This window comes from Tetrao urogallus, assembly GCF_951394365.1.
Source record: "Tetrao urogallus genome assembly, chromosome: 6".
Classification (NCBI taxonomy): domain Eukaryota; kingdom Metazoa; phylum Chordata; class Aves; order Galliformes; family Phasianidae; genus Tetrao; species Tetrao urogallus.
In genome coordinates this window covers 6,514,683-6,655,560 of record NC_136819.1, presented here as the reverse complement: position 1 = coordinate 6,655,560, position 140,878 = coordinate 6,514,683, and the positions used below count along the sequence as shown (strand labels likewise).

The 140,878-nt window shown below is 47.5% G+C and overlaps 9 protein-coding genes and 1 pseudogene across 10 annotated transcripts in view; 5 read left to right on the top strand and 5 right to left on the bottom strand.

Annotated features, from left to right (window-relative positions):
• The window catches only part of LOC306947660 (scavenger receptor cysteine-rich type 1 protein M130-like), a 3,324-nt pseudogene extending 1,917 nt beyond the window's left edge, over nucleotides 1-1,407 (top strand). Inside the window, exons 5-8 of the transcript in view lie at nucleotides 39-341; nucleotides 416-796; nucleotides 873-992; nucleotides 1,064-1,407. The product of the transcript in view is annotated as a scavenger receptor cysteine-rich type 1 protein M130-like (transcript). The remainder of the gene's footprint in view (nucleotides 1-38; nucleotides 342-415; nucleotides 797-872; nucleotides 993-1,063) is intronic.
• A 252-nt stretch (nucleotides 1,408-1,659) lies between these two features.
• NLRP3 (NLR family pyrin domain containing 3) lies at nucleotides 1,660-5,541 on the bottom strand (the record flags this gene model as incomplete). Its single annotated transcript, XM_079536998.1, has 7 exons — nucleotides 1,660-1,894; nucleotides 1,971-2,138; nucleotides 2,225-2,398; nucleotides 2,542-2,712; nucleotides 2,822-2,911; nucleotides 3,124-4,786; nucleotides 5,265-5,541. 7 exons carry the CDS (start codon nucleotides 5,539-5,541, stop codon nucleotides 1,660-1,662), a joined length of 2,778 nt encoding a protein of 925 aa, XP_079393124.1.
• Nucleotides 5,542-17,117: 11,576 nt separating this feature from the next.
• Nucleotides 17,118-17,510, top strand: CEND1 (cell cycle exit and neuronal differentiation 1; the record flags this gene model as incomplete). The annotated part of the gene is made up of 1 exon (XM_079537645.1): nucleotides 17,118-17,510. The coding sequence occupies one exon, from the start codon at nucleotides 17,118-17,120 to the stop codon at nucleotides 17,508-17,510; it is 393 nt and encodes a 130-aa protein (XP_079393771.1).
• Nucleotides 17,511-27,642: 10,132 nt separating this feature from the next.
• Nucleotides 27,643-35,639, top strand: GATD1 (glutamine amidotransferase class 1 domain containing 1; the record flags this gene model as incomplete). The annotated part of the gene is made up of 7 exons (XM_079537303.1): nucleotides 27,643-27,700; nucleotides 27,965-28,041; nucleotides 30,718-30,823; nucleotides 31,279-31,386; nucleotides 34,099-34,193; nucleotides 34,813-34,906; nucleotides 35,524-35,639. 7 exons carry the CDS (start codon nucleotides 27,643-27,645, stop codon nucleotides 35,637-35,639), a joined length of 654 nt encoding a protein of 217 aa, XP_079393429.1.
• An 11,831-nt stretch (nucleotides 35,640-47,470) lies between these two features.
• TALDO1 (transaldolase 1) lies at nucleotides 47,471-53,147 on the bottom strand (the record flags this gene model as incomplete). The annotated part of the gene is made up of 8 exons (XM_079537924.1): nucleotides 47,471-47,545; nucleotides 48,209-48,354; nucleotides 49,306-49,503; nucleotides 50,109-50,284; nucleotides 50,736-50,867; nucleotides 51,694-51,801; nucleotides 52,100-52,223; nucleotides 53,051-53,147. 8 exons carry the CDS (start codon nucleotides 53,145-53,147, stop codon nucleotides 47,513-47,515), a joined length of 1,014 nt encoding a protein of 337 aa, XP_079394050.1. The 3' UTR covers nucleotides 47,471-47,512.
• A 2,632-nt stretch (nucleotides 53,148-55,779) lies between these two features.
• Nucleotides 55,780-81,289, bottom strand: EPS8L2 (EPS8 signaling adaptor L2; the record flags this gene model as incomplete). The annotated part of the gene is made up of 20 exons (XM_079537173.1): nucleotides 55,780-55,851; nucleotides 56,166-56,298; nucleotides 56,568-56,751; nucleotides 58,566-58,707; nucleotides 59,739-59,846; nucleotides 60,135-60,246; nucleotides 62,927-63,042; nucleotides 63,255-63,381; nucleotides 63,544-63,692; nucleotides 64,459-64,533; nucleotides 65,100-65,188; nucleotides 65,431-65,557; nucleotides 66,007-66,086; nucleotides 67,427-67,566; nucleotides 67,717-67,796; nucleotides 68,287-68,436; nucleotides 69,161-69,322; nucleotides 71,763-71,827; nucleotides 80,472-80,527; nucleotides 81,246-81,289. 20 exons carry the CDS (start codon nucleotides 81,287-81,289, stop codon nucleotides 55,780-55,782), a joined length of 2,211 nt encoding a protein of 736 aa, XP_079393299.1.
• A 17,337-nt stretch (nucleotides 81,290-98,626) lies between these two features.
• TMEM80 (transmembrane protein 80) lies at nucleotides 98,627-101,138 on the bottom strand (the record flags this gene model as incomplete). The annotated part of the gene is given in 5 exon segments (XM_079537037.1): nucleotides 98,627-98,832; nucleotides 100,137-100,229; nucleotides 100,333-100,447; nucleotides 100,451-100,541; nucleotides 101,110-101,138. Coding segments are annotated over 5 exon segments (534 nt in total).
• Nucleotides 101,139-103,269: 2,131 nt separating this feature from the next.
• DEAF1 (DEAF1 transcription factor) lies at nucleotides 103,270-120,083 on the top strand (the record flags this gene model as incomplete). Its single annotated transcript, XM_079536874.1, has 12 exons — nucleotides 103,270-103,498; nucleotides 103,980-104,077; nucleotides 104,403-104,532; nucleotides 105,268-105,414; nucleotides 106,452-106,591; nucleotides 106,865-106,930; nucleotides 107,484-107,610; nucleotides 108,809-108,937; nucleotides 109,652-109,780; nucleotides 111,701-111,951; nucleotides 118,774-118,863; nucleotides 119,979-120,083. 12 exons carry the CDS (start codon nucleotides 103,270-103,272, stop codon nucleotides 120,081-120,083), a joined length of 1,641 nt encoding a protein of 546 aa, XP_079393000.1.
• A 2,292-nt stretch (nucleotides 120,084-122,375) lies between these two features.
• DRD4 (dopamine receptor D4) lies at nucleotides 122,376-128,113 on the bottom strand (the record flags this gene model as incomplete). Its single annotated transcript, XM_079537332.1, has 4 exons — nucleotides 122,376-122,578; nucleotides 122,933-123,486; nucleotides 123,617-123,729; nucleotides 127,847-128,113. The coding sequence occupies 4 exons, from the start codon at nucleotides 128,111-128,113 to the stop codon at nucleotides 122,376-122,378; spliced, it is 1,137 nt and encodes a 378-aa protein (XP_079393458.1).
• Nucleotides 128,114-137,595: 9,482 nt separating this feature from the next.
• On the top strand, nucleotides 137,596-140,521 carry SCT (secretin; the record flags this gene model as incomplete). The annotated part of the gene is made up of 5 exons (XM_079537749.1): nucleotides 137,596-137,684; nucleotides 138,703-138,807; nucleotides 139,069-139,173; nucleotides 139,301-139,402; nucleotides 140,449-140,521. 5 exons carry the CDS (start codon nucleotides 137,596-137,598, stop codon nucleotides 140,519-140,521), a joined length of 474 nt encoding a protein of 157 aa, XP_079393875.1.
• Between the last annotated feature and the right edge of the window lie 357 nt (nucleotides 140,522-140,878).

Sequence of the window (140,878 nt, the reverse complement as noted above, 5' to 3'; positions counted from 1 at the left end):
GCATCCGCGCCCGGCCCCAGCCCGGCCCTCCCGTGCAGGCAGCCGGCGGCTGAGGCTGGCGGGCGGCCCCGGGCGCTGCGCCGGCAGGGTGGAGGCGTACATCGACGGCGCCTGGAGCTCCGTGTGCCGAGACGCCTGGAGCCTGCGGGACGCTGCCGTCGCCTGCCGCCAGCTGCGCTGCGGGACGGCTCTGGAGGCACCCGGCCCCGAGCGCTTCGGCTCCGGTACCAGGATGCCGTGAGCGGGCGCCGGGGGCTGCGCGGGGACGGAGGCGGCGCCCTGGGACTGCCCGGCGAGGGGCGGCGGCGGCGGCGGCGGCGGAGCCGGGGCGGTGCGCTCAGGTGAGCGCGGGGCGGGCGCTGCCGTCGCGGTGCCGCCATCGATGCGGAGCCGTGAGCGCCCCGTCCCGTGGCAGCGCTGCGGGCCCTGCGGTTGGAGGGCGGCGGCTGCGGCGGGATCCTGGAGCTGCTGCACGACGGCGCGTGAGGCCGCGTCTGCGCCAACGGCACCGTAGAAGACGGCGCCGCCGCGGCCGCCGCCGTGTGCCGAGAGCTGGGCTGCGGAGCCGCGGGGAGGCTGCACGCCGTCCCCGATCGGGGCTCCGGCCCCGCCTGGCTGGGACGAGTACGCTGCGAGGAAGGGAGCCGCTCGCTCTGGCGCTGCTCCTCGACGCCCTGGCGCCTGCGGTCCGGCGGCCCAGCCGGGGTCACGCACATGGCCTGCGATGAGGATGGAAGCGACGTGGCCGGCAGCCCGGCCCCGGGGAGCGGCTGTCGGGACGGGGACGTGTGCGCAGGTGGCTCTGTCGAGCCCTCCGCCCCCGCTGCTGGGCGGTCCCCGAGGGGCCTCACGCTGCCCGCTCTGTCCCTCAGCTGTCCCGCTGGGAGACGTGCCGCTGCCCACGGTGCTGTGCGTGCTGCTGGGCACATTGCTGTGCCTGGCCCTGGCTGCCCTGGCCCTGCAGGTGTACCGCACTCGGGCTCAGCGTGAAGGTGGGTGTCACTTTGCGGTCTCTCCCCATTGGGGACGCTTGGGGACCCGGTGACAGGTGTACTGTTTGCAGGCCCCAGCCAGGATGCCGGCTCCGGGGCCGTGTACGAGGAGCTGGACTACAGCCGAGTGCCGGGAGGGGCCCGGCCGAGCAGGTGGGAGCGGGTTCAGCCCCTGAGCCAGGACTGTTGCATCCCCACTGTGCCCGCAGCCACCATCCTCCCCCCAGGCTCTCTGCTGCAGGGCTCAGGGATGCAGTCGTCACATCTCATCGGGGTCGAGGAGGAGGGGAGTGGCACCACAGGGATGCTGTGTGCAGACTCTGATGATGCCACAGCCGTGCCCGAGGAGACCCTCAGGGAGATGGGGTATGATGACGTTGACATCAGCGCCCCAGGGAGGGGCGTCCTGCTGTGAGGGGGCACAACTCTGCCCCCTCGGAGGGGTGGCCCTGGTGTGGGGGTGTCACCCAGCCTTGCAGAACGGCTCCGTGGCTCCTCCTGCTGCTGCCCCCACACATCTTGTTAAGGTGTGTTTATTAAGCAGTAAAATACTTTCAGTGTGAACGTCCCTTTTTTATTCAAGCCCTCAAACTGCTTGGAAACTTGCTGGCCTTCCTTTGGCACCAGGGGGGAATGTTACCAGCAGGAAGAGCAGGGCACAGCCCCGCTAGCAGAGGCTCCTACTGTGGGGAGGGTCTGCCCGACAGTAGGGGAGCCCCTTTCGCCCCTGAACAGCTGCCCCCCTGCCTGCCCAGACGCTGCGCTGGAAGGTCAGTCGTGCCATGGCTCCCGTCTCTGGGGCCTCGTGTTCCAGTAGATCTGTGACCTTCAAGTTGGGCTTTAGTGCCTGCAGGGCAACCAGCTCCTGCAGCGCATCCTTGCTCAGCGTGGATGTGCTCAGCCTTCAGGGAATACAGAGAAACAGCCTCAGCACCAGCAGGACCCGCCTGCTCCCTGGGTCCACATGGCCACACTCACCCCAGCGTCTGCAGCGTGCAGTTGTGATGGCGGAGCTGCCGCAGCAGCAGCGTGGCCCCAGCTCCCAGCTCAGTGTCAGTCAGGTCCAGGCACTTCAGGCTGTGGCTGCGCCCAAGCCATGCCACCAGGGCCTGGCAGCAGGCGCCGGTCAGGCTACAGCTCCCCAGCCTGCAGAGCAAAGGGGAGATCGCAGCGCTGAGGGCACGGTGGTGGCACTGCAGCTGCTTGGTGTGCGGAGTGCCGTGTGCCCTTACCGCAGCACCTGCAGTTGGCAGCTGCTGTGCTGGAGCCCCTCACACAGCAGCGTCACGCCGTCGTCCCGCAGCCCGGCGCTGAAGGACAGATCCAGCTCCTCCAGGCACGTGCTGGTGCCCAGTGCTACGGTGAGGTCCTGGCAGCAGGCACTGGTGAGGTGGGTGTACCGCAGCCTGCAGGAGAGAGCCTCAGCAGTGCCAGTCCCCCCGTGCCTCCCAGCCACGGTGGGACAGAGGGACACGGCCTCCCTGGAGGATGCTTGGGGACACGCTCCCATGGGGACGCGCAGGGAAGGCGGCATCCTGGCACTGCTCACCGCAGGACACGCAGGCGGCAGTCAGGTTGGCGCAGCCCGGCGCAGAGCATCCTCACACCATCATCACCCAGCGCTCCGTCGCCCAGCTCGAAGTGGACCAGGCTGGGGAGTGTGGCCAGCAGTGTCCCCAGTGCCTTACTGTCACCCTCTGTCAGCCCGCACCACTGCAGCCTGCAAGAGGGAGGCACACCTTGCCCCACTGCCCTGCAGCACGCAGGGAGTGCAGCCCCTCACCCTGTGGAGGTGCCCACCCAGTGCCTCAGGGCAGGGCCATCCATACCTAAGGCTCTGGAGTAAGCTGCCTGGGTGCCCCAGTGCCTGGCACAGTGGGTACAGAGGTGAGTGCAGCTCCTCCTGCCGCCAGCTCTGCCTAGGAAGAAGGGGATGAGTATGGCCACGTTGTCCCACAGTTCTCACCAAGTAGAGGTAAAATCCTCCACTAAGGGACTAAACCATCAGTGAGGACAGGAGGTGGTGTTTGGATGGAAAGAGGCATTCACAATTTCAGAATGTTCCAGAACTTTGCTTTGCAAGGGAAAAGGGGAAACCTCTGTGGATACAGAGCACAGAGTCAGTACTCACCAGGGAAAACCCTTGGCTGGCTCCTGCCTGCGATGCTGCTGGTGCAAGGAGCAGCTCCGGAGGGTGACACTGAGCAGCCCAGCCCACTGCTTGATGCAGAAGCAAAGAGCCACCTGGTCATACAGCGTCAGCTTGGCGCCCTGCAAGGCTATTCCTGTGAATCTGCCCAACACGCTCTGCACAAAGCTTTCTTCGTTTGTCTCGAATAAAAAGTGGAAAGTGTCCAATTCCTCAACTGTCATCCCTGTACGGGGATGGCAAAGGTCTCTGTGTCTTGTCTGAAGCCACCTCAGCAGATCTTCCCGAGGTCGCATTGAAATTCTGCACCCAATTCCTTCATCTGCATACTCTACTGACTGGGGGTTCACCAGACCAAACAGGAGCCGCACCGTCACGTTTAAATCCTTCCTAAATGTGTGGTAACTTTCTAACAACATATTCACATCCTTCGCAAGGATCCGTGAGTCACTGAGCATTTCCTCCTGGTCCTCCAGGACGTAAAACATTGCTGCAAAGAACTCCTGGAGGTGCAGGTGGCTGAAGCTGTAGACGTTCCCGTGGTCTGTACCTTTCTCCAAACCTTTCTCATTGAGGAAGAGGGAAAGAAGCTCTGGCTGATTCAAGCCTTGGTCCTCAATTTCCTTCTCCTCAAAGAGGACCTTGTGTTTCCAGATGCCGTCAGCAGCCAAGGAGCAAAGCTTGTGCAGGAACTGCTGCAGGTTCCACCAGGCATTACTGACTCTGTGCTTTGTTAACCAGGAGAGGTAGAACAAGATCATCTGTGTGGTGGTCTTTGAGCATTCAAGAAGATGATTCCTCTTGAACAGCTCTTGCTCAAGGATGGTGCAGACAGTCCAGCTCATGATGGGGATGACACACAAGCTGTAGAGGACCTCATTTCCTCTGGTAAACCTGAAGGCCACATCTGCTTTATTGTCGTTCCCAAAATACCTGTGGAAATACTCCTCCCTTGCAGCTGGTGCAAACCCCAGAATTTCCACATAATGTTCACCCTCCAGGCACTGCCCCAGGCTCTGGAGAGCTGTTGGTCTCATGGCAATGAGCACAGAGGACTCAGGGAGGACTTTTCTCTTGAGCAAGCTCAGCAGGGTGGTTTCCAGTGGTTTGGCTTCTGTGGGGTCAGTGCTCAGCTCGTCCTTGGGCTGAGACAAGGGCAATCCCAGGACCTCAAAGCTATCAAAGATGAACAGGATCTTCTCCGGGTTACCCAAAATCCTTCCAGCTGGTGTTCGCTGTTGAGGGCAGCATTTTGAAATCAGGTCCACCATGCTCACTTCTTTGGAAAAGGAAAGCTCCTTGCAGTCTATGCAGAAGACATAGTCAAACTGTGTGCAGAGGGTCCCTTCCACCCAATCCATCATCACCTTCCTGATTGTCATCGTCTTCCCCATGCCAGTGGCACCCACCAGCACTGTGATCCGCTGCAGTTGGCTGTCTTTGCTGGGTTCAAAGAGCATTTGTGTGGTGACAGTGTCAGAGCTGACATCTCCAGGCTCATCTCCATGCTGATTCCAAGACCTCCTGGCTATGGTCAGGTTGGTGTAGCGGTCGCTCACAGACAGGTTCTCCCCTAGCCAGGAATTCACCTCTCTGTACTGCAGGAACTCTCTGGCCACGTGCTCTCTGTATTTCTGCTTGTACTCTGCACCAGACAGAAGTGGAGTCAGTTCCAAGGCACAGCCATGCTCCTGACACAGCAACGGCACAGGACATTTATTTCAGTGCTCTGCCTCGATATAAAATTCAGTTATGCACTTCCTATGTGCCATCCATTGAGCCCTCTTTCTTCTTCTGGGCCCTACCAGGAATGTCCCCAAGGTGTCCCTTGTGTCTTCCAGCTTAGCAAACATCTGCCAGCTTGGACCTTGTGGTTGCAGTGACTGCTTGTACAGGAACACTGTTGCTCCTTCCAGGCACCCTGGCCTTGTCCCCACAGGCCTTACTCTGCTTGTGGCCTCAGTGCGTTATGGGGCAAGGAAGAAGAGGAACGCTGATAGGATGAGTGGGACACCCTCGCTTTCCAGACTCACCACAAAGCTGAAACCTGCTCTTTTACTGACTTCCCCCTGTCCCCAGCACTCAAAAGCCAAAGGAGATAAAAATTTACCCTGGCTGCTTACCTTTCACCTTCTCATCAAGGATTTTTTCAGCAAGGTGCCTCTGGTTCATCTCCTCAAACAATCCGATGGCAATGTCCATAGCAGCAGCTTCCCCATAGCTGCTGCGCATAAATCTGATGAGTGTGGAAGGATGGGTGAACTTCTCCAGCTCATCCCTGTGAATGTTCCAGCCTTCTTTGCTATCAACGTGTGGCAGCTTCTTCTGGAAGTCTTGGAAGTCTTCCAGTGTGAGACCTTCCAGTGCTTCCAAAAGGACGGTGCTTTCTTCTCCTGCCATTGTGGAATATGGAAAATCACCTGAAAGAAACAAGGGTTAGGAATCAGTGCTCTTTCAACGTTGTTATGAGACATCCCTGAGAATACATAAGAACATAAGAACCAAGAGCAGCTAGAGTGGTGCTTGAGGCTCAGTCTCACACCCATTCAGAAAGGGCAGTGAGGGGTATTGGTGTGAACTTCACAGGGACAGAGCTGCTCACAAGGGGGTTGCTGCTGGCTCAGAGATTGAGGAGGAAAAACACTGACACAGAAGGGCAGAAAATCATCGAGGGAAGAAAAACAGGGTGTCACTCAAAGCTAGAAACTGGGAGAAGACTTTACAAGCCAAGGCATAATTACAAAGGTGCTGGTGGGATATGATGTCAGGTCCCACCAACCTGTTGCTGGTGAGGCACAGGTGGCTCTGGCAATGAAGCACAAGAGCGTTCTGCCCAAAAACATAACATGGGGAAATTCCCTGGCAGAGATCACACAGGGTTACTAGCAGTTATGAGCTAGGTTCAGGAGAAAAGGGTAAAATTTAACATGGGATAAGTGGCTTTCAGCAAGGAGGGAGGTGGATAACAGAGGAGAGGGGATGGATGGGAATGGTGATGGTAGGAGTAGAACACCTGAAGAGATGTATTTCTGTACAAGTAATACAAGAAACATTAAAAAGCCATTCTAAAGGGCCAGAGGACAGAGATAAGCAGTAAGAGACAGATTCACAGTACTCTAACAGCCACTCTGCAGGCATGGCAGAAAGATCGGCCCTGGGGAAAATGCAGTGCCCAAGCTGAAGTCAGGCATCTTCTGGTCACGCCTTGAAGAAGCCAAAGCCAAATCTTTGAGGACTGTTTTAAACAACATTTCTTGACAAATTATAAACCTGTATAAATTTTTCACTGTGTCCCATTAGCGAGGCTGATGAGAAATCCTGACAAATGACAATGGAGTGCTGCCAAATAAACGTGTTCACCATGAGAACTGCTCCTATTTTAGCAAGGCAGTGATTATTGCTAAGCTACCAGCAGACAACAAGTGGTTTTCAATTATAGCTCCAACCGTTTCTTTGCCACCCTGCTTGCTGAAGAATCATTTTTCAGGGTTGTTTTTTTGAAGAGATAAAACCCTTCACTGGCAATACTAGAGCTTCCTAATGCACCTGTAGGACACAGGCTCACTTCAGCAACTTGTTCAAATTATTGTCGCCCGAGAATAATGAGAAATAGTCTTAATGGATGCTATGCTAGCTACCAGAGCAGCAGAATCATATCACAGAACCATAGAATGGTTGGGTTGGAAGGGCCCTTAAAGATCACAGAACCACAGAGTGTTTGGTTTGGAAGGGGTCTTAAGGATCATAGAACCATGGAATGGTTGGGTTGGAAGGGACCTTAAAGATCATTCATTTCCAACCCCTGCTGTGGATCAGGCTGCCGAGCGGAGTGCCGTCTATGTGCGTAGCAGTGGGCGTTAATACTAATGGACAGGAGAATTACCATACAGACCTTACAACAATCAGATCTTCTCAGTCCTGCTCTGGCTGACCGAGGTGCATATCACACTGTTGAGAAAGAAACCAGTTGTAATGATCAGGTATGGACGCAGCATACTAATAATAAACCAAAGGCAAGCTTCATCGATGAGAGCTAGACATGACCAAGGACAAATAGTCCTATTATAGAACAGAATAAATAATGTGGAAACTACTGTAATAAAAAAACCTCCCACTAGGAGTATAGGGTACTATAAACGTTATTAGGAGAAGAAATATGTAAGCAGAATCCTTTGCATCACCCTGTGGACAGTGATTTTTCTGATAATGGAATAAAATAGGGGAGGTGTGGTTGGAGAAAGGAGGATAGAAAGCACGTAACAGGAGATGAAAATGAGAATTCTTATTAGCTGCGACAGCCCTTGAGGGAGCCCACAGAATCCTGGCATTCAAAAGCTGCATCTACCTGGGCTCCGGACTCAGCACTGGAAAAGCATGCTAAAATTATGACAACTTGGTGATGCTGGCAGGTCTGTTCGTGTACAGGATCAGTCTCTGCAGACAACAAGTTGCAGGCGGACCAGCTGAATTATGATAACCATAATATACTGAAGGGGAAAAATGCTTATAAGTAAATATGACGACTGCAGATTTCACCTGCTAAGACATTATTTATTGTAGTTATTGCGTGAAGCCTATGGCAAATGTCCAAGGCCCATACAACAGACAAGGACTCCCTCTGACCTTGAAGGAGCTGCTTTCACCTTGCTGCATCTTGAGCTGAAGCACTGCGTGCTGTGCTGGCACTTGGTTTCCTCCTGCGCTCTCCTGCAATGGATTTTCTGTAGTTTGCTTCAAACATGGACAAGCATCATAGCCCTTACTTCCTGATCAAATCCAGCTAAAAGTCCCACAAGAAGTCCCAGGACCTGGCCATGGGGAAATGCAAGGTTTGGCCCCAGTAATGTCCTGTGAGGTGGTTTCAACCTGGGAGGATTCAGGGAGAAGAGAACAGAGATGCCACAGCCCCCCCCCCGCCTCCCCCCCTCTCCCCCTCCACCCAATGCAACATTTTAGCTTCCTTCCCTGCACTATGCAAAGCATTTCTTGTATGAGAGCATTTCTAACAACATCCTCAGAAATCCTGAGTGCCATGAGCCCCAAAATCCCTTTATTTTTTATTTTTTTACCCCTTTTCTCTACACTCAGAAGCATCTCAGATTGCCGGGCTGCCCCCCTCCCGTTCTCTCCCCCCTGCTGCAAGTTGGTGGCTGCAATTGCTGCATGCTCAGTGCTGTGGGGACAGCCCTGAGACATGGAGGTGTCAGACATGCCCCCCCATCCCCCCCCTCCCCCCCATCCCTTCCCCTTGGCATCCTGACCCAGCCCTCCCCTCCGGATTGGAGCACTCTCTGCCCTCCTCCCCTGCTCTCCATCTTCCTGCGGTCTGCAGAGGTGCATTGTGGGAAACTCCCAAGTTTTTTCCACTCCCCCACCCTCCCTTCTTCCTCTGCCACCATCCCTCCTCTCTGCGCAAGAGCCAGCACTGGAGGACAGAGGTAAGGCTGCTGCTTTTCCCCATGCATACCACTAACCGGGGGGGAGTTTGGAGAGAGGGGAGGGAGATTTTAATACCTGTTAATAAGTAACAACATGTCTTAACCCAAAATAGCAAGGATCTTGGCACATGTCCTTCAAGGTCAGGCAGCCCTGGAATAGAGCTGGGAGCTGGGGTGGAGGCTGGGAGAGGGGATGAAGGCAGAAAGCTGGGATGGAGGCTGCAGATCTGGAATGGAGGCAGGGAGCTGGGATGGAGCTGGGAAATGGGATGGAAGCTGAAGCCCTGTGATGGAGGCATGGAGCTGAGATGGAGGGAGGACCAGGGATAGAGGCAGGGAGCTGGGACGGAGGCTGCAGCGCTGGAAGGCTGTTGCCAGGTTCCCAGCTGTGTTCCTGCTCCTTTCTGCCTGCATCGTGCTATGTTAAATGTCTAATTGCTAGCAGTTCACAGGCAGGAGGCTATGCAGAGCAAGCAGTGCTGGTAATTAATAGCCCTGGCTGATAAATGTTTCCTTTTTCCAGGTTAGGAGCTGGGGGTTGTTCTGCTGGGGTGAGGCTACATCTCTGATACTAAATGGATAGCATTTGATATTGTCCCCTGCTTTGTGCTGAAAAGTTGCTTACAAAGAGAAACAGACCAAAACCAAAATCAAGCTCCTCATGGAGAGCTGAGAGGTTTTTCAGCTAGTGTGCCAAATGGGAGGGGGACATCAGATGGGAATGAAATGCATGAGGGGTGTCTGGAGCACTTTGTGTACCTCTTTGTGTAGCTCTTTTTGCATCCATGTGTGCAGAGATGTGTTAGCTTGGTCCCTGCCTGAGGTCTTGGTCCCCACTGAGGAGGGGGGAGAGGATTTTTATGCCATATCTGAGGTCAGCCTGGGAGAACTTTGGTGCTGGGGCCATAGGAAGGTGGTGGCAGCCTCTTCTCCTGGATGGGACTTGGGCAGGATGCTGTCAGGAATGGGAGGATGCAGCTGGACAGAGCTCCCTGCTCCAAACGGGGACCAACCTCCACATTCTGACCTTCACAGCCACGACCTTCAGCAGCTCCCATCTTTCCAGCCCCTCACCCATGCAGTTGCAGCAGGAAGAAAAATCTAGAATTTCCCCTAACTGCACATATTCATCCCTTGGCTGGCGGGTGGCCACAATTGTGGTGCAACGGTTCCATCTGTGATGGGATGCGGGGAGGAAGGATGGATATAGGGCAGCCTTCCTGCATTGGAGACTTCCCAGATCCCCAGAAGGTCACTGCTGAATTACTCCCCATCCACCTGCAGGGGCTCCTCACATTTCAGCTGCAAAGCAACAGTTTTCAGATCTTGCAGAATGGAATCTGCAATCTTTTTGGCCACAGCTGAGATGCAGCAGGGTTGATGCCACGAGAGGCTTCCATCTGAAGGGTCTATCAGGATGCCTGTAAGATGAAGAGAGCTGCCAAATCCGCTGCTGCTTACTGCAGTCCCTGGGGCTATTGTGCAGTGTCAGAGATGACCCTTTTTTTTGTTGTTGTTCTTTTTTTCTTTTCTCATCCTATTATTTTTCCTCTATTTTTTTTTTTTTTTGCTTTCTTTTTTGCTCGTGTCTGTTGCACTTCAGAGAGAAGTGGGATCAATGACTGTCAAGATGGGGCTTTAAAAGCAGCATTAGGAGTGTGAATCCTCTCCCCATCTCCTCTCTTGGCACACCATAAAGGAAATAGAACTGCAAAGCTTGGAGGTACCAAAAGCACTTCTGCATTTGGGGTATTGCTGAGGTTCCTGCTAGGTGTTTGGATGGACACAGCAGGGAATTGCTCTTCTGTTCTCTGGGCAGACCCTGAGGGTTTTGGGGGAGGTGGTGGCCTTCATCCTGGAGCAGGCAGCGCTCTGGGAGGATGGCTGAGCAAAGCTGTCCCAGAGAAAGGCTTGGGATCTAATGCCCTACAGTTTTGAAAGGTAACCCTTACAGCCTTGTTCCAGTAACGGAGATCTGGAGTGACTTCTCATGCAGTCTCATGGCCTCATGGAGTCTCATGGCACCATGGAGGCAAAATTCTGTGTCCTGGGTTGTTTCAATGCTGCTTTCCCTTTTCTTGCCATGTTCCAGGGCAGCTGCAAGGCACATGAAGAAGGGTTTGTCTGCACAAGACAGCGAGCAGGTTTATAGCTCTTATTAGGGCTCTTGGAGTTATTTTCACATAGGGTAAGAGTAGGTAACAAAGCAGAACTGTGGCATTAATTTACACAGATCCTGTGAGGCTCAAGGACCGCGAATGTGATAGCTGAGATTCCAGGTCTTGATGCAGCCACAGGCATGACACAGACACTGCCAGCAGTGATTTGAGGCTGCTGCCTGCTGAAAGCTTCTCAGCTTCTTGATGCTCAAAATTCAAAGGGCTCATTGGGTGGGAAGCATTTAATCTGGGATGCAAGAAGCAGCGAACAGCACGTTGGGAGAAGGATCCATCAATATTTCATCCCAGGGAAGTGGGTCAGCAGCAGTGAGTGGTGCAGCTCAGTGCTGCTGCTTCCAGGCTGTGCTTTGGGAGGGCTGCACAGCCCAGCCCTGGTGCACTGAGCCTGCTAAAGAGCTTCTACAGAAAGCGATTCCCACTCTGAATGCATTCACGCTGTTTTATTGCATTTGCCGGGCGCTGCAGTCCAAAGTAGAGTGGAGGTGGCTGAAAAGCTCCCAGCTACATGACACAAACTCTTTACGTAAAGCTGTTCTGAGATTTATGGCAACACTGAGATGTACTGCATTACCTCATCCGCCACCACAGCACCTCTTGGAGATGGGAAATGGCTTAGTCACCGTACGCTGCCGTCACACTGCCTGGCTGGAGGCATGGCATCTTGCTGCTTTTGATGTGCCTGTTGCCTCAGCAGCACAGACAGGGGCAGAAGGGCTGTCTGCCCTACCAGGACTGGGGAGTTGGAGCACTGGGAAACAAAATGAGCTCTCTGCTTTTTCTTAACATTTCCAAGCCACCTTGGTGCATTGGGGGCATTTGCCTATGGGCTATTTCTGGGAGAAGAAACAGCTGTAAGAATGGTCTTGGGCTTCACAACCTTAGAATCATCACAGTTGGAAAAAACCTCTAATATCAAGTCCAACAACCGACCCATCTCCACCGTGCCCTCTGACCATGTCCCTCAGTGCCACATCTCCATGGTTCTTGAATGCCTCCAGGGATACTGACTCCACCACCACCCTGGGCAGCCTGTGCCAATGCAGCACCACTCTTTGAGAGGATTTTTTTTTCCTACTATTCAACTTGACCCTCCCCTGGCATAACTTGAGGCCATCACCTCTTGTTCTTGTGGTTCCAGCTGTTTTCCCCCTGGCCACCTCAGCCAAGACCTCTTGGTAATGGCAATTACTCAACATAACCTTGCTTTCTTCCATTTGAAGATCTAGCATCAGTCAGCTCAGCCTCCAGTACGACAAATCCCATTTCCACATGTTTTTGACATTCAGAGGTCATGTTGGAAGCCAGCAACAGCACTGATCCTCCAGTAGCACCCTGTTTCTAACAGCCTGGTCCCTCAGCTGCCCTATATTTGGTACTAAGAACTATGCTGTTTTTGATGTTATTTCCTCCCTTTGGGGAAGTCATATAGTTGTAAGTTTTCAGGTGCCTCTCTGAAGTGGCTAAATTCTCATTTCCTTGTTTATGTGCAGTCTGCAATAATGGAACAAAATCTGCAGACTTCAGGCTAAAATTACCTGCTCATAATCTACCAGCTGGTGCAAACAGATGAATCTGTGATGGTAACTAAGTCCTGTGAGCTGGTCTCAGCAGGTGCAAATTGCACCCAGTAAAGGGAAGCTTCCTTGGAGAAGAGAGCCACTTTCTGTTCCTTAGAAAGTTGGTTTGGTCTTAAATGATCAAATACAGGTATGGCAGCTGAGACCTACCGAACCTGGCAAATGGATCTGGGAAGCTCTTGAAACCAACTGGTATTCTGCATCTGTCTTGCACAGTGAAAATTCTTCTCTGTGCTGTTGGACAGTGGGGATGGGCAGGGAGAAGTATTAATGCTTGCCTAGTCCAAGAGACCCATTTAATTCCTTGCCCAAAAGCCAAGACAGCTAACTCACAGTCAGGAGAATGGAGCTTTGGAACTTTGGTATTTATCACACTCTTATTTATTCTGAAAAAGTGAACTTTTAGGTGATTGCTTTTCCAGACAGGTGAGAAAGACAAAGATCTGAAAGGGAGGTAAAGGAAGGAGAACTGAAGATTTTTAAGGTATTTTCCGCCAACTCAGGTTCTTTTGGCATGGCCCTGATAGAAGTCAGTAGGAATTCCTGAGGCTGGACTCAACAATCCTTATGGGTCCTTTCCAACTTGGGATATTTTATGATTCCATGTTTTCAGCTGGAGGACACCTGGAGGTTGTGGATGGTCCTTTTTGGCTGCAAGCATGAATTCAGAGGCATAGCCCCATTGTGTAAGCTGAATTGTTTTTTGCTGATACGGTACAAGTATCAGCAAAAGTGTGAGAGTGATGTTTGAAGACCCCGTACAGCTGCGGGGTGCAGCTTCACACTGCATCCTGCACTCAGCTCCTCCTTGCAGATTTTCTCAGCTTTCTTTCTAACTCAAAAGTGTGAGGAGAAGATTATGGGGCACGGGAATGAGGCAGGGAACAGGACCTTCTAAGAGGGATACCTTACAGCAAAGCCAGCAATGACTCATCTGCTCCAATTGGTGCAGAACTGATGCAGCTTTCATCTGCACACACAGAAGACAGATGAATAGATGCACTTGCTAATGTGGTGGGCAGGGAGGGGGGCTGAAGCAGAAAAGGTGCCCTTCAAGGAGCCAGGGAAACCTGCTCCTTCCCTGTTGGTTTGTCTGGGGCTTGTTGTAATGGGTCTGACTGCACTGACCTTGAGCTGCAGCAAGCAGAACTAGCCAAGGACTTCGATGGGCAGGAATTCAGAGCGCTTTTCTTTTCCTTTTTTTCCTTAATTGCTGGTGTCAAGTTCTCTGCTTCCCCTTCCCAGCCTGGGGGGGAGCTGGTGGCAAGTGGGAAACTCTCTGCAAGGGGCAAAGACTGTTAAACAAAGACATAGAATCAGGGAGACAGAGGGAATGAAGTCTGTTTCTCAGAAAACCTCATTCTACAGTGCTACCATCTGTGTGGGAGGCAGAAGGGAACTGGAAGGGGGAGGAATGGGTAGAAGTGGAGAGAACAGCTGAGGAGGAATAAATAGATGTGATGAGCTATGGAGAAGAAAGTAAAGGTGGATAGATGGGCCATGAGAGGGAAAACTTTATGTGATGAAATGAATGAGGGAAAGGAAGGAGAAAAAAGGCCCTTCTAAAATGAGGAAATTGCTGTTCCTCTGAGCCTGATGAGGGCTACAGAGTTGCTTGGAAATGAGTGGTGCTGGTGCCCTTGAAAGCATAGGGCTAGAAAGAGGAGAGAAAAAATTAGGAAGTCTGGTGGATATTGCCAGCTTTGGGATCAGTTCTGCAGAATGCATTGTACTGCTTTTAGAGCCTGGGTTGGCAGGAAGAAATAAATGCAAAACCTGTGTTCTGCACGTTCACATAGTCCAGCAAGGAGTGCAGGGCAAAGCTTCCTAGCAGAGGGAAACCGCTGGCAGAAAGCCTTTCACATGCACACTTAAGAACAGCTGATAGTGAATTTCAATTTAGTTTGGTTTCCAAATATTCTTAAATCTCTGGGATCTGCATAAGGGGAAAACAGCAAATGTTTAGCAAAGCAGAATAGCTGCACAATGCTAGGGAGTGTGAGCAGCCCAGCTAATTGCCACTGAAGTCACCGTGTAGGTAATTGAATATTTATGATATGATGAATCTGGCTCTCCCTGTCTGAACCTCAAAGTCTGCTCCTATTGTGAGCCTCACTTTCTCTTCCTGGCCTGTGTCATCACTGCACCAGATGTAAAATGAGAATTACTTCTTCCTCAAACCAGAAGAATATAGCCTTGCAAATGACCAGAGCTGTAGTACATAGGAATATGCCTCTGGATGCACTTAGCATTTCTACTAAGAACATTATGGAATCATAGAATCATTCAGATTGGAGAAGACCTCCAACGTTATGAAGTCCAACCATTAACCCAGCAGTGCTGAGCCTAACATGAAACCACAGCCTTAAACATCGCATCTACACATCTTTAACATATTTAAATGCCTCCAGACTTAGTTATCAGTGTCCTTTGGAGGCAACAGGAAGGAAAAGACAAGGCAGATGTCATTTAGAGAGATATTGCAAAATGAGCAAGGAAAACAACACTCCTGGTCAAGTGCATGTGCTTATCTACAAACACCCAGGCCACGGGGAAGGTCTTAATCTCAGTGAGCATCTGCAATTAGGTTTGTGTGGTACAAGATGCCCAAGTGCATGATAATCTTCAGTGAAGCACGAGGGGTGGTAGTTCGGGTTCCCAAAATGATTTAATATCAAATTCAGTGATGTCAGTAAGTGTTGCTCAGCTGCAGACAAAGTAGACCCGGCCTATGCAGAGCAGCTAAGTGGGCATTTGATTGCTGCGTTTTAATTGAGTGAAGAGGTGGTTTGATTCTATTCCCTGGGAAAAGCTTGAGTGAGACTGAATTAAAAATCCAAGGAGAAGGCTAGCAAATATCCTGCTCAGTGCTGGTTATAAAACCATTTGTACAGACTATTTGCCTCTTTTCAATTATTTATTTCAAAACTGGTCAGCTTGGATCACCTGAAGTCACTTGGAGCTTTCAGGCTCCACCTCACTGAATCCTGTTCAGCCACAACCCATCCGCCCTAAAAGAGAAATATGAGGTAGATGAGAAGCCTTCTGGAAGTCTCCACGCCACAAAGCCATCACCCAAATGGGAAATATGTTCTCTGTTCAGGGAAGTATACAGCATACCAGTATCATGGCCAGAAGCACGGTGTACCATGGGAGATACTGATTCCAGTGATTTTGGTGTTGCAGTTCCCCAGGTTAACTCCAGTTCACTGATGCTGGAGGAAATGCTGGCCACAGAACAAGAAATGGTTCCATGGAGAGGAGGAGACATGGCAGTTTCTCACACCAAGCAGGAAACTATTGCCTGGTTTTGCTCTGAACCCAAATATAGCATTTCTGAGTAGGTCTCCTCCAGACCATCATTTCTGCCTAGGCAGAAATTTAAAACCCATCATCTGTTAGCCTGGTTCCCAGAAGAGGCAACAGTGTGAAGCAGTGATGCAACCCTGGCACCCTCTCCTTGTCCACCATTAAAGGAGAGATCTGTCCTTTGAGCTATTATGGAAGCATTGTCTATCTGGAGAGGTTTTTGATGAGGTTCTCTACTTCTAAACCCAGACAGTTACTGAGCTCATATTTCACTTAGCAGGCATAGAGCCCTTGGCAGCACCAAAGGTCAGCTGGGAGACAGTGAAGCAGGTGACTCAGATCTGATGGCTTCCTCTTGTTTATTCATCATTTCCCAACTCAAACCTGATGTAGCAAGCCTCTCCTTGTCCCCTGTGCTCAGGGAGGTAGCTGGGGAGCTCCATCTCCCATCTCACCCTGCCCAGATGGCTGCCTTAGGTGAACTTGCTGAATTATCTTTAGGCTGCTTTCATCAGTTCCTTGGAAAAAAATGATTCCAGCTCATCTCTGTCAGCAGTATGGGTGATGTTTTGTAGGCAAACCTAGATAACCACTGCAAGGAGACAGGAGCCTGCCACTGAGACGTGGTGGATAGCCTGTCCCTGGAAACATTCAGGGTTGGGCTGGATGGGGCTCTGAGCATCCTGACTGAGCTGTAGATGTCCCCGTTCATTGCAAGGGAGTTGGACTAAATGACCTTTAAAGGTCCCTTCCAACACAAATGATTCACTGGAGTCCATACACCACGCTGCAGCAGCTGAGGTTCTGTCCCTTACCTTACCTTACAGTAGCTTTGATAATTGAGAAACCTAATCCATTTATTAGTCTCTATGTGGACGGAGATATCACACATTAACCACTTCCTAAACTTCAGCTGGGATAGTTCTACAAAACAAAAAGGGCAAGGGTGAGTTATGGTCAGGGACGAGCTGTTGATCTTCTTTCCCACGGAACAACTTGTTCTCCTTTACCCAGGAGGAAGGCATCAAGGAATTAAAATTTGGTTGGACATGAGTACATCTTGCCACAGATAAAGGACACTGCATACAGCTAGGGATTTATCCTGTAAATGGAGTGTAGCTGCAGCAGACTTCAGTGAAGGTTGGTGTGATGTATTTGGTGTTCTCTCAAGTGCAGGCACTACAGTAGATATTTTGACTACAGCTCACAGCTCTCACAGTTTAGTTCTCCTCTTCAGGCGGGATGCCAGTAGCTCGTTCTGTCTTCTTCACCCAGCTCTCATCGCTTTCCTTTCTCTTCCAGGTGCTGTATCATGTCCAGGTAGGACACCACCAGCGTGAACATCATCCCAAGGCACTGAGCTGTCCCGCTCTTGTGGCTCCTATTTCACTCAGGAGCAAGGAAAAGGCAAAGAAGACCTAGGACTGCCTCCCTTGTGCTTGGCGTCCAGACCACCTGCAGCACTCACAGGGATGGATTCCAAGGGTAACATCCGAAGTGGAAACAAACCCGATGCCAAGGCCCCCAGCTCTGGAAAGCCAGAAAAGCCCAGCCCTGGGCCTGCTACGAACGCAGACAAGAAGGATACCCCCAAAGAACAGCCTAATCCTGCCACTGCTCCCAAGAAGGCAGGCAGCGATGCTGCTGTTGTGAACAACCACAGCAACCTGAAACCCAGTGCAGCCGCCACGGAGACACAAGAGGCCACTGGCCAGTCCCCTGACTCTGACCACAAGGGAAATGGCTCCGAGGAGTCACCGGGCAGCATCTTCGACAACATGAAGCCCTTGATCATCGTTGGAGGAGTGGCGGTGGCGGCGCTGGCGGTGATTGTGGGAGTGGCGTTCCTCGCCCGGAAAAAATGAAGACCGAGACAGGGTGGGCTGAGAAACCCAGCCTGGCTGTACAGCTCCTTTTGAGACAAATGCATGCACACAAATTCTATACATATCTATATAGAGAGAGCGAGCTAGATAGGTCAATGTCAAACACCAACTGCAACTCCAAGGGTCTTGTTCAAGACCACTGTGCCAGTTTGACCCGATGTGGGTAACTCCATGCACTCAGTGTGTTCTTTTCATGTAATATACCTTGGCTTATACCACTGTGTATAGATTACAGCTTCTCCTGATTGGTGTAAATGACGGTGTCCCCTCCCCTCCCCTGCTGTCCTCCCTGGGAGCCACCCCCACTTCTCCTGCAGTCCCCTGTTTTCAAGTCCAAAGTGTTCTTTGTCCCATCCAGAGTCCCTGCTTTGTGTTTTGGTTTTTTTGTTCAGTTTGTTTTGAGGGAAGAGATGGAGCCTAGTGAGAAGACCCAGTTCACTTGTCCCTGTGTGTGGGGCAAAGTGTGGTTTCTTTGTGTTAATTTCTTGGGGCTTTGGATAAGTCTGTTCAGCTGGTATTTTTCCACTGAAGCTATGGCCTTTCTGTACATGAGAAGGTAGGGAAAAAGGGAAACACAGGCTGGTTTCAGGGGTGGACAGGAGCTGGGACCCCATGAAAAATAACACTGACCTGCATCATGCCAGGCAAACCCTGATCAAGGTCACTGGAAAGATCCATCTGTCCTTGAGTGATTCCTCGCCTGTGACAGTAGCAGGGATTTGTGACTCCTCCACATCTTGGAAATGGAAACAAATTCCCAGCACTGGGGAGCAGCCTGGTTTTACTGGTGAGTACCTCAGGTCTAAAGCCAGACCTTCTAAGAAGGAAAAGGAAGGCAGGCAATGAGAGGATTCAGGGCCGTGGCAGATGCCCTTCCCCTGAAACCAAGAAGTGGGTCACTTTATCTTGCACTGTCTTTTTCACTTGGGTCAGAGCTCAGATGATGTCAGAGATTAGATGAGGTCAGAATCACAGACTCCCTGGAGCTCAACAGAAGTTGCAGCCAATGGGGTTTTCGAGTAATACTTAGAAAGACCATGAGATGGTGGGGTGAGTTCAGTAGAAATCAGTTGAAGAGCCATTGTGATGTGTCTTTGAGCCTAGATGTGCACATTCAGTGTGTACTAGGCCAGAGAAAGGCATGTGTTCCCTGGGTGCTGTCTTTGCAGTACCAGCTTCCGGCAAAATTCCTAGATAGGATGGCAGATGTGTATGACCCTGGTAATTCTCTTGGCTCATGTCTCCTTAATTTACCTCCAAATTTGTTTGGCTGAACGCATACAGCTTCTTCAGACAAAAAGCCTTTTCAATATAGCATGGCCACTCCTATGGTCACCCTCTTTTCCCCAAGGCTCATGAAATATTCCCAAGGCACAGAACCTCTGGGAGTATCAGATGCTGTCTTCTGATGAACGACAGGCTGCTTTCAGCATGAGTTTAATATCTACCTCTACCTTCACCAGGACAGAGAGGAGATGTATATGTTGAGTTCACAGTGGTTTTGGAAAGAGTGCTAACAGCCCAGGAGAAATCCTGGTGGTTCAAAGCACTCCTTCCTTGTATTGTGGATATGTCTTCAAGCAGCAGTGTGTCACAGCCTGCAGAATTTTGGGGGATTGAACAGAAGGGTCTATGGCTGGGTGCCTCGTCACTTCTGTCTAAAGAATGGATTTCCCCTCATCCTGCTTTGCAGTTCAGTCATTCACTTTTGGAGGGGGGCGGGAAAGGGTGAAGTAAGGGTAAAAACAGCAGAGGAGTATGAATTGGGAAAGTAGAGATGTGAGGCACAAAGTAACTCAGAAGCAGTCCTAGCACAGAACCTTTGCAGAAACTGTAGCAGGGCTTTGCAAGAGGATGCAATGGGGCTGTTGCATCTCCCTGCCTGCATCTCATCCAAAAGCTTGGGGGTGATGCAGAGCACCCAGACTTTGGCAGTGCCCTTGGCATGTCCTTATGTGCAAGCCAGAAGCAAAAGGCGGCGCAGTCCAGCCAGGAACCTCATCTATGTTACTGCCCACTGGGTACAGAGTAACATATCCAAACCAGTGGTGTTTGGATACAGGGATGGATATTCCTGGGCTCTGCTTCCTTTCAAAAAAAGCTTTTGGCTGTACAGACTCTTCTTGTACCGCTTATGAGGAAGGGAAGTTGGCCACCCCTGTTCTGATTCATGTTTTACCAAAGCAGGGTTGGTGATTTTCAGACCAATGCCTCTATTTTCAACTCCTGCCTTTAAGAGATGTTTCCACCAGTCCTGTCTTCTCCTGACATGGGATATTTTTAGCAGTGTGTGACACTACAGATGCAGCATTTATCTACTCTGCACTGATCAGCATAGATAGATGCGGGGGAGAGGGGGGAAATGCCTGCCTCATTTGAGTATCTTATTATTTTATTTCTGAAGTGTTTTCATTTTCTGTGCTTAAAGTTTGGCAACAGAAAAGGGAAAAACAATTCTCAGCCAATGTGGGCCTTAACCATTCCTGTTTGCATCTCAATCCTCCTTGCTCTTAGGGCATGTGTGTGCAAGGCCAGTAACCCCATCCAGAAACACCCCACAGGGGCGGTGCCGGGACAGCAGCTCATGCTCTGGGTACAAAACCACATGCAGCCCTCCCCAGGCAGGGACTGTAATTGTCCTGTCCATAAGAGATCTTCTGCTTACTGCCATAACTTAACACTGCTGTCCAGACCTATCATCTGGAGCCCCCCTCTTTGGTTCGATTTGAGAAACACCTCTTTATGTGTGCATGTGAGTGTGTCTGTACCACCACCCTGCCTTGAAGAATATTCTGTGTGCGTCTGTATATTTACGTATCTATACAACCGCAGTAAAGTCACATTCCTTGTAGGGAAAACCAAAACAAAATCTGGAGGTGACACTTCATTTGCTCCCCTGCATTCTCACATGGTTCATGGTGTCTTTTTTGTGCCATGCATCACACCACGCAGCACCCACGTTTCTTTGGTCCTGGTTTCTGCTCAGTGCAAAGAATGTATGGCTGGTGAACTGCTGAATGTATCATATGCCCATTTTGCTAAAAGCTCAAAACTACTGTTCCTCTCCCTGGATAGTCGTGTGGGCTACTCGCTTGAAGTTAAGGTACTTTTAGACTATATTGAACTGTATGGACTGTGTAGCACTTGTCAAAGTGTGGGTCTAGCGTTGGCTTGAGTCAGGCAGATGAAGCGTAGATGCCACACGAGCTCCCAGTGCTGGGACCACGCACTTGCAAGTGACCTCCTCTTAGCAAACACCTCCTGTTCTGCCTTAACGTGCCCGGCTGTGTGGTGGTTTCATTCTGAGTGAAAATGTCCAGTGAGAAGTAGGCTGAGGAGAGCAAATTCCTCTCTCTCAGCATCGAAGCGAGATTGAACTCAAAGCTGTCAAGAAGCCGAAGGCTTAAATGACTGAACTCGCTGTGCTAAATAAATAGTTGTCTTTTCTCGTACTGAGCACATGCTGTTATTTGCTTGATGTTATTCTTTGTGTGGCGTTTGTGACATGAAGTCCTTCTAGTGATATCTCCATGGGGAGAATGAACTAATGGTTAAAACTAATAAGGTTCTGCACTTGGGTTTTGAAGAGATCTAGATTGCTAGTTTACTCTTTTGATAAAGTCTAAATTAGAAGTTTGACTTCACAGACTTTGCAGCATATCACTAAAAGTATAGATTCAATTACTGTACCCGATCCATAAGTTTTGGTTGAATTCAAAGAAGTTGTATACTCTCTTGGGCAACTTTTTAGAAGGTTTTTGATGCTTCTAGCTTTCAGAAAGATGGAAGAGATTACAGGTCTGCTTTCACTTTCTGCTGGCTTAATAGGCTGTGGTAAGTCCTGCTACCCCCCAGCAGCTTTGCAGCAGGATGCAAACAAACCTGGGAAGAAAAGGATAACATAGCAGCACTTTCAGGATGACAAGCACTGCACAGATGCTTGCCCTGGGGCACTTCCCAGCCCCACTTGGTTTAGTGACAAATTGAAAATGGATTGGTGTCTTTGTAGGATCAAAGGTTAGCAGCTGAGCCACAGGCTGCTGGAAACAAAGGGGATTTTTCCATCAATTTCACATGCTGTGATCAGGCATTGGGGTCTTACTGGCACCAGGGATATGACAGCGGGTCACTGGAAGATTCAAAGGCATTTCAGTGTCATGTTTGCACAAAATTGGCAAAAAAGCTTCTTATTCCTCTGCTGAATATAAGGGAAGTGTTTATCTGCACAACCATGCCTATATGGACAGTGATATTTGCCAATAGCCATCAGAATAACTTTAAAAACCAACAAACAAAAAACTCACTGGTGAGAGATGATTCCTGCTTAAAATTCCCCTCCTTTCTTGGAAATGCCGTGAGGGTTCAGAAATCTGCCTTGTTCTAACTATTCTTAGAACTGGTTGAAAATAGCAATCCTGAAGATTTGTGAGAAAGAAAATGTTCTTCAAGAAACAAACCAAACAATGGAGGCAATGAAAAGAGTACCTGAAGAGTGAAATTCCAGGAATTTCAATCAGTTCTGCAGAGAGCTTTGGGTCAGTGTTGCTGAGGAGGGGTGAGAACCAGGTCAGAGCAAAAAGCATGACATCGTTATTTCAGCACCTTTGAATTTTTATACCCTATCCACTTCTTTGGGGCCAGGGCACGCTGTACCACCCACATACGTCAGGATGCAAGCTGTGTGCTACAAAGAAATCAGAAGAGGGCAACGTGAGCAGTGTCTGCCTCATATAGTGGATTAAATATTGCTGCTCTCGTTACAGCCCGTAATCTATCCCAAAGTGCTTCATGTACTACAGTAACCATTTTTGGCATTTATTTGTCCATTGTCTCCTGCTTCCATTTCAACTGGAAATGAGTACTATTGCAAAGTTTATCTTTCTGAAGTGTTGATCATTAATGAGAAGCTATTTTTAAGTGCAAGGAACATAGAATAAGGTTAGTAAGGTTAACGCCAGCCTTAGCTGTCAAAAACAAGATAGAGAGTGCTTCATCTAAGTCCATCCTACCAAATGCAGCTGTCCAGAAGATAGCTGCCATTCAGCTAGACTATGATAGCTTGAATTTAGCAGCCCAGATGATGATACAAGGTGCTGCTGAGGGGACAGCAATTTATCTGAGTCACTGGCTTAGGAGCATGCCACACGTGCCATTCAGCTCTGTTCCAACATAATTTTTTAGCCTTTTATTGCTTCTTGCGTTATTTAGCTCAGATCACATTACCTTGATTGGCCCTGAAGAATTAAATCTGTTGAGTAAAGGATTCTTCATGATGAAGACTTTCTTCCTTTTAGTTCATCACTCCAGCCATGTGACCTTCTTTCCTTTTAAAAGCCTGGATTCTTAGGTTGGTCACACCAGGTTTTCATGGCTCCATTGCTTTCTAGAAATTTGGTTCATTGCTTGTTCTTTACTGCTGCTTCACTTACTGAACTATATTCCCAGGCAACTCTGCAGATGTGACCTCTCCACAGAGAGGCAGAAGCCCTGCCCCAGTGCAGAGGCAGATTTTGGACAGCCTCACCTAACAGATACAGCCAAAGTTCAGCCTCTCTGCACCTAGAGGGAATGCAGAGACTGTGTGGTGCAGTGGGAAATACCAAGTATTCATTTATCCCGGTTGCTAAAGCTGTGGGGTTTGAAATGCAAGATGCTTGCCTGCCACAGGAGCTCAGTAGAGAAGAAAACCGTTGCTGGAAGGTCACATTCTTGTCCTTACTCAGAGAAATGCTGTATGGCTACAAGCTCTTCCTGGGACTGGAGACCCAGGAGCTGCATGCCAGTTGGATGTGAGGGTATTCAGGCTATTAGAGAGATGCTAATGCAGCGTATGCAAACACTACACCTGGCTGAAGCTAGGAATGCTCTGGTACTCTACATATTGGAGCACCAGAAATACAGGCAGAGAGCTGGCTCTCAGCTGAAGTCAAGGTTCTGCATTTTTGCTGGCCTTGCAGAGTCAGACCATATGTAGGTAATGCACTGCAGCCCTCATCCTCTACAAGCTGCAGGACTGAGGACACAGAAGACTGCAAGAATGTTTCTGTTTGACTGGGCTGCTCGAGTTTTATGAAGTTACACGAGATGGCGGGACCTGGAAAATTCACATGTCATTCAACAAAACCATACTAAAAAGCTAGCACTCAGTGCATGCAGAAAAGATCACAGTAATTGGTTTCCAAATGCATGAGTTTGGCTCTACCCCGCACTCTCATTCTGCTGGCTGCTTTGTAAAGACTTGATCTCTTCCAACCAAAATGATTCCAAGTGTTTGTTCTGTTTGGACAGTGACAAGCAGTGTGTAGGGAGACACATTCTCTGCTCCTGGAGGCTGTGCTCTTTGGATTAAATAGATCTTTTTTGCTGAAAAATATAATTTGGATTAAATAGGATTTAGACCAGCAGCATTTGGCTATGTTACTCTTGCTCTCATTATTTTTTTCCAGTTGTTATCAGCTTGAAATTCCCAGACTACTCCATTCTAGTTTTTAATTTCTCATAATGCAAATCTGCAGTGCAGGATCCCAAGAATAAAGTTATTGTTTCCTTCTGTCCATGCATGATGATGCTCCAGTACCAAAACTCCCAGCAGGAAGAGAGGACTCTTTAATCAACCCCGCAACAGTAAAGACCTGCATTGTATCCCTGGTTTTGCCTCATCAGCTTCAAGCAGCCAAGTTTCTGGGACAATGTGATAAGAACAAGGTGCCATACAGTTTGTTTCAAAAACAGCAACAACAAATGAATCATTTGGCTTTATCCAGTTTTGAGCAGCCCTTCTTCAGCCTGATGCCTTTTTCTGAGTCACTGGTTATAACCCTTTCAGTCCAAATCTTTAAAAGGTGTAACCTCAATTCTCCAGTACAAACCAGCTTCCTTCTAGTAGTAGGTGCAGGTTGCTTATAAACTTGTAGAGAAACTAAAATTGTAGAAAGGGAACTCGAAGGTCTGATTACAGGGGATTTCTTTTCTTCTTTTCAGTTTGCTTTTATTCTGTTACTTTGCAGGGACTGACTCAAAGCCCCTGGAAGTCAGACGGGAAGCTGAACCACTAGCAGCAGGGAAATGCCTGCTGTGACATCCGTGGGTTTTGCATCAGCCCCTGGATGCGTTTTCCAGTTGATAATAATTTTCAGAGTGACATTGTGTCACTCTGCAGACCTGCTTGTCACTTACACATATTTACTTGTGTTCAACATACAGGTTTGGGTTGGTTTTTATTTTTTTTTTTTTTAATTTCAGAAACAGTATGCTGCTAGATACATTTCCTGGAGGGAAATGGACACCTACCTACACACAAAGCTATAGAGCTAATTTATACCTTGTTGAATTTATAACCTTGTCTATGCTTCTATGGACACTTTGTATGGGCTGCAGCTCAAATCCTAAAATAGTCAAGAATTTTTCCTTTCCCATATAGTATTCTATTTACTTTGACTTAAAAAAAAAAAAAAAAGCGTATAAATGCAATAATGCAGGTAGACTAGAAATACTAGATTGAAAATTAAAGTAGTTTAGCTTGTCCCGTTGTGACTGACAGTGTTGTACGACACCCAACGCTGTATCCTAACATTTACCAGGCTTTCTACATAGCTGAATCTAGTATTAGCTTTGAAAACCCATTGTATGAGTGGTGGGTGGATGGGCTGGAAATGTGTACTCTCTACACACTGTATGTTACTCACATTAGAAGCTGTATGGCCACTCCATATGCTGTGAAACTGTAAATGATTCCCAATACACCTGTAACTCTTACAAGGATTGTGAGAAATAAACTATATATAGAGATATATATACAGATATAGATATATTGTATAATTCCTCCTGTGAGCATCTTTGTGTATGCGGGTACGCGAGTGAAAATACCTCCCTTCCTCTCACTCCTCAGTCACGGTCATGTTTTCTGAAGGCTAGGATCAGAGATCCCAGTAAGAACCATAGCAAAATGAAATCCCTGCCCAGAATAATCTCCAGCCTACCTGAGGAAAACAGGCCAAGGAAGATTATTATTATTATTATTCCCAGATAGGGGATGAAATGTAGAATAGCTGAATGACTTATCCAGAGCCATCCAGGCAACACCTTCTGATCCCGGAGATCCCCGTTCTGCAGGCTGGTTTGTCTGAATCGGAATCCTGTCTCTGAGGAACTGGGGTGGGCAGATGCCTGCTCTTCCAGCTAATGAGTGTGAAGCTTAATGTTCCTTGAGCCAGTGGGGAAGGGGTGAGCATCTGGAAGGGTGGAAACCTCTCCTGCCCTCCCTGGGCTGCTCAAAAGCACTGATGCAGGGGGAAATGCATCTTCCTTCCAGAGAGAGGCCCTTGTAGCAGAAGTGGGTGTGCAGACATGATATCATCCTTCCTGTCTTTCCTTTACCTTTATCCTTCCTTATTAAAAAAAAATTTAAATGCATGTAAAGCAAGGCTATGTTTGCAACTATCCTAAGCTACAAACTGCTCTTCCCCTCTCTTTTCATTTCTAGCCATCATTCAGCCCAAAAGGACATGATACAAAATCACTGCACTCCTGAGAAATGCTGTGGTTATGTTGTACCACACCAGATTCAAAGAGGAAGCACTCAGCCAACTCAACACGACTGCAACATCCAGGCTTTACTAAAGCAATCTGAGAGAAGTAGCAAATATTTTTTATCATCCTTGTGATTCTACAGCAGTGCTAGCTGCTTGCTAACCTCCCACATTCAGCAGAGTGCTCACTGCAAGAGAAATGAACAGAAGAGCTTTTACAAAACCTCTCTGCATGTGGAAAGCAGAGACACTGGCACTGGAAGATCGAGAGTTGAGGTCACCCTATAATTTAATTTCTAAGGAATTGGGGCTCTCATATGCTTCTTTTTTTTTTCTTTCTGTATGTTCTCACCTTAAATCACTGCCAGGTGCACTCATGCTTTATATTTTTGGGCAGTGTAGGGAGGATAAGAAAAGCTGGTGGAGCACAACTTGAGACAATGGTTTGCTTTCTGCTCTTACATTTAGAAAATAAATTAAAATGGATTCACACGTAAGGAAGAAGCACTACAAATCCAAAGCTCAGTACCACAAGGACTGAAGCTGCTGGAGGAGCACCACGTTCCCTGCAAGGTGGATACAGAGAATAAGGCAGTTTGTTTGGGTTTTAATCATTTTCTGGGAGCTCAGATTGAACAGACAGGAGTGTCCAGGCGCCTCCATGTGTAACACGGTTGTGGGTTTGGAACACTTCTTGAGAAAAAACAAGGTTGGCAGACAGACAGCATGAGGTATGAGCTGCCTTTCCTATAGGAAACCAGGCTGGAAATTAGGTCCCTTCCAAAAATCGCACAGAAGTAGAAGCAGAATTCTCTTCTTTTCATTTTATAACCTATCATTTTGTGACAGTTTCTTCGTAACACACTCACAACCATCAAGACGCAGACCAATGAAATTAAGAGATGGAAAACGCAAATCCAGGGTTCACAGAAACCACACCACCATGTAACCAAGAGCAGCAATGCCTGCAATAAATGTTATCCTTGAGGAATGCTACTAAAATCCCAGACTGAACACAGAGAAGACACGTGAAGGACGGGATGGGAAGGTCACTTTCTGGGAGGTTTGGATGAGTTTATTAATCTCACGACATAGGGCTCCACTGAGAGGCTCTGGTTCAGATGAAGTGGGATTTGGGGAGAAAGGTGGAAACCTAACACCTCAGCCACTGGTCTGGGCGCTGAATATTAGGCGATACATTGACATTACACTGTTTTTTCGTTCGCAACATCCTATCGCTGGCATAGGGAGGTCGGTACAAGCACTCAGCGTTTCAGCCCAACAAATTTGAAGAGGGCGGGATATAAAACCGTCATAAAAAGCCAAATATCAACATAAAATCCGATGAGGAAAGACAGAGCCTACGAAAGGGAACCTGAGCACGGCGGCCACTACACATCACGGCGCATGCGGATGGGCTAGCACCGACGGGTTTAAAGGAAGGCAGCGCAGAGCAACCCATCATGGCGGCTGCCCTCAGTTTTCCCGCCCAAGGGTCGCGGCGCGCGGCTCTCCGCCTGCCCCGAGTGCGCATGCGCGGCTGCATGAGGCGCCGGCTCCGCGCACCACCGCCCGTTCCTGCCATGTCGGAGCGGCTCGGCAGACCCACCTGCCTCCTCGTTGCCAGCGCTGCCGCCGCGGGTGAGCCGCTCTGGGGGCAGCCCCGAGTCGCCCAACGCTCTCCTCCCTCCCTCCCGGCCCGGCTGTGCGAGTTGCTCCGGCCCCTTTTCCTGTCAGACCGGCTCCTCCCCTCCGCGGTGCGCGGCCCTATGGTGTTCGTGTGGTCCCGCTTCCCGCGCGGTGCCTTGAATTAACATTCTGACGATCTGCTGAGCTTTTAAATGACCTGAGGTAGGTAAAATCCCGGCTGGCGGTACAATGCAGCTGTTGGGCTCTGTTTTCCAGGGGTGTCAGCCCAGTCCTTCCTGCAGTGTTTCACGCTGAGCAGCTCTGCCTTCAACCTGCAAGTTGCCACTCCCGGGGTGAGTAAGAACTGGAATTGTTGTGATTTCAGGCTAAATCCCTGGTATGTGTGAGCTTACTGTCTGCATGCGCCCTGGGAGAGCTGCGGGTGCAATTTGGGCAGTATGGTGTTGCCCATCAGGTTGTATCAGCATGCATTCTGCCAGTATGGCTTGCAAAGGATGAGGTAAAGAGAGGCAGGACCCAAGGAGCCTGCCACTCTGTTATATGAGCTGTGGGGAAGGTCCTGCTGAGATGGACCAGTTGTAAAACTGGGTACTGTGTAAGGTAGAGGAGCAGGAGAGGCACCTGAAGCCTGTCTGCTGCTTGGTGGCAGCAGGGAGGGGGCCAGAGGCTGGCACTGTTCCCTTTCTGCTGCTGCAGCAGAGTCTGGTAGAGTTGGAGCAGTGGGCAGTGGCTTTCTTAGGATGATTGACTGGTGGGGACCCATGGGTGCCACTGTCTGGACAGGTGCTAGCAAGCTCCTCTCTTCCCCAGAAGCTGTTTCCTGCGTGAGCTGGGTGCTTGCACTGCTCCTCAGGTGGCTCTTGTTCAGATCTCTCCCTGCAGAGCAGGGGCAGCCATAGAATCATAGGATGGCCTGCTATGTGCAGGGTTGCCAACCACCAGACCAGGCTGCACAGAGCCACATCCAGCCTGGCCTTGAATGCTTCCAGGGATCGGGCATGCACAACCTCCTTGGGCAACCTGTTCCAATGTGTAAATGTCTGTGTCTCATTGCTTCAGGCCAGCTCTTCACTTAAAGTGTTCAAGCAGTTGTGGATAATCTCTCTTGAAGCATGGGTGGTAGTAGAAAAGTAACTAAAAAAAATGCAAAGGAGAAGAGTTAGTTGTTCTCGGTTTGAGACTGAGAGACAGCAAGACACAGGAACGAAGATGAACAGACAACCATGTTGCTAGAGACAAACATGGTTATTAAATAAGTCTATCAGTCAGATTAATCCTACAGTTTAGGCTGACTAAAACAAGATGTGTTGGAAATAGTTAAAATAAATAGACTCATCATATCCTGATTTACTTTTCTTTCTATTCCTCGAGTTCAAACTTGGATAGAAGCCAAACTTATTTTATCCATATTTATACTACTCAGCAATGCCACCTCTAAAATACCTTGAAACAGCCAGAGAAAGAAGTGAAGATCAAAACATATGCTGTCATTCTCATCTCCTCTATTACTGCTTATTTTATTGGAACCTTCATCCCTTCTGCCAGAATATGGTGGGAGTTGGTTTGTGAATTGAGCAACTGGTGTACCTTTTTATGAGCTTCTTTCTCTACCAGAAATCAGTTTCCCAAGCAATATTAACAAAAGCAAATAGCAATATTTTCTCAGTTTGTCACCATGTTTTGCAGATGCTCCTTGACTTCAGTAGCACAGTTCTGCAAGGAAATAGCTGTGTATGTGAGTGCTCAGCAGTCTCCCAAAGACTGCTTTGTAGGTCCAACCAGAAAAAGACACTACATCCATTTTGCTGATGGCATAAACAGGAGATGTTTATGATTCCTGTGCTTTTACTTGAAAACATCAGGATGTGAGCTAACAAAATCAGTTACATGCTTTGTGCCTTCTAAATCACACCCTTCTCTATAAGATCATGCGCTTAATCTGTAAAGGCAAAGTTTGATGTAGAGATGTTGTCTAGATGCAAGATTTGAGTGTATCCTAAGTTTGAAGTTATCACTAAATTGGAGGAGCTTTGACTGTCTCAAGGGTAAAAAAGCCTTGCAGAGGGATCTTTGACAAATGTGAGGGCTGGGCAGTAACTGAGCGTGTCAAGTTAAGAGCAGGTGCCAAATTCTGCACCTGAGCTGCAGCAATCCAGGAGATACATAGAGTCCTGGGGACAAGAGGCAGGAGAGCAGCCCCATAGAAAGGGATCTGGAGGTTCTTGCTGATGGCAACCTGAAGCTGAGTCAGCAGTGTTCCCTGGCAGCCCAAGGGGCCAAACCATACCCTGAGGTGATGCATCAGGCCCAGCACTGCCAGCTAGGCAAGGGAAGGGATTATCCTGCTTTTTGTTGGTGTGGTTTCACCTCGAACCCTGTGTGACATAGTGGTATGGAGTGTACTTTCAGCACTTTGCTGATGGCACTGAGCTGTGTGGTGCAACTGATACAATGAAAGGAAGCAGTGCCATCCAGAGGGACAGGTTGTATCCTGGGCTGCATCAACAGAGGGGTGGCCAGCAGGGCAAGAGAGTTAATTGTCCTCCTCTGCTTTGCCCTTGTTAGGCCCCATCTGGATTTCTGTGTGCAGATCTGGGGCCCCCAGCACAAGGGAAATGTGGAGTTGTAGCAGATCCAGAAGAGGCTATGAGCATGCTCAGAGGGCTGGAGCACCTCTCCAATGAGGAAAGTTTGAGGGAGAGCTGAGCTTCTTCAGTCTGGAGAAGGGAAGGCTCTAGGGAGACCTTATTGCAGCACAGGTAGGTAGTGATAGGACAAGGGGGAAGATTTTAAAGTAAAAGGGGAGATTTTGTACGGTAAAAGATGAGATGTGGAGAAGAAATTCTTTGCTCAGAGTATGGTGAGGCACTGGCACAGGCTGCCAGAAGAAGCTGGAGGTGCCTATTCCTGAAGAAGCTCGAAATCTCCCGTGCCTGTCCTTCAGGAAATGTAGTAGAAACCTGTGTGTGCTGATGCTAGCTGTAGCTTGCAAACCTTTTTTCCACTAGGGCAAGTCAATTGATTTTGTGGATGTGAATGAGAGCAACATGCGCTGGATACAGGATTTCCGTATGAAGTCATATGCAAGCCCTGCCAAGCTGGAGTCAATTGATGGTAAGGTCTTTGCTGTTGGCTTTTGTGTCACTTCCATTTATCAGGGAAACAGATTCTTCTTCGTGTTGTGCTTTTAGAGAAGAAGGGTACAGAAAAGGCATGAAAGCTTTTGTTTTAAGAGGAAGCCATAGCAACCACGTTTATCTTCCTTCTTACTACTATGTCATATTTTAGCAAAATGCTTATTAAGAAAATTAATATCTGAAGTAGCAGACAGAGCTTTTAAGCTTTGTCTATGTAAGAAACATCTCATTAAAAATGTGTCCTAGGACAAAGAACTCCTACCTCCTCTTCTATTCTACATAGAATAGAACACATCATTCGGTTTCCTTAGTTCTTTCAGTCTATGAAGCTTTTGAACAACTTATACACTGTTGTCTGAAGTTTATTGAATCTGAAATGAATTTATGGTCAGGTGGTTTTTTAGTTAAGTTACTTTTTTTCCTCTATACTAGGTGCTAGATACCATGCACTGCTGATTCCAAACTGCCCAGGGGCTACGACTGACCTTGCAAACAGTGGGTACCTGGCAAAGATATTGCAGCACTTCTGCACAGAGAACAGTAAGTGAACATCGTCTCATAGGGAAGTCCTAATTCCCTGGAATGTACTGGAAATGTAATACAGCACAGAAGAAGCAGTCTAGGGGTTTCTAGAATGTGTGGAAGATAATTTAATGATGCAGTTGATAAGAGAGCATACCGGGTAGGTGCCTCATAGATGTGATGTTCACAAACAGAGAAGGACTGGTGGGAGATGCAGAGGTTAGGAACTGTCTTGAGCAGTGCAACCATGAGATGTTAGATTTTCTTGGTGAAGTCAGGAGGGAAACTCAGCAAAACTGCTGCCTTGGACTTCTGGAGGGGCAGACTTTGAATTGTTCAGGACACTGGGGGGGCTAGGGGGGAGACTCTTGGGATTCAGTCCTGAAAGTTAAAAGGGGTCCAGGAAGGTTGGTCACTCTTAACAAAGGAAGTGTTAAAGGCACAGGAGCAGGATGTCCCCTGTGCCACAAGATGAGCTGGTGAGGAAGAAGGCTGATGTGGATGAAAAGGGAACTGAAGCTCCAGGAGCAGAAGTCTGACCTCCTGTGGAAGAAGGGATGGGCAACCTGGGGAGAGTACAAAGAAATTGTTAGGATATGCAGGGAGAAAATTAGAAAGGCGGAAGCCCAGCTTGAACTCAACAAGGTCACTGTAATAAAAGGCAACAAAAACTTAAATGAATATATTAACAATAAGAGGAGGGCTAATGAGAATCTCCATCCTTTGGTAGGTGCAGCAGGGAACTGCTGAAGATAAGGAAAATGCTGGGGTTCTCAGTGCTTTCTTTACATCTGTCTTTAAAAGTCAGATCAGTTATTCTCAGGGTACTCTACCCCCTGACCTGGAAGTGTGGGATGGGCAGCAGAATAATTGTTTCCACCTGAATCATGGGGGGGTTTAAAGACCTACTGTCCCACCTGGACTGCTGCAAGTTCATGGATGGAGATAAGATCCACCTGAGGGTGCCGAGGGAGCTGGTGAAGTTGATTGCTAAGCTGCTTTCCACCATCTATCAGCATTCCTGGAGAGGTCTTGGGGGTTTGAATGCTTGCCAACATGACTCCCATCTACAGGAAGGCTTGTATGGAGGATCTAGGAAACTACAGGCCTGTCTGCCTGACCTCAGTGCCAGGAGAGGTTATGGAGCAGATCATCTTGAATGAGATCCCACAGCATGTGTGGGACAGCCAGGAGATCAGGCCCAGTCAGCATGAGTATATGAAAGGCAGGTCCTGCTTGACCAACACGGTCTGCTATGTGTGGGTGACCTGCCTTGTTGATGTGGGCTACCTAGAATTTGGCAAAGCCTTTGACTCTGTCTCCCACAGTGTTCTGGAAAAGCTGGCAGCCCATGGCTTGGACAAGTGCACTCTTTGCTGAGTAAAGAACTGGCTGGATGGCTGGGCCCAGAGGGCAGATGTTATGGAATGAAGTCCTACTGGCAACTGGGCATGAGTGGTGTTCCCCAGGGGTCAGTACAGGGACCCATCCTGTTTAATGTTTATTGATGATCTGGATGAGGGAATTGAGGTGTGCTGTCAGTAAGTTCATAGATGACTTGAAACTGGGAGGAAATATTAATCTTGAGAGGAGGAAGGCCCTTCAGAGGGATCTGGGCAGGCTGGATTGCTGGGCTGAGGATGATGGGATGAAGTTCAACAAGACCAAGTGCCAGGTCCTGCACTTTGGTCACAACAGTTGCAGGCAATGCTATAGGTGTGGGGCAGAGTGGCTGGAAGAAACTGACCAACACCCCAGGTCTGCGTTTGGCTGAACATGAGTCAGCAGTGTGTCCAGGTAGCCAAGAAGACCAGTGACATCCTGGCTTGTGTCAAAAATAGTGCAGCCAGCAGGAGCAGGGGGATGATGGTATTTCCTGTACTCAGCTCTGATAAGGCCACGTCTTCACTACTGTATTCAGTGTTGGGCCCCTCACTACAAGAAAGACATTGAGGTGCTGGAGAGAAGGGCAGCAAGGCTGGTGAGGGGTCTGGAGCACAAGTGTTATGGGGAGTGGCTGAGGGAGCTGGGATTGTTTCTTCTGGAGAAGAAGAGGGTCAGGGAATACCTTACTATCCTCCTGAAAGGAGGCTGTGTGGAAGCTGGGGGTCTGCCTTTTCTCCCTGGTAACCATAAATAGATGAGAGGGGATGACCTCAGGTTTGCACCAGGGAGGTTCAGGTTGGCTGTTTGGAAAAAAATTCTTCTCCAAAAGAGTGGTCAGGAATTGGAATGGGCTGCCCAGGAAGATGGGTTCAAGAAATGTGTAGATGTGGAACTAAAGAACATGATTTAGTGGATGACATTGGGATGGTTGGACTAGATGATCTTGGAGATCTTTTCCAACCTTAATGATTTTATGATAATTAGATACTTTGCTAAACGAGATAGTCTTGCATGAATACTAAGTAGTAGGACTGTTACCTGAAGAATGCTTACATGGTAGTTCTGGAGTGTTGCAGCATTCAGAATTGTAAAGAGGTGGCTTTACCTCTGGGGGGTATCTTCACTTAAATAGTACCTTCTTTGTGCAAATAAATAATTTTGTGCAAATATTTTTTGTGAGGAGGTTCTCAGATACAGAAATGCTTTTCTCCTGGTCGATGGGATTCAAGGTTCAAAGCCAAATATGGGATATACCAGACTAGTCATTAAAGCCCCAGCAGACTGGTATTTTTGGCAGTTTGAAGATGCTTACAATTTTTTAAATGTGCTTTGATCTTTCTCTAGAGCCTATCTGTGCTGTTGGACATGGTGTTGCAGCTTTGTGTTGTGCCACCAATGAGGATAAAACCTGGGTATTTCAGGGATACAGCCTGACAGGGGTAGGTTGAGCTTTCATCTCGCTTCCTGGGATTTTTTTGTTATCCTTTTACAGGGATCTTTTCCTATCTGGGGCCCTGTGGCTTGAGATGGTGATGCCATCTTATGCTAGAACTTATTCTAGAACTTACTTTCTACACACAAATCCATCAGCTTGGTGTGCTTAATTTACATTCAAGGAGCTGTTATTAGAAGGGGGCCCAACACCACTCATGAGGGGATTGTTTCACTTCGCCTCACACACTGGGAGTGCTTTATTTCTCGTATACATTCAGGACATGAATGTATTAGTGTGTTAGTCCTTGGAAAGCTTCAGAACTGAGGGCAGGGAGAACTGTGGGTATGATATCTGTTAAAGATGCTCCTTACCTGTTCTAGTTGAATAAGAAGTGTTTGAATATCGAATGCATGGGGCAGATCTTCCTGTGGTGTCATTCTTTCCTTTGTTGCAGGAGGATTTTCAGTTTGCTACCTGAGGGAAGTCTGTAGAAGCTGTCTGTAGTCACTTAGTTTTCTGCTTTGTTTCACTTTCATGGTAGTGGGAACAGAAAATATATATTACAGAGTTATGCTCACCTTTTATTTCTACAAAAGCAAGACAATTACTTTTTTCTTTTTCAGCCCTCTGTGTATGAACTAATAAGGCAGCCTAATTTTGCCAGTTTGCCCATTATTGTGGAAGACTTTGTGAAAGATTCTGGAGCTACGTTTAGCGGTACGTCACTCTTGACCAGCACTTTGTTTTGTGTCCGTGTTGAAAATAAACATTTGCATGCCCATTTGACGCAGGAGAGTTTCCACTGCTGTGCAGATCTGCAGTCCATGCCTGCAGGGGAATGTCTGTGTGTAGGCAGTGTTCTGTAGCTGTTTCTTTGCTGCGTGGCAGGGAGCGTGTGCTCTGCTGGGAGAGGTTAAGTGCACGAGGACTTGGGGCTTTTTTTCAAGCAGAACGTGTTGCCTTGTTGAGAAATGGAGGCAGTATATTAAATGCTTTTGGTTACTCTTGTCAGTTATCCTCTAGCTCTGAATAAAACATGTGATGATCAATCTCATTTTTTCAGTATTAGTCATTTCATTGTTTATTATTAGCTAAATGTGGAAGCTTACCATTCAAGGGACCAGTCCTTCTGTCCTTTTAGAGAAGGGCTTTCTAGTGAAGCTGTTGCACGATTGGGTGCTCACGATCATCCCTGTCTGTTGGGGCTATAGATTCACTGAGCAAATCTCCCTGGTCTCAGTAGTTACCTTCTGCATTAGTTTTATGAGGTGAAACACTGAAACTGAAGCAGTGTCCACTAACACACCTGTTGTTTTTTTTCCTCCTATATGCAGCCAGCCAACCAGATTCTGTACACGTTGTGCTGGACAGGCACTTGGTGACAGGACAGAATGAAAATTCCACCCTTCCAGCTGTCCAGAATCTTCTTATTCTTTGCAACGTCAGGTGAGGCAATATGGGAGGTGAGGACTAGGAACAGATAATGTCAAAGGATCTTTAGCTCCAGGAGTCTTGCCCCCAGATGTGTTCTTCCTTATTTAGCTGCTGTAGTGCATATTGTCTGTGCTTGGATCTGTCTTTCAGACTGATAAGTCTTTTGTTAAAAAGGCATTTGTGTAAAGTGAGTAGGGAAGTGCAGACTTAGTCAGCAAGACTGGTGGAGTGAAGCAGTAGGCTTTTCTAAATAGTTCTGTTAAGCAAAATTTCTCTTGTATGGTTTTTATTTGTGCTTTCCCAAGTTAGCATTTAGCTATATGTTAGGATTCTGGGAATTAACAGACTTAATTTCTTTGCTAATAGCTTGGCCATTTGACCTGTCTCTTTCATCTTGTCAAATAGAGCATTGCGTTTAAATAACCACAAACGTCTTCTTTTGTTCAGGTGAATGTGTGTTAGAAGTCCTTTCCTGGATGTGGACTAACAGGTGATGTCATGTTTGGATGTGTTTCATTCAGCAGGAAATAAAGGAGAAGGTCTCTTTGCAAATAGGATGGACGAAGAGCCAGCAGGCTAAGGACTCACTTGACTTTTAACTGGATAAAACGTGTTTAAATTTCTATCCTGGACTATGAAGTGACTGTGATGTTGAAGTGGCAGTATTAGGTTCTCTGTATACAGAATGGAGGAATGTTGTGGGTAAGAGAATTTGGAAGTGCATCATGCTTCAAAGCAATTATGAAACCACCTTGTTTGTTACTGCATCTTCACTGCTCTCCAGACCCTTACCTTACAGTGATAACTGGTGGTACCAGCAACTTACCTGTTTAAAACAAAGAACAAAAAAATCAGTGGCTATGAATGTTGTTCATTGTGGATGAAGACAGTGTTCTTGGCTGACATCATACCAATCATCATTTCTAGTTCAAACACAAGAATCTTCACACCGATGTGTCCTTTCAGAGGTGTTCTTAACCTTCCTTCCTTTTTCAGTTACTGTCTGAATTCAGAATGCATCTGTGACACTTCAGTATGCTTGGAACAGGATGGAAAATGCTGAGCTGTGTGCAATAAAGCAGGATCAGTTGTCTGAAGATGTTTCACTGTGGTGCTGCTGCTGGCATGACGTGCCCTTGTTTTCCTCTTGCATGTTCACATGAATGGTCTACAGTTTAAAATTGTCTTTAAATTGCCTTCTGTTTGGTTAGCTGCTGTGCTTTGTGGTGTTTGTGTCACCATTGTTTCTCTCTGGCAAGTATGTTGCAGTTGTGTTGCTGAAATCTTACGGACAAAAGAAAAAACGTAGTGGATAGCATGGATCAGTCTTGTGAAGAACTATAAGATAAAATCTGACTTTCTGTGTATCAGATGGAACTGTACTGTTGTTGTTTGTTTGTTTTTTTAACACTTTCACCTTTGGTTTAAATCCTCATTTCTGACAAGCTTGCGTAGAAATTTGTTAGTTTCTGTCACCATCAGGACATACTTTCCATCTGGATTTCTAGCAGACTGTCTGCTGAAATGACATAGAAGGCTTTTTGTGCTTGTGCTGCAGTAGCATTTGTAGTTAGGGTCATTTTGTTTTGGATGTTGTGTGGCTACAGCAAGGATGCTCTGTCCTTAAAAGCTTTGAATACAAAAGATGAGTCTTCCCACCCCAGGCCCCATTGACTTTCTGAGCTTCTATGTAGGGAATTTGGGCTGTACTTGGGTATTTCACATCCTGGAGGAGATGAGTGGCTCCTGTGATGAAAGAGTTCTGGATCTAACCACTGACTGCAACTGCAAAGCAAAATCTTCTTTCTGAAAGTACCTGAGAGGCTACAAGCCTGTCATTTTTCAAACTTTGCTTCCATGCAACTTTGTCTACATAATTAGACCTTCTGTTTCCTGTCTGTGCATCCACTCACGAGGACCTGGCGTCGGCACCGACCACACACAGCCTCTGGGACACCTGTGGTGCGACACTGTGGTGGTATGGGGATGCACAAGCTCATTTCCTTCAATCTTTCTGCTTAGGAGAGGTGCTCCAGCCCTCTGATCATCTTATCGGCCCTCATCTGCACCCACTCCGAGAAGTTGACTTATTATTAGACAAGACCAATTCATTTTTTATTTCTTTATTTTATTATTTTCCATCCTGGCTGGTGTCACAGCCCCTTCCTGACCCCTGCCTGCCTGCCTTGGCTGGCTGGCTGGAGTTGCGGCCCCTGCCTGCCTGCCTTGGCTGGCTGGCTGGCTGGAGTTGTGGCCCCTGCTTTGGCTGGCTGGCTGGCTGGAGTCGTGGCCCCTGCTTTGGCTGGCTGGCTGGCTGGAGTCGTGGCCCCTGCCTGCTTGCCTTGGCTGGCTGGCTGGAGTCGTGGCCCCTGCCTGCCTGCTTTGGCTGGCTGGCTGGCTGGAGTTGTGGCCCCTGCCTGCCTGCTTTGGCTGGCTGGCTGGCTGGAGTCGTGGCCCCTGCTTTGGCTGGCTGGCTGGAGTCGTGGCCCCTGCTTTGGCTGGCTGGCTGGAGTCGTGGCCCCTGCTTTGGTTGGCTGGCTGGCTGGAGTCGTGGCCCCTGCCTGCCTGCTTTGGCTGTCTGGAGTCGTGGCCCCTGCCTGCCTGCTTTGGCTGGCTGGCTGGCTGGAGTCATGGCCCCTGCTTTGGCTGGCTGGCTGGAGTCGTGGCCCCTGCTTTGGCTGGCTGGCTGGCTGGAGTCGTGGCCCCTGCCTGCCTTTATTGGCTGGCTGCCTTGCATCACAGCTGGTGTTCCGTTGCCAGGTTTCCCATATTTAGAGCTTTTGTCAGGGAGGTGGCTCATGGCATCATAAAGCCTTGGCTGTGCATGCCTTAGAATGTCCCTTGACATCTAAAACATGGCTGCACTGGAGGACTGGGTGACTTTGTCCTGACAGTTGCCCTATGTGTCACCACTGGGATTCTGCAGGGCTCCATTTTAAGGCCATTTCTCTATCTTGTTTTTACTGTTGATTCCAATAAAGATGTGTTAGTTGTATCCATCAATTTGTGGATGATGCTAAGCTGGGAGGAGTTTGGACCTCCTTGAGGATAAAGAGGCCTTGCCTTGAGATCTGGACAAAATGAGGGTGTTCCCATCTGCACGAAGAAGGGCGAGCGCTGGGTTCTGCACCTGGGATGGGGTGCCCTGGCTCTGTGTGCAGACATCAGGGGGGAAGTTCTGGAGCGCAGCCTGGCAAAAAGGGATCTGGTTTGACGGCCAATGCAATCTGAGCCGGCAGTGCGCCTGGCAGTCAGAAGGCTCAACCGTACCCTGGGCTGCGTCAGGCCCAGCACTGCCAGGCGAGGGAAGCGGCTGTCCCGCTCTGCTCTGCGCTGCGCGGCCTCGCCTCCAGCGCTGGGTGCAGCTTGGGCTGCCACTCCATGAGATGCTAGGAGAGAGTGTCCAAAGGAGGGCTCCAGAGCTGGAGAAGTTTGCATCACTGATCCTCTAGATGAACCTTCCCAGGAACACACTCTGTAGATAGGTGTATAGATGTATATTTTGTCAGACGCACCGCAAGAATATCCTGCACGAGAGCAAACCAGACAACAAGTGATGGCCTGCCCGAGGAAGCGCCTGAAGAGACATGGGAAGGCCTGGCATCATCCCCCAGTGCTCTTTGTTCAACGAAGACTTTAAAGAAAGTCGCCACATCAACAGGACAAGGAGAGCACCGAGACATCTTGGAAACAACAGGATGGCTGCTGACTGACACCAGGTAACAAATAACTTCACAAGTAAATAGCAAATGTCAACCTTCTGACAAGGTTGTGCACCTGGAGTACCCAGCCAGTGGGGAAACAGGGGAGGGGGGAGGCAAGGGGGAGCAAACAGGGTCTAAAGGCTGTCACGGCGTGTCCATAGGCGCGCTCCTGCTAGCGGGACGCCGCCATTGCAATCGCAAATTAATTCTGCTTTATCAGAGATCCCGTCCTGACAAGATGACTTGGATATTTCCAACAAGACCATTCCCCCTTGGCCTAGCACTGCGACCCTCGTAATCAGCCATTCCCCTCCTCTTTATACGCTCCCCTCAAGTACTGCAAGGCCCTGGATCCTTCTCTTCTGCAAGCTAAACAAGCCCAGTTCCTTCAACCTCTCTGCTTAGGAGAGGTGCTCCAGCCCTCTGATCATCTTATCGGCCCTCATCTGCACCCACTCTGAGAAGTTGACTTGTTATTAGACAAAACCAATTCATTTTTTATTTCTTTATTTTATTATTTTCCATCCTGGCTGGCGTCACAGCCCCTTCCTGACCCCTGCCTGCCTTGGCTGGCTGGCTGGAGTCGTGACACCTGCCTGCCTGCCTTCCTTGGCGCGAAGCCTGAGCTGTTTGTAGTAGTGACAGTTATGTAGGAGGGCAATGTCTAATCTCAATTTCAAGATGAGTTTTATATTCCTGGTGGAGGGGAAACCTCTGCATGTGTCTTGATTTTTAGCAGAGGGACTTGTGCTGTTAAGTCTCTGTATTTTCTAGTATAAAATTAGCTAAATCCATATAAAAAAATTAGACTGAAATGTTAATTGCCCACAGCTCTTGAAGAGGCTGTGTGTGTGTGTGTCAGCAGCTGTAACCTTGCTATTTACTTAAGGAATGAATAATAAAAAGTGACCTATGGAATCCAGAGTTGAACATGGGATTATCTTTTTTCTTTTAACATTAATTTGCTACAATTTCCAATTTCATGCTCAACATTTTCAAAAACTTTGTGCTCAACATGGTTACATTTTAGACCAGATACAAAATCACTGAAATTAAATATTTCTTTTTTTTTTTTTTTTCCAGTACCTAATACATAAATTCAAAGGCTGCAGCAAAAGCTGTGAGATAAAATGTTTCGTTTGACCCCAAATAAAAGGTATTTTTTGCTTTTAATTTCACTCAGGCTGCTTATTGTAAGCCTCAAACTTACTTGTCATCGTTTTAGCATGGTTATTTTTTTCAGTTGTGTGAACAAAGCAGAAATTATTCGCTTGCCCACTTATATTCTGTGCTTCCAAGCTAAGCTGCCTGGGCAGTCTGTTAAACAAAAAGTGCTTTTTTTCTGAAGGGGTTGCTTTTTTTTTTTTTTTTTTTTTCCTACCACTTAATTCCCTGCTTGAGAACTACAGTGAAAATAAAAGCTTAATATGTTGGTTTAGATCCTTACTTAGCCCTGAGTGGTATCTGTTGTTGGAGACTCTATTACTCTAACGTGCTTTTCTCTTGCAGCAGTACTCAGTGACTCAGTATCTGTATGCACAGAAGCTTACAGGATCCCATGGAATGGATCAGGCCCACATGTGTAGAGAGATGCAGCACTGTTTCTCCTTGGAGTTTGGGACTGAAGCATAGAAAGAGCAATCTTTTCCAGCCTGGTATGCCAGCAAAATCTTGGGCACAGCTGCATTCTCTCTGCAGTTGCAGGAGTGTCTATAAATGCAGATATGGATTTGTCCCAAGGTAGTCTCTGCAATATGAGCATGGTTACTGTGCCATTCCCCACTCGCCTCAACCCAGAGAAATTCCTGCTTTGTCAGAGCGTGGGGTCTCTCTCCCTGACTGTCTCAGGAGAGACTAAATCTTACCTCTGGCACTTCAACCAAGAGCACCTAGAGGTCTACTGCAGATATTTGCCCCCAGCAAAAAGAAGGTTGATTGTAGCTGTTTGTGCTGGTACTTCTGGGGCTGGGGTTGCTCAGGTGAAGCCCTTCTTGTGGGGAGGTCCTGGTCACTGGGCTAAAGTGATAAAGGGAGCTATCCCTGCCCTAAGGCTTTGGAAAGACTTGCAGGAAGGCTTGCCAAAGGTGCCTGGGAAGCACTGGTTCTAGGTGAGTTTAATGATTTTTAACTCAAGCCTTAAAGTTTGCATACTTGTTCTTTGAATTTCTCCTCTGTTTTATTTCTCCCTTCTGGCTGAATGTTGAAGGTTATGTTTCAGGATTTCTAAGCTTTTCTCTATGACTGTGATAGCTAAAGGCCTTTCTGAGAGACAGTAGGTATCTCTTATGGGTATCTCTTATGCTCAGTCTCTTAACTGAGGAAGCATAGGGCAGTTGCTAGAAGGAGTTTATGAACTGGCTTCAGACATGACTGTAGGAGAGGTAAATGAAGCTGAAAAAACAGTTCTGTAAGGAAGCCTTGTTGTTAAAGAGATGCGTAGGCTGAAGATTTATTTAGTTGCTGGGGTCTTGCTCTGTTTCAGGATGGATGTGGACTTTGGGGCTCAGCTATGTACATTAGTCACTGCAAAACACCCAGCCTGCACTGAAGACAAAAAGCCCCAGTACTGAAATGGGAAACTAGCTGCTATCAGTGCAGGCAAGAGATCCTGCTCTCTCAGTTCTTGACTATGTCTGCAGTTAAGTGGAGTTAGCTTTGGCTGTTCCTGGAGCACCTCTTTCCTGTCTCCCTCTGTAGCTGCAGGATCTTACTGTCTTTTGAGCAACTTTCTGAATGCCTCAGAGTTCCTGTTGAACCTTGCTACTGACTCTGGCCAGGTGCTTCCCTGATAAGTGAGCTTACAGACCTTGTAGCTCTGCTGGTGGCATGAGGGTGCAGGGCACTCGCCTCACCCAGGGGCAAAAAGAGGTATTTCTTGCAGCCATGTTCCTCTTCAATCCCAAATCTCTTCAATCCTCCTTCCATCCCAAACTACTCCATGATTTTTATGATTCATTTCTACTGCTTTTAAGACTATATTTGTGGTTTGGAAATGGAATCTAGCCAAATTTAGCTGCTTGATCTTATTGTGATTTTTTTTTTTTTTTTTTTTTTTCCCCCAGTCCTGATCTGGTGCTCTTGTTGCTGCTGAGAGGATGAGTCAATTGTTTAGTGTTTCAGCAGAGATCAAATGTACAGCTTGTACTGCTGCTGAATCCTTTATGGGTATTTCCAAGAGATCTGTAAATGCTTATTGTGTGTCTGAAGGAACTTCAGGTTTGTTAAAGAAGGAGGAAGAAATACTTCCTTCTAGCAAATGGGAAGTAGGAAAGCAGGTAACTGGTGATTTGCAACCTCAAATTGCAGTGAGGGTAATTTGAAGCTGGGAAATAGTCTTGCTCAGACCTGCTTCAAAAGGGCACTGAATGCAGTCACAGCCTGACCTGGGAGGAAGAATGGGGCAGTGTTATTATAGCCTGGGAGTAGATATCCTGCAACTGTTGTAAAAGTAAAACCCTCCTAGCTGCCACAATCAATCTTTTAAAAGCAGTAAATTCTATTTCTAGTCTACCTGTAACTTGAGGTGTGGTCCTGGTGGAGAAAGCAGCCTAGTGGGAGCTGGAGGCTCAGCAGCTTACAGTTGAGCTGCTCAATGCAGTGCAGCGCCTTGTCTCAGCTTATCACAGCCCTAAATCTGCTTCTTTGCAGGAGGTGATGCTCTGTGTTTACAAGTATTCATGGTAGCAGCTTGAGCCATCCTCTCTCCAGCTGCCAGGAAGTGCCTGGGGCTGTATATTAGTAATTAATGTTCAATTTAGTTTCAAGCCTATGAGAGGGAATATATGGGAGGAATGTTCTGTGTGCCTCGGTGAGGTACTTTCTGCAGTCAATTATCTGAAGTCTGCTGGTGATATTGCCTTGTTATCTGCCTGCTTTAAACAATGACAGACTACTTTCTAGAGGTACCTTTAGGAGAGCAGCACAATATTGGTACTTATTGGGCTGCTATTGCTGAGAACAGCTGTAAACTGTTTTAAACTGTAACCTTTCCTTGCGTAAAGGTTAATTCCCACTGAGACCAGCGGAGGAGAGCAGTGGTCAAGATGCTGTTTTCTGCTTTAAGTTGCTTCAGGGTTATTTCAGAAGCAACAGAGGAAAAGCAGCCTCTTTCTTGCCTTAAATCAAATCTTGGACAACGGTGCTGAAGGCCTTGCCTTACTAGAAGGTTGTGGAAGTGCTTGGGGAGAGGTTAGCCTCTCCTTCCTGCTCCTGATTCTGCCCATACTGTTTTCCATGACCTAGTTTGGAGAAGTGAGGTACAGCCTACATGTCCATGAGGAGGCTTTTGCTGTTCAGAGACCAAATGCCAGTGTTGGTGAGCAATTTGTAGGGTCCTGTGATGAGCCAGTGCTCTTTTCTTTCCCAGCTTTCTCCCTCTATAAGCACCTTCTCTCCTCTCAGCTGTCTCCTGGCTTCTTGCAGCAGCATGCAAACCTCAAAAGGCTGGAACCTGTTGTGAAAGCCAAGATGACAAATCCAAGTAGTGTGTTGTACAGTCATGTATTTCTTGATGACAGTCCACCCCTGGGGAAACATGGCTGTGTCTGTCAGGGGTCTGGAGCACCTTTTAGCTATCTGAGCCTGACCATTAGGATTTGCTAGCTGCTCCAGTGTTTTACTGGGACCAGTGGAGCTGTTCATCTCGTGCTGGACCAGATCCTCACCTACTAAACCTCACTGCCTGGAATGCTGATCATTTCAAGTTTCTACTTTCCTAGTGTAAACAGATCTCAATGTGTTGCAGCACAGGAAGTTTCAAAGTAAGCTAAAGCAGAAAGATCTACAGAAATTGGCACAGCTCTGAAAACGCTTTGTCCATCTCTGTTTTCTAGCTTGTAACTACTAGTGTTACTATTTGATTACGTGATATTTGTAAGTGTTGCATGAATTATTTTCTCGCTCCTAGCACGCTGTTTCATTTAGGAGACAAATTACCTTGAAATACAAACCCACTAGGAACTGTTGTTCACAGCTTCCCAGCTGGATGATGCATCCACTGAGCTGCCTTAGAGGTGCCTGGTTTTTGTTGGTGGGCATTTGTCGCATTAAGCTAAACCCATAACAGGTGTTATCTCCACTGACGTGCTCCTTGGGAAAGGAGGCTAATGGGTACCCTCTCCTAAGATTTTGCTTGCATTCTCTTCCCTTGTGAGTTCATCCCTGTGTTGTTTTCTCAGGAGAACTCCAGGCTAAAAGATGATCTCTGGAATGAGAGGCACACAGGAGAGCACTCCCAGGGGCAGCAGGATTAACCACAAAGACCGGCTTCCGGGCACTTCCTGAGCTGTTTGGCTGCGGAGATCCAGCTTCCAGAAGGAATGATTTGATCGCTGTGTGAAGTGCAGGGTGGAGGGGTCTGCCACATGAGCTTATGCTGATGGCACCACTTCGAGGACCAGAATTGCTCTTCCTCACCTCTGGGCTCCTTGAGGACTTGGAGTCACCCTTTGCACAGGTATTTGAGCTTCAGTGGGCACAACTCACAGAAGTCTGGTGGTTTGGCCGGCTTGCGGTGTCAAATTATAAATGAGGGATTGTAAATGCTGGCCTGTACTTTGGTTGTATGAGATGCGGACCTGTTGATAACAGGGGCTGGGAATGGAGGAAGGGGAAGCAGTTTTCAGGCAGTGTGAAAGGCCAGCATCAGTCCCCCTACTGAGTACATTTCAGAGGACAATCATAGATTTCTCTGATTGTTTTCTAATTCCTAGTTCATTTGAAAGAACAGCATCTTCACAAGCATGGGACTTCCTTGCTAGATCTTCAGACACCACTAATATTTCTGTTTCTGAAGGGCCATACACAGGCTCATAGGGAGTTTAAACTGATGCCACTTGCCTTATTTTGGCAGAGACCACCAGCTAGCACAGCAGGTCTGCCCAAGAAAATCTAATACAAGAAAACAGGTACTCTGAAAACTAAGGGGGAAGAAGGGGTCTGGATTGCAAAGGAGTTTTGAAGCAGATTAATCCCTCAATAGCCACCATCTGTTTGAGCTGTAACTACTAGGTGATGTTCCTAGAAGTCTGTCTTGGTTGAGATCAAATGGATTGGTTTTGATTGTGAGAGAACCTTCCACGTCAAAGTTGGATCTGACCCTCTGCCAAAAGTTGGTTTTGCAACTAAAACCAAGGTCAGATGCAGAAAAATCACTGTGCACATTAGTTGCAGATGTATAGCTGAACTGTTTCAAGAAACTGGCTTGTAGCCTTTCATGTTCTGCAGAAATTACATGTTGGTGCCTCAGGGCAATCTGATAGCACTGCATTGCCTTGGAGTTGTATATTTGGCATGTATCTGTATATATGTCAAACAATTATGAATCTCTGGAGAATGTTTCTGCTAAATCAGCAAAAAATTTCTTTTTTATACCAATGGGCTGGTAAATGCAGAAATACCTGCTCTGTTTCACCTGAGCTGGTTACAAGGACTGACCAGTCAGGATCAGTGCTATCTCTGCTGTATAGTCATGTCTGAACCTTCCCACCTGTAAGCCTGCAGTGGTGCCCTAAAACACCTGCTAACTCTTTTGCTAAGAAGTAAGGCATTAGGACATCTTGCCTTGATACGCAACAAAACAAGCTGTGGCAGGCTGAACCTCGTCCTGCCATCTAGGTGAGCTAATAGCCTGTACAGAGGTTATCACCTGCCAGTGAACATACAGAGGCAACTGCACAGGCTTCTCTATACAGCGTTTTGTCTGTGCACTTCCACAGCCCCAGATCGTGGGGACAGTCCAGCTCTTCACCTGTGCTGTCGCTTCTGATATTCGCTAGATTAAGCGGGCTTGTTGACATACAGAAATATTTCTTAGGTTGAGGATTCCCATATTATCCTATAATCTGTTCTGTTAGTAAAGGAGCGATTTTATTGGAGCCTGTCAGCACTGTGCAGATGTGACTGCTTCAGCTCTCCTAGCAGATCTGCATCTGGCTTGTGAGCGTACAGCGTCTGTCACTTTGGCTGAAACAACAGCTCTCAGTTTGCTGTTCTGACAGTACTACCAATGGGTCCAACTGATCAGTCACTCTCTTGGCATGTTTTTCTTGTGTTCTATCAGGACGTAGCTTGTATGTAAACACTGTAGTCTTACTGCTGTTAAGTCTAAAAGTTCAGGCTCGTTCATGAGGAAGTAGTTAAATAGTGTCTGCATACAAACAGGGACATCTAATCTGCTCTTGATGGAACGGGACCCACATAAGCCAAGAAGGTATTTAATTAGTCTTAACAAAGTACACCATGAAATGTAATCAGATGCATCCCTGCTTAATTGAGAGCCCTGTAATTGGAAAGTGATGCATTTAGGATTAGGTCATCATTCCTCAGAGAGGACTACCGCATAGCTCTTATTCTTTCACAAAAAAAGAAGCTTATGGACAAAGAGTTTCCTCTTTGTCCATAAAGGAGGAGTGATAACAGAGTGCTTTTCTTGTTTAAGTAAGTAAATTTTGTGGTAGGGTTGGCAGCATTCCAAGGCTAGGAGAAAGAGATGCAGTAACTTGCCTAAAGACAAGACACAAAGTTACAACCAACAATCCTGAGCAGTATTCCGACGTCCATTCTGTCAGCTCAGATTAAACAGTTACAAAGGTGCTTGACTTAGTTACCTAATTTTGAAGTAGTGTAACTCATGCTGGTGTTGTAACAACAGTACCATGCTCTACTTCAATGCAGCAATGAATTCTACCACTCAGTGAGTTGCTGCTGCTACTGCTTGGCTGCAAAAAAAAGGGCAACAAAGGACAAGAGCCCAGTACGTGTGGCTTCTGTACCACAGTTGGTTTCTGAAAACTGCTTTGTTTTTTTTCAAGTCACAGTAAGACAGCATGAGAGACAACTGTTTTCTTAACATGTGAGGAGCGTAGACAATTAGGAATTTACTGCAGACCACAATACTATCTTCTAGTAGAAATTGAACTGTTATGTCAGCTGAATCGCTCCATTCCTTTTAGCAGGGAAGTAAACGCATTACAAGGAAAGTAGGTGTTAATTTGCATATATTATCAAAGTGCCACAAAAACAATGAAGCTTTGTCCCTTTACAAATTGTTTTTTTTAAAAAAGCATAATACAGAAATCTATGCATACACAACAGAAGACTTTTACAGGTAAGACATTTGTACATCCATTTAATTTCAGGTGATCCGCTCATTCAGCCTTAAGCAGTCAGGAGAACTCTGACTCTTTTACTTCCCATTCTCAGCGCTGAACATTCGCTCCTAAAAAGAGAGAAGTGAACAAATCAGTGTCAGTTTGGGAACTGAATTTTGCTTCAGTAATGCAAGTTGTGTCACTGCTGAGTAGATGTCAGACTACGAGTGCTGAGACCTTGTGATTAGTGTATTTATTTTTTCCCCCCCAAAAAAACCATAAAATTCACTTAATTCCCTCTACAAGACTTGCCCTATACTGGTAGAAAACTTTTACAGGGCCTGGCTATGCTCAGCATCTGGTCTTGGAGCCTCCTATACAGAATACAAGTGTGGCTTACTTCCAGCTTTTTGAAGATTATTGGTGTGTCTCAAATCACTGCTGACAGTTAACAAGTCTAGAATGAGACTTTTCACTTTGAGGCTTTTTGTTTAAGATAGGAGCACTATCTTGATTAGCTGTGAGTCTAAACACTGCCTTGGGCCTCAAAAAGCTGTCTGTCTATACCTGTCATGAATTCCTTCATAAAATGCACTGGAGTTTATCAAGTTCATTCCATTCAGGTGGCCAGTTTGCTGGCAGCCTGTCCTACATAACATGCACCACTCTGTACAAGACCTGATCCAACTTGCTGACAGGTTCCTAATCCTGTACCAAAAGCAACTGACGGTTAGCTGCAGTATTTAAAGAAACACAGAAGGTGGAAAGAGACAGCCCTGTATAGCATCTACCTTTAACATCTTCTCTAATTTTATTGCATCTGCAGCGAATTTTCTGATCCCATCAGACAGTTTCTCCACAGCCATTTGGTCTTCATTGTGGTGCCAGCGGAATGCCTTCTCGTCGAGGTGGATCTTCTCAAGGTCACAGGCCTGAGCTGCACCAGGGCAATTGAAAAATAAACCAAACTATTATCAGATTGGCATCAGGTACCACGGGCTACCTAAAACCAGTCTCAAGTTTGTGGCCATCTCCAAATGAAAAGCTGAGAAGTTTCTAACACCATTTTCAGCGAGACTTGCTCTGTGGGCACGCTTTGGGATGCCAGACTCAAAATGCTCACCTGCATTCTGAAGAAGGTTATCTAGATCTTCGGTTTCCTTCAAAATACAGTGCTCAGGGGTGTGCCTTATCTTGTACTGTTTCTAATTGGGCTGGTACTTTCAGCAATACTACCAAGAACACCGCAGTGATGTTCTAAGCAAACAAGCTGAACAATAGGTCTTTGATCCTTTGGCAAGTTCCTAACAAAGCTCAATTGATCTATGCCTACAAGCCAGCTGGTGCCCTGTGAGTACCAACTACAGCTGCAACAAATCCAGCATCTGAGCTGAGAAGCAGCATTTTCATAAAGCTGCAGAAGCACAAGAATAATGCAATGAGAACATGCACTCCAAACCATCAAGATTAAATAAGTCTTGCGTGTGGCTTCATCTCTAATATTGGAGAAAGGAAAACGTCTTTTAGCATGTCTGAGCTAACAGCACTATTAGCATAATGATTAAACTCTGCTTGGATCTCTGCTAACAATCAGTAAAATTTCATCCCGTGTTCCTTCTCCCTGTCTTCAGGGGAAGAGACAAAGTATTTAAACATGCTCAAAACCCAGTTCCAGTTCCCTCAGTGGGAACTGAAACCCTTAGGAAATAACCCTGTATAAGCAGTTGTAATGGTACAACTGTACCATGATCATTTCCTTCAGAGAAGGGACAAGGTTTAGCCTTAAAGCAGAACAGAAGCACCGCAGAGCTGGATGGAACCATGTACTCTTAATGTTCAAGAAGAAAGGCAGTCTGAGCAAGTCTGTATTACAGAGAACTGGACTTACCCTCCTTAACACTGAGTGTGGGAGTTAGCTTCACATGCTCTTTGCTGAGCTCTGCCAAAAGCTTGGGTGAAATAGTGAGATAGTCACAGCCTGTGAGCGCTTTGATTTCTCCTGTATTTCGAAATGAAGCACCCATCACAATGGTTTTGTAGCCAAACTTTTTGTAGTAATTATAGATCTTAGTGACACTCTTCACTCCTAAAGAGGAGAAATGGGTGACTTTCAGAAGGCTTCAATTGAATTGTAAGTGGTTATGAGTTAGGGGGTGAAGGGTAAACACGGGCCAGCTGTAAAGGAAGACAAAACAAAAGAACATAGCAAGCAGGATGTGCAGTAAATAAGGGTTAACAACTGCATAGGAATGCGAGTAAAGAGGACAAGGAACAGGTCAGACGGATTCCTTCAGTTGAAGACAATGAGCCTTCATCCCATGACCACCAGAAGAGCCCCACTGCCCACGTGCAAGAGGGAGTCAGGGTATGCTGGTGGGTTCCCAGAAATGAAACGATATGTATATGAATTCCACGGAAAACACGGATTATGTATTTGTTTGGCCTACATCTGTACCAAGCTTTTGTCCTACGGATGCGAGTTCAGAGGAGGGTCCCCCTGCACCCAGCTTGGCGCCAGATGCTGGATAAAACATGCCTGCTTTATAGCCTAACTCTGGGTTACAGAGTTTGATTCCGTAAATCGGTTATCTATAACATACAGATAGAAACCATTTGTTTCACAAGAGGATTTTTAAAGTTAATTAAAACTTGAACATACAGCTATTGCATTCAAAAACAAGAAAAGCTAACCTGGATCTTCCGAAGGTTCATAGGTTTTCTTATCTCCATTAGCAAGATGCCAATCCAGGATGCGTCCTACAAATGGGGAGATCAGAGTAACCCCAGCTTCAGCACAGGCGACTGCCTGAGCAAAGGAGAACAGCAAGGTCATGTTGCAATGAATCCCGTACTCTGCTTCCAGAACCCTGCAGACATAGGCTGGCTTTAAATGGCAGTTTGCTCACCTGCTGTACATTCTAGCAGTAAGTTAATAGGTTAACCTACCGATTCCTCAACTTACATTAGAGATATGGTACAGCTTACATGCTTTAAAGCTCAAAGGTAGCAGAACAAAGTTTTACACTGCCAGGCTCCCAGTGATCTACTGAATGTTTTTCATCGAACCAAGTGCAGATGGCTGAATGTGACATTCTGGGAAGCTTCTTATGAACGGCCTGCCCCTTGTATGAACAAACTTTTCCTAATGAACAGAAAGCTCCAGTATACCACTATGCTTACTGCACACCTAGCAACAGGCTTCCTGGTGCTGTGCTTTCAAAACAGCTCTTTATTTTAAGTGTAGAACATGTTTGTCAAGTGCCTGTGAATAGCCAGAAGCATGCTATGAATCAGCACACTAGGTATAGAAGTACTTACTTGCCAGCCTGAATTCCTTCCCATGTTGAAGAAAGCTTTATGAGAATCCGATCTTTACCAATTCCTGCTTCCTTATAAAGGTCAATCAGACGCCTGGCCCTCTGAATCATTCCTTCTTTATCAAAAGACAACCTTTGGAACAAGAACAAGGCTTCTTCAAAGCTGTGTTTTTTTTTTTTTGTTTTTTTTTTTGTTTTTTTTTTTTATACTTTTTAATAGCCTTCTCCAAAAGAAGTAACATCCAGAACAATTGTCCTGTTTTGTCACAATTTATGTTCTAGTAGCAGGGTTTTTTCTTGGAGATGCTTCCTTGAACATAAGCCTGACAAGGAGCACTGTGACAACACTGCTGGTGTTTGATTCAGAGAATTCAGAGCTCAGTGTTACTTTCCATAAGAAAGCTGTGGACTAAAACTTTTCTCAAGTTTTCCATAATGAATGTAGAAACTGAGCATTAAAGGTGACTTGACAAGGAGCAGGCAAATCCTACTTCTAAATAAACTGCCTGAACTGGTCTCTTGGAAATTGAGAGCAACGTCACACAGAAGAGAACGAACAAAGCTCTACGTATCATAGAACGGCTTGGATTGGAAGGGACCCCAAGGATCATCAAGTTCCAGCCCCTTGTCACATGCAGGGCCACCAATCTCCACTTCATACTAGACCAGGCTGCCCAGGGCACCACACAGCCTAGCCTTGGACACCTCCAGGGACATGTACTGGAAGCACGAGATTTCCCTTGTTTAAGGAACAGTATGAATACAACAAAGATCAGATCTGTGTCACCAAGTTAAAACAAGTAAATGAACTGCACTTCATTCTCTTAAATATTAACAGTACAAACCCCTGCTAGCCTTGTAACATTGAGCTGTCCAGACAAGAATGGATTTCTTCAACTCTATTGCATCTCTCTTTGTATGTACCAAGATCTAGGGTAACCCAGAGGAAAGGAGCCAACCTTGCATCTACTTCTGTGGACACACGGCCAGGTATCCTCTTCAATATTTCAGCTCCAAACAATACAAAAAGTTTGTCACAAGCATTTTGGATTTGCTCATCTTCTGACCTAAAAACCATGGGAGGGAAAAAAAAAAAAAAAAAAAAAAGTGCATTCAAGCCTTGCCATTGATTTAAAGATCAAATTTCACAGCCCATTTAGCATTAAATTCCTGTGCTCAAATGTGCATTGAGCAGAGCAGAAGTGGTTGTGTTCTGCCTCTGGAGAAAGGTATACAAGCAGACGAGCGGAAAACCCACTGTGTTGCTAGGATTACAAAACACTACTTGCATTAATAAAGTGTCTTAACTTCTTCTCAGTAGGTGTATATTTAAAAAACAAACAAAAACCTCAACTCTTGACTTACCCCCCAAGTTTTTTTCCATATGCAACCGCATCATCCACAAGTTTCTGGTATGCAGGCATCTGAGCAGCAGCCAGTATCAGAGATGGGTTTGTGGTGGCATCCAGGGGCTTGTACTCATCGATTGCTAAGGAAATCGAGATGGCTTGTTGGAAATGATCAGTTGGCCTGAATGATTCAAAGCATTTTGCTCAGGTGTGTAAAAACAGAAACCCTCTTCCATAATCAGGTTTGCCAGCACGGCTGAATTCCAGGAATCACGGGGGAAGGAAAGGCAAGGGAATCTCACTTCCCTCCGTGGGCAGACATTTGGATTTCTGTTTGTCCACAACTGTTAGAGCCAGAACAAAAGTAAAACCCATCTCTTAGAACATCTGCTAGAGCCTTACTGCACTGCAGAACTTTGAGTAGTTGAGGACAACTTCCTGGTGTCGGCTCCGTGATTTTCTTGTACTGCCGGCTTCCTTCCTTCCAAGTGTCCCACAGGACATCAGGCTGCTGGGCTCACCTGGGCCCCGCACTACGCCTATTTCGGTGATACAGCTGTTTGCCAAGGCGGGCTGTGACCACGCGCTGTCAGGCCCTAATCACAGCTGAGCTCCTGGCACGCAGGGCTGACTCAGCACTGGGCCTCTGCAAGCCCTGCAGCTACTTTACTTTTCTAGCAGTAAAAGAAAATAGCGTGTTTTCCCATAGCTTCTCCCTAAGAAACGATTGTGATCCCACAGCTGCTCCGTTCCATACAAACAGGACACACTTCAACTCGCACCAACTGCTTGCAGTAAAGCAGCGCGCTGATAAAAGCAGCAAAAAAAACAGATACGCGACTTTAGAGAAGTATTCCAGTGCGCAGCAAGGAGATACCAGCAGGGACACGGCCACGGCACGGGTAAAAAACAACACCATCAGCTGCGTTAGCCACAAAGGCAACTTCCCCGTCCCCCCCCCCCTCACCGTTGAAATCCCCGGTGTCGGCCACCACCGTAGTATGGTGCTTCAGCTGCTCCAGCGCCGACTCCATCTTCTGCCGCTTCACGGGAGACACCGACATAACTCCAAAGACGGGAGGTGCTGCGACTGCCTTAAACGAACGCTGCGTGCCCGGAGGGGAGCTTGCCTGCGCGCGCACCCTCCGCTCGCTCCCGACACCCTCGGCTCGGGGGAGGGCGCGCCGCCCGCCCCGCCCAATCCCGTCTCGGGTGGGGTTGCTGAGAGCCAATCGGCGGCGCGGGGACAAGACGGACGGCAGGCAGGTGGCGAGCGGAGGAAGGAAGCTCCTCATTGGGTGGCTTGGCGACTGAGGAAGAGCGCGGATTGGCCACCTTGGTGACGTGAGGTGCCGCTTGGTGCGATCCCATTGCGGACGTCATTGATGAGGGTGTTAATCATCAGTGAGCCTAGCAGGGAGTTCTGCGGCAAACCGCTCGTCCCTGGTCTCCATCCGGACGCTGAGCTGCTTATCCCAGACCCACAGCCACGAGCCGTGAGGAAAAGCCAGCTCTTAACAACACTTTCTCGAGTTCTGTTGCTTACTTTGCTATCCAAAAGCAAGAGACAGAGATGAAGTTATAACTTAACTATTTTAATAAATCTTATACAGTGCATGGTTATATTATTTTCTCCTTCGTTCAATGTACAGTGCATTACAGCATTATTTGCAGGCAGTACAAATAGAGCAGGTGCACGGCTCAGTCACGTGGGAAGTTCTAAAAGTGACCCCCAGTGAGGCTTACAGACACTTTTATTGAAAGAAATGCTCCCGTAGCTACCAGCTGGTGCATACGCTTCCATTCCAATCCCAAGTAACTGTAATTCTGCTGATTCTGTGCAACCTCATACACAAACACAAGAACGGTGCTGTGTTCCCAAGCTCACTGCTCACTTTTAATTGCAGAGTTGATTGGCCTCCTGTGCTTGTACTGCCAATGGCTCGCCAGTGTTCACTCCTGCTTCTCATCTCCACCAAATCCAAAGCCCGGGCTTCTCAGGAGGATTGTTCTCTTCATCGCTCCCTTTGCAAATTCCAGCCTTTTCAGAAGCCTTGAAGCTCCCTGCCTGCACCCCAGTTCTGCCAATGCTAACAACGTCCAATTCAAAGACGAAGAAAACAAATAATCCATTGGGAGCATTTTTGGAAGATCTAAGCCAAAGTCATTGGTATTCTCACATTGAGTCATCTGTCCCCCAGCCACATGCATGGCTTTTTTTCCACTACATGAGCAAGCACGGGCCCAAACCATGCCAAGGCATTCACCTTTCAGGGGGTGGTTGTGCTCTGTGGAGGAAGTGAGACCATCCACAGCACCTAAAGGAGAGCACGCGAATGGGGCTCTGTGCTGTCTGGGCCTGAACCCATCCAGCCAGTTAGTGTGAGTGAGAAAGGCAAGGCATTCCCCATCATACTTGTTTTAGTGCATTCTTTGCAAGATTGTCTGTCAGTAAAATACAGATATGAATACAGTGAATTCACCTTGCTGAGGGCAGGAAATCTGCTATATGCTTGTTTGAGCTTTTAAAACCTTGAGCAAGTTACTGATGCACAATCACTTGATTATATCTAGGAAAAGGGATTTTTTCCCTCATCCCTATTTGTAGATTGTAGGAGTGAGGGAACATTTCACTAGAAAGATGCATATATATGCACATAACGTTAATAAGAGAAAGAAGAATTGAAGAACAGCAGCATCTACTAAATCAGAGTTCTTTCTTTTCTTTTCCTCACGGCTACTGATTTTACTGATACTAAAACAGCCATTCCTTATTAGGAAACATGTCAGATTACTCTCTGCAATGAAAACATGAAGGTGAAGGTGAGTGGTGACCACCCTGGGAATGGCTTTGGGTGTGAGCAAGCAGCAGGGGCTTATCTTCTCCTTATATGAGGCCTGGCTTTGGCAACGCTGCAGCTTTCTGGCCCAGGATCAGTGCCAAGGTGAAGGGCTGAGAGCCCCAGCCTCTGGTAAGCAGGGATCATCAGGCTGAGCTCACCTATTTGCAGATTCAAATCGCTTCAAAGCCCATTTCCATTGCTGGAAGGCAGCACTCAGGGGTACGGGTATTTAAGGAAGCAGCCCAGTCTTAGGTAAGGCGTGTTGCAATTCTAACCTGGTCCAACGAGAGGGCATGTGAGGACATAAAGGACCGTGAGCTGACACTGAGCCCTTGCTGGTGGGCTGCAGGGGGTGTGTGCCACCGAGAAGGACAGGAAAGTGGGGGAAAGGAACTATTTCTGTGGCCCAAACTCCTCTAAGCATTCAGGCTGACTTGTTCTGTGCCAGGTGCTGTGCCCTCTGCTCCCAAGGGGACTGGGAGCACAGACAACCCTGCTTCAAAAGCTCTGTTTTGTTTTGTTTTCTTGAATCCAGCCATTGTCATACATTCATACCCGTGTGAATCCTCATCTGTTCTGATCACATGCACATACAATTTCAGTATAAAATATATAGATATAGATATACATATATATATATATAAAAACTTCATGCAACATTAAAACACCTTTCCCAACGGGATTTGGTCTTAGTGTCTATCCTTATCAACAGTGTTTGAGGAATTGTCCCTTTGATGGCAATTACACTGCTAACTGTGGATCACTGCTGTCTCTTGTCTAGACTGGGGATCATTGCTTTAATTCCCTTTTTCTGCATTACTACAACTAATAGCTGAAAGAAAGCAGATAGATTTTAATTAGCAGAATCAATCCTCTCCTGGCGACGCTTCATAATTTCTTGGAGCTCTGTCTCTCCTCTGTTTTTCTGGAATGGAAACAAAAAAAGGAAGTTTGAATTTTAACTTCAAGCTGTGGTTTAGAATTATAGTATCTAACTAATTCCAGAAGAGCAAGTATCAAAGGGAACAGCAAAAAGGCGGACTCTACAGTGGAGACAGTGATCTGCCTTACAGATTTGGGACCCTTCTGCTTAAAGGAATTCTCATCATTTTTAGTGCTGATTTGGTTGGCTGCTTGCTTTAGATTTTGTCTTTTTAAAACTGTGCTCTTAAAATGCTTGTATAATGGGACATCCAACACTGCTGATACAGGCATCCTTTTGCCCAGACAGCTGCTTACCTCCAGCTGGTTTTTTTCCACCGTGATTTTACTGTACACTCGGTTCCCCTCATCACCACACACTTTTTTCAGCTCCTCTCTGTTCAGGGAGAAAAGCTGTGCTCCAGTAAGGATGCCAAGGTGTTCCACCGTCCTGGCAAGACACAAAATCAGTATTAAAACCAGTGCCATATGTGGTCTTCACCAGTGAAGGATGTGCGTTTGGCTGTGAGTTGCGTTTGGCTGTGAGTTGTGAAGATCAGCAAGTCGCTGGCATTGTTTGCAGCTGCTGTTAGATCTACTCTCTGTACTGTAAGATGGTATTTACTGGATAGCACAGAAAAAAAGGGAGCCATTTGGGCTCCAGACGTACTTTCTTAAATGAGGAACCGACCTTTCAACTGGTGGCAGTGCTGATCTTACCCTTTGCTGAATGACTTTGCCTCCAGCCACGCTTTGACTTCTTCAGCACTGGATTCGAAGGTGAGGGGCACAAAAACTTCCTGAGGCTTCTCCACTCTGAAATTCCTCTGGGGAGGCTGAATTTTACTGTTTGTGATCTTCTTTAGCAACTCATCATTCACCTCATCCATTTGATGCAGAAGTTCTGGGGAAACAAGGCACACTTTTTAGAGCACCTTCAAACTGTGATCAAGAACAGATTTGTAGAGGGAGATCATCAAGATTTTGGGTGGTGGCAAATTGATGGAGCAGGATTTCCTTGCCTTTCCTCCCAAGCCTGTCAACTTCTTTTGTCTTTTGAATCATCACTTTTTCTTTGGAAGAAAGCTAGATTTCTCCACTGCTCCTCCAGAATGATGGAGAGGAGGTATCACAAAACAACAGCCAAATGCCCATCATCTGCACAGCGGTCACTGAACCTAAAAAGCTGCCTCAGCTAAGTGCCACTAAGCACATATTTGACCTAATTTATATGAAAATATATAGTGACTGATCTCTTGTTTCTTGTGTTGCTACGCTCTCCCATTCATCACGCTTCATTCAAGCCTAGCAGAATGTTGCTCAGCAATGTAAAACACCTGATCTGGCAGTGACTTGCTGCCATCAGTGCTATCAGGTGGTGACAAGGGACTCCCCAGCCCTGTGATGCTGTTTTGTTTTTGCTTTAGACGATCATTTTCCTGTCTTGAGTTACTTAGTTCCCTTCAGGCTACTGAGATAAGGAAATTGCCCTGCAAACTTAGTGGCAGAGAGGGGAAAAGAAAACCCAGAGCACGTGAGACAGCAGAAGTCAGAGAGGCCTAACTGTATTTTTGACAGCAGGTTCCCATTTTTCTGTGTCTCTGTGTTGCTGTCTATTTTCTTCCCATTGCCTTCTTGCCATTAGGTGACATGTGATGACCTACAATTAGAGCCTTCTTTTTAAGCTGTAGTCCTGCTCCCTGCATTCTTCTGTCCTCACTGTGACTTTTGATAATCTGCAGATCCCAATCTTCATCCTTCAGCTTTTGCCTTGCAACTAAATAGAAGTGGGAGGAAGCCTGAACTGGGAGTGACCGGTACAGCTCCAGTGACACATCACCCAGTATCACCTTTTCCATGACACTCCTGAAGGCTGAGGAGAATAACTCAGTGTTATTAATAGATATGTGACTACATTGTCTGTAATGTGGGGCTTTCCTCTGTCCCAGAAGAGCTTCTGCTTCCAGGAGGATACAGGAGGTGAAGAGGAGATGAACTCTGGCTATGACTTTCAGCAGTCAGTTTGCTACAAGTGTGTTTAGGATGAGGCAAGGGGGTGAGGTGTGCAAGGCTCCTGGTCTTTCTCATGCTACTTGTCTCTGTATGGCTTCTGCAGAGGGAGGGTGTGATGTACATCTCATATGTGACAGATCTGGTGGCTGGGATTTCCTTGGAACCATTCAAAGGAACGGGCCAGCTGGGCACTGCATGTGTGACAGGAGACGAGCGCAAAGGGAGTGAGAGAACGGGATGGACCTGAGTGGGGATGGCTGCTTGGACACAAGTCACTGTGGACGGAAAGGGGGCTCTCTCCTTGGGAAGAGGAAGGTCAAGCTGGAAGAAGGGTTAAGACGATATTAAATCACCTTTTTGCCCTCCTTTTCTCAGCTGCCTGGGCTCAGTCAGTGAGCTCCTCAGGGCTGCTCTGCTGGCTGGAATCTCTACATCTTTTCTAAAACCATTGCTGCTCTCGTGCTTATCACTAAAGCTGCACTCACTTCTTGTGCAAAGTCTCACGAGAAGGGATGTGCATTTGGTAGGTTGCCACGGCCACACGCACCCAGACACAGCAGGCAGATCATTATGGCAAAGGTAAAGAAAGAGAAGAAACCACAGGGACAGGGGTAGACACAAGCACACATTCACAAAAAAGTCCTGAAACAGAGCTGCCTGAGAGCAGCACATGTGGTGCAAAAGAGGCAGATGGGAGGCACATACGTTCTTTGGCATCCTGGGGAGAGTTGCGTGACAACATTTCACTTCCCCATTTATCCCCAGCGTAGCTGGCAGGCAGCTTGTGAGTTGGGCTGGATGGCCCGTATCCTCTGGGACTCAGGTCTCCTTTGTACCTCTGGTTAGCCTGGGTGAGCAAGAAAATAAACTTATAAGAATATTTCTTTTTGTCATTTCCTGCGTTTTATTTATTTATTGTTTTCAGATATTTTGTCTCCCCGCCATGGTAACAAATGGAGGGACAAATTGCTGCGTCCTCCTTGTGAGGGTCTTCCCTCACTCAGGAAGCACTGTGTGGAACTGAGTTCAATTCTGGGGCCTCACAGGAATAAGCACAAGAAGAAAACAAGCCAAAATCCCATTTGGAGCTAAAACATCAATGCTCCAGTAATTGGATGTTGAGTGGGACTATTGCCAAGTGCCCAGAGCAGTCTAGAAAGAGGCTTTTTATATTTTCTTAATTAAACTTTTTGTCCAAAGGCCTTCTGGAGCACCTTATCCTTTGCCCAACTTGAGAAATACCAAAGGGGGGAAGAAATTCCATGCTTCCTTCAGGCATTTGGAGCTCTTTGTCACATTTTTGCAACGCGAGGTGCTTGAGAGTGGTATTCACTTAGTGCTCACTTGGCTGGAATTTCAGGCTGCCTCTACTCCAGCAGTTTTTTCCTACTGCTGAGTTGAATTGGTGAGAGAACTGTCTGGTCTTAAATTCCCAACAGCAACAACATCTGTCCTCAGTGCTTTGGTGGCAAAAAGCGCTCTTATGGCTGCATTAGCTCTCTCATCCTGCTTACAGCACAGCCCTGAAAACATCAGTTTCACAGCTGAAGCAGTGGTAAACTGTAGGCTAAGAAGTACATGAGCTTGGCGGGAAGGCAATAGCAAAAGGTGAAACTACTTCAAGCCACTGCAGCCAGCAGATATTTGGGGACAGCTCTGTGTGACCTTTTATCTGTTTGGGATGGCTGCACACAGTGCAGGGGGAGATAAACAGTGGCAGAATGTGGGAGTTTATCACAGGAGCATCCCAGACCCCAGCTCATGTGCTTGTGACGGTCCCTACTGTCCTGCACGTGATTTCCTAAGAAATCCAGGCTATTCCCAATGGCTGACTATGCCCTGCTACAGGCTAGCAATTAACATCACCTGGCTACGCACCTGTTCGAGCTCCTCCAGTTTCACCACATCCAGGATGTTATAAGGGACGTAACCAGCCTGCCCGCTCCGGTTGAGCAACTTCCACCACTGCTTATTGTCTTCCAGCACCTGACAGAGAGAGGGAAAAGGATTGCTGGTGAGACCATCTGATTTCTGGCCTCTGTAAGTGGGACACATGGAAAGAAATGGCACACTGATGTGGTTGGAATAATATTGCTGACACTAACAGATCTGCTGCACTGACGTGCAGTTCCGGAGTGAAGCCTTTCCTGAAAAGCATTGCAATTTATCCTAACGATAACAGGGGAACTCTGCTAGGGTTTGTCTCTCCGTTGTTGAGATCTTTGTCTTGTTCCTACAAGGGGAGGAGAGCACACCTCTGGGCACATTGCTCACCTCCAGAATTTCATCCTTCAGCACTGAGAGTTCATTGGCATTTCGTGCTGTGAAATCGTAGCGGATTTTGGCATATCTCCTCGGCTGGGCCATTCCTTGCGCCTCAAAATTCCTGCAGGAGAGAGAAAGAAGATTTTCAGAGGAGACCTATTGAAGAACTAAGGCCCTACAGGTCCACGCAGGTGATGGCTGTGCAAGTGCAGGTTGAACCAGTTGTGTTTGTGTTAGAAGGGGAAGTGCCTCTCTGCTCCTTGGCAGGGAGAAGGGGTGTCAAACACGAGCATAGGTAGAACTGACTGGAAATCTGTGCTTTGTTCTTTTTTTCCAGCAGGCAACACTGAGCTACTGAAAGAGAATTGCGCAGATCCATAGGACAAGTGAGTTGAATGTTTCTATTCTACGCTTGGTGGGAGGAGAAAAGCATTCAGGTATATTGCTTGGAGATCTGTGGCAGAAGAATGCACGGCTTTCTATGTTAAAGCAGCTTTTTGTTTGGAAAGGAGCAATAAACACAGGAGGTTGTCCAAGGTGGAAATGTGAGGTGAAAGATTTTGTTTGGCCCAAGCTGAAATGTGTTGGGTTTTTTTTTTTTTTTTTCCTCTTTTTTCCTGGCTTAGGAAAAAATGTGCCTATCTCATCTCTTTCCCTCTGGTTGGGATGGGCATAGTGTTATTTTTTAATCCCAAATATGCCTGCAGTATGGGTAAAGTTGCATTGCCTGGTTGTGTAACCGTAGACAGGAAATACTTTAATGCATTTTTCGTGGATCTTTCTGCCTATGACTCACAAGCACATACACAGTGCAAGGGAGCTCCAGCTGCTTATGTTCACAACAAACATGCCAACAGGGTGTGAGGTTCTCCTCCCGTGGAGCTACCCCAGTTTATATCAAGGTCCATGTAATTTGATGAAGCCAGTTATACAGCTGCAGGTGGGCTGAAAAAGGTGCAACCCATTGGCTCAGTGACTTGGTACCACGCTTAATTCTGCAGCGTGGCCTTCAGTTCACTTGATTTGGAATGGCTCTCAGTTACCAAAGCATGGTGCAGTCTTTCAGACAGATGGAATCTACCAGTCAAGAAAGGGAGTGATGGCCTTACCCTGCAGTGCCCTGAAGGCAGGGAGAGGGGTGAAATTTACAGAGGAATGACTTATTTTGTACCATTTCAGAATGTGAATGGGTCACGAGGAAAGAGGACAGCTGGAGGAGGGTGAAGGTAAAGTAAAGCATAAATGCATGCAAAACACACATGTGAGTATCACTGTTTAATACTGCCTAGGGCTTTCATGACACTTCTCTGCAGCCCAGAGCCCTGTTATAAATAATAATATATACATGGATGCTCTTGCTAATATAGAGTCTCTTGGTTAGAAAACTAGCAGGAAATGCTCTGTCCCTGGGCTGTGATGTTGGCAATTATCTGGGCAGACTTGGCTGAAGCCTGCTCTGGACTGAAGAGTCATGGAAACATTCTCAATTATAGCATCTGCTTCAGTGCCATTAACTTGGATGGCTTTTTTTCTTACATATAACATAAGGAAAAGGTGTTGCTGATAGTCTGAAAGGTAGGTAAAAAGGAAAAAAGGCATTCTCATCTACTCTTCCATGAGCTCATGCTGTAGTTAGGCTGGGTGGTATTGCATGGAAATGGTCACCATGGTGAAATGGCATGCTGCTAATTTGTATTCCACTCAATACGACCGTGCCCTGGTTGAGTTTGTGATCCTGAGAAATGTGGGCCTGACAAAGAGTGAGGTCAGCACCCAGAACTTCAGGAGAGCAAACTTCAGGCTGTTTAAGGAGCACCTCCATCCCTGGAGGAGTTCTTGGCCAGCGTGGATGGGCCTCTGTGCAACCTCATCTAGAGGCTGGAACCTGATGATCCTTGAGGTGCCTCCAACCCAAGTCATTCCATGATCCTATGATTTATTATTTACTTATGCTAAGACTAACAGGTAAAACTGTTTTCTTCTCTGCATTGCCTACCAGTCACTTAAGATGGACTTAAACGTTCTCACGTAAACTGATTTCTTATTTTTCACATCACTGATCAAAAATAGAATTGGAGAATCTGTTACCAAAATTCTCTTTCCACTCAGTGCACTGTTTCTGCACCATTTTATGATCAAACCAGGACATCTGGGGGGGCAAATGGGCAGAATAAATTCTTTTGCTGTTGCAATTGGATTTGAAGATTTTAGTGAATCTGAACATTTCGTAACAGCAGTAAAGCTTGTAAATCTTTTGGATTTGAACATTAAAACATGAAACAAACTGTGTGCCTTTAGGCTTTTTTTTTCCAGCCCAGTGCTGGCTTTGGAAAAGTCTGCTAATTGCTTTGCTGTGTCTGGACTTCCAGCCTTTAACATTTCATGGCTCATTAGTGTAATCCAGGCCTGTGCTTGTGTGGAGAGAACTTCATGTCAAATTACTGCAAAGTGAAGTATGGCAAAGAATCCATCTGTAATTTGGGAAGAGTTTGTTGGAGCTTGGAGGTCTTAGGAAACATTAAAAGGCAAATGATGCTTAGCATCACTTTGGTGAGTTGATGTTATGGAATGACATACTGACAGACTAATGAGGCCAGCCAGGAGCTTTGCCTCTTCAGGCAGAAAGCACGTGCAGCTCATTTCCTTATAGACCTGATTAAAAATTTCTCTCTACCTTGGCCCCAAGTCCATCTGTCAGGCTTCCAAAATGCCTTGTTATCGAGATGTGGTGCAGTGGGTGCTGCTGAGGTTACGTGGGGAAGGCCAAAGCAGTGTTTTGCAGGGTGGTGTTGGTACATTACCTATTTACATGCTGAGTTACGTTCTGTTTAAAGGCATCCACAGCTTGTGTCTGATCAGCAGCCTGGCCACGCTTGAGCGAGGAGTTACGGTACGGATATCCATTGGCTGATGATAGCTGGAAGGGGAAAAATGGAGTCAGTGGTGCCACTGTGGAAAGGGGGAAGCTGCAACAGAGGGAAAGGAGTGCCTGACAGCTTTGGTCTCCCTGAGTTCCTCTGTTGCCACATGCAGAGGCTGGAGAAATTAGCCGTAGGCTGTGCAGATCCTTCTGAAGAAGAGAAAGGAAGGGTGAAAGGGAGAAAGGATGGTCCAGAGCACAAAACTTACCTCTTCTTGCAAGTGCCCAATGTCTATTTCCCAGGGAGCTCCGCGGAAGATTTCTATGGGTGGCTCCCAACCATTGCGGAATTTGGGGATGTAGGTAGGAATGTTTGCTTCTCGGGGCCATTCAGCCCTAGAATGTGAAGCAGGGAAGAAGTGGATGGTGAGAAAGTAACATCTGTCCCGAAGCATGCAGTACCGCGTGCCAGGGAAAGAAATAAAGATGACGTAGCTGTAAAATCAAGCATGCCTTAAGAGCCTGGGATTGCTAGTGAGACAGCAGCTCTGTCCTCACCTGGATCTGGTCCATGCCTCTCCCAGGGAATCCCATAGGCTTATCTCTTTTGGTGTCAGGTGTCCTTTGAGAAAATCTGTGGCATCTTTAGAAAGAAGTGGACTGATGACAGACCTGGCAAGCTCAGGGCCACCACAGCTATTGATGATCTGAATTACAACACAGACACAGAGGAGTATGAGATTTTGCAGGAAAGGTTCAAAATATCATGAAAGACATAGAAACCAAAGACAAAAATCAGTCACTCTAAGCATTTGGACTCTCTGTGCCTGCCCACCTTAAAGAAAAGGTATACCTTCTAGACTGTATAAAGAAAGAACAAATAAATAAGGCAAATAATTCCTGACTAAATTCTCCAAAGGATCCACGGGATGGCCTGACAGCCTAGCAGCAGCTAATGTTTACATTAGCTGTCTCAAGAAACATCAGCCTAATTCTCTGCAGAAGTCCGAACAGTTCAGAGAAAGGCAGTAGTTTTTCTACTTGAGTCAAAGAAACCTTAAAACCAGCCATTGCTGGAGAAAGGATACAAACTGCCACGCTGAAAAATGGAAAATCTCTTGGTATTTCTGCATCACTTCTGGTTTCTTCTCTAGGTTGGATCTCTTCCTTTCAGTGCAAATATTGAGCCACGTTTACTCAAAGGTGAGACCAGGCAGATTCCCAACAAGAACCAAAGCTGGTTCTCTCTTCACAGTAAGTCTTTGTGAATGTGGTGGAAAGTTTTGTATTTGCTTGGGTTTGGGCATTTAACTCAGGCTGGAAATCAGATCAGAAAGCAGGAACGCTGGTTGCTTACTGAGAAAACTTTGGAAGGTTCTGAGCAGCTTTCTGATTTCTCTGCACAATTTAGCTGCAAAAGCAACATTAGAAATAAAAAGCAAATTCACAGCAACACCTGTGAATTAGTCTTACCAGTTCCAGTGGCCCAAATAGGAAATGCACCAACTCTGAAGCGCTTGGGTTCTGAATGTGCTTTCTCAGTTTGGCCTGAAAAAAAAAAAAAAGAAAAACCCACTTTAATCCTAACCTGATTTTGGTTAGGATCCTATAACATGAGGGCTCATGATCCCTGATGATCACTGATTCCCCCACTCGCCTTCTTGTTTGCCCCCAGTTTTTCTTTGCAGGCTTCTGGGAATCTGGGGGCAAGGAGGGACACCTCATGAGCAGGGGCACAAAGGCTTGGTATGGCACAGAGAGAAAGGAGGCACAGGCAGAGGAGCAGGTGGCTCCTTTCAGCTCAAAGTGCTTGTGAAATGGGGCCAGGTGCTCACTGTGTGTGCACCATGGCTCTGGCACATGCACAGGCAGTGGAAGGCACATGCTTTTTCCAAAGGTGGACTTTAGGCTTCTAGCTTCAGCTTGAACATCTTGGCTAAAGGAGCCTACACAAACCTCACGCAATGTTTGTTTTGTGGTTGCTTCTGGCAGAAGAATCTGAAATTCACACCTTTGTCCCTTGATAGTGCTCTCACTACACATTTCACTGCAAATGCTTACTGATGCAGTGAATCTGGCTGCCATGTGGCTGCCTAAGATCCCCAGTGTCTTACCAAGAGGTTAAAAGCCAGTTTGGTTTTCTGGAAGCAGTCGATGAACTCAGCCTCGCTTGGGGGTCTTGCTCGAAGAGTCAGCATTCCCTCTTCAATGAGAACGTGGAGAGAAAGACAGTTTAATTAGTGTGTCCCTTTCTGGATGGCACTTCTGCTGGTATGCAGGTAACAGCCACTGAAAATCTATGGATTGAGAGAAGTCAAATCTCTGCACTAAGTTCCTAGAGTCCAGCAGGACTTTGCCAGTGGTGTTTTGCAAACTGATGCAGGGCTGCACTGACCTAGCCTTGGGAGCTGAGGCTTCCCACCTGTTCTAGCTTCTGCACTGTACCTGCTGGGCCTTTCTTCTTGTTCTTCTTCCCTTTCTTCCTTTGGTTGAGCTGTTTGAATGCCTCTGCAGCCTTCTGAAGCCTGGCAACAAAGACTTCAATGTCATCCAGAGTGCAGTTCAGGATTTGCTGTGAGAACAGAAGTGCAACAAACACAGGTGAGAAAGAGCCCAAACTGCACAGATGGGAAACAAGAATCCTAGGTCTTTACCTACTTCATTTCATGGAAGACTGAAGAGTTCAGGCAAAAAATTAGGCTGGGTTCATCCCTTTCCCAACACAGTTCTGTGCCTTGTTTTGCATGCTGTGCTTGCCAGTGTGATAACTGGCTCCTAGCTAATGAACCTTTGGAAAATAACCCCAATAGAGGACTGTGCACTGGGGAGAACCCCTCTGAAACCAGCAAAGGAAATGGTAGCTAACCCAGCGATGAAGTTTTGCTTTTGTTTACCCTTCTGAACAGTAGATATCAGTTTAAAAATGAATGAACTACACATAAAATATCATCCTCACGGAGGAGCCCCTTGCTTCTTTCCTGTCTTCCCCTTTTCCTTCTGCCTTCTGTTCTTGTTACCAACCGTTTCTTTTTCAATCTTCTGTGCTAAGATGGCGCGGGATTCTTCATGGTCCTGGGAGGCAGAGCCTCGGCGCTCATAGTCTGCAGACAAGGAAGGGGAGAGAAAAAATATTTCTTACCATGGAAGGTTGAAGATGGGCCCCATCAAACACAGTGACCCAGGAGTGGTAACACCTGGCTGTGTTTGTTCATTCCTTCATTCCGAGAGCACCTCGGAAGCTCACAAAGGGCAGGAGGTGATCAAAGATGCCGATTAAATCTGCCACGGGTTGCAGCACCTGTGTCTGTATGCTGCCTGTTTTCAGATGGGAGCACTGGATAAATCATGGACAGCAGCCAGCTACCAGCTACAGGCAGAGACCTGCAAGCCCCAGCTGCTGGGAGGCTCCCACTTGTTTGCCCTCAATGCATCTATGCTACCTTAGGGCCACTGAAGAGCCTGCCCCCAATATTGCTGAGCATCCCACAAACACAAGTGTGGTCGGAGCAACTCTGAGTCTGTCTTCTAGCCCTGAGCTCCCCAGGAAAGAAGAAACAAGACCTGGAAATGAATGCAAGTGTCGCCTGCTAGAAAGCAGCCTGCCAGGAATTCTGCATGATTGGTATTCAGGCAAGCCCCTGCAAAAATCAGCATTTTTGTGCCAACTTGCGTGCAGTCTCTCAAATGTTTTTAGCTGATATTAAAAAGAACAAAATTCAGGTGTTGAAAGATGGTCTGGCTCTGAATTATAAATCTTATTTTTGTTATGAACCAAAAATAGGCTCTCCATCCAGGAGACTGGATCAACTGCTTGGCCTTGGATCCCAACCCAGTTAAATGAGTGTTTACTCTCATCAATTTGAACTTTCTTACTGTATTCTGATTACATACTTTCCTTGAAATTCACCTCAACAGAAACTGGTACAACAGGCTATTTGCTGGTCATTTTAGTCAACTCCAGATCTTTTTCTTTTTTTTCTTCCAGAGAAAGAGCTTATTTCTGCTACTGGGAGCTTTTTTCTGTGACTGCTTTCTCCAAAGAGGGCTACAACTTTTCTCAATGCAGCTCAAACTGAAGTCAGGATGACGTTGGAATAAGGTTTTAGAGGGGTGAATTCCAATCTGCCTTTCCACACTCAGCTCTAGAATTCATGCATATCGCTCAATTTCTGTGGGTGAAATGTGCGTTCTTTGTGAAGCTCGCAAGGGCCAGGAATGTGCCTTTCTGACCAGGTCTGTACATTTTGATTTCACTGAGCTGAGCTGTCATCATTCAGTTTGCTGAGGGCCTGTCACCTCTTTGGGTGCTTCACAGCACAGTGTAAAGACAATGGATGGCAACAGTGGGGCTGAAATGACCCCAGGCTGTTTCAGGAAGGTTGTCTGCCCAAGCTGATGAGTCCTCATCCTTAGGGACAGACTCACTGAGCTCTCCCAGTACCTGGTTCATACTGGGCAGGGGGTGCCACCCGGTTCCTGTTCATGGCTTGGCCTCGCATGTCGTGCTGAATCGGGATGGGGGCTGGCCCTTGTGGTGGTGGGAGGATAGACTGTCTCTGCTTGATCTTCTCTTGATTTGCCCTGCAAGTCGACAACACAGAACAACCCCATCAGAGGATGCTGATCCTACTTCCAAGAGATCTCTGTGAATGCTGGAGCAGGGATGTGGTGCTGGGGGTGATAGGTACACTGCCTACCTTGCCCCTTTGTCCTGAGTCCTGCAGTACTTACTTGAGCGTCTGTGGTCGTATTTTCTTCCCATGCTTGTGGTCTGCCAGGGCACTTTCTATGTCTTCGTGAACCATCTCCGCCTCAAAGAGAAATTGGAATATTTTACTACGGGGCTGTGCTTTGCAAAGCTTGAATTGTGAGTAAGGGGAGAAGTGGCTGGCAGAGAGCTGGGAACATATCTTGTTCTGTTTACAAGATTGCTTGGCCTTGGGGTGGTCTGCAGCCAGACATCACTGACTGCAACACAGGAGAGCCTTTAAAGGGCAGTGTCAAGGCACCAATATCTGTGCCAACCTTTAGCGTGGCTCACAGTTCCCACTGACCACCATCATCGCCTGAACAATCCACACCTTTGTTTGAACAAGGGAGTACAAAGCCATGCTGCATATTGATATATCCATGCAGGTGGCACTCCTCCCCCCGCCTCACCCAAACCAGTCCGTAAGCTCTCAACAGCCTTGCAGGTTACTTGGCACAAGTTCCACTGTCTCACATGGCCCAGAAGGGTTTTGGGGGCCACAGCAGCTCCATTTCCCACCAGATCCCAATGGCGAAGAAGGCTCTGCTCACCTCCACCTCATCGCAGTTGAAGAAGTGGATGTCAGGTTTGTGCTGTTCTGAATCCTGGCACACCAGGAGGAGGATGGAGGAATAGCGCATCTGGTTGAGCACCGTCTGGCAGTGCTGGACTGTCGGCAGTGGGAAGTCCTCCAGCTCTTCCTGGGAAAGAAGAAGGAATGGGTTGGGCTTGAAGAGAGAGACCTGACAGAGCTTGTGTTCTGGGATTTCCTTGACCCATCAAACATACTTGTTACCATCTGCAAAGGGCCTGGGGCTATGGAGAACTGGGAGAGGGGTGGACGCCAAACATCTCCTGAATCTCAAACAACTTGAGTTCTCTTGCTCACCGCGAACCATGTTGTGCTCTACCTGCATCAGCCACTTGCCATGCATCCCAGCAGAGCGCTGGGAAGAAAGATGCCTTCTGGATGACAGCAGTGAGCAGTTTGCCCTTGCACTGACTCTTTGGATGAAATTGTGCGAGCGCTTTTTGGTTTTTCACTGTTAAACCCAGAGCAGCACCACCCTTCTCCTGCTGTCTGGATGTGGCACGGTTTTCAGGCAGGGGATCCTGCGTGTTGTTATAATACCAGTAACAAGTTCTTTCCTCTCTACTCATACGTTATATATAGGTCTCGGTGGACCTGCAAGTCTGCATCACTCCCACAGAAAACAGTTACACTGTTCGCTTGGAGCACAGCTCAAGGTATCTTCTATGTGGACTATCTGTGCTCGGGAGCCAACCCACACCTGCTTACCCTTCCAATTAGAGTCAGCCAGCCCCTGCAAAGCCTGGAGTGGATTTTGATAGTGCTTCACCCTTGTTTGGTTTCCTTACAGATGGTTTCCCTAAGTAGAACCCCCTATGTTAACCTCTGGCTACCTGTGACTCGCAGTCTAGCAGGCGGATGGACTTGTCATTCACTTGCAGCAGCATCTCCTGTGTCCAAATTTTCTCCTTGGAGTTGAGCAATAGGAGTTTTCGGATGGCATCATCCACTGTCACGATGGATTCACTCTTGTCCATGATGAAGGTGGCCAAGTGCTGAAGTTGAGAGGAAGGGGGAGAAAACAGGTAAAAAAGCTTTGATGGGTGTATTGTAAGTCATGGGTAAAACCACCTCTGGAAGTTTGGACAGTTATTTGTTCCTTATTGCACAGGCTCAACAGAGTTGCTGTGCAAAGCGTACATTCTGGTTGTTAGCACCAGACACGACTGCACTTGCCTGCTTTCCCAGCCCTGTTCTGTGTCCTGAAGCAATGATCCAAGCATTACACTTGGCATTGAATTTATACAGACTTGTGTAATCGAGCGGCACCTGCAGGCTTTTGACTGCTGGCAGGGCTCCATGTGAGGGGAATCCTCGCAGGGTAGATCAGGGGGGAGTAACAGAAAGGAGAAGCATCTGCTCTTTGTTGTCTTTAGTACAGGAGTGAGTTTTGCCTGGCTTTTCTCCCTCTGACCTCTTGTTTTCATGCCTTCTCCCAGTGATCAGTTATAACCATTTCAGAGATCAGGTGGTAGCTCCTTGGTACAGTGATGATGTACCAGGGGTTGGATGGGCCCAGAGTATCCACAGCACCAGAGCCCTGGGTGGCCCTGTTGAAGCATGGGTGAGAACTATCATTGCAATTGGTTCCATAAGGGATGTGTATGCAAGAGGAAAAAGCTCAGATTGAAAGCACTGGCAGCCCTAAGAGGATGAAAGGGTTGAGTCTTTACTCAACATTAGGGATGGAGGGAATTTGAGGTTACCAATTCGTCGCTAAGGTGATTGCTGGATAATTCACAAAGACTGGATAGATCAGAGAAGAGGACAAACACGGCAGAAATTAAGTGATGGCCCAGTTCTGTGCTCATAAAGCAAAGGTATGGGGTGAGGCACTATCTAAATAAAACTTCTGGCAGGTATGTGAGCAGCTAAAGCTGAGATTAGCCGTGCCATCAGATATGAAGAACATGCTTGGGTATGTGTTACTGTAATTGTAAAACGCCGCACGAAAAGCTATTTGCAAAGTCAATATTACCCACACGGAGATGCCAAACCCTCTGCCTTCTGAGCAGTGAGGAGAATTGGTTTATACCTGCTGACAGGCATTCTTATCTGGTCTATTATGATAACTGCTGGGTTTACAATCTTCATAAATTCCTTAGTTATTTACTGTTAAATAAGTTCATTTTCAGGAAGCCAAAGCTACTTCTCCATCTCAGACTCATTAAAATATTTTTCCTTTCCCTTTTCTTTAAATAATGCTGGAGTGGGGGGAATAAAGGCTTGTCCTTATCTTTATCTGATTAAACCCCCCTATCCAGAAGGAGAATCAAATACGCTAACTTTCCTAAGAATGGGCTTCCACTTTTCAAGTTCAATCAACTTACAGATTACTTAAGGGTATAAAATGCCTCTTCCTGCCTCACTGCCGGCCACTGAAGCCCTGTTTGCTTTGGTCAAAGTTGAAGGCAGAAATCACAGATGAGTGGCACAAGGCATAAGGAACGAAGTTCTAAGTCTCTCTCTGGGTCCATGAGTGATTCTATTCGGCAGGGCTCACTGATGGGGATGGTTGGCTGGGGCCTTAAACCAGAGAAAAGGGGATCCTTCCCACCACCTGTGAACTTCATGAGCCTCCTTTCTTGCCTTGCCAGCTTTCAGTGCCAAGTGAGCCAGCTGTCCCCAGCCAGGTGGAGCTCCTGCTGGTTGGCAGCTGCACAGGCTGGCTTCCTCCCTTATGTAGGTGTCTGTGACACTGGAAGCTGAATTTTGCTGAGTGCCTGTCATGGGTGAAGGTTTTTGAATTACTGGAGAGGACACAGTAGTTGAGGGAGAGCTGAAAAATGATAGTTGACATGCTCCATGTGGGTTGGGCAGGTAAGTTCCTCTAACCACCATGTTCAGCAGGAAGGGTTTGAAGCACAGAGTGATAAGAGGGACAACAGCTCCCACTGCTCTCCTTCAAATTGTAGAGGAGGATGAGGACAAGTTTCTCAGTTTCCTCTTTCTTCATGCTGAATTTCCCTTTTTTTACATCTTTTTTTCTCCATTCTCCATTCCCTCATTACTCTATATTTCAATTTGCCAGACCTCAATCATTCATATTTTTGATAAACGATGGCTCTGCATGGCATTTCCAATTTTAATTTAAAATAGAAGAGAGATCCATTGTTAATTAAACCAAATTCACATTACTGTTTTTTGTCCTCCCTCCCAATCAATCCTTTTGCATTTGATAGCTATAATGGCCAAATGTGTCCAGCTGAATAAGTGCTGGCTTCACAGAAAGTCCTGAAGGATGAATGGAAGATTGTCAAGCATCTTTGCTGTTTGCCTCTCCCAGGATGTGGAAAGCAATGCTTGCATATTGTTAAATAGGTTACCAGCTGCTCTTTGACCTAAAAAAGCTCCAGGAAAAGTGAAATATTTCATTATCAGCATCTATCACTCATACGGGTCTTGCAGTCCCATAAAAGTTAATTGCATGCTCACCTGTACATGGTACTGTGAAGTCTCGTGCATAATGATATTGGAATTGGAATATTTTTTCCTTTGTTCTGGAAAAAAAAAAAAAAAAGAGAGAGAGAATCCCTTTAGTTTAAAGGCTGTTATCAATGTATTCAGGTCTGAAAATTAGAGCTTTCACATAGGGTGCTACTGTCCAGGCTTCCAGTTTCAGAGTGCTGAGAATCAAAGTACTAACTTGGTGGATACCAACTGGATACACATTCCAGTTGTATTCCAGAATGACACTGATAATTCAATTCCTGCACTTCTTAAAGATGAAGTGGAACCTTATGTAAAGCAAAGCCTCAGACAGCAAATGACCAGGGAAGGTGTCAGAAGAGCAGCTTGCAAAGGCTGCACCCCATCAGCCTGGACAGAACAGCCCTTCTAGATGGCCTCTGGAAGAAACCCTCTGCAGCACTGCGACACTGCTAGTTTGCTGTCTTGCATTTCCTGGCAATGAGAAGGGCTGCAGGGGTCAAGGCCAGCCAGCCAGCCAGAACCTGCCTGGAACAATGTTTTTATGAGGCAACAAACCTTAATTGCTTCCTGCATATCTCACTGGTAAACAGCAGCAAGGAGCAATTGGAAAAAATACTGCTTTTTAAATTTTTTTTTACAAGAGGCTCTGGAATAAAATCCTAGAAAAATCGACCTGTCAGCTTTTACTCACTGGTTAATGGTATGTGTCCATTCTGTGTGTATGCTTTGTGTGCCTGGCAGAGGAGAGATTACCTGGGCTCAGAGTGAACTGAACTGAAAACACTTTCTTCACCAGCAGAGGACATCCTCTAACCTCTCGTTTGCTTAGAAAATGTAATTGTAGCTCTGTGTGTTGTCATAGGTTCTTACGATCTGTTTACACATTTTTACCCATCCTAAGCTAGAAATAACCTGTGTCAGGTTACCTTTCTGTCCTCTGCGGCAACCATCAAAGCCAGGAGGATCTCGCAACATTTTGATGGAAAAAAAACCCAGAGACTTAGATGAAATACTGGTGGTATTTTTGTCAGCCTCTTGGTTTCATCCAGACTGTGGAGCTGTTTGCTCTAAGATCTGCCAAGCCTGTCCTTGGCACCTGGTGTGATTTGGAGCCAGCCCATCTATGCTTGCTCACCCGTTTGAGCTGAACAAGCTCACATCTCTCAAGTATTTGAGACTGTTGGTGTTCTGCTCAGAGTTCTCAGCCCATGCCCTGCCATGCTTGGGTCAAGGTCCATGGCTCCACTGCTTTGGGTTCCACCTCTTTAGCCTTTTCCTTGGACTCCTCGGTGTCTCTGATATATGTTTATTCCTGCTTGGCTTCCACCAATGCAGAAGGTGCCTCTCCAGCCAGCAGGTGTCTCTCCAGAACAAGCACTGCCCTGAAGGGTTGCTTTCCTTGAGATTTGGAATTTTCACCTTTGCTAGGCTAGGAGAGCTTTTAGATCAAGCCCTTCTTTGTGCTTCTCCATAGACACAGGGCTCAGCACTGGTAGCATCCTAAACATACAAACTGAGGCCCAGAGAGGTGAAAACAAAAATGGATGCTGGTGATTTTAGTCAAAGCCTGGCAAGGGTTGATAGATACAGCTTTCTAATGCATTTTAATTTTTAAGCCTTTGAGACATTTCATCACCGTGGCAGAACACCTGTGTACTTTGCACCTTGCACCTGTATGCCTGTCACTGAAAACACAACAGTGTGCTTTGCTTCCACAGCTAATTCCTCGTAGTACCAAAGTGGCTGCTGTGCACAGGTAGGAACTATTTTCTGCTGGGCATGTTGGCAGGGGTATTGGCTGGGGCTCTGCCTTGCACACCAGGAGGACCTTTGGACACCTTGCACAGCTCCCAGCTCAGCTACAAGCTCCTGGAATGACCCTGAGTATAGGAATTAATCTTCCAGCATGGCTACTTCCAGCATGGCTACTTCCCCCCCTTTGGCTTACACTGAGGGGTCAGCGGCATTTTCAGTTTGCTGGGTGTTTTAATTGCAGCCTGCCCTACTTCAGATGTGGGGCAAGATCTGGGATAGGGCACACAGCAACTCGTGTCTGCGGGGAGTTGTCTCTGATGTGAGGCACTTTTTTTTCTCTGAGTAACCTCAATTTCCTCACAGAGCACTTCTCATGTAAATAGATGACACTAATGGAAATGAGAACACTGCGTCTTGTGTGGGATGGAGACAAATCTCAATTTTGAGGCATTCCATTCTCTCCTTTTTAAAAGGGAGTGGAAAAGGCTTCAGTGATCAGACTGGAAACAAAGCAGGGTATGCAGATGGCTCCAGCTCTGAAAGGGCAGGTGTTGAGCAGTGTCAAGGGCTGGTAGATGGAGATAGAGTTCCATAAGAGCCCTCCCAGCCTTTTCCAGCAGAGGTGCAAAACACTGCAATCTCCTTTCATTTTAATGCAGGAAGAAGCAAGGATTCAGGCTGTAAATTGCAAAATAGGCAATTGTAGGCCACCTCAACCTGAGAGGTTGTATGAAAGAACACTGGCACATTTCCTCCTGGTTCATCTGACACCACTCATGCTGGAAATACTTTGCATTTCTACAGCATCTTGCAATGGAGAAGGCTCAGGAGAGGTGAGGTGTCACCCAATCCATACTGCGTCTTCAGCAGGCAGGGAATTTGCATAATCCCCAACGATGAATAAGAGTGACAGAAATTTAAAGATGGTTTTCAGATGGCAGGCGCTGCCAGAACATATGGTGGAGAACTGCTGGATGCAGCACGGGCTGGATTGCAAAGAGCAGAATTGTCCTGGACTGTGGCACAAGTACAGCAAACATCTGAAGGTGATAAAAGCTGGCATGAGCCCCAGTGACCATTGCTGTACTTTTTCCCTCCTGCCTGCCAGGAGAGTCAAAGAGACAGGGGAACAATAGAGCTTTGTCTCTTTCTTTTTTTGGTGTCAGGCAAGAAAAATCTCTCTTAGCATGAAGATCATCATCCTTTCCTAAGCAGCTAGCTTTACTGTTGCCTCATACTTACAGGCGTGGGAGAAGCTGCAAAGCTATTCTCTAAATAATGTTATCTGTCACCAATATCTTGCAGGCACACAGCACAGCACAGCACAGAAATGGTGTTTCCACTGGCACCAGAGGGCAGATGAGGAAATGGGAAATGCTGAGACCACTGCAGATTGGATTTTACCCACTCAGAATGGGCTGAAAACTGGGTGCTGGACTGAACATCCAGTGACAACAGGCCAAAATACTGTTTGGAAGGGAGATCGTCCTGCTTGGCTTTATGATAATGAGTGAAAGGATGGAACTGAGAAAATAAAAGTAGGATCAATACACATCCTGGAAGAATGGTGTTATGGGAAGCCAAAGCACACTCCATGTGCCAGGTTCCCTCTCCATTTCCATGCAACGCCCTTTTCCCCACAAAGCTGGGCCACGCTTCCCTCGACTGGGTGCTTTGTGCACACAGTACATCAGTGGGATAAATAAACACAAACCATTCCTGCTGGTTTGTGGGAATTGGAGCACTCCTTTCCCCCGACTGATGGTGCTGTGCTGATCTGCACAGGGTGCTGTGGGTCAGTTACATCAGAATCCAAAGACTCAGGCCCAAGATTCTGTCCCTTTCCATCCATTACATTCTCATTGCTGCTACATACAAAAATTCACCCATGCTCTTGGTGCACACCGGAGCCAAAGCCACTTGTGGTGCCAACAGGTGCCTCTGTGACAAATTTCTGTCACAGCAGGGCTGGGGAGGGTCCAATCTCTCCTCCATGCACATCCTTCTCTACTTAATTAGGGAGTTGTATCACACCGGATCCTCCCTCATTCTCCTCGTATCTCCTTGTATTTGCTTTCTGCTGTTGCTAGGCAGAAGGCTCCGTAGAAAATGTGGGGGATGAACAATTCATCAATGAAACAGTCAGGAGGGAACCAAAGCATAACAACCCCAGGTTTGGGAGGTGGGTTGGAAAGGCAAGAAGAGCATGGCTGTTGCTGAGCATCTGGTCTCTACAGGAGCTGTCAGCACAGGACAACAGGGACCATGAGCCAATAAATGCAGTTATCCTGCAAGGACTTAGAAGGGAGCCAAGAGTCAGGACTGCCGCTTTGCTTCAGAGCTCTGGTGAAGGACACACGTGAAGCAAAGGATTCCTGGCCTCTGTATCCATTGTAGCAGCTTAAGGAAAGTCCTGGTTGTTGCCTTCTGGAGTTTGCCAGTTCTTTATGTTACCTATATATTATCTAGCAATGCACATGCTTTTTATAGTAACCTGCACATGTAGCATGAGCCGGTCCTTCTGCCAAACCAACAGGTCAAGACACAGTCCTTTGGAGGAGAAATGAAACAGCAAATGCCTTGGAATGCTAATGGTAGTTATGCAGATTTGCCAGGCCTGCATTATAAAGCAGCCTTATGAAATAGAATCCCGTCCTGGAATCCCAGCAGGAGGCCAGATCTGATCCGGCAGCACCATCATGCATCTGCACTGTGCAGCTCTGCCCATCCCACTGGTTCCTGCTTAGCTGTAAGAGGGAGATTGGTCTGCACAGACACAGAAGCATGTGGCATTGCAAGGCCTCCTGCTAAGTGGGGAAAGCGTGTGCTTTTGGGACTCATGAAACTCATGAGTTGAAAGAAAAGGCTCTCATTGATACTGGCGGCAGCCAGGGGTATGAATGGACCTGGGCAGCACTGATAGCGTGCTGACAGCCAGCTGCTCTCAGGAGGCTGAATTCCTGCTCAGCATGCCTAATAGCTGCCACATTCTCACATTCCTCATTTATTAGCTGAAGGCACACTGCACTCCAGAAGAACAAATAAAAGCCTGATACAGCTTGAAGGTTGTGCAAGGCCTGCATACACTAACTGCCTGCTTGTGCCTGGCATGCCCAAGGGCTGCTCAGCAAAAGACAATCAGGCTACTGAGAAGCTCGTGGGGAGAGGTACTCCCTTTTCCTTTAAAATCAAGGCTGGGCGGGATATGCCAGAGGTGGAAACGCCTCTTTGTCAACCCCCCAGCCATGCAGTTTTCCAACCAACAGCTCTTGCACTGAGCCACCGGTGAGTTTTGATGCAGGAGCCAACAGGAATGTTGGTTTCCTTCCTTTCTTCCAGTCCCGTTTCCAGTTAAAGTATTACATTTCCAGGCTTTAAGTGAAAAGGGTCACCCATGAGGGTGGAGAGGAGCCGCGTAATCTGAAGCTGGAATCTGGGTGGGAAAGGGGATGTGAAGAAAGGCTGCTGAAGTGACACACAGAGGCAGACAAGGGAGCTATTCAAGGCTGGAGGTAAGGGAGAGGGGGAACCACTGCTTCAGGAGATCAGTAGATTGGTGTTGCCTGCTAGATTGGCACTGCTGTGGTATACAATAACCAATACTAATAACCCCATTGTTGGCCGTTGTGCCCAGCCATCAGTTGTAAACACGTATTTACAGTGCAGCTTTAGGAAATGGACTGTATTGAGTCCATGTTTCTGTCTTTCTCCTTTTGAGGCTGTTCCTGAGCTGGCTCAGCTCCTGTCTGTAACGGCATCTCGCTGCATCGCCACTTCACACTGCGTTTGCCCAGTGTGCAAGTGAGGATGCGGGAGAGCAGACAGCAAGGAATTACAGCCTGGGGGTCTCCATGTAAGAGACACAAGAGCCCTATGGAGACCAGGAGCTGCTTTGTGACCGTTAAACACAACTCACTCCTTCACCACCAGCTTGTTGGTGCAGCCCCTCTCCCCATGGCTCCCCAGGCAGATGATAACCATCCCAGGGCCACACTGTTCTGGTATGAGCAGCTCCTGTCTTTGTGTTAGCATCCCGTGTTCTGTTACAGCCCGGGAGCCTTTCTTAAGTTACAGGAGGCGTGCAGTGTCAAGTGATGACGCCTCACAGACTGAAGCTTTTCAAGTCCGTGTTTCTGTAGCCCAACACACACTAGTGGCCATTTCCCAGCCCTGTGTGCACCACGTTTGGGTCTTTCCCAGCAGTGTGTGTCAGGCAGCTCGGAGCCAGCTCTTGGCAGGGCACAGGAAAGCAGTCAAGCATCACACAGATGGACGCAGCACAGAAGTGAGCCCTGTGTGAAGTCATCTTTAAGCTCCTTGGCTCCACGCACCTTCTTACAGTTACAGTACCCAGCCCTCCATGAGAAACAGCACCAGCCAGCCATCCACGAAAGCAGCTCAGATGCCCTCCTGGCGACCACCCCAGAAAGGGGTGGCGAGCTCTGGCAAACGCCGTGCTTCCTTCCCAACTCTTCCCTTGGCTCATCCTGTCACACTCATTTCCCCCTGCTGTCTTCGAGCTAGGTTCAGGGCACATACCAGTAAGCAGAGAAGCAGCTTAATTTATTTATGGTATGCATTAACATTTATTCAGCTGCTTGCTGTGCGTTGGGTACGGTGGCTACCTGATAGGTGCCAGCCATTCCCCCTGCTCCCTCTGTACGGTCAGTCATGGACTCTTCCAGAATATGGAGCTGAGCAAATGTGATGCTGTTTAGCAAAGGGGAGTGGGAAGGATGAGCATCTGCTGTCATGGCAGCCAGGCAGCTCCATGGCTGAATGCTCTAGGATTCTGGTAGGGCTGGAGATGGGGGAAGATGTCTCAGGGCTTTAGGCCATTTTTGTGCAGAGTTCCCTGGAGATTTGGATCTTTCTACATCCCTCTGTGCTCACCGCAGTGAAAAAGACACCAGCTGTGGCAGGAGGACAGCCACCCTCCCCACCTCTGGGCCACCGCTGTCACCTCTGTGGACCAACATGGGTAGAATCACTGAGGTTGGAAAAGACCCTTCAGGTTATCAAGTCCAACCACCATCGTAACACTACAAGCCCACTGCTAACTCACATCTCTAAGCACGGCATCCATGCATCTCATAAATATCCCCAGGGATGGGGACTCCACTGCCTCCCTGTGCATCCTGTTTCAATTTCTGACAGCTCATTCCATGAAGAAATTCTTCCTCATATCCAATCTAAACCTCCCCAGGCACAACTTGAGGCTGTTTCTTCCTTTAAAGTGCTGTGGATTTGGGGCTTGTTGTGCTCATTCTTGGAAGGCCCAGCAGCGTGCACAGGCTAAGGGTCCTGACTGATTGCACAGGAGAAAAATGGAAATATAAGCTCCAAAACGTCCCTTAGCAGCACCACAATCACATAATCAAGGCCAGCTCAGCTTGATGTGATTTGTTTCATTATGAAACATAATTCTCCCTGGAATTTTAGTTCTTGTCTGCCCTCCACCCCCAGCTACCAGTAGAAATTAATGCTGGGGGAAGGACGATCCAAGTGGAAAGGGGACCCAAACATTTGAATGCTGCTTTCACACATGCTGAGTGCCCTTTGAAGAAGGAATGCTGAATCAGTGGGGTGTGCCCCACGTTCTGCAGGCAGAAACCCCACGAACGTGCTTGTGCATAGAAGCAGAGCCAACACCAGCTGCTGGTAGAGGGCTGCCAAGGTGGGGGAATCAAGGGAGGTGATTTATTCCCCCCAAGGGTTTGGCCTCTGGCCTTACAATCCCTAGTTCAGGTTTGCTGGAATTTGGTGGGAGAGGTGTCCTGTTCTTGCTTTCTTGCTGACATTTGCTTTTGAGGTGTGTCCATACAAAAAAAAAAAAAAAAAAAAAAAAAAAAAAAGATGTAACTCTCTGTTGAAAATTACTTATTTGAGAAAAGTGTGTTTGGTTTTAAAGCAGTTTGTTGGCTTTTTACTTTGCTGGCTTTTACACTGCGGGGCAGTCAGTGCTTGCTGGTCTCCTCTGCACAACTCAGTTCCACCCTGACACCCCAATAATTCAGGGCTTCTGTCAATGGGTGCTGACCTGAGCACCCACTCTGTTTCCCACACACTTTTCATCTCCTTGTTTCAGTTTTACTTCTCTGTATGGTTCTGTATTTATCTCTAAACTAACATCTCTCTGCCCCTGGTGAAAATTGCAGGAGCTTTCAGCACACAGCAAAGGAAGCGATTCTATCAGAGGAGCAGGGGGAGCTTGTCCGAGCAGCCCTGTGTGCACAGTGGAGCAGTTCCCAGGCATTCCCACTCCTCCCTTCTCTCTTCTTTCTGTGCTTTTATCTCCAGACAAATGACTGATGCATCTCAGGCCTTCCCTTGGCAGCTGCTCATCACGCAGCATCGAGGTGACAGATACCTATGGTCAGTAACATGGAATTTTTCATCTACCTTTATTCCCGCAGTTCACTTCTTGCAGCCACCCTCACTTCAGGGCAGTAAAAGGAGCTGTCTGATCAAATACAAACTCTCTGACCAAGGGGCTGCCAGAGCCAATGAAAGTCCCAGCCAAGCAAACTGACAGCCAGAGGGTGGGATATTGGGTTGAGCGCAAGCACCCATCCCACCAATCCTCTGTTTCCAAAGAGCCGAAGGGCACTGGAGTTGTCATGGTTCACTGAGTAGTTAAAGGAGTATAATTATTAACCTGCTGAGGACAGTCTTTCTTTTGTTAGATTCTTTATCAAGTTATCTTGCTAACATAACCGGAGAGAATCCAGATGAGAGGAAGCAATGCCCTGCATAGATTTGTCTGTCCTCACGGAACCACAGCCATGACCAGCGTGGAACACGGTAGCATAAAGTGCATGCTCCATACAGAGGACATGCAGACACACGTGATGGACTGCTGACCTCAAACTCCCCAGCAACAGTGTCCAGACCTCCAAAGGTACCCTTCCTATAGGAAACCTGAGACAAACCAGCATGTTTGTGGGTACCACTTACCATACAGGTCCTTTGCGCTCAGCTTGGAGGCTCCGTCCGCTTTGCCCATGCTGCCACTGCCAAAGAAGGAAGGCACAAATCAGCATCAGCAGTGCAACCCGACAGCAATCGTGAGGGAAACCAGCCCTGCTCTCATCGTCACATCCACTGAAGGTGCTGCCAGGCGAAGAGTTCTGCAGCTCCCTCTGCAACCCTAGCTGTTATCCACACCACGGGCCCGTGTCACCAAACCCAATGGCTGGAAAGAGGAGCAGGGCAGCCCATCCAGGCCTGTTACTGGTAGAGTTACCATTGCTCACGGTCTCCCTGGGAGCACATCACTTCTGGAAGGGCTGTGTTGAGAATGGTGCTCCCAATGAGTTGGTATGGGGAGGAGGCCAGGGAAAAGGAGGCTGATCCTTAGAACTGAGTCCACCTGAACCCAAGCAGTGTAAGCACCAAGGCTCAGAGCTCTTGTTCTTGGACACTTTTTAAAACCTACTCCTTTAAAGCAAGCCCATAAGTACAACCCATGTCCCATGTGCAATTGTGGGAGGATGTAATTCTGTGTAAAACAGTTAAATTTTGGGGGTGTCAAGCCTCCAGGCATAGGTTACATCCCCTGTAAGGCCTGTCTCCACATCCCACATGGTGATAACATGTGAGGATCCAAGGAAAGGTGAAACAAACCCTGTGCACTTAGGAAGAAAGATGGGACCACAAGGAGCCTCCCCCTGGGCACTGGGAAGGAGTGCTGCCCATAGGATGGAGGGAGCCCGCCACACAGATCCTTACTTTGTTGAGCCAGTGCTGCTGCTGACGGATCCTTTGAGACTCATGTTGCTTCACAGGATGGGCAGCTTCAACAGAAGCAGAGGAGACAAAGTTAGAAGTTAGAAAACAGCCTTCACACTCTCAGGTGATTTACTGGTGCATATGATGCCTTGACTCTGATTCAGGGTTCCCAAGCAAGTGAGAGCAGCACAGTGGGGTTTTCTGGCCGTTCGCTGCCCCATGGCTCTGACCTGGGCTGAGATGAAGATGACATAACATTTCTGAAGCCTATTTCCACCTCTCCTCTCTTACCCATCCCCTCCAGGCACTCCCAGAGTTGGTGGTGTTCCATTTTCTACCAAAGCAGCCTTGCCTATGGCTCTGCACAGACTTGATGAGGCCTTATTACTGTGATGGCTGGCTGCTTGGGAAGGGGCAGGCAGGCTTAGTTCAGAGAGATTTTGCCTCTTTTGCAATAAGAATTTTCAATAAAAGTGCTTGAGAGAGATTCAGGCACTGCTCTGAGGGCAGAACTAGAAGGGGAAAAAGGCAGGGAAAATGAGGTATAATAAAAAAACTCAGGACATTTCATATTGGGATCCAAGTTATTGACTTAGCTCCATTGCACAGTTTGAAGGAAAAGCAAGAAAAAGTCTTCAATTTAGTTTAAGAATGTTGGAGGCACTTGTGTTGAAGGATGGGCACTCAGACCCTTTTTTTTCATTCACATGGATCAGACCCCACTCACCTCATTCTAGGGTTGTCAGAAAACACAGTTATAGAATCACAGAATAGTAGAATGGCTTGGGTTGGAATGGACCTTAAAGATCATAGAATAGTTGGGTTGGAAGGGTCCTTAAAGATCACATAACCATAGAACGGTTGGGTTGGAAGACACCTAAAGAACATCGAACCACAGCATGGTTGGGTTGGAAGGGACTTTAAAGCCTTCCCAGCCCCAACACCTGCCATGGGCTGGTTGCTACCCACCAGGTCAGGTAGCCCAAAGCCCCACTCAGCCAGGCCTTGGGCACCTCCAGAGATGACACATCCACAATTTCTCTGAGTAACCAATTCAAAAACACTCATCATTTATCTAAAGGAAGGTCTCACTCAGTGTCTTCAGTGAGAGCTCCCGCAGTGGGACCTTTGAAGGAGGGTGGCACGTTCTGTGAAGCTGCGTGAGCTGCCCTGTGATTTTTTTCTCAATTGAACTAAGGTTGTATGCAATTCCTGGGGAATACTTCAGTCATCCCTGACGTCTGGGATTTCCCCACTGGAGGCTGCCTGTGTGCTGCAGGGCTTGTTGTATCATCGGTAGGGCTGCCCTGGCTTCCTCACATATCCGGTTTTATTCCTGGTGTTGGAAGTGCTCACTTGCAGTATTTTGCTCTGTGCATTTTACCCTGAGGTCAGGGTACATATGCAGCTTTCTCGCTGCATGAGTGCCAGAGAGATGTGTTTTGTGGCAAGACATGCTCTCTCTTTGGGGCCCCTGTCATGTTTTGGGCTCAGCCTTACAGCTTCCAGCCTGCCTTGTATCACAGCAACACTCCTCAGTGCTGAGGCACCGGCAGGAATTGCTTCCAAGCACATTAAATTCCCCATCTTCATTTGTTTTGGTGGACACAAAAGTCCCCCTTCCCTCTCCCCCCCCCCCCCCCCCACATGTGCATGTGGATATTAATTCATACAGATGTTAGAATCGATACTTGATGTTCTGCCAGCCTCTCTGTGCGTAATGAAACCTGTCCCTGCTCCCAGGCTTGGGTACCTGTGAATTTTTCCTCTGTTAATAGCTGTCTGCTGGTTTCCTCTTACAGTCCTCAAATGGTTCCTATCTCTCAAATCTCTCTGTACATTAGCATGAGATACCTAGAAAAGGGAACGTGCTCTAATAAACTCAGCTCTCTTCTGTTTACTTGTCTGAGCACTTTAGTCCCGTGGCCGACGACGAGAGCTGGGAGTGTTTCTGCTTATTAATGTAATATTTCTGGCTCCCTTTCACTTACTGCCCCAGGGCCATGTCCTTAATGGACTAAAATCCAGGTTACTCCAGCATGCAAGGGTTGCTGAATTTGGCTGGTGGAGTTCAGAGCTTCCTCCCAGGCCTCAGAGAGGAAAAAACAACAGGAACAAAGGATGCCAGGCAGAAGATGAAATGCATCAGCACTGCTGATTTCAGCAAGAGGCCGATTGCATATTGCTCCTTTGGACACACAAAGTGATCCTTGCTTCATCTTCGTGGTCATAACACATTGAACTCCAATGGATCCTTCTCTTTGCCATCACTTTTGAAAGGCTGCCCTCAGTTCCAGGGTGTCTGCATCCCAGCTGGGGCACAAAACAAAGCCAGCAGGTCCTTACACCGATGAGCTCCTTGCTTTTTACTTATTAGTGCTATTTTCAGTATTTAACCTTTGCCTGGTTCTTACTGGTGCTGGGAGGACCACGTTCAAACTTGTCTTAATTGAAAAGAGAGCGTGGTGTGAGGATGGCCAAGTCAAGCTGGTACACAGCCTCACACCACATCTTTTAATTCCATTTAAATTGTCTGATATTAATTGAATCCTGGCTGGCAGACTGGGGGAGGACACTCTTCTGAGGGGTTGGAGCCTTTCTAATTACTCCATGAAACTGAGAGACAGCCAGACTTGAGTAAGAGGAAGAAAGAGCTGAGAGAGCTTCACCTTTTGAAGAGCACTGGCAGTCTGCAATTTCAGATGTGCCCATCCAATCTGGCTTTGATGTCCCTCCTTTCTATTATATCAACTATGCCACTCAGCTTGGTGTCTCCTGCAAACTTGCTGAGGGTACACTCAATCCCACTGTCACTGACAAAGATATTGAAGAGCACTGGTCCCAGAATGGACCCTGGGGAGCACCACTTGTGACTGACCCCCATCTGGACATACAGCTGTTGATAACAACCCTCCAGCTACAGCCAACCAACCAATTATTTACCCACTGAACAGCCCAGCCTTTAACTACATCTCTCTCCAACTTAGAGATATGGATGTTGTGTGGGACCATGTCAAAGGTCTTGCACAAGTACAGGTAGATGACATAAGTTGTCTTCTTTTGTCCACCAATGCCATCATACTTCCTCATCGAAGGCCGCCAGATTGGTCAGGCACGATCTGCTCTTGGTGACGCCATGCTGGCTGTCATGGATCACCTCCTCATCTCTCATGTGCCTTACCATCTCTTCCAGGATGATCCACTTCATGACTTTCCCAGGCACAGAGATGAGGCTCACTGGCCTGTAGTTCCCTGGGTCTTCCTTTCTGCCTTTCTTGAAAATGGGAGTGATTTTTCCCCTTTTTTCCACTCACCGGGGACTGTGACACCTATGACTTTTCAGATATGATGGAGAGTGGCTCACCAACCACATCAGCCAGCTCCTTCAGGACCCTGGGATGCATCACCATTCATCCATGTTCACCATACCCTCTAACCCATGTCCATAAATAGAATCCTAGAGTTACTAAGGTTGAAAAAGATCTCTAAGATCATCAGGTCTGACCATCAGCACATCACTGCCATGCCCACTAAACCACATCCTTCAGTGCCACTTTACACGCTTCCTATATACCTCCAGGGATGGTGACTCCACCTCTTTCCTGAAGCAACACTGAGGGTGAAGTATCATGCTTTGAAGCAAAGGAAGTCTCCCTCCCTGACTTTCCGGACATCCTTGAAGGTCAAATATCCTCCCAAAGACGCACGCAGAGTCATGACAGGAGCCTGTCATTGTTGTCTGTGCTACACTTCTGTACATTCCTAGTAAATGGAAGAGAGCCATGCATTGTTTTGGCTTTCTCCAAGTCTTTGAAGAGGGAGATGCAAGAGTGGAAAAGCTGTAAGGGAAAAAATAGCCACTCTCTTCTGTGTGGTCCGATTGCTTTGATTGCCATTCATCCTTTTTATCAGCAATACTTTCCGTTCATCTGCTGTGATCATACATTATTTTTGTTCTCAAGCAAATGGAAAGGAGTTGTGCGAAATTCTGAACTCTGGGTGAAGACTGGATAACTCAAAAAACTGGAAATACCCGTGTATCAGTAATCAATGTGTAACCAAAAAGGAGTCATATATGTTTGATATCCATAGCCTAAAGCCATTGGGACTGTAAAGGGTCCTCTCACATCCCATCAAGCCAACCTAAAGGCAGTGGTGGTGAGAATGGCTATTCTCTGGCAGCAGTGAAATATATGTGATGGAGAGGCTGCCCCAGGGTCCTGCCTGGGCCTGGAGCACAGATCCATGGAGACAACTGGATACGCCAGGCAGAAATGCTAGATTAGCAAAAGCCTCAGAAAGTAACATAAAGCCTGGCTTTGAAACATTAGCTGTGTGCCCACACGATGTTATCTTTTAAACTTCCCAGGACAACAAAGCACCGTCTGTTAGGGTTGCTGGGTGTTTTTGCAAGGGAACGTCACACTGACAAAAGCTGTCTGATGGACTGTCCTGCAGAGCTCAGCCCTCTTGTACGCACCAGATCAGAGGGAGGACAGGCACCATGATACACACATTCTGCCCTGCTTGGCTTGTCCACAAAACAGGCAGCCCCTGAGGGTATCCTTCCAGCTCCCTGCATGCCAGCAGAGGATTGAAAGATACTAACAGATAGAAAACGCTGTACCCCACGTGGGTCCTCTAACAAAACATCTTTGTGCTGTTGGCTCTGTGCACACCTGACAGCCTTCTCTTGCCTTTAAATGCCTTACTGGCCCTGCCAGTAAGGATGCCTCTTGTCAGGGCTCACTGAAAGGAATTCAAACCTGCTTGGTGGGGGTCTCTTCCGAGTGCACATACTCCTAACAAAACCAGTGTTTGTGCTAGCCAGATAGCATCTTTCAAACCAAGCCTTGCAAGTCATAGTGGTTCAGTGAACTCCATAGTCTTAACCTGGCTGAAAAGGGGAAAACACCCAATTGATACGGGATGGCCTGGTGGGATTCATCTCCTGGGGTCCTCCATTCCCATCCCACGTGCTCTTCGAGATGCTTTAAAAAGCATCTCAAGTCTTGTTGCCCCTTTCTTCCTCCCTCCCACCTTTCAGTTTATCTTCACAGCAGCAGAGGCACTAGGATTACAGGTTGCTTTGGGAAGATGCCAGCTCCAGATGAAGAGGTGAGCCTGAATGGGTGTGTAGGGTCGGGTTGTGCACAGCACGTGAGGTGTTACCGTCAGTAGGGTGACAGGCGTGGGTACCACCTGTGGGATGTTGGGAAGGAATACTCCCTGCTCTGCCCATGGAATTTTTCCCACTGCAGAGATTCTCCAGAACACCTCTTCCAGACTGAGGCACCTCAGATCTACAGCCACCCCTCTGCCAGCTTTGATGGGCCCCACATTAAATAGCATCTCCCCCCTCCTGTGCCGTGCCCTTCTGCGCTCTGCTGAGAACCAGGATGAGATTTATACCCATTACACCCAATGCCTTGTTCTCTAACCTCCTCAGGAACAACGATTTGTGCTTAAAATGTATTTCCTGAGAAAACAGGCAGGATTCCAGCAGGAAGAGGGGAACACCCATGTGCCTGTCAGGCTGTTGGGCTTGGCACCACTGGTCCCTGGGCTCATGCTGTGCCTACTGTAGAGCCAGCAAGAGAGGTGCTTGAGGCTCTTTGCTCAGGCTGAACCAAACTGGGAGTTGTTCTGCTCCTGCCAGCAGGTAAAACACCCCAAAGCAAGTCTAGACAGTGCCTTGCTCTATAAATATCCAGTGAAAATGCAAAACTAGCCACAATCTCCAAGATCTTTGGGAAAAAGAATTGGAAACCGACTCCACTGCCCCTCTGAAAGAAGTGTAGGCAGAGTCTCCGTGCTGAGTCACTGCTCCTGAATTTACACTTTTCCTCTCTGTTGCAGGAGCCCCAAGGAAGCCTAGGGAAAACATGGGGCAGGTCTGGGCTTGCAGTGTCTGCACAGCCTCCCTCTTGCCGCAGGCACCATGCAGAGTGTGCACCATGCCTGGGCTGCAGCTTAGCGAGCCTGAGAATCCAGCCCAGAAACAGTCTGCCATGTATTTACTGATGCTTTTGGAAACACAGAAGAAGGCAGATGAGCGCTTGATGCATGAAAGCTCTTTATAATTGTGTAAATGAAAAGACCCTGGCTCAAAACAATCCACATGGGAGAAAGCATGATGTGAGTCTCAGGGAGGGGACGGCTGAGGGCTCTTTCAAGCACACAGAAAGCTCACTGCAGGGCAAGAACACCTCTCCTTTGGCTTTTCCAGGCATTTGAGGAATAGGTGGGAAGCTCAGCAAAGCCAGCCCCAGTGGGGCAGCAAACAGGGTGATAGTGCTTCTTCTTTCCAGTTCTCTGGTCCAGTCATCAGCCGTGCCGTATGAATGGGTAGGGCATTACCCATGCAGTGGTGGCTGCTTTGAGCTGATCACCCAAGTGCATTAAGGGCTCATTAAGCACTTGTTGTAATGTGTAGGTGTGCTGTGACCCCACCTCACGCTGCTATGCATGATCCTTACAAGCTCACCTCTACAGCTACTGCATTAACAGATGACCTGAAAAGCTTGCCAGATCCAATGGGCAAACAAAATCATTTTCCACATCACTTCCCAGCAAAAGCCTCGGCCTCAGGACCACGATGCTTACACCTGAACACCGCCTGCTTGGTTGCCAGCAGCAGGGCTGTGGCCTGACTTCAGCGTGCTCATCCTGACGTTTCTGTGGTTGCAGCAAGATGTAGAGCACGATGGGTAAACCTAACCCAGGAGATCCTTATTTCCCTGCGTGGGAAGGTCAGGCTGCCGTATCTTTCCCCAAAGAAAGGGAGTGGACTGCAGCCTCATTCTGTCTGCCTGTGCCAGGGAGGAGCAGTCCCACGCCACTCCTCATCCCTTTTCCAAACGCCTGTGCTTTGGGCTCGGGGATGCTAATGCATCACTAATTTTCATTTCCTGCCATAAAACTCACCCTCTGACTTTTGCCAGGAGGGTGGGGAAGAACATCTGAGGGAGGAGATTCATCCCATGAAAAAAAGCATGTGATGTTTAAGGCTTTTCCAGCCTTCACAGCCTCATCACTCAGTGCAACTCAGTTGCACTCAGTGCAACTTCTTCCCACCCCATTCTGTGTTCCCTACTCATATCCTGTCCATGTATTTTTGGCCACTTACTAACAATTCACTGGAGCTCAAACTTGGCATGTGGGAGCTCTGCTGTCAATGCAGAAAGTGAGCTGACATGGGTTTAACCAGCTCAGTGATACAGTGGTCACCATGATTCCCAGGATGTAGAATCATAGAATCACAAGGTTGGAAACGACCTACAAGATCATCTAGTCTAACCATCCTCCCATTACCCTTGGACAGGGCTTGGGTCAAATTTTGGGTTGTTTGGAGTGTGGGGTTTTCATATTGATTGCCCCTTCCCCTTTGCCTCCATAAGGCAGAAAGAGGAGATCACTAAACTGAGCTTTGGCTGTCAGTCATCTATTTGTTCAACCTGCCAAGGGTGGGCCTCCCCCTGAATGCAGGTAAACCCTATAGGCTTTCACAGTGTGACAGCTGCCAGCTGGGTTTAGGGATTGGTTTCTGCCACTTGGGCTTTCCATAAAGCCAGGAGGAGCGGGTTTTTGAGGCAGGAAGAGCAGGTCACACAGTAACCAGAACAGTTCCATGGGAGGTGGTTCCAAAACCAAAACAAGAAAAAAAATCCATTCCCTTCACCCTTTGTTTCGCTGAGAATAGAAGGATGTGTGCAGTTGGGTTTATCAAGGCAATTGAAATGGCAGTTTCTAATCTGACCACGCAGAAATGTTTTAATAATACATTAAAACCTCCTGTGATGGCAAGGAGGAAAAAATCTACGTAGCCCCTGCAGCAGAGGGCCGGGCTGGGAGCATGGGAGGGCAGTCTGTAAGCTGGGCTATGAGAAAATGCAGTGATCACAGAGCTGGAAGAGTGTAGTAGAGCTTCCTGTGGTGCCTCAAGGAGGAATGGTTTCCCTGAGTGATGAATGGTCAGGTTGGATATTAGGAAAAACCTCTTCTCAGAAAGAGTGGTGAGGCATCAGAATGTGGGTAGGAAGTGGTGGAGTCACCATCCCTGGAGGTGTTCAAGGAAAGTGGAGTGTGGCACTGAGGGACGTGGTCAGTGGGCATGGTGGGGCGGGTTGGGGTTGGACTCAATGATCTTTGAGGACTTTTCCAGCCTTCATGATTCCATGATTCTGACTGCCCACACACCCACAGTCCCACTGGGATTTCCAGTCCCAGAAGACCAAAGTTCTGCAAGTAGATGCACAGGGGATGGTTTCTGCTGTGGAACCACAGTGCTGTGGAGGAGGCTGCCCACAGAGGTAACATTGCGTAAAGCCCTGAGCAACCTGCTCTGGTTTCAGAGCTGGCCTTGAGGTCCATTTGGACCTGAATTACCCCGTGATCTTCCAAGATGAGAGGTAGAATGAGCAAGAAAGCTCTTATATGCCAGGTGGGCAATCTCAGTGTGCAGGAGTTGGTAGAGGATGGCACAGCCTGTGCCAAAGCTTGCATGAATTCTCATACAGCAAAAGGAGGAAGCAGGGGAGGTGTCTGCTGCAGCCTGAGGTTTAAGGCTGAGTCCAGCATGAAAAGCATAGGAACACATTTTGAGGGGGACAGGGAGCCTCTGACTAGACAGAGAAATCAAAGTCATTTGGCGAATTCCATCTTGATCCTAATGCTAAGCTGGGAGTTTTGAGCTAACCAAGGCCAAATTTAGCTTGAGGTGTTGGGGAAGGAGATGCTGAGACAAGAGGAGCTGAGTGTCAGCCACCTGTGCAGAGCTGGAGTGGAGAACAGCTTTGCATGCAGCACCTTGGCAGCTATCTGCACTTGTCTGGCCAAAGACAGATCATCTTGGGGTCAGCATCACACCAAGGACTGCTGAGAGCAGTGACAGCCCAGATCTCTCCCGCTATGTGCTCCAGAGCTGTGGATGCTCTCCTAACCTTTTACCGTTTGCTTGCAAAGCCTTGGCAGCAGGGAGCAGAGCAGGAGTGTCTCTGGGCTCCTGCCAGCAGATGTTCTGGGGACCTGTCTGGTCTAGTTTGCATGTGACTGTGACAGGTGGGCTGTGAGCACACAGCCTCGGTCTTTACTTCCTAGGCTGTGATTAAACTTGCATGACGTTTCCTTCCATCGAGCAGTCCCTGGGGCTGGAGCTCTTCTCCTCCCTGCTGGGGGTGGGCACCTCTCAGATGTCAGGCTGGGAGCATAACCCGGCCACACCACACCAGCACACGGATCTGCCTCGAAGATGGCCAGAGCAGAGAACAAGAACAGGATGGGCGCATGGGGACCCTCTCCTCAAAGTCTCCCAGCCTCCAGCAGTGGGATATAAGTCTCTTCGCTACACCTTTTCATCCCAATATTTGTCCCGCTGCACTTTGTCCTACTCATGTAAACTCCTGACATCCAAACCACCCGTGGCACAATGCTCCATAGTCTGTACCTGCCCAGTGTGCTCAGCCATCTCTTTCTGTTGGCTCTGCACTCGCCAGCTGCCAGCTTCATGGGATGCCCCCAGCTCTGTCATCACTTGACAGCTGCTCCCTTATTCACTAACTCCATGCCACAGGCAGCTCTGCAGGTCTGGAGAACAGCAGCACCTCAGCTGTGTCTCTTTCAAGCTGAGGAGCACGGGGAGCTTTGTGACCCAACTCAAACACACGGGAGCCCTCCTTTCTTGTTTTGAAGCAGAGCAGCCACAGTAGCATGGAGGAGCAGTGGAAAAAGGGTGCTGCCCCTCGGGAGAGGATTGCTCAGGCAGCTGTTGGCCTGACCACACCTTGGGTGTTACCTGCTCAGAGACCAGCGGTGAGCACAGCTCTGCTCCATTTGCTCTCCATTTATCCAGTTCAACCTGCTCTTGCTTAGCTCAGTGCAACAGCTCTTCTCGCTAAGCTAAAGCTTTTCTGGCTTCTTTTTTATTTTTTCAGTTCTGGCTTCGAGTGCCTGCTTGGACTGAGCTCATGGGGTGCTGGATCAGATCTTCCTGTGCTCTCTGCTAATGAAATGCTGCAGGGCCAGCTGGAAGAAGGTGGCTGACAGTATTTGGGCATCAGCCCTTTGACCTCAGTGGGGCAAACTGCTGTTCCCATATTGCAGAGTACCACTGTCTTCCTCCAGTTTGCATTCTGGGGAGCTGGGAAAGGCAGAGTGCATCAGCAGCTCACCTCCCTGCATGGTCATGTGGTAGCTCCCTGCGGGTCTGGGCATGGATCTACCCCACTAAAGCCATCTAGTTCCAATCAGGGGAACAACAACACCAAGAAGCCATTCTCTATGATGGAGCCTTACACCTGCAAAGGCTGCCTGGGTGTTCGTTATTCCTCTTTCCTTTTCAAGGGAGTGTAGAAAGTCCCATATGTCAGCCCAGAAGCAATGCTGAGAGCATTAGGCACTGCCAACAAGAAGAACTGCCTTGCTGTGTGAAAGTTGGTGTTAGAGGTTCTCCTGCAGGAATGGCCAGGAATGAGTCCATAACCCCAGAGGAAAACATGAATATCTTTCTAGGGAACAGAGAGGTTTTAATTAGTGCTCCCTTCTGCATAAAGCCTGGCCCTCCTCCTCTAACTCCTCAGATGAACGCAGCTATAATTAAGAGGCAGCAGTGTCAGGAAGGAGAGCAGGCTCCAGCCTGTGATTTATTAAGGGCTGTCGTGGTTGCAATTAGCTTTCTCTCTTCCCCTCTCCTCAGTGTTTCCACAAAGTGAATTTGGTGATGAAAGGAGCGTCTCAGGCTCGGCCAAACGGGCGCCTCTGTGTTTATCATTCATTGCAGACAGAGCAAGGGCAGAGTTGCTGCTTTATTTTTCCCATAGGGAAAAAATTTCATGCTAATGAAAGCCTCCAACCTGGTGGGGAGGATTTCATATCTAGAAGTCTCAGTTCTGGCCTAAGCCCGTTATGTGTGAGCAGACTGGGGAAGGCTGGTGTAGGCTCAGCCCTGTGTGCCTGCTGGCTTGAACCTACCTAATCACTGCCCTGCCAGCTGCAGCTCTCCAAATTCCCTGGCAATGGCTGACAGTGCTGCTGGCTGCCTGAACTTTGGTTTACTGCCATTCAAATGGCCTGCAGTTTACCTTTGTAGGATATAAATCTGTACAGGCTGAGACTGATAAAACAGCAGGGAGGAAAAAAAAAAAAAAAGACAGAAAGGAAGCAGGAAGAACAAAATTGAAACCAATTCCGATTACGGGAAGGTTTAGGGGGGCAGTGGCTCAACTGCAAACCGAAACAAGGAAAGGTTTTGCTGGCTGCTCCCAAGGCAGTGCTGAAGACGCCACCAAAAGCAGAGTGCAATGGCCACTGAGGGAGCTGCCTTCACCTACATCAAGGCTGGGCTGGGGGGCTGTGGGCCATGATGGCCCAGTTGTGCCACACCTGCTCATCGTGACAGCCAGGGCTGTTGTGAAATCCTACCCCCTGTCCCTTCCTGCCCTGTTTCTTAGTGCTCATGGTGCAGGTGAGTGCCCATGGTCAATGGAAGGAAGAAAGCGTGCCTGCCCAGTGACAGCACTGTTGGGAAGTTTTTGGTCTGCTTCCTTGGTGGCACCACTGCAATTAAACCCTTGGGAGCATTCAGTGCACAGAACAAGGGCTGGGCTCTCTTGGGGAGGCGGATAGGAAATGTATCCAAACTGGTCCAGCTCTCAGCGACGAGCCCTTCCCTCCCTTCCTAATTGCCATTCCTCCTGATAGAGCTGAGCTGCTACCAGGAAATAAAACCACCAGGGCTTTTTTGCTTAACCCCCTTGGCACAGTGCATTTGCAGGTGGTGCCTTCCCAGCCCAGGAGAAAGGAAGCAAACACAGCAGATGCCTCATTCGTGTGCACAAGACCAGCTCTCTCCAGCATCTCCTCCTGCTTGGATCACCTCTCTGTTGTGCACTGTGCTTTACACAGAGTGGGAAGCTGGCTCTATCACTCCAGGAAGTCAGCAGACTTGCCTTGGCACTCCTGCTGGGGAAGGTTGGCGAGGCTTAGAGTATTTTTAGAGAGTGATTAATTTTATTGGTAACAATGACATCAAACTCATGGGCCAAAGGGCATGCACTGACACCTGCCCCAGAGGTGGGAGCAGTCCTGCTGATGGCTGTTATATGAAACAGACATGGGGCTGGACTTCAGCCCCACACAAAGGGAAAATGGCTGAGTTGTCATTAACCCCACAAACCAGCCCTGACTGAACACACAGAGGGGGACCACGGTGTGGAGAAGAAACTGTGGATGCCCCATGCCTGGAGGTACCCAAATCCAGGCTGGATGGGACCCTGAGCAGCCTGATGGGGTGGGAGCAACCAGCCCACGGCAGGGCCTTGGAACTACATGGGCTTTAAGGTCGCTTCCAACCATGTCATTCTATGGCTCTATGATTCTATGATCCAGCCCTCAGGGTGTAACACCCCATGGCTCCCCCCGTGTGCTCACCTTGCTCCTGGACTTATTTCATATGGATGTTTCTCAAGCCCACACAAGCCAACTCATACATTTCCCGTTTCGCTCCTTTCTTTGTCTATAAGAACTGAAACCTCCTCAGTCCTTCAGCCCATTGGGGTCTCTTCTGGATTTCTGTCCCTATGAACTTAACACGCTCATCCTGCATTATCCCATGCACCAATTTAAACCTTGCTTTCCTCCAGGGCAAAGCGAGGACCTTTGCCACTTTACAGACGCGTTCCCATATTGGATGCCAACCCCCTCTCCCCAGCTGCATTTTAAAGGGATTCGATCCTGTCTGCCCTGTGTGTGTGCTAAGGGCTGATTTTTCTCCCGTCAACTGAGAAATTGATCGCAGGATAGAACAGAGCTGGGAATGCACAGCTGTGAGTGGCACTCACAAGTACTGTGTGGGTCTCCCTGTGGGGCATCAGATAGGGTCTGAGTATCAGCTGCCATTCCTTCAACTCAGAGAAGCCCTTTTTTAGGGATGGACCCCGCAGAAGCCGCTCAGAGAGCTACTGGACAAACAGCCGCTGTGCATGACAAACCTGTGCCTCATGCAGCATTTCAGAGCAGCCCAGCAATGCAAGCGTTACTCCCCGTTGCCCTAATTACAGCAGGGCAATCACCATGTTTTACTATTGTTTTGTCTCACAGTTATTCTCCGTGCTCAGAAATAGCAACGTTGGTCACATCGTTACCCCCAAGCCTTGTTCTCAGTGAAGTTTGCACTGGTGTTTTCCAAGCAAATGAGTGAAAGGGGAAGGAGGGCTGCACTCGAACTTGGTGATAGAAGAGAAAGCCGTCGTGCACAGGGATGGCTCAGCACCAAGGCAAAGAATTTGCCAAGGTCACCGAAAGCAGCAGCTTGCAGAGGAGCCTGGTGCCAAACAGCACAAATTCCTGAGCTTTGCAAGCAAGCAGCTGCTTGATCCTACGCTCTCCGTACTTTGTTAGGAACAAGAAAAAAGACCCTGTTCTGTGCAGGACGGACATTTTGCTGCCAGGAAAGTGCCACCTACTGGAGCTGGCCCGGCAGGGACGTACAAGAACGGCAAATAAACCCAGAAGTAATGCTGGAAAAATTACTTTTTCCCCACTCTTAAAAAACCCAAATAGATATAAAACTCCACACTTACAGTGCTCCCAGCAACAGCCCCCTCTGATCACAGCCCTCCGTGACTCAATCCCCCGTGAAGGACCAGGGCTGGGGGGTGGGGGGATATGTGGTTTTAGGGTTCAAAAGGAGAGACTCACCGATGCTGAGCAGCACCTCGTATCCCCAGTGGTCCCCTTGGCTCCTCTCGCTCCTGTCCCAGATAGCCGTGCCCTCCTAGCGCAATCCTGCTGCCATTCTCCGGCAGCCCAGCTCCTCTGCTTCACTGGTGCCCCAGGGATGGAGGAGAGAGACCACCTGGAGCCCCGATCTGGGGTCTCGTTGCCTCCACCTCCGCGCTGCCCTTTCGTCCCCGTGCCACTCGCCCCGGTTGTCTGCGAGCAGGTGACAGAGGTTTCTTGGCAGAAGAGAGAGGAGGGGAGGGATGTGGAGGCAGCGAGAGGTGGAGCTGGGACCCGGAGCAACAGGTTACTGAATAACTAGGAGCCGGTGGCCCCAGGGAGCTGGGCAGTGGGCCTTCGCTGAGTGAAAACCGAGGGGGGGGGGAACGTGTTAAACATCAGGTTTTTCTCGCCTGAGAACATTTCGTACCCCAGGGGGAGGTAGAGGAAGGCGGGGGTGATGAAGGAGAGCGTTGAGCTGGGTTTTCCATCCCGGTGAGGGAGGGGACGCTGTGCCCAGTGGGGGGAACAAGGCAGCTTTTGTGCAGCAACGCTGCTGAGGGTTGCTTTCTGCCAGCTTCGCTCCTGCCTGCTCTCACCGCCCTGGTGCCTGCTGAAAGATCTGGGACAGATGCCCCGACGTGGACAGAGGGCAATGCGTCCTCCCTAAGGGCTCCAGAGCAGAGCAGGGTGAGGAGAGGAGCCCTGCTGGGGTACCCTGCTGGGGAGGGGGCTGTGATCTCTAAACTTCCCTTTGGGAGAAGGAAGGCGAAGCATTTGCTGTAGCTCAGGAGGGGAATGAAGGGTTTGCTGGCATCAGGCAAGGTTTGGAGGCAGCGTGGTGTCAGCTGAGCTCCACACTGCCCATCCATCCCTTGGGTTGCCACCACACTGCAAGGATGTCAGAACTGTGCTTTAGTGTCTAATGGTGTGGTTTGGAGCTCAGAGGCCTCCTGTGGGCAGACTGCTGCTTGCAAAGGGCGCCTCGTTTCGTCTGACTTAGTTTTTAAGCATTTATGAAATGGATGGGATTAGCTCATCGAGCTGATGGCCATACTGGAAAATGTCACAGCACCGAGGAGGGGAAGGGCTGCCAGTTCCTGCAGCAGTGCAAAGCAAAAGGCCTGGTACGCTGCTACAGCTGTGGGACTGCTGGATTGGGCTCGCTCTCCCAGGGTGCAAACAGCTCGTTGGAGGGATTTACTTGCAGAAGCTGTTTCATGCTAAGGCACCTCATTATCTGGCAGTTTCGGCTCCACGGTCATTACAAAGATAGGCAAAGTGCTGTGCCCTGTAGGAGATCTCTAACTGCTGAGCAGAGGAGGGAACTTTTCTTCTGGGAAGGGAAGAAAACCACAAATGAGCTTCTTACATCTTCCCTGCAACACCTGGTCCTGGTCAGAGCAATCACCAGATGGGGAATTACCCTGCTGCACTGCTGCCTGCACTCTGGACTCCTTTGCTCAGATCCCACAGAGCTTTGGACCAATACAGCCCTATCACTCACAGCATCTGAGTGTGACATCCCAGGAGGCCAACGTGCTCCTTGGGATCAGCCTTTTAAATCAGGTTGGCGGCAGACATCCCTATGATGGCTTGAGAACAAAGACTTCTTCCTTGCAGAGCAAACAACACCCAAACTGAGCTCCTCAAAACGTGGCTTCCTCGCAATTTTTTATGCTGTTTCCATCCAACTTGCTCATCCTGTTTCAGAAGGGCTGGGCCTTGTAATTAAAAGCTCCACCAATCTTACGTCTGGCAAATGTCATCAATGACTTTGTTATGACTTTTCTCCCTCTACTGCTACGATTTTATATTTTGCCTGCAGTGAGCACCATGGCACACACAGAAAGCAAAGCACAGAGGCTGCAACTTGAAGTTGACACATGTGACTCTACCACCTCCATTCAGGTAAAAACAATATTCCATTCAGCATTTGCCTTTAAAACCTGTCAGTCTTTCTGTGTCCAGCTCTCTGCACAGGGCAGGCGTAAACAGATACCAGGAAAAAATTTGTTCTCTTATTTGTATGCATCAGAAAGGGCTTCTGCTTGGAATGCGTTCATCATTAGCAGGGTAGATCTAGGTAGGTATGTTTGTCAGTCTTTGTAACAAATACGTGATGAGTGCATTCCATTATGCCAAGCAAATTCAGAAGAATGAACGGGTGGATATTTGATTTGTGCACAAGCCCAGAAACATTTGGCCATTCAATTTCCTGGCTGCTTAGCACCCAGTTCTGCTGCTTTGCTGCTTTCCTGGGTGCAGCCGTGCTACTGCTGATCAGCAGAGGGTTGTTTGTGCCATTGGCTTGAATATGATGAGGATCTGGCCTGAGGAGATCTGTGACACCGTGTGTGTTTTGGTTTTGACTGCTGGACAGCATGACGAAGCCAGAAGCTGGCATTACCTGGCTTGCAAGCTCTCCCCCAGCTATGTTGAAGGATGAAACTGGGTGCTTCTACAGGAACTCTGGCGTATTTTGTTCCCTTCTTCCATCACTGCAAAGGAAAAACCAATGTAGCTAAGGTGGTACTGGGCCTATACCACCGTCTTTTCCTGCTCCTGGCTAGTGTCAATTAGCACAAACCTCAAACACTCTTCCTCAGTGCAGAAAGAGCTACAAAGAGCAGCAGGAACAGAAGGTTTTTGCACACATCCAGTCTCGCCCTTTTGTGTAGGTAGCTGTGCCCTAGTATTTGAACAAAACACTGTACTTCAAACACTTCTTAGATCTAATACATTCTTTATTTGAATAAATAAATATAAGAAATTCTGAATATAAAACCTGCCTGTACAAAAAAAAAAAAAAAAAAAACAACACCAAACAAAAACCAAAAACCACAAGCTCCCATGCTTTACATTATTATATATTTTTGATAGAGTAAAAAAACCCCAGGAAATTACACAGTTGATTTAATAAAAGGGATTGGAATGTAGTCATTTTTGCAGAATTGTGGCACTTAAGACATTAAAGACTAAATATAAATGTGTCTGACAGCCTCTTTTGGACTTTAAAACAGGACAGAAGGGTGAATGGTGAATGTTCATGCTGATCTTTGGGCTGCTGTGTTTAAACAACCAGACCCTCACACCACTGTCTTTGGTCTCCATGTCAGTAAGAGGCAGCTGCCCAAACCTTGTGGCTCAGCTCTCCGAGGCGCAAAACTCAGTTCAACCCAATCCCACTGGGACCAATCAAGTACTGCCCTACTAAATGCAGGGAAATTACCACTGGGGGCTGAAAAGAAATGAGAGCAGATGTGTGAGAAAGCAAAACTGTGCCTTGAAACACATACGTGTATGCAGGAAACGAGTCCATACGACGCTGGCCTCATTCAGTTCCTTGTCACTTTGCTTATGTGGTGTTGCTCTATGCCATGAAAACTCAGGCAATCTCAATGGCATGCAGCTTTGGCTGCTATTCTGTATTGGGAATTAATATTTAATATCAATCCCTGAGGAATGCTAACTGATGAGCTGTGTAACACAGCTGGTAGAAAGGCTATCTTACCTCCTGCTCGGGGGGATCTCTGCCAGAATGTCATTTAAACAGGAGGAAGCATTACAAAATTTTGATATGCAGAATAATTAAATCCTTGAAATAGAAAAACTCTCTTTAAAAGAAGAAACGTGTTGAAAACGTGCTGTGTCACAGTTAGGACTTAGCCAACAAAAGCAGCAATGGACAACACCTGGAGTACTGACTCGAGCCCGTATATAAAGAGAAGAACAGTGTTTATGATGACATCTGCTTTGAGCACGTAAGTTTGCCATGTCAGGAAATATACAGATAGAATCATGCTTCCGACCGTTATCACAAGGCTGAGCCCTAATGGAGCCTCTTCTTCTGTCAGGTTACCCTTTGAACCTTGGAGGGAAACAAAAAGCTGATATGAATCTTTGATTTATTGAGACAACACTCAAAAAAGGCTCTATTTGTAACAGCTCAGGGTACGTAGAAATACTGCCCTGAATCAAGGCACAGTCAATAAATTTAAGAATAAACCCAAAGATTAATGGACAACCCATTTCTTGCTGACTGAAGTTAATCTGAATGCAGAGAAACCAGCTGACATTCCAAGTCAAAAAACCTACCTTTTCTTACTACAGACAAGCAGTCCTGAAGCCGCAACCATTCTGATTGCTCAGTCTGACCTTGGCTAAGCATGAGACTTCCACCCAACAATCCTCAGCCCCACATCCAATGTGGCAATGTGACAGCATTTAAGGACATCCAATGCTGATTTTAAAATCTTACACAATTGAGTCTTCTATATACTCTAGTAATCTATTCCTACTTCAAGTTCCTAACGTTGCGAAGAAGCTGCACTTATTCTTTCCTTACATCTTATTTCTGAGCTTGCCTTGGTAGATTTTGCTGTTTAATTACATGAGACTTCAAACCTGCTTTTCACTCATCCATCAGGCTCCAAGCAAATAAATGCAGAAAGCTTTAAGGCAGCAGGCTATGCATTCAGCCCTACAGCAACGCAGCTGTGTTCAACAGACCCGCCTTGTGTAAATATCTGAGGAATATTTAGCACAAATTTTAATAGTAATTTTAAACCTTGCTTAAAAGAAAGGACTTCAGCTAGCATTGGATAGAGATTAGTAGGATTCCAAGCAGACCCTCTTCATTGTTTTGGCATACTGAAATGAAGATGATAGAAGTGACATGTGTCTTTAGAAGAAGTGAAGGGCAAAGCTGCAGTCACGGTGGCAGCCAGGGGCTTCTTAGGGCCATCCTTAGTACTACCTGTTCCACAAGGCTCCAGCCACCTGGTTACCATTGTACATTTCTGGAGCAGCTGAAAGGAGCTGTATTGCTTCACTGTACGGAAATCTCTGTGTTTCAGCATGTTCATTCTCATGAGCAGCACTGATGGTAAACAGCGTAGCAGCAATCCAGCTGTCCCACTTACATTGCTGCCTGACAGCCCAGCTATTGTCTTCATATGGCATTACAGATCATACATCATATGACAGCAAATTCTATACGACCCTCTAGGCAAATATGTCGACCAGATAAAGTTTAATAAAATAAATGAATGAGCCTCCAAAAATCTGCTTGTCTGCTAAACTGACACGTTCTCACACCCAACTCTATTTCAGAACGATGAATGCTTAAAGATTCTATTCCCCCTGAAAAGGCACAGTGATAGCATGACATACCCAAGTACAGCCGCAGCGCTTCCAGAATGGCCATGATGCAGATCAATGCAAGATCAGGAGCCAAAAAATCATCTGGATAACTGAAAACTTGACCTGTAGAATAGCACAGCATAAATAAGCCAGAAGAACACAGTAGGGATACCAGCAAGACACAAATGCCTCATAACCAAGCAGCTTACTTCTGGTTGCAACTTACTTTTATAAATAATCATCGCAAGTGTCACCATGAAGTAAAAGATGTAATAAAACCCATTTATATAAAACAAAATCTGTAAAGGAACAGATGAGAGCTGGTAACTGTTGTTAAGGAGTTAGCTGGGCTCCATCTCATAAAATAACCAGTTTCTAGTAACCTCAGAATATTCTCTGTGCCTCCTTATACTAAATGATTCAACTATGCCTGGCCTATGGGGTAGGTTTCAAAAAGTAACTGGAGACTGCAAACACCAGGAGCTAGGACAACAGCTTGCTGTTGCACGTTTGGTTTTTGTTTCTTTTCAGGTTTATTTTAGTTTTGGTTGTAGAGGGATATTCATTAGCCTAAGGAAATGAGGGGAGAGTGTGCATGCGTGCATTTCCCCTGACAATTTCTGTACCTGTTAGCTGGCAGAGGGCTGGCATGCTCCGATATACCTAATTCCTCCACATTTTTGAAAATACGTGGCTCTGTGAAGCAGACAAGCCCTATTATTGCCTGCATGATGGAAAGTCTGAGAGCTGAGCTCAGCCTTTGTTATGTGTCTGAGAAAGGCCACAAGCTCAACTTTGAGATGTAAATTTGTGACATAGATTTTCTTAATTCACTGCTCACAAAACAAAGCGTTGTATGAGGTGATATTTAGCTCCAGTTATTTCTGTCAACCTGGCTCTGCTGAAGGTATTTGAAATATCCACAATCCTTAACACATCCTCAAAATGCCTCTGAAGGGCAGGGAACATGGCAAACACCGATGTACAAATATGGAGAACTTACAGGCTCAGAATATTCTCACCTGCAGCCATCCTAAGATGAAAAACATGGTAAAATTATGCCTCTGCTCTGAATTCATTACCTGGGCTCCCCCTGGAGTCAGCCTAGAAGAATACCTTCATAACCAAGCAGTTAAACTAAATTACCAGCCCATCTCTCTCTTTGGTCACGAAAGCCATTTAAATGCTTAAGTTTATATGAGATACCCAACAGACGCCTTCAGGATGCCACCCTCCCAACGGGCAACTACAATTCCTACATAGCAGGTACACACACACTGAGGGCATCACTCCTGAGGCACAGCAGCACGTTATGAATGTAATACAGAAAGCATGAAGGGCATCCTGGGGTTCGCTGCTATATGGGAAAGCTGCAGCGTGGCTCAAAGAATCCAGAAAGTTTTGGCCATTCCTATGTGCTTTTTAAAACAAAATTATACCAGTTGTTTTTCTTAGTCTTCAATAAGACAAGGCAATTTATACAAGGAACTTATCAGTACAGAGTTCATTACTTTGAGCTGCCTCAAGGCATTCTTTATCCTCACCTCTCTCCTCAGTCCTTCTCAGATACTGTCTCTAAGCAGGCACTCTTCATCCCTGGCACCTTTTACAGGAACAACCCATCCGGTTTTTGAAGAGAGCACCCACCCACACGCAGTGAACACCTTCCAGTTCCCAGAGAATCTCTATTCAAACAGAACCAGGTTTTTGTGTTTTTCCAGTTGAAGGGAGGTGGAACAAAAAAATTACTAAACGGGTTCTAAGTATGGAAATCTCTGAAGACAAGGGTGTCTCCTTTAGGAGGCTACTCAGATCACGGGAAAAGATAGAGCGAGAAGAGGAAGCTGCTTTACTGCCTCTTGTTGGCTGTGCAGAAACAGCTGCCTGCAGTGTGCTGAGTGAACCTTGTGTCTGCATGTCCACAAAGCCAATCTGCAGCCTTGCTTCCAAAGGAAATGAGTTAGACGACCAGAAAGTGCTGGCCAGCCCTCTATCAGGCCTGCAGGCTGGGTAAGAGCTTGTGCTTCATGTGGGTGGTGGTGACGGAAGCCTCACAGGGTAACAAACACTAAAAAAAAGGATACAACTGATGAAGTTCTTCCTTTCCGTTGAAAAGAAAAAAGAGAGCATAAGATGAGCCCAAATATTTACCAAAAGCACTGCAGCAACATTCTGCCCAGAATTTCCTTACCATACGACAGCAATAGCCCACGAAAACAGCTACTAAGTAGCCCTTAACAGCCGCAGCCCCTTCCAGAGGCACGGAGAGCCGTAGGCCCTACACGGCTGTACCATCGCACTGCCACCAGCGTCCCAAGGCCCATTTCCCCTCACACTCGGGCCCGGCGAATCCCCCGTTAGCCCTGGTTAAGGTGTTTAGGAACGCAGTGCAAACAGGCACGCCATGTTACACTGTGAAATGCTGCTGGTTCCGCGTAGGCGCAACGCTGCACGGCGCTCACCTCTCCGCACGCCCGCCATGCCGGCCCCCTCCCCCGCCACCCACCAGTCCTCCAGCATCCCGGCAGCCCCCGCGCCGCGGCCGTTCGTGCCGCCCCGCCTCTCTCCTTTCGGCTGCGATCGGAGCGCTCGGCCCGGTTCGGTCGCTTTCGGGCGGCTTCGGGCAGTGCCCGTTCGGGAGCCGCCGTTCGGGACGGCGAAAGGGAATTCGGGCGCGCTCGGAAAAGATTCGGCACATCTCGGCTTTCCTCGCGACCGCCTCACCCGCCTTCGGGCGGGATCGGAAAAGACTCGAGCGGACTCGGGATTCTTCGACTCCGCGGGCCGGACCGCTCGGGGACTCGGCCGTGTTCGGGCGGGCTCGGGAGCTGTCAGGTATCGCTTCGGGCCGCGCCGCCGCGGCCTCGGCCGCGTCCTGCGCTGCGATTGGCCGCCGGCAGGAAGCGCGGGCCTGGCGCCTCGGGACGCGCCGAGCCCCTTCGGACGAGGCCTGAAAGGACTCGGGACACTTCGGGCCGCATCGGAAACGCTCGGTTCGACCCGGGGAGCGCAGTCGGAAACGTTCGGCACCGCTCGGCGGGAGCGCCCGAGCGACCTCGGAGCATCGCCCCCCCCCCCAAATCGGCGGCGCTCGGGGGGGGAGCGGCAGGGCTCGGGGCTGCTCGGGCGGGCTGGGCCCCGCTCCCTCCCATCCCGTCCTCGCATGGAGGACGCCGACTCGGCGGCCAAGCGGCTGGGCTTAGCGGAGGCGGTGGCGGCCGCGGTGGCAGCGGCGGCGGCAGAACCCGAGCGGCAGCAACCGCAAAGCTCGGAGGGGAAGGCGGAACGGCGGGAGGAGGTGACGGCCGTGACCGTGATGGCGGCGGACGCCGAGCACATCGAGATGGGCACCGAGCCGCTGCCCAGCGCCGACGAGGCCGCCGCGTTCGCAGGTCAGCGCGGGCCGCACTGCGCATGCGCCGCTCACCTCAGCGCAGCCCGCGCTCCGCGCTGCCCGGGGCCGCCTCAGTACGGGCAGCGCCGCCTTCTCGCTTCTTTCACCGCGCTGAGAGACCAGCAGCGGCCCGCCCGAAGTCACTGTGGCCCTGTGTGCAAAATTCCCGTTCAAAAGTCATATCAAAACGCAGCCACGCGTTGGTCGCTGGGTCAGGTGTAAGGCGGAGCCTAAAATGCTCAGAGTTCGTTCTGCTCTTCTGCCCGTTCCCTGCTTTAATAAAAAGAGAATGGTTCTAGAATAAATAAACATTTTCCCCCTTAGTTCATCACAGGTTGAGCTTTGCTCAACCCAAAGCCTGACAGAGAACAGTAATTAATATTTGCACTGACTGACACTCAATGGGAATAAGAGGGAATGTACTTCTATGGGGTTCACATACTGGGTCTGCTTTGCTTCATTTCTATTTTGCATTCCAGAAGTCACCACAGTAACAGTGGCCAACGTTGGTGCCTCTGCAGACAACGTGTTCACCACATCCGTGGCAAATGCAGCATCCATTTCGGGACACGTGCTGGTAAGTCAGCCCTTCGTCCAGGAGCCTTGGAGCACCACGACTTCATTGGCGTGCACACGAGGTCAGAACGTGTGTATGCTGCAAGGCTTTGAGCCACAGAGCCAACAGATGAGGCACCTGCAGTGCTTTCCCTTTGTCTTTTCTGTGCCATTCTACCCATGTATGTGCACTCCGTCATGGAGCTGATCACCTGGGATGTGTAACCTTTTGACGTGGTTGGCTGAAAGCTCAAAAATATACTTGCTGACTAATGGTGTCTTAGGGTACCTTACAGAGATCTGCAGGAGTACTCATTTATTTATTTTTTCCTTTATTTCTTCTGTAGTCTGGGAGAACGGCCCTCCAAATTGGGGACAGCTTGAATACTGAGAAAGCCACTCTCATAGTTGTTCACACAGATGGCAGCATTGTGGAAACCACGGGGCTGAAGGGGCCATCAGCACCCCTCACACCAGGTATAAGGCAATCTGAGAGTCCTTCTCCAGCTTCCTCTTTGCTTTATTTGTGTGACTGAAAAACAAGAGAAACATCACACACATGACGTGAAATTGCATTGTACAGTCTGTCCCCTCTTAACATACTGCTTTTTCATTTGTTGCATGCCTTCCTAACCCACCCCCAAAAGCAAATCGATTCTAGTATTGATAATAAAAGCCTGGAACTAGGAGATTAATACCGGGTTCTTTATAAAGAGCCCCTTGGTTGAGATGGTTTTGTCTTCATTCAGGCCTTTTGCTGATTAATTTAAAATCTAATTAAAATTTAATTGTGACTGTAGCTGGTGACCTTCATCACCAAGGTTGTTCCCAGCTGCCTGGCAGTCCCCGTTTTGCCCACGAGATGGCACGACAAGCCTTTTGCAGGCAATTACGCATTGCACGTTTTCCTCTAGGAAGTGATCCAGCCAGCTGCAAGTGACAGCCTGAGTGTTTAATGTGCGTTAAAAGCCTGTTTTCTATTGCTCTATTTCCAGCCATTTTCAGAGTGTTACTTTATGTTATACTTCTTGAGGCTGGCAGGGCAGACCCATGGCTCTAGCTTACATCAAGCATCTGTTCCAAGCAATTTTCTTGTGGCATGCTGACCACGGGATGCATTTGGCCCAGCCAAACTACGTGTGAAGATGTTGTCACTGTGCCTTTTGGTTGCTTCATCTTCTTCCTTTTTTTTTTTTTTTCTTTTCCCCAAAGGACCGCAGTCTCCTCCTACCCCTTTAGCAACTGTCCAAGAAAAAACTGGAACCAAGTATAACTGGGACCCGTCTGTGTATGACAACGAGCTCCCAGTGAGGTGCCGGAACATCAGTGGGATTCTGTACAAAAACAGACTCGGCTCAGGTAAAAACAGCCTTTTGTGTGAGGAAGATGGCTCCTTCTTCACTTACTGCACTTTCTTTTTAATCAGATTGCCTTTAAAGGCCAATCATGAAGAAAATAAGTATGTTTTCCTAGTTAGCATAGTCCCATGGATATTACTGTTCTCTTCCCTTTTGCTTCCTTGTTCTTTATTCAGAGGCTTTTAATCTGTGAAGATACAGCCTGCTGTACAGTGAGTCTTCCCAATAGTAGGCTGACTCTTCCAATGTTCTTTTTGTGGACCTCTGAGAAGTACACCCTTGTCTCTACAAAGCTCTGCAGAATCCCTGCTGGATTGGAAAGTAGAGAGCTTGTCTTCTAATGAGCCTCCTTAGCTGTCTTAGCCTCTCTCTTCATTTTTATCTCTGAGGGAAAGCTGAAGAAGCCGTTGCACAAACTGTCAGCAAGCCTGGCTGCATAGCACAGTGTTTGCTTTGTGGAAAGAGTTTACTTCGTGACCAGATGGATTAGAAATTTTTGCAAAAATTATGGAAAGGTTTAAATTTGTGGTAGGATAAGAAAGACTTATCCTACATGTGAATGAGTAATATTTTCTAGCCTACAGAATAGCTTATGTAGCCTATTCTGATTCACAGAATTGGAATTCACTTTACGCACAGTCATTGTCACAGCCAGGCTAAGAAACAGGCATGCTTATCCTCACTGATGGGAAGCAGCAGATGAGCAGGTTGGGTAGTTGCTGTACATTACTTGCTGTTTTGCTCAGTAATTTCATAGAGTCACAGAATACCCTGAGTTAGAAGGGACTCACAAGGATCATCAAGTCCAACTTGCCATTCACCAGAGCCTGCAGAGCTCTGGGGCTGCTCTCCCTCCTTTGCTCCCCACTCTGTACACAGAGCAGAGGACTGCCTTGTTCTAGGAGCAGAATCTGGCACATACACGTGTTCAACTTCATGCAGCTCGTCATTGCCCAGCCCCTCTCAATATTCCTTAGAAAAATTGAAAAGTAATCCTTAGCCTTTACTAATGCTTTTATTTTTTTGTTCTTAATACAGGAGGCCGTGGTAGGTGCATTAAGCAAGGGGACAACTGGTACAGCCCCACTGAATTTGAAGCTATGGCAGGACGAGCCAGCAGCAAAGACTGGAAGAGGAGCATTCGCTATGCTGGGAGGCCCTTGCAGTGCCTTATTCATGTAAGGTTACGTTTATTTTCTTCTGTCTGCTGGAATGGGCAGGGCAGAGTGCCCTGCAGTCTGAGCTGTGTTCAGAGTTGTGTGCGGGGTGAAGGAGAAGCAACTTATTGATTTGGTTGAGGGGAACTGGCCTTTCTTTTATTGTATAGGGCCCCCCAGAAGGGAATTAGTGTTTATTTCTCCCTGGGAGCTGCCAGGATCTTTGAGCAGAGCACAGTCTTGCTCTCGCTGCTTTTGGCGCCTGATGTTGAATTTGTAATCTTCCAATTTCAGGATGGGATTTTAAATCCTCACGCTGCCTCTTGTACTTGTGCTGCCTGCTGTGATGACATGACTCTGGTGAGTTGTAGGTTTTATATCCATTAGTTTAAAAACAATTCATCAACCAAGCTGCCACGGCCATCTGTGAGCAGGTCGGGAGTGTCCTAGAAACACTGACAAGTTCTGAGTGTTTCCATATTAGGCTGCTTGCTTTTTTCTAAAATGATGCTAGAGTTGTTAAGCAGCAGTGTTTAACTTTACTTCAAGCACTGTTTTGTACTCTTCTGCTGTGAACTGGATGGTTTCCTTGTTGTCTAGACCTGAACCCATATGCTCCCCATCTTCTTTCATTCTTATTTCTTTTCTTCAACCCCTTGGATCAGTAGTGAAGGATTTGCCCAGTTCTTGTCTTCTCATAACAGTGGGAAAAGGCTGAATCTGAGTGCAACTTTTTTAACCATGGAGGCTTTTTGGTTTGCAGGTCCAATAGAAACTTTTTGGTCAAATTGTTACAAATCTACCATGGGAATACTTACTGCTTAATTGTAGCTGCATCTGGAGAGGTTGGAGTGAACAGATATTCCCTAAGAGGTGCCTCAGCTGATGTGTTTTTCTCCTTTTTTTTCCCTAGAGTGGACCTATTCGACTCTTCGTACCATATAAACGACGAAAAAAAGAAAATGAAATGTCTGCAAATCCAGTCAAGAAGGAATCCTCCAAAAATATCACTTTGCTTCCTGCCACAGCTGCTACTACATGTAGGTTCTTTGCTCCTGGTAAAACTGGCCAAGCTAGATACCTTTTTGTATTACCAGTGGTCAACTGAGAAAAATGTATTATCTCTTGGCACTTCCTTTTCTATATCCTTTAATATCTGGTGGGGCCATGTGGTAAGATTTGTGCTATTGAAATACATGGAAAAGTAGACGCTGAGCAACTGTAATGAAATCCACAGTCTGGAAGCCATTAGCGAAAGAGGCAGAAGGTGATGCTTTCATCTGTAGGCTCCTCTCTGGCGTTCAGGACTCACTTTGTCACTTCATGTTTTTGAAGTCAAACCATCTGTGTGAGAACAGAAATTAATTTGCAGGCTGGTCCAACTCACAGGTTCCCTGTCACATTCTTGTCCTCCTGTTCTCATCATCTGGACAATAACATTACAGAGTGAGCTGAGGAGAAAGCAACAGGAATACAAAAAAGAACTGAGCAAGCCAAGTGTAAGATTAGATTACTAGCAACAGCAGGAGGAGAAATGCGTAAGGATTCTGCAGAGATTTTGTTGCTTCCATTCCCCAAAACAGTTTTAGTCTGTACTGTTTTGTGAACATGTGCTGCTGGGGACTGCATGCTTGCTTGTGCTAACACTGGGAGGGAGCAGCACTGCTTGTCTTGTTGGCAGCCACAACTTTCCTCAGAAACAAAAGTGTAGCCTCAGTGTCTTAGAACTGAACTGTGCGTAAAAAGGTTTTTCAGGCTGAGCAGTGCTCCACAGCATCAGCCCCTTGGTGGTGCTGGACTAACTCAGCTTAAAAAGGGTTTTAAACACGTTGGAGCTGCACTGCTACTTTCATCCAGATGTTCTTTGTGACTTGTTCCCTGCACTGGCTGAGCATGGTTATATCACTCCGGGTACATGGACAGTTGAACCTGTCCAGTAAACAAACTGTCATAGAATTAGCTGTAATCCAAGGGGTTTTTGAATTAATTTTCAAGCAGTAGGAGCCATTCTTCTTAAAGTTCTGTAGTATATTAGGGCCAGCGATGTCTTGAGAAGCCGTGCAGGGCTTTTATTCCCATTTCTGATGTTAGTGGCCTTGGGGGGAATTCAAACTTAGCTGTCACATCCCGTTGACTGATCTGTGAGTTCTGTGACTTTGGGAGCAGGGATCTCAGCAGCTAGACAGCTGAGGCCTGAGCAGTGAGTGCTGATTATGAAAGTGCTTCTGCTATTTCCAGTCACCGTGACTCCTTCTGGACAGATCACTACCTCTGGTGCTCTCACCTTTGATCGCACGTCGACGGTGGAAGCCACAGCAATTATCTCAGAAAGTCCAGCCCAGGGGGATGTTTTCACAGGAGCCACTGGTAAGGATTGGGCTGCATGCCTGCTTGACATCCATGAGAAGGTAGGAAAAAAAGAAGCCTCTTGTATGCTGCATGAAGGATTTTAATTTTAAGAGCTTACACAGATGCTGTACATAACCTGCTGTCACAAGAGAAGTTTGAATGTCTCGTCCAGATGCTGCAGCTGCAGTATGTACACTTCTGTTGATTTCTTCGGTTTTATGGTTATCTCTGTGTTTTTTTGGCTTTTTTTTTTGCTACTTGTTCATCCTGAAATACTGCCCCAAAAAGTGTTTAAACCGAGTGGAAAACGCTGAATATATGCTAGAAAATAGCAGAATAAATCAAAGAAAATAGAAATGCTTACCATAAATTTCAGCTCTTTCAGTCTAATTCCTGTATGTGGCTGTGGGTTGTGCAGGAGCAGCTGAGAGAGCTAGCATCCTCTGAGAATAGTAGCTTGAAGTCCTTCTATCAGTGTAAAATAAAGTGTGTGAGAAGGAGACTGGCAATAATCTTTGCAGAAGCCTTGAAATCAGTGCACAGTTGCTTTGCTTGGTGTCCACGTGAAATCCTGCTGCTGGTTCTCATTTGCAACCTCTGGAATTACCACAGAGAATAGGAACCTGAAGAAAACGTGAAAACAAAAAGCCAATCCAAATTGGTGAAAGAAGTTTCAGACATGCCTGAAAGCTGTGCCATGCAGTGATCTGTAACGCTGCTGTTCTCCTGCAGTTCAGGATACCAACGTCCAGCAGCCGTGCCGGGTCACCCACCCAGAGCCTCACTACCCGACTTACCAGGACAACTGTCAGATTTCACCTTTCCCTGAAGCTGCGCTGCCGACGTCTCATCCCAAAATCGGTATGCTCTGTGTCCCTAGTGTTAGTTGCAATTAGCAGTGCCTGGATTTAGGTGGTAACCTTCTTTTCCAGCAAGAGGTAGGGATTGAGCCAGGAAAATAAACTTTAATTTTTTCCTTATGAGTTTCACAGTTAAGATTTGGATGAAGAGATTTTTTTTTCCCCCGTGCTTTAGGCGCTCTGTTATTGACATTTTGATTTGTTGGTTCTTACTTGTGATCTTGTTTCCTAAATGTTGTTTCCTGCTCAGAAGCTGCCTTTCAGAAGGCTTTTGCTTCGAAGATTTTGTCACTGCTTGGGTGCTGTGAGTGGGTATGTATTTAATCTTCGATCCACGAAAGCCATCTCCTCACTTAGATTTAAAGCCAGACTGTAGGAGCCTTTCTGAAAATTTCCACATCTATTTTTGAATCCACTAGCTTAAGGTGGAGGCAGTTTGGAGCAGGTTTGCTGTGCTACTCTTGTGTCCCTTGTCAGTTTTACTGCTGACACCTGTGCTGGAATGATAGAAGCTGGTTAACGAAGGCGATGGGAGTCTGCCCTGCTGCAGGCAGGTTGCTGTAAAAAAGAAAAGATGATACAAGAAGCAACGTGCAAATCCTTTCAGTAGGACAGGATACGTTGATGATCAGGTCGATATCTCTTCAGATGTAATTAAATCACGTGAACTTAATGATCTTTCATTTTCTTACTTATACAGAGCAGCAGAATGCATTCCTGCTCTGTCCAGAATGCAATCTTGTTGGTTTTAAGCCTCACTCAGCTCTTGATGCTATTAATTAAACATTGATTATTTTTCATCCATGAAACAAAGATCATTACTTTTTCTTGGCTGATACAGCTCTGCTAAAATGCATAGTCAGAAGTAATTCCTGTTAGATAAGTTATCAAATACTGTGCTGTGATAAATACTCTTCTGAAAATGCAGCAGAGGAAAACATTCTTCTGCAAAAAGTTACTGATAAAAGACTGATTTATCTTGACTCATACAGAAGTGCAAATAGTTTTATGCCAATTCATGGGAATGGAGCAAAATTACTGTTTTAATAAAGGGCTGTTGAGTGTAGAATATCAGCTCACCTGTATGATGAATCTTCAGTGCTGTCTGAAAACTTTGCACATCCCTCACACAGTGACAGTACAGTGCTTTTGGACTTATTCCCTTATCTCCTGTGGATTCTTTCAATTTGCATGAGTATTTATTGCTAAGAGTTTGATTTTGGAAAATCAAACCCAGTAAAGCCAGATGAAATTTGTTCCTGGATTTGTTAACTGATGTGAGCTGGAACTGCGTGCTGTTGGAATCCTAGATCCAGGTTTTCTGGTGCAGCCTTTGGAAAATGGAGGACTGCAGAGCCACAGTAAGAGAGGGGCTCAGGGCTAAGCAAGGAAAGTGTGATTAGGTACCAGGAAAAGAGGTCACATTTTTTCTGGTGGCTTCCTGCTTGATACACTCAGTCTGTAAGTTACTGGCAGGGCCACGGTCGGGGTGTGAAAAAACAAAGGCTGCAGCACCTCACTAGTTTGGGGGTCTTTTAATGTGACTTTTTGTATGCTTAGGAGAACTACTGCTGGGTTTCTATAACATTCATCTTCGTATCTGTGTCATTCTAGATGATACAAGAGAAAACAAGTGAAGGAGTCCAAAGAGATTACAGCAGTGGAGGATTTCTTTTTAGGAGCATCCAAACTGGTGGTTTTGGAGATTGCACATTCATGTCATACATGTAATCTGGAGTAATGATAACTGTCTTGGTTTTATCCCAGTTGTCAGCCACGGTTATTGTAAGATCAGAGTTCAGGAAGTGTTAGGTGTGAACCTTGCAACAAAACAAAGCAAGAAAATCACTTTATGGAAACGCAGTGGAAACCCTTGGAAACCCTAATTGTTTGTATTTTATGTTCCTTTTTTTGTGCTCAGTGTTGACCCCAATCCCTGCCCTGTCGGTGCCCCCCCAGACCCCCACCAAAGCCATATCCCCAGCTGTGGTGAACGGGCTGGAAGTGACGGAGCAGCGGAGCTGGCTCTACTTGGAAGAGATGGTCAACTCGCTGCTCAACACGGCGCAGCAGCTCAAGTCTCTCATCGAGCAGGCCAAGCAGGCCAGCTCCTCCTTCCGCGAGGCCGCTGTCACACAAGCCAAGATTCAAGCTGATGTGGAGAGAAAAGAGGTAATTACGCCGCAGGAGGTGAGATGGGGCATCTTTTCGGCAGAGTGCTGGAGGTCTTTTCCAATTGTAGTGATTCTGTGATTTTATGGGTTGTACCTCACTTTTTTCCACTGGGTAACCTCTGGTAACCCTTATAAATTGTTTCTTAATGTCTTGAGAGCAGAGAAAAAGGTAAGTTATTCCCGTAGTAGAAAAAGGAGTAGAGTACCTGGGATTCCAGCAGCTGTGGGTAGCAGTAATATCAGTTGCTTGTTTTACAAGTCCTGAGCTCTGCTATCAGACACTCATACACTTAGGAGGCATGGTTTGCCGTGTGTCCTGGTATCGGGAAGATCATGAGTGTTCAGCCCTGCAGTGGCTGCTTTCATTCTCTCAAGTGAACAGGGCTATCAGATAGGCTTTTGATGGCCTGAAGAGGCAGAGAGGTAATAAGAGCAGCAAGCTGTGGAATTTATTGGGAAGATTACCAGCAAAATTTAGAGCTGTCCCACTGAGCATTGTGCAAGCGAAGCTGATCTCTCTTGTGTCCTGTGATAAGTAAGACTGCAAGGCCAGCTGGCATGATGAGCGTGTTGGCTTTTACCCAGCAGCCCTTTTCTACTCAGTAGGGAATTATCTGCCAGGTCTGCCCTGTTCTCCCCTTCTTTTCTCCTTTTTTTAATGCACAGTAGAGACCCTAGGTTCCTCTTAACACCTAACTCCATGCACTGCTGAATGCATTCTCATTCTCCCAGATTCCCAGCTGCTGCTGTGATTTTGAGAGAGGCTGGAGAGGGGCAATGTACGGTGAGACTCTGCCCTTGTTGACAGCTGAGGAACTTTCCCTTTCTGTGCAGGGCACTATTTGCTGTTACATTATTGCTAATGTCAGCTTTCCACTGAATTCATAGCAGGAGTGTGCAGCAGGAGGCCATGAGAAGAAATGTGTGTGGGAAGATTTTGCTGAGAACCCTATGACATTCCCTGCAGCAGCTTTGATGTTCTTTGCCATGTTGTCACTGCTGAACTCTTCTGTACACTGCATCCCTGATGTGCTAGAGTGTGAGACTCTGGGAGTCTCATTCTCCCTTGCCTTCAGTCTGGATAGAGTGGTTATTCATGCTGCTGTCCAGATTTGGGCTGCTAAAAGCTTAGTAGATTGTGGGACAGCACAAAAGCTTTGACATTTTATAGATAGACATCTTACTTTGTTTAACTTTACCCTCTGCTCTTCCAGTTTACATGCTGTCATCCCCTCTGTTTATCCTTACGGAGCTTTCTCAAAGCAGTGTTTCAGAGCCCATTCTTCTCACCCTCTGATCCAAATCCTGCTCACTTCAGTGTGTATCTTCTTGCCTCATGAACAGGAGTTAGAATCACTCCTCAGTATTGATCTTTAAGTGCTGACTTCGCAAGGCAAGGATGACCACGTGCTTATTTCTGGAGGAAGTCCTTTTCCCTGTAACTGTGAATTCCTAATTACTCTCTTCATGAGTCTTATCCCTCTTATTTTATCATGGGTTCCCCCTTGGTCACAGCGTTATATTTTAGAATGTCCAAATAATAGTTTTGAGGCTAAATAATAGTTTTGAGCTGGGCAATCCTGCAGGTAGCTATTCTAATCCATTCCAGTGTGTTCCATGTTTTTTGAAAAATGAGTTTTCTGGGTACACACCTGGCACTGCAAGCAGTTACAGTAAATGCTGAATAATCTCCTGTCTGCTTTGTGTTGGTCAGAGTTGTTTTTCCAATTCTGTGAAAACTTCTGTGGTTTGTAACATAAGTCTCTTTTCCTTTCTGTCTCTGGTCCAGCCATTTCTTTTGTCTTTTAAGTTGTATGAGGGGCGGAAAGAGGTGTCACCTTACTTTGTGGTGTTGCTGATTTTTCTTGGACCCATTTAATGCACAGTTGTGCCAGTGTGTTCCTACAAATTTAGAATTGAAAGGTTGTATCTGAGCTGCAGAGCAAAGGCTTTACAACAGATTAAATTATAATAGAGCTGTAGACTCAGCTCTTCCTGGAAGAGTGACTGCATACAGAGCAGGATTAATGAAATCTGTTAGTGGGAGCAAGCTTGTTCCCAACTGTATGCACAAACTTCTATGCCATGACTGCAAATCATATGTATGTTTGGTTTTCATATCAGTGCAGACAGTCAGCATCCTGTTTCTTGAGGATACTGAGTTGAAGAGCTTTTGATCCTGTAACTGTCTGCATCCCTCCCTGCTAAGGAGTGATGCCTTATAGCAGAAGAGCGAGGCAGAGGCTCAGGACAGCACAGCCTTTACCTGCCCTTCAGAGAAAGAGGCCCCAAGTTGTACTCTCTAATGACAGCATTAGGTGCTTGTGGGAGTCACAGAGCTCTGAAAGGTAAGAGGTAAGCTTTTTCCCCTGTAAGAGGTAAGCTTTCCTGGAGCAGAAGAGTGATTCGTGCTGCCTGCAGACTTTGTTGTCACCTGTGAAGTCAAAGAGCAGGCATCACTCTTTCATCCCGCTCCCACTTTCTAATGGTGTTATCCAGGACTTGTCAGTGGGGTGTTAGGAACATTCCCCTTTCCTACGAGATTTTGAAGGTGGAAATGCCAACATCATAGAGTAGCTGCAGCAGGAAGAGGATTTGCTAAAAATAGCAAATGAGAACCATAACAAATAAGTGCAGCATAATTTAGAAGCATCAACAGTCACCTTTCTTTCTTAAGATGGCTTGTCTAATTAATTTTGCAGATTGATCTCATTTCCAAATGCATGGTCCTACCTAGAGACAGCATCTTCAAAAGCAACAGAGGTGCTGAGCTGGGCAGCATTGAGTATTTAGGGTTGGGCTGCACAGAAGTGGAATATAAAAGCCTGTCTTTGTGTAAGATTAGAAAAAATATCCAAAAATACACTTGTCAGATGTGAAAGAATGGCAGACATGAGATGTTGTAATTTGGAAGTCCCCACATGTGCTCTATTGCTATTTTTTGTCCTTTTTAATTTCTCTGTGTGCCATAACAAAAGATCAGGGTAGGGTGTCTGGGTAAAAGAAGTTGTGGAAAGGCTCCAACCAGTCAAGTCCTTGAAGTATGTACAGTTTGTAACCCCAAAATAGTTCCAGCATTTGTGAGAGTATCTCCTTTGCGATCATTTCTTTTAAAATAGAACAGTTCCTGGAGCCTAAGGAAGAGGCTGAATAAACCTTTCACGTTGTATGTGCTGTCTGCAGCATCTCATGTGACTCTTGATGATGACAGCTCCTTAATTAACGAGCAGAGCCCTCACAGAGTTGGTTCAGACACGAAATTGGGAAATGTGGATGCCATAAACCTTATGCTTTCAGTGAGTAAACATGCAGCTGGTGCTCAGCCTGTGTGTGGCTTTGTGCTGGCAGGGACACCAAGAGTGTCCATCAATAACATCAGTGTTATTTGGAAGTTTTGAGGAGTGGTGGTTCTAAAAGAAAACCAAGCCATGAGCTTTCCAGCTCAGTTTATCTAAAATGCATCATTACACAAAATTAAAATATCAAAATACTTGTAGGCTTTATAGAATTGCAACATCTTGCATGGGATTCACTAAGTACAGCTGCTGTGTCAGAACTCTGCGCAGCTGTTCAGAGAGAGCTCTGCTCTGTTGTAATTAAATAGCTTGTAGATGAGGATATTGGATCCTTTGGCTTCTGCTGGGATTTTGGCTTTACTGCAGTTCTTAATTAAGGGAGAAGAAAATGATTAGGAAGAGGGTGTATAGGGCAAGAAAGGCTTAGGGTCTCTTGGAAAAGATGTTTGACCACTTGTAGGATTGACCCCAAAGGAGCAGAGTAAAGACTGTACTTTACACAAAGATCTTTGGAAATGTAATTTCTTCTTCATTAAGCTGTTGTTTGTATCAGATAAATTTCGGAAGGGGGATCACACATGAACCCACCAAGTTCTGTGCTGTACAACACAGCTGGAGGATGCAGATCTTCAGTATAAAGATAAAAGAATCAGGGTTGAAATCTGACAAGTGTTTTAATTGCAATTGTCTTGTTGTGATGCAGTGATGCCTATGCAGCCCTGTCCATTTGAAAACAAGGTGGAAGATTAAATCTGTTAACAGCTGGGCCATCTGAATTATTTTTTTAGACAGATTAGAACAGTTTGGGGCTGGAGAGCATGAAATTAATCTAAAAAGGATCGGGCACTTAAGAAAAGTAGTTCTAGTAAGCAAGTAATGTCCAAAGCAGCTGTGGAAATGGCTGAGAGCTGGGGCTCATCAGTTTGCTGGAGATGGTTTTGCAAGAAATCTGTGTGTGTCTGGCTTGACTGTCTCTGTTCCCGCTCCTTCCCCTTCTCCACAGTTTCTCAACGAAGTGAGTGATTTGCACCATTGGCCAGGCAGAACCAGAGGGCTCAGAGATAAAAAGGAGGTAGAAGGGAGTTATGTTTCCATCAGCAAGATTCAGGGACCCAGAGCAGAGCTGAAGGGGGTGCCGTAGGTCTGACAAACATGGGGTGGCTGGACTTCTGCTCAGCTTCTCTTTGGCAATCCCACTGGAAAACAGGATAAGCCACATTTATGAAGGATGCAGTGGACTCTGGAGCTGTGGCAGCTCTCAGAACTGGAGTTCTGCATCTTCCACCCAGTGACTATCTCTGTGCAGGTGTCATAGAGGGGCTGTAGTTGCAGGGTATATTTCTGAAGAGATTTTCAAGAAATGCTTTCTCACAATGCTTTGGCACATGTGCATACACTCTTCTCGCCAAAACGAAGTTTAAAAACACTGTACAGTGCATGTGCTGTCTTGGTAATAAGCTTGATCTCGCCTATTTGTCTAATCGTGGTAGAACCAGATCATGGCCCCTGCACCAAACAGCAAGAGGTTTCCCCATCTCCTCCTCCATCTCCCTGGAGAGCATTTTTATCTCAACTTTGTGTCATGGTAAAAAAAGGTTCTCAACATTGTGATTTCACAGGAGACTAAATACTGAGATGTCAGGTCATGGAGGCACTTCAGTTAAGCCTTTCATCTCCTTACGTGTTAGGTCATATCACTCCTTGATAAACCTGCTTTGCTTGAAGGTGAGGGTTTGTTTTTTTCCTTACTTTCTAACTGTTCCTCACAGAGTTTAAATCAGGTTTTGCATGTAACCAAATCGGGGCTAGTTTTGCATCCCTTTGTTTGAGCACTTAGCCTCTCAGCAGCACTGGCTGTTGAGCATGGCAGGACAAGGTGCAGGAGCACTGAGCTGGACTTGATTTTCAGCACACCCAGAGTGACTTTAAAATTCACCTTCAGAGGGCTGTTTAATGAATAAGCTGTCTGAAAGCCCTATCATCTTTTTTTAAAAGGAAGAATAGCCATTATGTTTGATGTTGTTTTTGGAGTCTTGAGTATGTTAATTTTGTCTTGATTTTTTTCTCCTAACCCAATCTCATATCCTCTGGGCTTTTCCACCCCACAGGATTCTCCCATGCCTGCTGGCGGATCAGGATCACAAGGCTCAACTCGTAACTTTCCCCAGGAAGATGGCACGTGGCCCTATTTCCTTGGCATTTTCCCTGGGCTTCTTTTGCTAACTTGTCACTGTCTCTTGTGGGACGCAGTTCTCTGTACACAGTGAGGCCACATGTCTTAAGATTGGATGGAGTAAGGTTTGAATAAATGTACTTAATTGACAGTTTGTCAGCTTGTTACTCCTGGCTTCTTCACCTGACTCTGCACTATGACACACAGTCCCTCTCCTGTAAGGGAGGAGTGAGGTTCCCTTTGGTCCTCACAGAACTGCCTCCATATAGACCTCACTTTTCAAGCCCTTGTTGCATACGCTGGCTGTGAAATGACACGCTTGCTGTGCTTTTTCCTTGCAGCAATATCAGAACCAGTTATTTCAACAAACTGAAGATGTGGATGGGAAAACAGAAATCATCATCAAGGTAAGCTCTGATTGAGTCATTTTTTAGGAGGAGTCCTTAGTCTTGTTGCATTTAAAGGTCCAGAAATCATATATTCTGTGGCTAGCCTCATCTTCTGAGCCTTCCCTGGCAGGACACATGCTCTGCTCTGGCAAAGTGTGTTCTATTTCCATGTTTTCACAGCCTCTTATGGTCCTCTGGAAAGGTTAGTCAGTCTGAGGCACCTCCAAGTAATGGCAATGCAGCACCAACTGGTTTTTCCTTTTTGCCCTGTAAGCTGGGTTTCAAGCCCTGTTTCGGTAGCCTCCGTTTATGGCTGTACATCAGGAACACGACTGTGGTTCAGTCACACCATCTGCTAATTGTAGGTACTGGGATGTGCTGTGAGCCAGTGGTGTGATGAGCTCGGTGCTGAGCATCAATGAGCATTGGGCACCGATGACTGGGATGGTAGTGCTCAGGAGAAAAGCGAGTCTGCAGCACTGAGTTGTGCTTGCGTTGGGCACTGCACTGATGGTGCTTCTCAAGCTGAGAGAAGTTTCCTGTGCCAGACTAGCTCTGATGTGCTAATAATGTGTCAGTAACTTAATGAGCTGGGAACGGAATGTTCTGCAGCGTACTTACTTTTGTGATAAAAAAATAATCAGATTTTCATTCTTCTGAAATTTCAGCTTTCCTGCTGTGCAGGGATGGCCAATCAAAAAAATGGAGATCAGCAAATCTCCACCTAACGATACAGGCTATGTTAATTGATGTCACCAGCCTAAGACTAAATTGCTAGACACAGAAGCATCCTTTAAAAACCAGATGTGATTTTCAATCTCTGTATGCTACCTCAACCTCTGGGTTTAAGTCTTGTGCTCCTCTTACAATCTTATGTTTACTCCTCTGCCTTCTGCTTCACTGCAGTCACCCCACCGTTGTTGTTCCCTCTGATGTGGTCCCTTTGCTTCTTGTTTTCACAGCAGTCGTGTGTGAACTGTGGCCGCGAGGCAATGAATGAGTGCACGGGATGCCATAAAGTCAACTACTGCTCCACTTTCTGTCAGCGGAAGGTACAAGAGTGTCTTTGAGTTGCAGGTGGAGCCGTGCAGAGGGAACACATGACACTGGAGTCAGCCTGCGTGCGGGCTGAGGGCGCAGCACAGGCAGGAACATGCTGTGGAGTAGGGGGTCACTGTGAGCCAGGGTGCGGTGCTGGGGTGGGTCAAACAGGTAAGGAACGGCCCCAAGATCTGCACACCCCTTCTGAAAGGAAATGTCAAAGAGGATGTCAAAGTTGAGTACAACCAGCAGTGAGGCGTGGGCACCTCACTGTGGAAACTGTGGGGTGAGCTTGGTGGGAGAGTTGTACAAGCCCTCCCAGCTGCTCCCTGGAAGCTGCATGCTGCTCAGTACCTCTGATCCTGTGCCACTGAAGCTGCAGTTTTCTTATTCTTCAACTTATTATTTGTACGGGTATGGATGATAGGATGAATTGAGCACACACAAACTGTATAACTTTAAAATGGGAGGTAGAAACGGGTAAGAAGAGGAAGCTGCAAGGCTTTGTGTTGCTCATAGGTTCCTTACAAAGACCCTTGGCACCTCTTGCTTTAGAAGAGAGGATAATCTGGTTTAGCTACAGCCTCTGCGACCTGTCCAGGTTCATTCTTTGTCAACTGAACAGAGCAGCTGAAGAATTTTGACTGTTTCTTTGGCCTATACCAGAGCATAATGATGGCCATCCCTGCACAGCAGGAAGGCTGAAATTTCAGAATAATGAATGATTGCTTCTTGCAGATAAATGAGAAAATCTGCCTACTGTCCCCAAGCATCTCAAAGACAGTAATTTCACCCCATTGTTCTGTCAGTATGAAACGTGCTGGGAAATGTCACCAAGTGGTCATGTGCTGGTCTCCCTCTGAGGCAGCTTATAACTGCTCCATGAAGATTCAGCCTTTAAAGGGAGCTTACAGACGAGAGGGAGAGGAACTTCTTACACAGGCAGATAGTGATAAGAAAGGGGGGTTGGTTTTAAACTAAAAGAGGGGAGGTGAAGGTTAGATGTGAGGAGGAAATTCTTTACTCATTGGGCAGTGAGGCCCTGGCATGAGCTATCCAGAGAAGCTGCAGGTGCCCCATCTCTGGGCTGTTTCTTCATGGCCTCTCCATCTGCTCTTCCCTGCAGGACTGGAAGGAGCACCAGCACATCTGTGGCGAGGCCAACGCGGTGACAGTGCAGGCTGATGATGTGCATGTGGCAGACAATGTGATGGAAAAGGTCTCTGTCTGAACACACCTACCTCTGACCCCATGGCAGTGTGGTGCAGCCGGCTGGATCGGCGGCCTGACGCAGCGGTCTGTCCTTTACGAACAAACTCATTTCTGAAAGACTTTTTCATACTGTGACAGTGTTTGCCTACTTCCAGTCCTACTGCAAACCTCTGGATAACGCAGAGACTGAGAAATCCGGATGGAAGAGGCAAACTGCAGCCTTCCATCCGGGAGCCTCCTCCAGCTTGAGGAAGCTTAGATTTTGCCAGACTGAAATCTCCACTGTGTGGATAACAAGAACCTCATCGTCTCTCTTGAGATGGATTAAGAATAGTTGCTGCAATTAGATTTGTTGTTGTTCTGTTTTCCCCATGCCTCCCTACCTCTTATTTGAAAAAAGGAATGATCCCTCATTTGGTTTATTTAATTGCCTTGAAAAAGTACAAACTCTTAATTTGCCTTTCGAAGGACTTTGTTTTGTTTTGTTTATCTGTGTTCCCTCTGTGCTGGAGAAATTTGGAACACACTGGAGCTTCTGCACTTGAATATGACTGAAAAATCACATCTTGTTCAATAAAATTTGATAAAAGCACGTGAACAAATGCAGCATGTGAGGGGTGCTTCTGCAGGGAGTTTTGCACAGAGAGGTGTTGGCTCTTAGTCTTTGCAGGACATCAGTGTGGATGTGATGTGGCAGTGGGGAGGAGCAACTCTCAGCACGGCAGCATGCCCTGACTGCAGCGCCAAAATTCGAGCAGCCCCCAGGTAAGAGTGCACAGAGAGTTCTGGCTTCTCACTGCTGCTTAGTAGCTCCTAATTAAAGCAGTGGTGAGCAATTAAGAGGTTATTGGCTTTTTTCACTACTCCAAAATGCTTTAATTAATAACATGCTGCTTTGATAACTTAGGCTATGGTTGCTATTACTAACTTTCTAGTTGCTCACTGAGATGAGTTTTCATCTTGGTGCTGAGATTGAGCACCAGTGCTGGTGGAAGGAAGGTAGCAGTGTGCCACCCTCCTCTGAAGGAAACCATTCCTTAGTGGGAAGCCAAGCATGAGCTTTGCGGGCTGAGAACAGAAATCACACACAGAGTACTCTGGGGAGGAAAACAGGCAATTCTGTAGAAACCCATCACAAGCAACGTACCCACTGTTCAAGCTTCCCCAAAGTCATTCTTCAGTATTTGCAGTCATTTCTTCTTACACGACGAGTGCCAGTTAGAAAACTCTTTAAGATAATTACTTAATGGAAAAGATGTTCTTAATTGAACCCACAACAATACAACTAATTTACTAGGTTTCTTGCCTCCATCTATTGTGCATTGAGGTTCTGACTAAAGGAAGCAGTGCGTCGTACTGAACACCCTGTGCTGTTTGGTTTAAGCACCCATTTGTTCTCAGCTGCATCTTGCATTCTCCCCAGAGGAACATCTCTGCAGAGCAGTGCTGGGCTGGGAGAAGAGCTGTGTGTTGGTTCAGGGACAACTGCAGCTACGCAAAGACATGAGCTCAGCCATACCTCATCCATGCTTGCCAAACCCACGTTTGTGCAGATAACTGAGCAGCAATTTATACCAGTGCAAAAAGCTCTCCAGTATCGTCACTACGCAGCTTGTGGATGAGTGTATCTAATGCTTTGGTTACAGTCTGAATTTTGTTTTTATTGCATCTTCTGATTAAGGAGATTCTGAAGAGCGTGAGTGGGACAAGAGTCCTAAATGAAGATGTGTAGGTATGACTCATGTGTGATTAAAGTTCTCTAGAAGCTTCTCATCAGGGCCCTGGCATCTGGGGGAGCTACCCCCTATAGCACACTGAACTTGTAAGACTGCATTATAATTGTTGTGGCAACGTAAGCTGTTTATTTGTTGATGATAAATTGGCGAAGCAATCGTTATCCTTAGTCGAAGAAAACCTCCAGACCTCCCAGCAAGTCTTTTATTTCTAAGCACACAAATTACCCCTTGGAAAGCAACAGCCCTGCATGAAAATCATTGGTCAGAAGATTGCCATGCTGTGCAATATCCACTGTCTTGTGGGGTCTCTTGATGTCTACATCAAGCACCGAGTGTTAAAGAAGCGGCGACGCCTGCAGCTTCCAGTGGGGGGAATATCCAAGCTGTAACCACTGCACTCACCTGTAACTCCTCGCAGTGGAGACAGGGCTGGGAACCACCGTCCTCCAGCTGCCATCCTGGAACCATCTTTCTTCTCTCCCTCCTCCCCAACAAAGACAGGAGACCTTAGGCAGAAATAGATCTTTAATGAACTATACAAAGTTATCCTGGTTGTTCCCTCCAGTTCCGTGAGCTCAGCAGAAAAGGTGCAAGACTTTGCGGAAGAAGTTCCTGAACTCGGCGTTGAAAACGGTGTAAATGATGGGGTTGACAGCGCTGTTGACGTAACCCAGCCAGGTGACGATGCTGGTGACTTGAGTGGGAATGGTGCAGGACTTGCAGAGAGCCCTCGTAATGTGGACTACAAAAAAAGGTGTCCAGCAGAAGAGGAAAGCACCTGGAAGGAGAAAATTAAAGATAGAAAGCATTGTGTTAAAAAGGGTTGGAGTTAACAAACGCAGAGCTACGATCTCTCCATGACAAAAATTTTGGTCAACTTCCTAAATGTCAGTGAAGAAAAGGTGTAAGTTGTGTGTCGTTTTTGGGTTAGCAGGAGTCACAAAGCTGACAGCTGAAGTGAAGGTTGAATTAAAAACACCCTATGTATGTTTTTTCCCAGGAGTGATGCTACTCTGGATCAAAGGGAGACTGAGGCACTCCCTGGACTGGGTTCAACAAAATCCTAAACCCTGTCGGACCACACAGCACGTTTCTCACCGTCCTCGACCATCCTCTGCCACCGGCCACTCACCAACAACCACAGGCAGTACCCTCATGGCCTTCCGTTCCCGGCCGTTGATCTTGGCCCGCTTCTGACTGTGCGCCGGGTGTGGGTACTTGAGGTGTGGGTAGGAGACAGTCTGGAGCCCATTGCTCATCACATAGTCCCCAGAAAGGGGGTGCTCAGAGTGCACATAATGGTGGTACTCGTCCGGCTCCGTGCCAACCCGCTCTCTCTCAATGAAGGGTGAGGGGTGATAGAGCATTCTGTTGCCCCCGTAGATGCCACCCCTTAGCTTGGCCTTCCTGGCTTCTTCCCAGCGCCTGAGTCCTTGGAACATGGCGCAGTAGAGCACCAGCATGACAGGGCAAGGGATGAAGAAGGAGCAGATGGAGGAGTACACAATGTAGTTGTCATCCTCCAGCTGGCACAAGCTGGGGTCTCGGTTCGGGACATTGTTGAGGCCGAATATGACTGGGGATGCAACAGCAAAGGCGAATATCCACGTGGTGGAGATGAGGATCAGCTGCCGCAGGTCGACCTGTCGCCGGTTGTAGTTCAGCGGGACTGAAACAGCAATAAACCTGCCAACACAGGTGGGTCGGTGCTTGTGTGAAGGTGGCACCACTAGCAGGGTAAGGTAAGAGAATGGCAGCAGCTTGATGCTGAGACATGAGCCCTCTCCTCCGGCGTAAGGAGGAGGAAGGCACTTACCGATCCACACTGATAGCACAGAGGTTGAAGATGGAAGCTGTGCACAGCATCACATCCATGGTCATCAGGGCATCGCAGAGCACAGTGCTGAGGGACCACACGCCACCCTGAAACTTAATGACAAGATCCCTGGTCAGTAGGTGCCTCTAACATGCAGGGAAAGAGCTCTGCATATAAGTGTATAAAATGCCCCCGGGAGCATCCTTTGGGCAGGGCTTGTCCCCTGACTTCTGCTCCTGCGTTCCTGAGGTACATCTGTACCCTGTGCCGGGTACCAGGAGGCCAGCACTACTGGCCAGGGACCAAACCAAAGGCTTCTTCTCCCAGCTGTGGCCCCAAGCAGCACCACTGGACTGAAGGTTTCCAGTTGTGCTGTGTTTCTGAACCAGCCTTTGAGACAGCTCTGTCTGGCGCTCCAGCAGAGATATTAGGGTTGAAATTCCCTCAGGGCTCTTCCTGCTTGAAGCACAGTCTTTCTAAGTCTGGTCCAAGCGCTTTGTGTCTCCCTGTGCTCTTTGGGTGTCTAGCGACCTGTGCAAACTTGAGGTTTTTGACATTCATGGTCCTCCCCATTCGCATTTCCGGGAGCAGGCACTCTCCCGGATTAGCATCAGTCAGCACTGATGTCACACACAGGATTATGATTAGTGGAGCTGCAAAGCCAAAGGAGACTCTGGAGAAACTGTTGGGCTATTTTTATACACCCATCTCCTTGAGAGGCCCCATCAGCTTCCAGAAGAACACTGGAGTCAGACCTGGGAGTTTCATTTGGGCTTTTCTCTAGGGCAGATCAGCTGCTTCAAGCAGAATTTGGGAGCTGAATCCTGAAACACAACCCTCACATTTTTTACCAAAGCTTCACCAGGATCCTGTCCAGTTTCAATTGGAGAAAATTTGACTCTGGGCTGTGGTGTTCAAAACCCATTTGTGGTTTCATGGAACTAATGGGTTCTGAACAGGCCCTGAGCTGCTGACCTGCAGCACCTTCCAAGGACTTCCAAGAGCTTTCGCTGTGGAGCTCGCGTTGGGCACCCTGAAAGTTGAGCACTCCCACAAAATGTGCCCAGAATCCCTCTGGTGGAGGAGTGACTTTGGATTAGAGGCAGAGCTGGCTTTGCTTGGTCATGTGGCCGAATGGTACCTCATTACAGCAGGTTGCAGAAGATTAGCCCATCAAGGTACACAGTGTAAAGCTTTACGGATCACAAACAGCTCAAGCCGCCTTTAACAAGTGCTCCAGAACAACTCTAATTTTTTTTTTCCCCCCCACATTCTTTGCTTTTTTTGCATGAGACCCTCCATTTTTTTTTCCAGTAGTGCTGGTGCTGAGAAGAGACAGCCAGGCAGTTGCACAGTAAAGCATGCAAGCTGTCTTCCTTACCAAAATAAAACAAAGCTGCAAATATAACCCCACGAGCCAGCCTATGTCTTTTGTAAGGCATTCTCTGCACAGATCTGGCAAGGTTTCACTCTTATTTCATGTGATAAAAATACATGCTTCTCTCTGTTGCCACACAGGAGCTTCATAGCTGTCCTCTTGCCAGCCCTGTGAGAAGGCTCAATGCGAGCACATGAAGAGGACTTTGGCGGGGATGGCATCCAAAATACAATGCTCAGAAAGTAGCAGGCTGCAAACATTAGGAGGTTGTAGAATCTTAACATTGCTAAGGTTGGAAAAGACCTCTAAGATCTCTTACACACCCCCACCCTGTCCCTCAGTGCCACATCTCCATGTTCTTGGAACTCCTCTGGGACAGTGACTCTACCACGCTTTTGGCAGCCTGTACCAATGCATCACCACTCTTTCAGGGGAGAATTTTTCCCTAATATCTGACCTGAGATGCCCAGCTGGATTTCCAGGTACCTGCCTACCATCAGCAAGGCTGACGGAACCATCAGTTCAAGGGTGTAACACGGAGAAAGTGCTGATTGAAGAGCTCGAGCCTGCTGAGAAGGATGTGGCACCAGCAATAATCCTGGTGTGTGAGTGCAAAGTCCACTACATCTGATTCCATAAGTTTCCTGAGTGTCCAGAGGAAGCTGACTGCCTCTGCTTCTGCTCTGCGGGCAGAGTGCCTGCTGGAGAGAATCATCTTCTCCGACCTGTAGAGGTGCATGGTAAGAGTGCACAGCTGCTAAAACTGTCTCCTCTTTTTCGTAAACGCTTACACGGATCTTAGTGGCAAAGATGTTTACATAACTGTACCTCGCACAGCTTCTGCCAGCAGCTTTCTGGCTCGGCCCCATTTCATGGCTCAGGCAAGGATTAGGGAAGGAGCTGAGCAGGGCGAAGCAGGTAGGAGGCACAGCTACAGCTGAGCAGCATGACTGTAGACTGAAAGCTCAGTTTCCCATGCTGGTTGGAAGATCAGAGCTGACCAAGGACATCAATGTTTGGATTGAGGGAAGACAAGCTTCATCACACCCATTTCAACACCCCCAAGTATTAACCTGGGCTGGTTATTTACCTAAGGCAGGTAAAGACACCGAAGGATTACAGCGCAGAACTGATAGTTTTGAACAGGCACTGAAGTGAGTGCACTTAAAGGAGCATCGTTGCTAAGGCACAGGCAGGGCAGCTCAGGCTCCTAAAGCTCACCTAGGGCTGACCACCCATCCTGAGCATTCAGCAAATGTCTGTCATCCCCAGGCAGACATCCACAATGCTCTGGCCAGCTGGAAATGCTTCTCAGGGGCACAGCAGTGTATGTCAGCTGGGGACAGGAAAGGGGAAAGGGGAAGAGAAGGGCAGAAGAAGGGCAGAAACCCAATCAGCAAGAAATAGCTAAGAAGAATGATAAAACACAGAGGCTTCCTAAGGACCAAAATTGAGACATGCAGGGAAAAACAAATCCACCCAGCCCAAGCAGTATGGCGGGGCTCTTCTTGGTGCAGGGGAAAGAGGGGGGAATCTATTACACTCCTGTTTGTCACTGGTCCTTATGGGTCCCTAGCAGAACGTGTGCCTCTAGAAGAGCTCTGGGAAGACAGGTCACAATGTCCCAACAAATCCTAGGACTAGGTAGAGGGAATAAAAACATCCTAAGCTCTAATCCGCTGCCTTCCTCGCTTAAGAAAATATAGGCCCAGCCCTGGTGTAGCAGAGGAGAGGAGACACTCATGCTGGGACACAGCCAGTGTGATCCTGTGCTGGCCTTCAGGGACAGGAACACCACTCTGCCACACGACAGCCCCTTCCATCCCTTAGGAAGCTCTTACAAATCCTATGGCAATGAAAAATCACACTTTCAGGAAAGTTCACTGACAGTCATCCTGAGCCTGCAGGTACAGCCTTCTGGGGCTGCTCCCTCTGCATGGCATTACACCTCTGCTCTTCCCACATCTGAAAAGAGGTCCTCTGTCTTCTACACTCCCAGCTACTGCAAGAATAGGTGCAAAAAGTCAGTTCTTTTGGCCTATGGGTGCTATCCTCCATTTGTCTGAGGACTGATAGAGTTTCGATGGGAGCAGGGAGAGCCACGTGCAGGTCCAACAAACCCCTCTGAAATAGCAGGTTGGGCCAGGAAGAGGAGCAACAAATATCCCTGCAATCTCAAAGCATCATCAGTCCTCAGGCAGAATCAATTTATTTCTATTTCACAACAAGATGCAAAACCACTCAGGAGCACCTGAATTGCACACTCCTACCTCTTGCTCCTGCTTCCCTTTCCCCCAGCTGTCGTGGTCTCGGAGGGGAGCAGGTTTCAGAGGTGACTCCAAGCCTGCCAAACAGAGCACACCAGCCAGGAGGAATCAAACAGGAAGCCACCAAAGCCACTTCAAGGGTGACCACATCTCTAAAGAGGCAGCATCCCTCCTCAACTTGTCACAGCAATCTGCTACCTGGCTAAAGACCTCCTCACAACCCGACTCACAGCAGCCAGAATACAGCATGGGAGCTCACCATCTCTTCCTAAACATTGGCTGATGGCAAATTGGGATGCTCGCAGTGCAGCGGCTCCCAGAGAAGATATCCCAGGGCACTGGGGTTTGGGGAATTTGGGGATCAGGACATTTGGGGCTTGGGGTTTGGGAGCTTGGGACATTTGGGGCACTGGGTCTCGGGACCTTGTGGGCATCAGGGGGGCATCCGGGGCAGCCAGGACAAGGGGGAGTAGCCGTACTTGTGCAGAGCCAACTGCTGTCACCTCCAGCGGTCCAGGATGCCAGCAGGGACGGCAGAACCGCCCCCCCCCCCGTTCCCTCTGCCGCCCCCCGAGCATCTCTCACCTCGGAGTAGACGTAGAGGGGCAGGACGAGGAGGGCGAGCAGCAGGTCGGCGACGGCGAGGCTGACAATGAAATAGTTGGTGGTGGTCTTGAGCGCCCGCTCCGTGCACACGCTGAGGCACACCAGCCCGTTGCCCCCGACGATCAGCAGGATGAGAACGATGCCCAGCACCAGGGCGGCGATGTTGTGGCCGGCCGGAGGAGGAGGAGGAGGAGGCGGCGGAGCGGTGCCGTTGCACGGGGCGGCCCCGGCGCTGCCGTTCCCCATGGCGCCGGGGCATGGAGCCGCCGAGCCGCCGCCTCCCCGGCTCAGCCCCCCGCGGCAGGGAGAAGCGAAGGCGCTCCGCCGGCTCCGAACTTTGCGAGGTGATGGGAGGAGCCTCCCCCGTGCCGCCCCGGGACAGTAAGCGGCTCACCGGGATAAGGCGGGGGGGGAAGGGAGTGACGAAGGGGGGCTGTGAGATCCGTTCCAGCCCAGCCGTGCCGTGTTTGTGTGCTTCGAACACAGCCGTCTCCCTTGTCATGAGCCTGGCTGCGCTGATGGGAGTTAGGAAATAGCGGAGGCATCGGTCCCACAAGCGCTGCGCTGCGAATACGGCGGTGGATCAAAGCGCTGTCGGATCTTAGCAAAGCCTTGACAAAGCTAGAGGAGAAAAAAAAAACACACACACAAACCGACAGGTCTTCAAGTAGAAAATTGTTTCAAGTTAGCCCGAACTGAAGATTTTGCCCAGGAGATTCAAAGCACTGGTACCAACGGTGATGAGAGAAATCATTGCTCTGATCTCCAAGAGCATTTGAAGGACTGTGAAGACTCTGGAAGTGCAGAAAATGGCAAACGCTACCTCTTTTTAAATGGAGAGAGTCAGGAGATCAGGGAACTAAAGAGCAATCTGTGTTGTTTTGAGTAGCAGATCTTGTTCAATGATTTCCCTATGAGGAGTTGATGGGGGAGGGTATTGGTTGTGGGGCACTGAGATGTCCCGACCTGATCCCTTTGCCCCCTCAGAGGGCATATCACTGCATTGACCCCTCTGCTGGTGGAGAAACACACTGCATTTCTAGCAGAGCCAGAGGCTGGGGAAGGACAGGAGGGCTGTGACCCCCATTTCTAGCTCAGGTGGGCTGGGAGATGTGAGACCTCATCCTCCATCAATGGGCATCTTTCCAGCTGTGCTGCCAAACCTCTGCTCAGCCACTGACCATCCCATCCTGATCAGCCTTCTGTTGTGGAAGGCAGCAGGAAGGGAAGGCATTGCAAGAAAGGATCATTTACACCAGAAGGAAGGGGGAAACTGCATTACTGCCTGCTTTTTATGAGACAAGAAGCTTCTCAGAGCTGCTAAAACGTCCAGATATCACTTCCATCTAACCCAGGAGGAGACTGGCAGAAAATTCCTCGCTCCAGCCTTCTCTGCCCCTCATCCCCAAATTCCTTTACTTTTGTTTGAAAGACACAATCAATCCTCAGCATCTGCAGCATGGGAAAGCCAGAGCCCCATTTCCAGCAGCGAGGACTTGGATCTCAGTTCCATCCTTGCCCTGCAGCTAACAGCACTTAATCCCACTGTTTTATCCAGCTGCTTCAGGCTCCGGAGCTGCATATGCGAGAAGGAGAAAATTACCTTGGCTTATGTACTCAGCGGGCACTCTGCCTCGCTAAATATTGTCCCCAGAGATGTGATTTCCAAGCTTTTTTCCAAAATCAACAGGAGCATCATCTCTTTGGGAGCTGCCTCCTACCCCTGGCATAGCATTGCCATTTTCCCGTTGATCCCAATCCTTGTGTGTGAGTCTGTTCTGCTCCTTGGAGATGACCCAACTTTGATGTGGAATTAAACCTGCAAGGCAGAACAAAACTCTGTCCTGCCGGCTCCCTGCCAGTCGCAGAGGGATTCCTTCAGGCCTTCAGCTCTGCCTGGAGCTTCCACGTTCCTCTGGAACAATTCACCTTCTGCACAGGTGGGCACAAACAGGGCTGCTCATCTCTCAGGTCAAGAAGAGCTGGTTTGGCAACACCACTTGTAGCAGAGCCCTTCTGGGCTCCAAGGAAACAGATCAAACTAGCCAAGGGAGGCCTTGAGGTGCATTAGTGGAACTGTGGACAGAGTGCCCTTAATTTATTTCTATTTAACCACCCTGAGCAGCACAGGGATCAGGACTGAATTGTAACTGCAGGCCTTCTGCCTTCCCACAGGGATTAATGCCATTTGTCCAACCTACTTTAACACTCAATTTGTATTAATTATCTTGATTTTCCCCGTGGGTTAGCACAGGATGGCTCTAAACTGCGTGGAAGTCCTTTTGCCAGGCTAGCGGTGCTTTAATCCTAGACCAGTTTAATCCTGGAGTAGATTAATCTAATGTGAAATATATCTTTTGACTTCCAAAAGAGAGCAGCCGTGCAAGGCACTTATTAGGGCAGTTCTTCCAGTGCAAACTCCCAGGCTACAGCAATGCTTGCCCACTGCTTCTAAGTCCAGTGGTTTCTCTGTGTGTGCTGCTCGCAGCGCACCCTTAGCAAATACAGTGGTTGTAAACCACATCCCCAGCTCCAGGTAAGCAGTCGTGAGCTAGAAGGTTTTGGTGGCTTTGCTGTGAGTGTCCCCAGAAAGCTTTCTCTTCTCTGCTAGTAGATTGGAGCATTAGACACAGTCCATTGCTTGGATAAGAGGAACTGTGCTCATAGCAGAAGAGACAGGGTAACATGTCAACGCACCCAAAGAAGTCATCTCATGTCACTGCAAAAATAAAAAACACAAAAATGCAAACGGCAGAGCTGTGTGTCACCCTTGCAGAAAGCAAGAAGCATCATTAGGCATCCCTGCCAGGGCTGGGATGTTTGAGTGATGGACGGTGAATATTTAAGAGCACCTTTGAAGAGTTCCTGATGAGATAGGTAATTTTGAACAGTGGTTTTTTTGCCTGGGTATACAGCTTGCAGAGTGTCCTTGTTAACCAGGCACACCGTCACATCCTTTGGGCTCAGTCCAAGGGTTGGAGAGGTTGTGAAATCACCTGCAGCTGCTTTTCTTGATATAAAAAATACTTTATTCTGTACTAAGCAGGCACTGTGAAGGACACAAGGGGTGAACAGCAGCACATTTCTTCCAGCAGAACCACCCCAGTGTCACGTAAGACCAGCCCATCAAAGAACCATCTGCCCATACTGGCTCTTTCCCTTGCACCAGGAAGGGAAGGGACCCTCTGCAGATTCACATTGAGTCTTCAATAACGAGACTCTGGTGTTCAGTATTTTCCAGGACCTCTTCCTTTCCTTCTTTGCAACCATAGCCTGTGGCATGCAAGGACTTTGCTAGAGAGTGCAATGCCACCATCACTGCCCAGCAGCCAGCTCTGACCTCAACCCCAGCAGGGAGCCAAGGAGGCAGAAGGAGAACCCCAAAGGCTCCCCAGGCTCAGGTTATAGCGAGTCTGCTTTGTTAATCAGTTCAATGGACCAGGGAGGTTGCCTGTGAGACATGATGTCTCAGAATGTCCCAACGCACTTAGAACTTTGATCACTGTGGTTGTTCAAGCCTGAGGTACTGAATTTTTACGTAGAAAAGGAGAACAAAATTACCTGTTAAAATTTCAGCACAGATTTGCCTGAAGTCAGCTGTTGAATAGTACCCTGATAGCTGGGCAACACATCACTGAGGCTGTCTTCAGGTTCAGAACAAAGGGAGGAAAATAAAGAGCTTTTACAGCCAATCCTATTCCTTTTATTTGACATATTTAGCTGAGTGATTCTCTGTGAAAGCACCATCCACAGCGAAACTGTCCTGCTTCACAATCTGCCTGTAATGCATTTCCAAGAAAAGAGACCGAGACAGTGTCCTGTCTTTGCCAGGGAGGGAAGAAGACAGCAGGGCTCTCCAGGCTTCCAGCCTCTCCAAGCCCCCCCTCCAAGAAGCTACAGGGATGTAAACCCATGTAAGTCATAGAATCTCATGCATTTTTAATGGTGATTAGCTGTGGGAAAGAAGCTACAGAGAAGGCAGGGAGATTTACAGTCTCTTTTAGCTTATAATCACATCTAGATGTTTTTGTGGGTGCCTGGCTTCAGACTAAGCCATATAATTGACCTCATACAAGGGTAACCTCCTGAAATACAAGGGCTTGTGCCACAGGATGGATCAAATTAATGTACCTCGAGAGCCCCTCCTGCCCTTGAAACATCAGTGAGCTTACTGGGGCTATTCCCTAAGAAAAAGCTTCTGGGAAGGAGACGTGCACGGTATCAAACAGGCATGGAAAGGCACACCTGTGATCAGCAAGAGCCTCAGAAGGAACTTATCTCACAAACCCTGTCAGGTCCCTGACACCTGACACCAAAATGACATCCAGGTGTTGGGAGCTGCCATGCTCACTGCTGGCACCGCACACCTGGAACAGCTGGGCCGGGCCACCCGCCAGCTAGGTCATGGAGCATGTTATCTTTATACTTAAAATTAATTCCCCAAAGTACTTTCTCCTCTTCCCCAGACACAGCAAACAGCTGGAGGCTGAGATTACAGATGCTGATGCCAATTAGAGCTGTGGCAAAGCCAAGCGCATGGGGAGCATTAGCGCAGAGCTCTGCTGCAGAGAGCCTGTGCTCAGAGCTCCTCTGCATTAAGGAACAAGTCAGTGTCCAGTTGGGAAAAGCCATGCCAGACCAAGAGCCCAAGGACAGCCTGGGCAGCCCTGTCCCTGCACGTTGTCCTCCCTCAAGCAGTTGGATAAGGGATGGTTTGGCTTGCTCCCAAAGCATCTCTCATCCCAGTCCCTTGGGAAAGCAGTACATTTGCCAGCATGCTAGATGAGACGTGCCATCACCCCCCTCCTCCCAGCTCTTAGCAAAACATTCAAAGGATTTTGTTTTTCCTGTGTGTGTCAAGTACCTAATACTTTATTCCTAAAGAACTGGATTTTGTGGCAGGTTTCACCCAAGGGTTTGGCTCAAAGCAGATATGGCTTTGATCCAAATAGCTGAGGTCTGCTCTAGCACAGCCCAAATCTCCTCACACAAAGGTTTTGCTGTCCTTCCCCACAGGCACTGCTGTCAATTTCAGAGATAACTAGCATGTCCAGCATCTTCCAGACTTCAGAGCAAATGGGCACATTTTCAGGAATGTGACATCTTATGCCAGTGATTTCCTCTCATCCCCCATATTTAACTTTGTTTTTAAGCAGGTGCAACCCAGAAGAATGATACGCCAAAACACAGCACATCTCTGCCATGCATTTCTGGACTCTGCTGCCCAGAAGAAAGCAGAAAGGCATAAGCAATCCAAGGGAATCCCGAAACATCTTAGGAGTTGAGTGCAGTACAGACAGATAGACAGACAGAGCCATGCACATCCCTCACATCCCTAGAGGATGATAGAATGGGGGGAGATACTTCTCTCTTCTGAGAACTCTAAATCCCAACATCTTTGCTTGGGGTTATTTGCTCCTTGCTACGTCACTTGCTGCTCCGGAGGGATGCGTAGCCTCAAGGAATGGTTCTCCTTCCTTCTCCCTCTCCAAGGCTGGGACTTGAATGAACCCCAGATATTTATCATACTGAGCACGGGAAGGTGCATACTCCCCGCTCACAGGGGGATCCTTTAGGGTTTGCTGTAGACCATTTGCACAGACAAGAGGCACAGGGATGCCAACAAAACAGAGAGCTTTCCCCTTTGTTTTATGCTTTGCTTTAAGCACAAGCCTCCAAAGGGGACCGCAGTAGTTTGTCAGGCTTCTGTATCAGGGGTGACAAGGAATGCTGCCTACCCTGCTCAGGATCTGGGAATAACTGAGTCCACCCTGGGATGTGGGAGCTGAGTAGGCATTTTTCTGAGGTCCCACTTAGCCGTGTATTCTAATTGTCCTCTTCTCTCCATTTCTCCAGACCACCTACAGCTGCCCCCACCATATCCCGCTCCTGTCTGTTGCAGCCAAAATTGCAGATCAGGTGGCAAAGATTAAAACCACTCCTGAAACCATCCTGTGCAAGAAGGGAGTATTTGGGAGGCTAAATCCACCAGTCAATCCCCTTATTCCAATTAGGGTCCATTCTCTTTCATATTTGAGGGTTGAGAAAACACCTCCAACCTTCATTCTGTAGATAGCAGCGTTGTGGCCAGGCCCTGGGTGTTGGGGAGGGCTCACCTGAAAGCGTGAAAGAGAAAATCTTTATGACACACATGGGCTCACACACATACATGTTAAGAAAAAAGAAAGAACGGGGGAGGTAGAAGTTCCTGAACACCCTGTAAGCTGATTAAAGGGTACTTTACTTTTACATAGGAAGGATTTAGCCACACAGTTCGGTGTACTGTCTGACCTCAATAAATTCCCATGCCATCCATGGACGTTCTGCTGGATGCTGGCACAGGCAGCGCTCCTCAAAGGCGGGCTTCCTTTTGACAGCTTCATCAGGGCTCGTGATGGCATTGCTGGACCTGTGTAATGGATGAGATGGTCTCTTGCAACCTTCTCAGCCCTCTTGGGCTCCTGTGCACTTAGCCATCTCAGGGCCACCAATCTCAAAGAGCAGCACAAAGGCTGTAGGGGCTTTTTGGCCAAGGAAGGTCTATCCACGAAGAGCAATCCCTGAAGATCCTGAGTTGCTGCTGTAACACATCCCAGGTATGGACAGTGGACAAACTGACAATGGATGCTACCTTGTAAGGGCTGCCCTGGATAAGCAGACACCCCAAAGGCTGAACAGGCTTTCCCAGCCCATAGCAGGAGTTACAACATCCACACAACACACAAGAAGCACAACAACAATATACTAGAAGACCTGGCTTGCTCTTACAGCTTTTTGGAGATGCATTTTGGTGGACAACAGAGTTATAAGCTGATGCATGTCACACTGCAGGCTTGCTATCCTCTCTGTCTCTCACCAGGGTGACTGCAGCTGACAGCAGGCTGCTGTGAATAGCCCTTGCGCCCGTGGCAATTGGATTTCCTTAATGCAGCTCATCACGGGTCTCTCCATGCTGTGTTAATCAGTGCCAAGCCAGAGCAGCACTAGGCCTGGCCACGCTCCTTCCTATCCCACCTTTTCACTCTCTGCCACTGCCACAAGGTGAACCCCGTTCTTTGTTGCTAAGCAGATAAACTGGGTTCCTTCAGTTCTTGTTCTTCTGGTCTCCTCTCTTTTCTTCCACCTTGCTCTTTTCCTATCTTGCCTGGCAACCCCAGGAGTTCCATCTGATCCCATCACCATTGATACCACTTCCAAGCATCTTCATACAGTATAAATAAAGAGAACAGTCATAGTCCTATCTTCTTCCCACCATTTCTATGTCATCAGTAGCAGTAGTGTTTGCGAACTTCAAAACCCAGCAAAGGCAGGGAGTATTTCCAGGGTGTTTCTATGTATGCATCAGTATTCTCCCTCCTTTGAATCTGTAGTACAATTTGCTCTTTCCAGACCTGTAGCGGTTGTGCTTGTGAAACCACAGCTTGAAAAACACTGTCTTCTCCTGCCCCACCACTGCCACTGAGTGGAGAGCGTTTGCCCGAGGAAACACTACTTGTTGTTCAGCCAGATCATATGCACTGAATCGTCTTGGTAATTGCAAACAAAACCCATGCCAGAATTTAAAAAGGAAGGAAGAACAGAAGATGAAGCTCCTATCAAGAAGTAATTAAAGCCAGGAGGAGAGATAATGATGCCAATAATAATGAATCAATTGGTACAGGGGTGTTTGCCCAACAAATTAACGTGATTAGACACACAAACAGAAGCATCAGCAGAAATGCGGCCCACTGAACTGCTGTGAAAGACATGATGGGTTTCGAGAGTAATTAAAAGGACATTTCAACCCGGATACATTATTTACTGTTAACCACAATTGCTCATGTTCATCTCGTTACCCAAATAATTGCTTTTGATAAGGGCTGTAGATTTATAGGGGGCTGTGGAGAGAAGTGGGCCAGTGGCACACTGTGAGTTGGCTGAGACCAGAGCAAGCACTTTGTGGTAAGTACTGCTGTGCTGGTGTGCTCAGGCTGGGTGGGCTGCATCCTCCCTGCTGTGCAGGTTTGGGTGTGGGATTGCAGAGCCGTTGCCATGAGGACATCCATCTCCTGAGCAGTTGTGCTGATAAGAGATGAGGCTTTGTTCCTCTGGAGCAGATAGAGGAAAGAACAAAGACCAGCAGCTGCACCAGAGAGACATGGTCCTTAGTTTTAGGTTGACTGGGTTGATGGGCACTTTCAGCCAAAAGCACTTGCAACTGAAGGAGTTTGCATTCACTGAAAGCCAGCATTGCTGAGGAGGGCAATAAAAGCTTGGAGGTGTATGATGGAAGTTATGAAACTGAAAATCTACCTCCTCCCTAGGTCTGGATGATCAGAACAATTCAGCAATGCAATATAAAGTGATTGTTACTGACCCAGAGGAGAAGTTCCCCAACAGCTGTCGCTGTCATATTTGAAATGCCCTTTCTACTTTTTTTATTTTTATTTTTTAATTTCATCTCCTTTGAGGCCAAATCAGGCAGGAAAAACAAAACCCAAAGCATCAAAAGCGTGTGAGATGGAGCTCACAGATCTCTAACCATGAACTTCTTCTGCAAGACCTCTCTGCTCTGCCGCTCGTATTCAATAGTTGCCATGGCTTGCTGCAAACAAACGTCTGTGTAAATCTCCTCTTTTGTCTTTCCTCTTCTTGCCCCATCTCATCCTGCAGCATCTCTAGAGTAGAAAATTACTCCAGGAGTGTGGGGAGAATGAAAGTGGTTCAGGAAACCAAAAGTCCTTTAATGCTCTTTGTACTGTCAAGTTTCAGGCTGGAATAAAACCAAATTGGAAGAGCTTTGACATTAGGTTAGCAAGGAGTGCCCGAGAATTTCCCAGAGTGCAGCCAAGAAACCAAAGCCCACTCCTTTGCAGGAGAAAGAAGAGTATTTCAAATTAAAGACATAGCTTCTGGGTATCCCTTGGGGAAATGTGAGCATCTTCTTACAAAGGCACGTACGCATCTCTGCAGGCACGGAGCCATGAGAAGAGGTTGGAAATAAAAGGGAAGAAAATGCAATGGCTTGCAATGAACAAAAGGCAATTTTCTTCTTATTTCAGTAAGAAAACAAAATGCAAGCTGTTGTTGTTACTGAAAACGTGTGTTTTTTCTTTTTTCCCTCTTGAAAGATTAGAGGAGGGATGGATATCAGCACAAGTGCGGGGCTTTTCCTTCTCTTATCTGTAGGTGAGTTCTTTGTTACAGGCCAATTTTTTTTGCCTGATAATTTAGAAGTGGAGAAAAATAGATTTCTCCTGGGCACCCTCGAGGTATATTGCTAACTGCCAGTGTGGTGTGGGAAGTTTTCGTAGCTGTTTGAAATCCTCTCCCTGCAGACTCAGTTCTCAAGGCGCTTATAGTAGAGTGGAGTTTATTCCATATGGTGGTATCACCAATGAATTATCTCATGTTAACTCATTCTCCCTGCGTATTCAAGGCGTGTTATACTGAGTCCCAGCACAAACATCGTCTATGAAAGGCACCCTTGGGTCCAAGCTTCAAAATGGCATGCTGGTCATGATGGTAGAGTGACAGCTACGACTTCCTGGCAACATGAATGACTTGAATTGTTCATCTTTCATATTTTAAAGAAACGCTATCTTTGCTGGCAGGAATTCCTGCCTAATTTAGTCAGAGTTATGTTATTTATGTAGCCGTGTCTTCTCTGTGGCATATGATCTCTACCAAAGATCCAGGTCATTCGTTCCACCCACCATACAACTTTGTGCTTTAATTCAGGAGCCAACATGGTTTCCTTGATGACTGCTCTGAGTCGGCTAATTATTCCCATGATCGTCCTGTCGCACTTCTCAGCATCTCTTCCATCCCAAGAGAGGTAAGCATTCCTTGTGCCTCTGCTTCCTTTTTCTCTGTGTCGTTTTGTCAGAAGAGCCTGCCAGCCATAATGCCAACTTTTCATCTTCCTTCCAGAAGCTGCAGCTGCTCAGTTGTTGTTCTGTTTTTCTTCCCCAGATGGATTTAGTTCAATGAATGTAAACATCGTAAACATTGTTTTTCTTGCTTAAGTGTGGAAGCATTGATTGGACTTCACTGAGAACTAAAATCATGACCCCAAACAGATCAAACTACATAAAAAAGACACTTCTGAATCTGTTGTCCTGCTAAGTACTTGGTAAAAGGGGAATTCTCTTTTAAATAGTTTAAATAGAGCAGTTAAGGCCAGAGTAACTAAAGGTCTTAGGCTGCAGGGCAGAGCTAAGACCCTTGCAGCCCTTCCGTGGCCACTACTACTGCCTGGCCTAGTTATCACTATCCATAATGCTATCACTGCTGTAGAACACACACTCACATGAGGGGCCCTCTCCTGAAGCTGGTCCAGACCAACGTCAGCATACCAGACCTTCTATCCCACCCACTGCTCAGCCTGCTTTGGAGCCTGCTGGCTTTGGTTGAACATCGTTGAGGTTTTGAGCACGTTTGTCAGTGCTTTGTGAATCAGCCACCAGTGAGTGCTGAATGTAGTAGGACTACCATAACCTACCTTGTCCTCAGGGTTTGTGTGTCTGGATGTTCTTTTTCTTCCTCCTCCACTCTCTTGTCCCACACTTTTGTGCTCAGTTAAGTGTTAACCAGACATCCTCAAAGCCCCACATCCTTTTGATAAGCTGACGATACTAGCAAGAAACAAGAGCATGGTTTTGCTGTGTGATGGTTAGGAGAGAGATTTCTTTTAAATTCTTAAGATATGTATTTTTTCTTTTGGTGAAACTGCCAAATCAGCACAAATTCTTACCCATCTTTGCCTGGGACCCTCTTTTCTTGAGAGAGCAATTTTAAGTGCCCATTATTCTCCAGTTTTAAAACCATGTCTTTTGTTGTCTTCTCATCTCTAGGACTGAGAGACATGCTGATGGGCTTTTCCACAGTGAGCTCAGCAAGATGAATGACAACGCTTTTGTGCAGCAGCTAGTGAAACACCTGGTGGGCCTCAAGGAGAGGTAGGAAGGAGCTGAATCCAACCTCCTGGCACAGGGAGAGTGGGAGATGAGATTCCAGCAGTGAATGAGAAGTCCATGGGTCTGAGTTTCTTCCAATTCCAATGCCAGACTCAGTGGTGGCCTCATCCAGTGGATGCAGAAGATGGGAGGAGACAGAAGGGGAGGGATATGGGTCTCCCAAACGGTGGAGAAATTTCCGAGTGCTGAGATAATGGCATGGATGGGAGTTGCAGTCATTCTGTTGTTTTTTTCCTGCTGCAGAACTCAGAGGCACTCAGATGGATTGTTCACCAGTGAATACAGCAAGATGAGAGGAAACGCTCAGGTTCAGAAATTTATCCAAAATCTAATGGGCCGCAAGCGCAGGTGAGAGCTCTTCTTTTTCGGGCTTCCTGGTGGGTCAACCTGCCTTCCAGAGGGCAGTGCTGCTTCACAGCTGTGGTGGTTACCCTCCTTTATTATTACTGCTCTTATTATTCTTTATTTAAAGCAGCAATTCAGGCCTGGTCAAAACAGAAGTGCAGGAGAAGGAGAGAGAAAGCAGCAATGAGGACCTTTGCTATATGTGGCTGTACCAGAGCTTTCTGAACAGCAGGTGCGTGTGCTCTGCCAAAAGCTGTGCTCTCAGGGGTGGTTTGCAGAGCTAAAAAAGCAAATGTTTTGGTCAGACTGCAAGGTGGCAGGAAGATGTGTGCAATCTCAACTGATTTTTGTCTCCTCATTCATGGTAATTTCTATTTCTACCTGCTGAGCTTTATCTGAAGTAATGTTGACATTAAGATTTACAGGTAAGATGTGCCATATAAAAGCCAGTAACGAAAAAATAATAAAACCCAGGGAAATGAGCTAAGATCCTTTTCTAATTGTAGAGTTGTTATTCTGGACTAAGCTGATGGCACAGCTCATCAGCAGACCCAATCCATTCAGGATTCAGGAAATGATTCAAGCACACCCCTTGTCTTGCATCTTCCCAGTGGCCAATTGTTTTCAACCATACATCTCAGTATAAAACCACTAAAAATAGGAGGAATATGCCAGCTGCCTGCATTGCCTAGAATAATGAGGGATGGTCACAAGGCTGGAGCACTTCTGCTATGAAGAAAAGCTGAGAAAGCTTGGGTTGTTCAGGCTGAAGAAGAGAATGCTCAGGGAAGAAATTACTGAGGCTTTTCAGTACATGAAGGGGAATTGTAAGATGGAGACAGAAATTTTATAAGGGTATGTACTTACAAGAAAAGGGTCAGGGCTTTAAATAAAAGAGGGTAGATTTGACAGGATGTGAGAATGAAACACTTTGCTATGTGGTGGTAAGGGCACAGGTTGCCCAGGGATGCCCCAAGTGAATGGGGCTTAGGACAAACCGGTCTGGTGGAAGGTGTCCCTGCCCATGGGAAGGGTTGCACTGGATTGGCTCCTTCTACCCCAAACCATAACGGGGTTCTGTGATTCTGTGGTGAGGTCAGTAACCTTGTCTGTACATCTGTGAGGTGTTTGACATCAGGTAGCAGCAATCCAGGCCCCCCCATCACACATCTCCTCCTTATTATCACCTCTGAATTTTGCCAGGTGCCCTTTTCCCTTTTCCCGTGGTCCTTTCCCACAGAAATAACAAACTGCTGTTCATTTTCACCCTCCCCACAGTCACTCAGCCAGCGATGCCAAGGAAGCTGCTGCAGTTACCAGCCGGTACATTTGCCCGCTCTGCAGCTGGTGACAGATGTGAAGAGAGTTGTTTTTGACTGAAGGTGAAAGGAAAACCAATGTTCTGTCAGAAACAACCAAGGAGATGATTTTGCATGTAAACAACCTTGAAAATAAAGCGAAAAGTCATTGGATTTTTCTTTGGAAAAGCTCTTGAGATCAGCAAATAAAACAAAATTCTGGAAAGCAGCAAAAAAAAAAAAAAACAACAAAAAACCCCACAACCAACAATAAAACCTCTTAGATAATCAAGATTAAAATGCATGTTGGTGTGAACTGGTGTCAATAGGTGGAGGTTGCGCAAAGCACATCACTTCTGACGCGTTAGCATCTGACTGTCTACTTCCAACAAAGATATGTTAGCTATGTT